At 40.6% G+C, this 144,179-nt stretch overlaps 6 protein-coding genes across 7 annotated transcripts in view; 5 read left to right on the forward strand and 1 right to left on the reverse strand.

Moving 5' to 3' along the window:
- The first annotated feature begins 16,503 nt into the window (after positions 1 to 16,503).
- Positions 16,504 to 76,907, forward strand: gabrb4 (gamma-aminobutyric acid type A receptor subunit beta4). 2 transcript variants are annotated; one of them, XM_035179588.2, is made up of 10 exons: positions 16,504 to 17,580; positions 19,384 to 19,478; positions 48,768 to 48,835; positions 51,152 to 51,372; positions 61,144 to 61,226; positions 64,606 to 64,743; positions 66,863 to 67,015; positions 68,382 to 68,638; positions 69,292 to 69,381; positions 69,701 to 76,907. In XM_035179588.2, the coding sequence occupies exons 1-10, from the start codon at positions 17,501 to 17,503 to the stop codon at positions 70,052 to 70,054; spliced, it is 1,539 nt and encodes a 512-aa protein (XP_035035479.1). In that variant the 5' UTR covers positions 16,504 to 17,500; the 3' UTR covers positions 70,055 to 76,907. The 2 variants fall into 2 exon arrangements, with proteins under 2 accessions (XP_035035479.1, XP_035035480.1); XM_035179589.2 differs by lacking the exon at positions 69,292 to 69,381.
- A 10,202-nt stretch (positions 76,908 to 87,109) lies between these two features.
- On the forward strand, positions 87,110 to 92,891 carry LOC118122527 (V-set and immunoglobulin domain-containing protein 1-like). The gene is made up of 7 exons (XM_035179267.2): positions 87,110 to 87,152; positions 87,253 to 87,407; positions 88,942 to 89,149; positions 92,090 to 92,245; positions 92,337 to 92,453; positions 92,549 to 92,693; positions 92,776 to 92,891. The coding sequence occupies exons 1-7, from the start codon at positions 87,110 to 87,112 to the stop codon at positions 92,870 to 92,872; spliced, it is 921 nt and encodes a 306-aa protein (XP_035035158.2). The 3' UTR covers positions 92,873 to 92,891.
- A 3,625-nt stretch (positions 92,892 to 96,516) lies between these two features.
- Positions 96,517 to 109,035, reverse strand: tmlhe (trimethyllysine hydroxylase, epsilon). Its single transcript, XM_035177744.1, has 8 exons — positions 108,966 to 109,035; positions 103,308 to 103,462; positions 103,025 to 103,201; positions 98,693 to 98,972; positions 98,460 to 98,579; positions 98,077 to 98,313; positions 97,216 to 97,354; positions 96,517 to 97,050 (listed from the first exon to the last, which is right to left on the reverse strand). Exons 2-8 carry the CDS (start codon positions 103,447 to 103,449, stop codon positions 96,919 to 96,921), a joined length of 1,227 nt encoding a protein of 408 aa, XP_035033635.1. The 5' UTR covers positions 103,450 to 103,462; positions 108,966 to 109,035; the 3' UTR covers positions 96,517 to 96,918.
- Positions 109,036 to 110,270: 1,235 nt separating this feature from the next.
- On the forward strand, positions 110,271 to 121,027 carry mpp1 (MAGUK p55 scaffold protein 1). Its single transcript, XM_035178695.2, has 12 exons — positions 110,271 to 110,690; positions 115,288 to 115,416; positions 115,529 to 115,607; positions 116,364 to 116,449; positions 116,531 to 116,599; positions 118,220 to 118,416; positions 118,537 to 118,640; positions 118,732 to 118,812; positions 119,066 to 119,146; positions 119,227 to 119,429; positions 119,661 to 119,735; positions 119,812 to 121,027. The coding sequence occupies exons 1-12, from the start codon at positions 110,568 to 110,570 to the stop codon at positions 119,986 to 119,988; spliced, it is 1,404 nt and encodes a 467-aa protein (XP_035034586.1). The 5' UTR covers positions 110,271 to 110,567; the 3' UTR covers positions 119,989 to 121,027.
- Positions 121,028 to 124,998: 3,971 nt separating this feature from the next.
- Positions 124,999 to 135,777, forward strand: vamp2 (vesicle-associated membrane protein 2). Its single transcript, XM_035179593.2, has 5 exons — positions 124,999 to 125,502; positions 129,660 to 129,762; positions 129,987 to 130,145; positions 130,489 to 130,540; positions 130,804 to 135,777. Coding segments are annotated over exons 1-5 (333 nt in total). The 5' UTR covers positions 124,999 to 125,500; the 3' UTR covers positions 130,821 to 135,777.
- Positions 135,778 to 139,820: 4,043 nt separating this feature from the next.
- The window catches only part of pcolcea (procollagen C-endopeptidase enhancer a), a 5,747-nt gene continuing 1,388 nt past the window's right edge, over positions 139,821 to 144,179 (forward strand). The window contains exons 1-5 of the mRNA XM_035179155.2: positions 139,821 to 140,075; positions 142,566 to 142,674; positions 142,765 to 143,023; positions 143,903 to 144,027; positions 144,136 to 144,179. The exon at positions 144,136 to 144,179 is cut by the window's right edge and continues 93 nt beyond it. Of these exons, the coding sequence (XP_035035046.1) occupies positions 139,987 to 140,075; positions 142,566 to 142,674; positions 142,765 to 143,023; positions 143,903 to 144,027; positions 144,136 to 144,179 (626 nt within the window). The 5' untranslated portion in view covers positions 139,821 to 139,986. The remainder of the gene's footprint in view (positions 140,076 to 142,565; positions 142,675 to 142,764; positions 143,024 to 143,902; positions 144,028 to 144,135) is intronic.

A 144,179-nucleotide genomic window follows, 5' to 3' on the forward strand; every position in this document is an offset into this window, starting at 1 on the left:
TTTATTCAAAAATGGTTGGCATCCTATTTTTTTTTATTGCATTCTGCGTCAGCTCATCTCATTTTGTCGTTAGTCACAAAAGCTCCAAATCATCAATCTAGGAACCCAGTTTTGGATGAAGGACACATCAAATCATTGTTGTATTGTTTGAGGTGTAAATATATGTTTTATGGAAATTTGAATATGTCACGATTTTGAGTTTCACAGAGAGAACAATTGTCTGTGTCTTGCAGATGTACCCATCAACCTTAACGTCCGACCAACCGAGTCATAATCACCAAGTTAAGGTTGCCTAACAATACAGCACAACAATGGGTTAACATGTCACACGGACAAAATATAGACAAGGTTTCAAATGTATTACTGTGTTGTATAAACCTTTAAAGGCCAGCGAGACAAGGAATATTGAATTATTAACTTGTATTGATCAAAGTCTTTATGCACTGTAGGCCTGATAATATACTGAATGCATTCATGCCCATGAGTAATATAATTAATAATTGTGATGATTAATACTTAGTAAATAAGAGCTATATTATTGTCCTTACTGATATTACTGAATCAAATGGTGCAATTTTTAAGACCAAGGAAGGACATGTTTAACATCCAGCCTCTCCCTCACCCGGCGTATCCATATATTGATCTCATCACAATCAGTGGGGCCAATGAGCCATGAACAGAACAGTGCTTGCTGATTGCTCATGACTAAAATGGCGTTGACCTCAGGTTATTTTATACCTCTGTTACTCATTGTACATATGAACATATCGTCTCATTTAACCTCGAATGTACAGTCCCTGTGTTGAATTTTTCCTGCATTTCAAAGCTAAATATACATGAAATATAGAGTAGATGGATGGAAACCAAGCATTTTAAATGTAAATTCTTAACAGTAAAAATCACTCAGAGACTTAAAACAAAACAAATCTTGCGACAATCTCAAAGTAATAACGTAATTCTGTTAGCAGGGCCAATGGCTGCGAAGTGACAACACCCAATTCATTATCTATGCACATTAAGAGAATGAGAAGGCAGCAAAAAATCGATAAAACGTGTCAACAAACGAAGTGGAAGTGGCAGCATGCCACTACAAATGTGCATATGTTGGTGAGAAATGTGAGGGCCCTTGGCGTAGTTAGCATGGTGTCAAATGGGCAGACAATGCTAGCCTCAGTTGTTTCACTATCATCTGATTATGCCAGGAGAGATTAAGTGGTGATCTGGAAGCACTGGGATTTGAATGAGCCAGACGACACGCTTTAGTGGTTTGGCTTGTACAGTGATCTAAATCATATGGAAGCCTTCCAGTCACACTGCCTATACGAGCAATATAAAATAATGACAAGAGTAGGGGCACTGTATAATCAAAAGGTTTTTCTAGCCGTGCTTGTATCATTACTCTATAGGCCCGTTTCCACTGGTCAAAAAACCCCAACTAACACCCTCCAACATCTCAACATGACACCCAGCTAAAAAAATCATTAATTTGGCAAGACAACGAGGTGAGAGAGTGTCTGAATGTATGGTGCGTGTGTGACATCAAACTTGATGCACTGGGGGGAAAAACATAAAGGAAATCTCTACTACTACTATTGGGAACAGAGTCAATGTCCTTTTTAGCGGGTTTCCCCCTCTTTTTTTTTTAAACCTGTGTATACTCGCTAATTTTGCTTTAAAAGAGGTATATGTGTGGCAGTGTTGTTCTATCCTTGATTCAGACAGAAATATATCAAAAACCATATCATATTTGCCTTGAAAGTATTCCTGTTGGCCTGAGGTGGAACGTCAAGAACTTTGCCGTCAAAATCTGAATTTGTCTCCTTGTCTTTTGAACAAATGCCGGCAAATACTATGATATTCACATTTGTTTCTTCGTTTAATGATAATTAGCCATCAGCATGTTTTGGCATGCTTACACACAAAACGAAGATGGTGAATTGTGAATGGTGAATGGTGAATCCCATTTGTTAACATTAGCATTCTAGTATTGTCATCGTGAGCATGTTGCCATGCTAGCAGTAGTTTAGCTTGAAGCACTTCTGGTATGTGATGAGTGTGTGTGAATGACATACTGTAAATACACAGCACAGCCTGGGAATTGGATGGGCGGTGGGAGTGGGCCTCAAGAGCCCACAGCAATACCACTTGGTGGGTTATGTGAAAAAAAAAACTGATGCTGTTTCTGGGGTAAACAAATGGAGTCAATACTTGAAACCACTGTGAGAATAAACTCACGGTTTGGGTCTGCTAGATGGATTACAGTATTACTGTAAATTATTCACTTCTGGAGTATGAGCGGTCATTTCTAAGTCAATAATATGTGTCCTGGAAAAAACTGTGGCCTTTTTGAATTTGCACTCTGTTCTGTCGATTTCCTCTACATTTTGAGGGTGCTGTGGTCCACTGACCAAGGCTGTCCATTACCTCTCCTACAGCAACTGTATGTGAAGAACCAATCACCCCTTTATGTAAAAAATATAATTTAATTCTCTGAATCATTTCAGAGAATTAAAAGGACTGAGACGTCCAAACAAAATCATGTTTGGCAGTAAAACCAGCACTGTATCTCTGCCAGGAGAACCACTCTGATCTGTTTCTCCAGCAGGGACATTTCCTCTTTGAAACTGACGCCGGTGCCATTCCCGCTGCTGATGGAATCACACGGCTGAAATATGAGAGGGACGCAGCATTCTGTTGAACATCACATGTGGGCTACAACTGGGATGTCCAGGACGTCAGCAATTGCACTTGCTGATAAATGGTGCAGATCATACCTGTGGATGGATAATGAAGACATGGACCTGTGCATAGACGCCTAAAAAGACCCCAATATTCAAATGTTTTTCTAAGGGCAGTTTGACTCGGCCCTTGGATTTTCCAGATCTGATAAACAAGGTTTGCTCAAAAAAAAAACATGACAGACATTTATTTCCTGATGATTTCCTTCAGGCTAATTGTCCATTTAGAATCCAGCTTGTGAAGAAATATGGCACGTTATCGACTGGAACACTTGATGACTGGACAACTTATTGACTGTATTTGGTCACCGGTCGTCCTGTAAGGTTAGAGGACTAAGCTCCAGGTGTGAGTCAAAAAAATCCAATGAATATGATAAACTTGCCTTCAGAGGGCTGAAGGCAAGTTTATCATATTCATTGGATTTTCATTGATATTCATTTGATCTATGGTTTAATTTGAGCCTGTTCACGTGAGTTATAGGATGTGCACAGTGAAAAAAGATCAACATGATTGGTTGGATTTACAAATGCAGCTCGCTAGTAGATGATTTTGTTATGCTAGTATTGACCGCTTCCATTGGCAGCTCTGGAACAACCATCATGAATGCTTGTTCGTGGTGGTCGGGTTGGCAGACACGAGTAGCTGGGAAAAGCCAAGAGGCTTCGCAACCGAGGGACATTTGCAGAAGCTGCCTGTGTGTGCACGGTGACAGCTGAGGTCAAGTACCTTTTAATAGTGCTTCATTTAACAATCAACCTGGATGGATGGCCTCTGGACTGTCATATCTGGTTTGGACTTTGTCCATGGCTTGGCTGAAAGGCACCCTGGACTCCACTGCACTGCACAACAGTTGATGGTTATTGTGGGTCATTATACATAAACCTGTGGCCCACAGCTGGCCTCTGTTACTCCCTTTCCCATTAAATTGATGGTTCTCTTAAACAGGTTCTGGATTACAATGGCCGTCCTGGACTTGGTGTCCCTGTCCTGTGACCAACCTTTGGTACAGGTCAGCCAGCAACATAATGTACTGGAGCAAGTCTGGATGCAAGCGGCTAAGCTCATTGTTCTGGCTCTGAGTGCGTGGGCACAGTAATTTATCTGTCCAGCAGAGTGGGTACAGTTTTTACAAAGGCCTTCCTCAGAAGCGTCGGTTTGCCTGCTACCAGACAGTCAACCTTGAGGGGGGCAAATACTGAGCTTGAACAGTTTCTGTAGGAGATTCAAGAGTCTCCATCAACATCTCAGCCAAGACAGGCTTAACTGCATCCTTGGGAGTACCCAGTGATGGGTTTAGTGGAAAAAGCAGGAATTGTAGACATAATGGAGAAGGGACAATTTTGGCACTTTTCAGCCGTCGGTAGTGGTGCAGTAATGGAGCAGCAAGCCAGTCCACAGGAATGCATATGAATTCAGAGGTTCATATGGACCTGAACTTCAGCTTTGATAAAAATGAAGATTGAAGGCTATAAAAGAACTGAAGCAACATGATAAGTTACATATTTAGGCTCCTGAGATGATAATTGAGATCTTGTTGGATTTTTCCAAGTAGATCCAGCAGGCAATCACATTTACCTGCCTATATCTTATACTAAAGATTTTAAGAATTACAAAAATGATTTCTTTACTACAGAACCTCTATGCACCTCTGCAGTGGTTTCCCTCTGTGTGTGCAGCTAAGGCTGCAGCACTAAAACATGGCTCTTTTTACAGAAGCTGGTAAGTGTGTCAACAGGAGTGGACATGTTGACAGCATTGGGCACGCTGACAGATTGGCTGTAATCTGCTGTTTGGGTCTGGGTGAGGGTCTAAAGGTCAGCACACAGCTGTGTCTGAAGACACGACCTGAAGCATGTCACACCTCTACCTCACTTTTACTACCTCACTTTTAAATGATTTAAATAATGAAAGGAACTGACAATATTAAACAAAATCAACCCGTCTCTTCTAGTTCAGTGATTTTTCTTTCAAGTACAATTATCCACAAATCAACATTAATTTTACTTACTTAGGTATTATTCTTGAAAATAGATTTAAATGACAGGTGATGGGATCCATATGCATAAGAACAAATGAGTTAATACAAATAAGGGAATAAAGAATAACAAAAAAGAAAAAACTGGCAGACGTTTCAGTGAGGGCTTTAGAGTTGTTGATTCACACTGAATCACATGCAGTGTACTGTAAGTGAAGTGCACTTTGTTCTATTTGGGATCGTCTCGTCTCCAACACGAATAGAAAAGCTCAGTGTGGCTTGTACGTTTTCAAGTGCAATCTTTTACTTCATTGTGATGCATCAAGCCATAATGGGCTATTATTATCCTCTGAGGTCAGGAAGCCAAAAATACACTCTAGTATTTGTCGGATGGTGAAAACTAAAGTTGTTGTGGGTCTGTTTTCACCCCCAAACAGCCACAAGGGGAAACAAGTCAACACCACAAAACAAACTGCAACAATTGGCACAAAGGTCAGATTTATGCTTTATTGGAAGTATTTTTAAACAGTATTTTTCAGTTTAAGTGGAACTTCACCCCAAAGTCTTAGTTGACCAGTCTCTACCTGGAAATTCAGAAAATGCCTTGAGAATCCAGTGCTGGGAGGCAGGGCTAAGACACGCCCACCTACCCCCCCACACACGACATGCCATGTAGCTTGCTAACGCTAAGATATCTAGGTTAGCTAGCTAAGAGCAACGACCCCAAAAGCAACAGACACACTTCAACAGAATTGTCAAATATATATAAATATCATGACGTAGAGATGTCCTAACAGTTGACATAAGCATTGTTTTTAATTTAAATAATTTGGTAATAAACGTGATTTTAAAAACGGCATTAGCTTATTTCATCAGAAAGAAGAAAGAACATAGCTTCATATAATTTAGTTAACAGCTCAAAAAACATATTTGAATGTGAAGTATCTCTTTAAATGAAATTCAATTCTTCAAGGATGAAGACAAACTGGTACATCTGTCTAACTCCACATTCATCTGCTTCAATGTGCTTTTCCTAGGAAATCCCATGATGATCAAATGTGCTGTATTGCACTGTATGTATTTATTATTTAATAATGTAGATAATAACTCCACAAAGTATTGTTCACACACAAATTTATTAGAGGTATCCTTTAAACACAATAAATATACTGACTGTTTCACTAGGTTCACATTCAAAAACCTGGAGACAGCACTTTTCCTTCCATTTGCTGCTGACCAGCTAGATAAAAAATTGTAGATAGCTTTTACAACCCATCAATTTCAGTGCCATTTCACTTCAGTGGGACATTTAAACTCTTTATCTGTATTCATTTTAAGAACACAAGTTTTGTGGAAAAGTTAAATGTATTTTAACTTGTTTTCTTTCAGGATTGTGTGACACATGTGCAGACATAATAATGAAGTGTGGTGATAACACAGAGGCTCAGTTTACAACCACAGCTGATTCAAAGCTGAATATCAGGCTAAATAATGTCTGCGATAAATAACAGCTCCACATTACTGTAAAGGGGTAATAAGTAAGATTTTACTGCCCCACCGCAAAAAAATGAATATAATATATCTGCGGTGGGCTGACAGGATTATTGATCAATACCAGTGAATCAACACAACTCACCAGACGCTGAGATTTCATCTGGGGCCCTAAATGATTAATCATAGCTATTGTTTCAGTGATGAACATGGGAAGTTTGATATGTGTTTTTCCTTTTTGATGCGGATAAATAAACAGAATATCAGATTATTGATGCATCTCGAGCATTTTAATTGAGATTTGAAAGTTCCAGTCAGTTTAGAGAAAATGTAAAGCACACAGCAACGGTGATACATGTGAATTGTATGTTTTGGCAACTGCTATAATGTCCAGTGTAATAATTTCCAAGAGAGCAATGTCCTCCATAGCAAGCCATCTGCAGGTAGAGCTAGAATTCAAGTCATGGATTAGAGAAGATATTCAAACATGCAAGATCTGCAAGTCAGAGGTAAATATGTCGGACAATTTACAAATCATTGATCAAACCATTAGTTTGCTGATCAAGTTTTTTAAGATGGTGTTGTTATCTAAATAGAAAAAGTGATTAAATGTGTTGACGTTCAACTGCTACCAGCAACCTTTGAGATGGAATATTTTCATGCGCATTCCTGAATGTACTGGCTCGGATTGTGAATCAATCAATAAACCTTAAATATCGATATAACAGCTTAAACCATTCCATTTGTTCTTATTGGCTCTCCTGCATGACGTACACTTCAGTGGTGATTGGAGTATATGACCTGTGAATATTCTTTTTTTCTACTTCCTCACTTGGAGATAAAAAAAGTGCCCTGTTACGAGTGTGGGATGGATCATTTCATCTCACAGGGTTTCTGCAGGGCTCTTAACATTTTAAAAGTCTCTAATTTAATGCTTTATGCCTTAAAAAGTCTTAAATATGATTCAAATATTATGCAGTAGGTCTTAAATGCTTTTATGTAGGTCTTAATTATAACATTCATTTAATGCAACTTCTATCAGGCTTTAAAAATTGTTTTCTTTTTTAAGATAAATGTTTTGGCGGCATGTATAATTTGCAATGTCTCTGTGTTGTAGTTCTTTTTCAACATATTAATAACACGTTGTATTAAAACTACAATCAAGACCAACGTGGAACTGATAACAGATACAAATAATATTTTTGTTGGAAAACAAATGCATTGTCTGTGATACTTTCAGTGACCTTTTCATGTATTAGAAAAACATATACCAAAAAAATGAATATTGTCATTATGCTAACAGAAAACGTTATCCTGTTTCCTACACAACATTTTTATTGTTGCCTTTTATTTATATAGCTGTGCCGAAACATTTTTATGAGACAAAAAATGTTGCAAAACACTCACAACATAATATATACAGTGCGATCCAGAAGTCTGAGAAAGGGATCCTGGTATATTTTGTAGATTTCTCTCAAATACAAGATTGAGTTTCCGCACACTGTCAGCGCTGATTGTATTAGAGACATGACATTCTGGTCACAGACCTCCGAATTTGATTTCTTGGAAATATTAATAATTTAGACTGAAGGCCTAAGAAATGTGCCTTTAATGTCTCATGTCTGCATGTCACTATAAAAGCTTGCCGTGTAACATCTAGCTATAAAAAATGATGGTGTCCATCCATAGCTCATTTAGCAAATCAGATAATATCTTTACCTGCCTGACAAAGTCACAGAGCCCCCCACTAATTTGCGTTATGACTTACTTCTCTGTGCCCGTGTGATGAGCTATGATAGTCACCTAATCTTGTAACTCCTGGCAGCTGTGAGCTATCTGGTCAATTAAAAATTCCCAGTGGAGAATTGGATCCCAAAAGGAATTGCTAAAAAAATGATTATCCAGTTATGATCTGCTTTCAGCTGTGTAATTACACTTGACCACAGTTCGTCCTGCTGTGCGGCGAGGGGATTGGCGAAGTCCGTCTCTTTTTAATTAGCCCGGGTGAGCGTGGCTGGAAAACTTAACACAATAGGCTGATGCACACGTCTGAGCTGAAATTATGAACTGACGGATCCTGCGTGAGCCGCGACCTGTGACATTTTCCGACTAATTATAGCCGAGGTTTGTTGATTCCTGAAAATAGCTCAGATTCATTTTTGTCGAGTGCATGTGAACACTCGGTGTCATTGTGTTTGTCTGTGGCCGTTTGATTTCATGCTCATGTTTAGTTTTTATTCTCATCTTATCAAATGCAATATCACAGACAGAAGAAGCATCACTCTGATCCTTTCAAAGCAAATTCCCTTTCCTGTAGAGAAATTTAACACAGTGCAGTGACACTGCAACACGAAAAAAACGAAAATCCCTCGAAAGATCTTGATTATCTCACACCTGCACAACAGAATCGCTTTTAACACAAAGCACGGAGATTATTGTTGGTACAATATCGTGCAGTTGTCTAAAAAATCGGAGCGTGCTACACACTCAACATCCAGCGCAATGGACAGGACACATGCTGATGGAATATGGTTCAGTTCCTGGGAGAGCTCCCTGCTCTTGTTTCTGATTGGAGGAGGAAAAAAGAAAACAACAAGCTTGAGTGCATGACAGCCTTTTAGTCCAACATGGAGAGAAAGCACCACGTACCGTAGTTTCCTGCAAGTCACGAGACGTGCTTAACTGTGTTTTTTTAATGTCTCTGCTTGTCCCTGTTTATCTCCTCTTGTTTGTTTGTTTACCGAACACCCCTCGCTCGGCGCCCGCTGCCCCTACAGTTCCTTGCATCACCGTGCCGGCGCCTCTGTATGGACTTTAAAAGCTTTTTCAATGCATCTCAAAATATTTATGAATCTAAATACAGTTATTTTGCTCCGGCAACTGAGTGCAGGCAGTGAATGCAGCAGAAACCAACCTATAGACTCATATTTGCAGACTCAAGCATAAAGCAGTGAGAGTGTGAGACTATTGACTTGCTATTGGGAGGACGGCTAGTGGCGCTGAAAGTCTGAATGTTTTTGTGCCGAGATGGATTGGGTTATCCCGCCAGTGCTGCATCACCTGTTTTGAAACAAAGCAACAAATGATTATTGCATGTTGTGTGTGTGTGTGTGTGGTGTGTGTGTGTGTGTGTGTGTGTGTGTGTGTGTGTGTGTGTGTGTGTGTGTGTGTGTGTGTGTGTGTGTGTGTGTGTGTGCAACCAAGCATGGTTTTGTGTATTTGTACATATCTGTATTTGAGAGTGTAAGCTGCATCACGTCCCTTAATCTATTCCTTCTTTTTCAGCTCAACCGTAAGGCACATTGCCTAAGGTCTGTATCATATTGTGAATTAATTATTCTCTGCTGGAAATTGTGTTAGAGCGTGTGTCTATTTTTGTGTGTGTATATTCATGTCTGTGTGTGTGTGGGGGTATTTTGTTATTCCAAAGCAAATGACAGAGCAGAGTATTATTTCCCGTCCAACACATGCAGACCATATATATTTTTTGAATGCAATAACTCCGTAGTGATTTCAAATGCATCTCCAATGCCAATCACAATTTGAGAGACGGAGAGAGAAAGAGAGAGAGAGAGAGGGAGAGACCATGAGAGAGAGAGAGAGGGGAGGAGGAGGACATGGGGTGAAGGAGCAAGGTGGCCACTCCTCACTCTTTGTGGCTCTGTGCTTGTTAAAAAAAAAAAAAAAAAAATCTTAAATGCAGCTATGTGGACTGGAAAGCCTCTGCTCACTGAATTTTAAAATACCTTTGGCACCATTGTTTTTTTTTCCTGTGTGTATACAAGCTGCAAGCAGTCACGCAGCTGTTTCCATGGCAATATCTATCTGTGTGAGGAATTCATTAACCCTTTCTCGTAGGAGTTCCGTGTAGAAATCCCACGTAGAATACAGATAGGAAAAGAGGAAGGGATGCTACGGTGCTATTTTTGACAAGATGCTACTATTTATGAAACAATACACGTTCTCTGATGCATACTGGGGAATCTGTGTTTGTGTTTTGGTGTTGACATCCATTGTCTGTATTCTCAAGGCAACCGGGCTGTGGCATCGGGCTCTGACATTTCAATGTAAGGAAAACTGAATTGAGGACGCTGAATGCAAATAAGGGCATCACACGAGTCACCCCATTGCCAGAGGAACTACAGAATGACCAAATGGAGCCTCTGCCTCACAGCCTCAAGTCGTGATATGATAAATCAACGGCGCGCTCAAATCAAGCATAAATGAAAAATAAAATACGCCAAAAGCAAAGAGGAATATATGACACACGTGCAGACAGGATGCACTTACACACTTACATGCACTCACTCCCAAGAGGGAGGAAGAGGTAATGCTGTTACTAAGTGAAGACTTGGCTGGACGACATACGCACACAGATGTGCTGTTTTGATATTGATAAACCATTGGTAAGATTAACCTCATGCCAGACCTTTACAAACGCCTAATTATTCATTTGGATTGTATCAATAAAAGGCCACGGGGAGGGGGCTGGTTAAATATGCACCACGCCAAATGTCCCATACATGAAACGCACCGAGAGCTGAAGAGGGACACGGGTGAGGTAAGGGCCAGAATTACAGATTCAAATTAGTGTTTGTCCTTCATCAGTAGCGAACCTATTTAGCATTAAGTGTTGCGCTTCATCCATGTTAATTCCAGAGGCGGCAAGCCATGTGCCATGTTTGTGAGCATTTCTCTGGTGGGGAGGACGAGTGTTTCAGGTCAGTTGGTCGTGCGTTTGCCTGCTGGGTGTCACAGCTAGTTTTCTAAGCACCTTGAGGGAGGAACAGGCAAGACTCTGTGTTAAGTTACTCGCTGTATATAGACTCTGTATAGGACCTTACAGTGACCACCCACTTTAAGAACAGGTCTGGTTCCAGGAGTAAATTTCCCATTTATTTGCTCCATTGACATTTCAGAAAATCCTTATGAAAAGAGTTTTAAAACATGGAACCAGGACGCCCAGTCACGAGATGAATTGTGACCATAAAACAGTTGATTCAGAGCAAAGAAAACTAACAAAATTGAGAAAGAAAAAGTCACCATGCTGGGGGTCCAAAGCCAATCCAAGACATTACTATTACACCTGGGGATTGTGGGTAGTATAGTACTTCTCCTTGACATTGTGAATAAAACATGTTTCTCTTAAACCATAGTTGATATCATTCAGACTTGTGGCTTTTAGAACATGGTTCCACAATCTCGCAGCTTGTTGTAAGTCTACCTCGGGTTGGTTATTACGTTACAGCTGATAATCAAAATCTCTATTTAGAAAATGTTTTTTAAAAAAAGTGTACTTTTCAAGCTCTATTACAGATAATTGCACAAAAAAAACTAAGAATAATTTCACCAAGGGTAAAGTGACATATCTCATTGCTCAGGCTGATTATTCTGATCCCCTGTGGATAAGCACCTCATGTCGACGTTATCGATCTTTATAAAATATATATACCATTTCCCCTGATTTCCACCAAGGGCCATGGTTTTTCTTGTTTATGGCCAGCCAGCACGTGTTCATTAATTTTCCATTATACTTGAACAACCAAGCATGAACTTGCAGCAGTAAATGTTGAAGTCGAATGTCTTTCATTTTTATGACAATGTTAAATAATCATGAATGCATGTCCAGTCTGATGTCATAAATCGAAAAAGGGATTTCCATCTGCCCTCCTGTGGCATATATACTTGACCGCATACAGTATTAGGATCAATAGTGGATATAATTCATGTGCTACATCGTTCTGGCTTGTTTACATTGTTATTTCCCCTGCAGAAACCTGAGGTGAAGCAAAGTGGCGGCATCCGCCTGCACTCCCCTCATGTCTTGTGTGCCATCTGTGGCTTTGAGTAGAAACAGCGCTCCTCACAAGTATGTGGAACAAGCCTCGACGAGCAACACGTTGCACTTTGATTGGGCTTGCTGCGGTAGCATAGCAACAATTGCCTGGTAGCCTGCGTCGAGGTGGTGCTTCAGATCCGTGTGTTTTCAAAGCCTCCAATCTCATCACTGCGGTGAGTGAGTGGCGTAATGTGCATTGAAGTTGAACCTTCATTTTCTCAAAGCTCGTCGGCTGCTCTGTCACACAGTGGGGAAGTGAGCTCTCAGGCGGTGCTGCTTTGACCTGCCAGTGTGATCACATTGTAAGATACCACGCTGAACAGTGGATAACCATGCCACTAAGTCCCACAGTACATACATGCTCCATACATATATACACCTGCTCTCAAAACTGGTCAATGCCAGTGGTGGCCAGTAATGAAGTACAAATAATTTGTTACTGTTCAGGTATCTGTACTTGAGTATTTATTTCTTATCTGTACTTTCTACTCCTGACACTTTCAAAACGTTTATTACTTTTGCTTTAAGGCTTTTGAAGGAAGTTAACCTTTTTTTTTTCTTTCTCATCATTGTGAGTTGTATCAAGAAGAAAGAGACAAGAGAAGGAGACTAAACAGTCGTTAAATGGCGCAGCGCATGTGTCACAAATCTTTTCCAGCTTTAACCCCTGTTTTAAGTAAATTGTTAATTTAAGTTAAATTGTGTTTGAACTTTATTAATGTGACATGACTCCTGAGTTTTTAAGGCTTTTACAAGTCAGTCTGAATGAATCCACGAGTCTGATGGCAGATTATGCGCCTCACTGCCTCTGTTTTGGTTTCTTCTGTGATATTTTTTTAATTATTAATCATTATTTCTTCCAGCTATCTTCATCGACTTCCAGGAGAAGACGTTTACCTATTAATTGAATCCTGCATCCGAAGGAGTGGGGCAGTCTTGCCGTAGAAGCAGCATGCCAGAGGCCCTGAATGGTTTACATTGTATTGGTGAGGTCACCCACTCCTCCCACCTAGTCTGAGTCTGTATAAGTAAAAAAGGAAATACAGTAAGAGACAGAGATCAGACATGAATCAGGCCAACATTTCCATCACGGCCTCTCCAGGGAGTTCTCTCCACAAACTGTGAGACAGTGGTGAAACCGATGTGAGCAAACTGAACTAGTAAAGAAGAGCAACCTTTCCCAGTGGGACTGACCAAACGTGAACTTAAACTGTCACCTCACCTCCTTGTTTCAGACCACGCTGCTGTAAATGAAACTGAACGTCTTCATGAGAAGCCTTGATAGTCTTCTCTAATCAGAGGGAGCGCATGAAATCCCACAGCACGTTAATGTTAAGTGAACGCTCATTAAGTCAACATCCCCCTTTTTAAAAACAAAAAAACACATACTGTAAATTCACTTAAGTTAGAGATTGACAGTGAAGTTACATGAAAAAAAGGATAAAAAAGGTTGAAAAATCTCAGTTAAATCTGTTAAACGTGTCATCTGTTACCTCGAGCCGAGGGGTATTTGACAGATATGAACAGCAAGAGAGTGACTGGAAGGCACCAATGCATTAACCATGTGATACTATTTATATCAGAGGAGCAAGGGTGACCCAGTAACTCACATGTGTTATGCAACATATGAATGGAGCAAAAAAAAAAAGAAAAGAGCATGGTACATGTACATCTCTGGGGCTTGGATCTCCTTGTCATAGATGCCAATTAGATTTAATTGCAGTAATCAGGGAATCCTGTGAATGGGAACAGTATTGCGAGTGCATCCAACCATATAGAGGAAACTGGAGACAGAGCGTGCCCAGGATCATCGTACCATGCTATCAAACAGGTTGCAACTCCATAATACATATGGAGACTGTGTGACTCTCACCAACATTACCTATGGGAGATGAACAGCTTTCAAAGAATACATTCATGGACCGGTCTGTTTTTTTTTCCAGCCTGCACACACTTACTTTTGCCTCGTCACCAACACCGGGATAGACTGATTAGAAAATAAGAACACATTAAAACACCAGTATGTAGGATTTAGTGACATCTAAAGTTGCAGATGGCAACCAACTGAATACCTCCTTCCTTTCCAAGCGTGCAGGAGAACCTACAGCAGCCTTCAGGTTATGGAAGGCTTAGGATAAAAGGCCCTCTCAAGAGCCAGTTTTTAGTTTTTCCCTTGTGGGCACCTGTAGAAACATGGCCGTGCAACATGGTGGACTACATGAAACAGGGTATGCTTCCTATGTAGCAAAGAAGGGCTCATTTTAACAAAAACGCTGAATGATTCTTAATTTCAGATGATTCATGAAAATGAGTATTCTATTTCATTCATTCCAATAGATCCCACAGAAATCCTACACGTTGGTCCTTTAAGTCAGTTTATTCTCAGATCACCCGATGGATAATTTGCATTTAAATCCCTGAATCACAGATGTACCCCATCTGTATCGGTATCCACCGTCTGGGAAATTCTGCGCCATGAAAACCATTCAGATGTCAGTAAGGTCACACACCTGTAGGCTGTCAAGTTTATGCCAAAATCATGGTAACCATAACAACTGGTGTGTCATGGTTAGCCAGCATCCCAGAACTGCTGAATTAACATTACTTTATTAAGTAATGTTATGTTAATATTTTCACTTTACCTTTTTTAGTGGACCAGGTTGAGTAGTACTGAACATGTCTTGTAGTGGGGTAATGTTTCATGATACTTTAATTACACTGTAGGTATGTTATATTTCACAGTGAAGGCAACTTTTGTCTTAAGTGAAAAGAAGACTGTTTGTAAAAACTGACATAATGCTTTGTAATGCAATCATGTTGTCCCATGTATCTGGAAAAATACACCTTAATAATCCTTAGTACTAAGAAACGGCTCTTTTTATTGTCAACTATTTTTCATTTTTATAGTAGAAAAGGATTAAACAAAAACATTTTGAAAATGATATCATCAAAAGTTAAAGACCAAGACAGTTCTTTCGTGTTCACTTCGAACTTTGGAAGCCAAGTGGACTTTCTTTTCTTTCTTTTTTTTTTCCATTTCTTTTCTCAAACTACCGTTTCCAAGGTCAGAAATAAACTCTCGCACTCAAATTGATGATTTAGTTCCTAAAACTTTTTCACACATTTAAAATCATCAGCCATTCAAATATAGGGGTCGTATAACCGTTCCCTCCTGTGATGCAACAAGTATAAAGTGTGTGGGCCTGTCTGACTGTTACAGGTCATGTGATGTTAAGTGCTCACCCTTGGGTGCCAGGTCACGGTTAGTCCTGGTGTTGCCCTTTGACGGACAGCAGGTGACCGCAATTATTGCACAAAAAAAAAAAGCAGTGTTAATAGGGTCATGAGCCACGTTTCGCCCCAAGCCACAACACAATAATATGATTAATCTCCTTTTTTGTGTGATATTGACATTAAGGTGACACCAAAAAAAAACAGAGATGTGTTTTTTTGCTGTTTTGCCATTTCCTAGTTTTGTTAGGTGCTGTGACATTACCTCTATGGGAGGGACACGCTGAATTCTTATTTCTGGGTTTATATGGAGGGCAGCAGAGAATATCCTATAGCAACAAATGTCTGCTGGGCTCAACATAAAGTGAGGCTATAGACTGATTGACTCGGTGGTGTGTCACAGCGCTTGTGGCCCTGACAATGATGGTGATGATGATGATAAGGAGGATGAGGAGGAGGAGAACAATGATGATGAAGCAGAAAGTAGAGAGCGTGATGCCCCCTGACAGGCCACATTTCTTCTTTTTTTTAACACTTCTTATTGTAAAGCCATCATAGCAGAAATGGTTGTGTGGTGCCTTGGCTGCATGTCTGCTTTTGTCCCACTGACACCATGGCGGTGACAGCATCGGGTCTACTCCTTTAAATGAGCCTTTGCGCATAGCCTTCGAATCACCACAACTGCATCAGTGCTGGCTGGGGTTGCTTAGCAACTGGACAGCACAGAGATCCCTGAAGAAAACCTCCTCCTCTGTATAAAACACAGGGCTCGTGTGATTCTTGAATTGTGTGACGTGCGGGTGTTTGCAATATTCCAGTAAGGATGCTTATGGTTTACAACGAAAAGCAATCAAATATGTGTTTACACTTTATTTTTCGACATTTGAATGGATAAAATATTGTGCGTAAAATGCGTGCGTAAAAAAGATGTGCCAAAGTGGATGAAAACGCACCGACACACACTCGCAGCATGCTAATGTGTGTGTTCATGGAGAATAGACAGACAATTGAGCGCATGGACAGGCTGTCGCTAAGGAATTCACCTTAGGTGTCCCCCCCCCCCACCACCACTACCCCGTCTCCCCCAAAACTGAACATCAGCCTATTTCAATTCCCACTAACAATCAGGAAGGGGGGGAAAAAAAACAGGAGGAGGAGGAGAGAAATAGAGAGAGAGATTCCCCCGATCATGTCTCTTTGGACAATGTTCGGAGCAGCGGAGGAGCGGACAGCATTAAACGCCCTTTAGATGCCGGACAGCGCATGCAGGCGCGTGGACCCCTCCAGACGGGCTTAGCATCTCTGATATGAAACCTGTGATACATGCGTCCTGCGTATCAGAGGGGGCCATCCATATTTCTTTGGCATCTCATTTTTTTTCCTCTCTCTCCACCAGAGGAGTGATATAGCCTGCGCTGACGTCTGCATCAGATATTACCCAGTGCTTTTTCAATGTGCATTTTCCCCTCAGTGACTTTGCGCTGATCTACATCATCATCATCAGCAGCAGCGGCAGCAAGCAAGCAAGCAGCAGCATCGGTGGAGGTGGGGGGAGAAGAAGAGGAAAACAAAGGAAGAAGGGAATGAAGATTTCATTTTTCTTTTTTTTTTAAACCCACCGCTCCCCTTCTTCTTCTTCTTCTTCAGCCGACCAGCGTTCCCAGTTCAAACACGTATCTGTGAACGGCATCACGTTGTGGAACAGACTGGCGCCGCGGCACCGCTGGAACCATGCCTCTCCTGCAGATTTGGACCGGCAAATTTCACCCGCCGATCTGATCCACCGGGAGGCTGCTGCTCACTCACTCATTCATGCTTGTGTTTTCTTTTTCAAAGGAGAGAGACGACTTGTCATCACTTTTTAAAACTATTGTGCGAGCTGCTTTTTTCCCCCTCTCTGAGCAAGATGTCTGATCTTCTGGTGTTGGTCGAGGGGCTCTGTGACCTGCACGGATTTCCATAGCTGGGGAAAAAACAGCGGGGGAACAGTTTACCAGAATATTTCTTTTTTTTCTTTTATAACAAAATAAAACAAATAAATCAAGAAGCTTATTTCAATGAAGACACCGCATGCGTATAGATGTAGGGTAGTTGGACATTTTTTTAAATAGGCAATTATCCTTTTTTTTTTTTTTTGATTGCCAGTTTTTACTTTGGGGGCATTTTCTGGGAGGAACCACGGGACTGGTTGGATTATAGAAACTATATCTGAAGGATTAGTGGAGATGTTGGGTCGTCAAGAAGATCAATTATGTGGAATTTTCTCTGCTCTGGCGGCTTTGTCCTTCGTTTGCTTTGTTCAAAGGTAAGAAAACGTCGCTGGGAGGAGAAATGGAGAAAAACCTGTCACACCAATAGACGCGATTAGCGCTCAATAAGGGGCTGAGATCGGGCAAATCGCATTAACGGGGTACCCGGGCCTTCTTATTAGGGGCATCACTGCCGATATATGCCCCATTAGACCGAGCTGTGGCGCGCGCGAGCGTAAAAACATGCGCGTGCACGGCATCGAGCCCTATTGTGAATCGTAACCTACTCCCGATATCAAAATGCATGCATGTGGTGGTCAGTGAGATCCTGCTTAAAAGGCAGCCCCCAGACAGGCGACATGACGAGGGGACTGAATCAATCATTCGATTATCGATTGATGAAGCAGCGATGTACGGCTGCACGGTGCTGGAGCCAACCCACATATGTTCCCTCACGTGTAAACGCACAGTAATAATCGTATCTGTGTAATCATCTCGACTGCCCACTCTATAGATTAACCAAATAAAATGATCAAAATCAAAAAATCCCCCCAGCATGCCACCACCATCATCATCATCATCATCATCATCATCATCATCATCATCTATCATCATCAGACAGCCTGGGTATCAACATGTAACCTTTTCTCTAAATAAGCTCTCCCCCCCCCTACGGGCCCCCTGTGATGTTTACAGTGTGATTTACTGCACGAGCCTTTGTGATCATCATCACAGTCACAATCTCCTGATCAATCCCTTTTATTGTTTGCCTGATGAAGCCACTGATAACCGTATGAATGCCCCGGTGGCCTGCTCATCCCCGCCTGCAGTAACCTACGGCGTCAGTGATGAGATTTAAGTGCTCGCCGAGGACTGGGTCGCACTCTTTTTTTTTTTTTTGACATTTCGAACCCATTATCATACTACCCCCTTCCCCAATAACAGATTCAAAGAGGGAGGGGGGTGTAATCTGGTGATGTGTTCCAGGTGTCAGTGGTGTTCTCTCGTAATGATGCTCTCAGGTGTCAGGCCCACACGTCCTGGCGCTGGCCAGCCTGATGAACAGCTGCACGGCCTGTGAGCTAATTGAACAGTGCTTTCCCTGGCGGAGCCGAGGGCTAGTGCTCCTATCAGGGGAGCAATTTTAACCCACCTCTTCCCCCTTACTCTCCTCCGACACCCTCCCTGTAACAAGGAACCTCAGCTGTGGAGCTGCAGCCGGTCAGGTGACGCAGGTCATGGCACCGATGTTATAGGCGTCAGTCAGACTATTGAGGGCTTTACGCTCCCCCTGGGGATAGTCTGTCTCCACGCTCAGACCGGCGAGGCCTCCGCTGTGACCCTGAGCTTATTTCAATATATGCACGTGTCAGGGGCGACATCCATAATAAGCTGGACAGGTGTATTATCATTACACCTCCTCGATTGATTATCTGGATGCACTGTAGGTGGGGCCACGGGGAAATGTATATTTTTAAACCTTTTTCATGGCAACACAAGAGTCAGTGTGCTTTTAAAAGGATGTCCAATACGAACTAAAAATGTGCTATCGTTGTCAAGTGGGGAAAAAAACATAGAGTGCAAGATTAAAACTGAAGTTGACAAAGGCTGAGAGTGAGAGATGTCAAATTGGTGCAAGCTTTGACAAAACGGCTTGTTTTACGTGAACTGGAAAGCGTGGAGGCACATGTCCTCTTCCCCTTTGTCTAAGCCTCGCCATGTTGATGTAAGGGCTTCCTCTGCAATGTGCCATACTACTGTTTTTTTCAGGCATTAATCATTACAGTAGGTGTGCAGTAGAGAAAACAAAATGTCTATGTGTTTAAAATGGCTCTTACACTTGTGCTTTCTGCCCCCAGCTCCTCCACTGGAAGCACCGGAATGTCTCTGGCCAAGGCCACCGTGGACAAATTGCTGAAGGGATATGACATCCGTTTGAGGCCTGATTTTGGAGGTATGTGTTGTGAGCGCATCTGTTATTTTGAGGTGGGTGGGGGGGGGGGCTCGAGCGCTGTTGTCGAGGGTGTTTACAAGTCAAGGTTTGTTCACAACGATACAGTATTTATGAGTCACTCCCCCTGGAATCTGTCGAAGAGTTTTCCCGTGGAAAAATATTGGGAGTAGGTTTGAAGTTAGTGCTACCGGGTCCTTACCATGCGTCTTTTCACATGCCGGAGATGGCTGCTCCTCGAGAATCAGGAAGAGAAGAGCAGTCAAACATTCAAATCGGAGGCTGTGATTGTATTGATTTTTAGAAAAGGGAATGGATTTTTGCCCCATTAACTTTTATTGGAAATTGTGCATATTTTACATCCGCTCATTAGAATACTGGTATTTTGGTAATTGCAAAAAAAAAAAAAAGGAAGGCGTGGGGGAGACGTCATTAGTTTATGTCATCTGGGTTGATTGTTTTACTGACGCTAGTCAGTAGGGACCAATTAGGTGCTATATATATATATGCACTGGTCCGATTAGGCTTTTTAAAATGTTCAGTTTTTCAAATTTTCTCTAAAAAAGTAAATTTTACCAGCAACTGGGCATAATATTAGCCAAACAAAGACACCATGCTGTAATTTTTTCGTTGCTGTGCATGTTCGTTCTTACTGTCTCCTCTCACATACTTGATCAGATCTGGGCTCAAACATGAGATGTTGCGGTTTCCAATCAGTTCCGTTTTTTTAATTAGTTACCACTCCTTGTAACTTAGTTTTAGAGTTTGTTCTCAAAACCTCCGCGCGCTCACAAGCCCCTCGGCAGGCTTCTGGATGTTCTGCCAGTCAGAGAATAGTACACTTTATAGGAGGCCTCTTAAGGAGGCCTGAGCTAATATTACTTGTTACAGTCAGCGGCTCAGCTGACGCGCTGAATAACAAGCAGTTTAACATAAATAAAGACTTTTTTTGAATCTTGAATCATGCAAAGCTTCTCAAGAGATTTAATTGAAAATAATAGGTTCCGTTTAACCACAATACATATTAAGCAGAATAGAAATAGTAAAAATGTTTACGACATGGGTACTTACAGGGATACTGATGTAAAATCAAACATTGGGTAAAAAATTTAGTTTTATAACTGTACAACATATAGGATCAGTAAAAATAGGATAATTCCATTTTATAGTTTGGATTTACAGCATCTGAGGTTTGACCTGTGCAAGGCCACACAGTAATAACGTCATAACAGTGACTGACAACCCGAGTGACGGCTCTAATCCAGTACAGTACACAAGGTTGTACCTATTAATTTCAGCTCCAGCTTTATTGTGCCTGCTGTGCACGTGCGTTCAAAATCTTTGCACTCAGAAAAGCTTATGGCCACATATACAGTTGCTGCCTGGAAAAGAAGAACAAAGGAGGCTTTTCGCTACCGAGGCACGTTAACGGAGGGTGATGTTAATTTCACAAGAGTAAACACCAGAATAAAGTGTCGCCATTTAAATTTGCTCCTGCTGTTGTACTGCATGGCCAAAAAATCTACAGTATTTGAAAATATACCGACACGCTGAAAAACCCCATGCTGGCAAATTAACGATCCTCCCATTGTTTTGCCACGATTACATAAAATCTTAAAATTGCTCAATATGTGGTTTGAGAAACATTTGTTTCGATTGGATTAAATGTAAAGACTAGCAAAGAAAAAATTCAACTTATTGAGAATATAAACTGTGATGAATGGTTCATAGGGATGATGCAGCATGACTCACTTCCAAAATATCTGAATATGCTATGCAGCCGGGTTATGTGTTCACAGCCTGGACAACATTAAACAAAATCATGTTGTTATTACTTGTTGCATCAAGAACTTCACCCGTCTTTATTCTCACTGGCACTTCGCATTATCTCTGCTAACTAACACGGTATGTTTAAATATGAATTGTGCTGATTTAATTAATGTAGAAGTACATACATTTACACTGTGTAGACATAATCTGATCACTATTAAAACCGACAGATTTAAAGTAAATGTTGCTTATAAACCAGTATCTTTGTAAATCGTCTGCAGGCAGCAGCCTGTCAGTCCTGTGTCTTCACTATTCTTGATGAGGATGAGAGCAAGCATTGAAAAACATATAGCAGGTGCGCCTCCTCATATAACCTTCCACTGGTTGGATGCTCTGCCAAAAACAGATGCTCTGATGAAGGCTGATGTGTCAAAACATGTTAGCTTGACGTTTGCCATTGTAAAAAATATGTTGTGGTTGAGGTGACTTCGTCGTTCTGTGTTTTGGAGTGCTGCCATTCCCGAGTCGTTTCAAGATTCAGTGGGAGGAAATGAGAGCAAGCAGAGGAATGTCTTACGAGGTAGCGGTCCGGTGTATAGAAATCGATTGCGTGTGTCTGTTCTGTCTGTCTGATTGTCACAGCGATTACTTGGGTTGTTTTAATCCATTTTAGATTTAACTTGGTTAAATTGGTTGGGAGCAGGGTCAGGACCTGTGCTATCGATTCTCTTTCAAATCTGTCAAAGTTCAAGGTCACATCATGGGTTCAGAGCTTAAGTCTGATGCTAATGTGTAGTATACAATACAATGAAAGCACATATACATCCATACATTCATTCAGTTCCAGATTGTATTAATAAATAGTTACACATGTTCTTCAGTGACATTAAGCAACTTATAAGGTGTGAGTAATAAAGTGGGAGACTGGGGAATACAGGGAATTACCATATTTCCGATTCCTTCAAAGACATATGTGCTGGAATCATTGAGCAATGAGGCACATATGAGAATTTAAGAGCACATACAGTGTGGGAGTAGCATCTCTCTGAGTGCATCTATAGTTCACTGTGTTTCTGAAATGAGCTGTTTGTTTGCTGAAACAAGCCTAATGCTCAAACAGTGCTTTTGAACATTTCACATTGAAGACATTTCTATTTACAGACTTGTCAAATGGAGAGATATCAGCTTGTAAGACTCTGTCTTTTCAAAAAGTATGAAATATAACTCAAATGCAGAACAAACAAGTCAATGTTGCAACATAATTTTTCCCCCATTAATGTAGCTATATGTAGCCCCAAATTCTGCAACTGCAAAATTGTTTGTGTGTCTTTTTTATGTTTTGAATTGGGCCTTAATTTAGAAAACGGCATCCAAATAACTTTGAATAGAGAATGGACGGTGCTTATAATGTTGTTGTTTTTTTCAGTTTTATTGACTTCTCAAAGCGCTTTACACTCCAAATCACATTCACCCAGTCACAAACACACACACACACACACACACATTCATACAACGCTCCTATATAAATGCTCTTCATACACTGTCAGCACAGCGGTCAGGGGCAATTTGGGTTGAGTATCTTGCCTTTTACACTTTGGGATGCAGACTGGAGGATTTGGGGATCGAACCAATGACATTCCGGTTAGTGGATGACCCTATCCACTGTACATATAATAACGCAGTAAGAAACATACATCTTGCCCACAATTTATTAAAGTATGCATTAATTATATATATAAACTTGGGTAAAGGATGCCTAGATAGTATATATTTGTGAATATGGAGACAAGACAGAGAAAGACACAGAATCGTAAGTATCACATCTAACAACGAATGGGAAAAAAAACAAATCTTCTACCTGTATCACTTAAATTGCTGTAAATTGACTTATTTTATATCTGGTTCTTGATAAAAATTTGTATTAATATGTACAATGCTGTATAAGCCACTGTTGTGTAGCAGCCTTTGAATGCACCGGAGTGGGTAGAGCAAGTTTTATAGAGTGAGTGTCCCAGGCAGAGAGTAGCTGTGCTTTACCCTCAGGCCAGAGAGCTGTAGTCCATCATGCCTTGATATTTCCTACATCAGTCAGCTACTTCTGTCGTGACACAACTGCTGACGACCTTCAGCTCTCGAGATTCAACAAAGAGGGTTTTAATTTACCACAATGCTGGACTCTGACTGTGCTCCCATAACCGCCTGGCCAGCACCCCGCATTTGTCAGTGGTGTACACCAGTGGGAAAATCCTGTGGTTGAAATGGAATGGTGAGAAAAAGGTGGCCACTGATGTGTGGTGTCCTTACCACCTGTGTTTTGTAAAAAAAAATACAGAGAAACTTGTGGCTTTGTGAATTTTTTTTCTCCATTAATGCAACAGTAATGAATGGTGGATCTGTTTTTTCCTCTTCCTAGATTATAACCATGGGTTGAAACCTAGTAACAAGTTGCTCATGGTCAGTGAGCTGAATCATACACCACAACCCCCACATGACCTGAATGATGCATTACGTAAATTTAGATTCAGCAAGGTAACCAGAGCATTGCAAAACTGGTTAAGAGAGTATTTCTTTTTAGGTTAGTGCCAACGTTTGATTTGGCATAGTTTTTTTTATACTGGATGCCCTTTGTGATGCAACCCGGGTTTTTGGAAGACAGTGAGTGAACAATTCGACCGTAAATCACAAATCATATAATAGGCTACTCTGTACCTACAGTCATTTTTGATGTGGGAGTCATTCGATATGAAAAGTTTGAAATTTAAACTGATTCTACTGCTGTTTCTAATACTCAATTAAGTACCTCAAATGAAAGATGTGCTGTGATAGGAGGAAAGAAACCTACTGTCACATGCTTCCAATAATTTCAGTTGGCCTGTGCCGAGTGAAAGATAAAATCAGAGCAGTCAAAAGAGGCCACCTGTCTAAAGCCTCCTGTCTTTTTTTAGCTTGCATTTAATTTTAATGCATTATTTTACGGTAGTACTACCTACTTCACTTTGGGATGTAGGAGTACTACAGCCAATGTGAACTGTGAAGGGAATTTAAAGTAACGATGGTCTTCAAGTCAACTCAGATGCCCGTTAATTATGACGCCAACATGGAGATAGGCTATTACTGCAATGCTTCCCACTATGATGTCAATGCAGCTCTTTCAAAAAGGATGGCTGGCACGGAAAACCCATTAGGTCTGCCTCATGAACTCTGTCAGAAACTGAACATGGTTAGACGGCGGATAGAGAAGAATTGCATCCGGTTTTATGTGTCCTCTGTTGCCACAAAGATGGTCTGAAAGATGTAAGAGACCAGAATTGGTTGTGTCCCCCTTCCACCTGATCACAGATCGTGGATAAAATGCATGATAATCATCTGGGTACCTCTCTGATGAAAACCCTTGCCTGTCTGTTGGTCCGCGTCTGGTGGCCTGACATAGAAAAATAAAACAGTAGAATCCTGCTCTCAAACGCAAATCAAAGAAATTCTCCAGAACCACCTTCACATGCTTTGAAGGTGCTAAACTGCCTCTGGACTGAGCTATTCCTCATCCGTCCCTGGAATTGTAACTGTTCACACAAAGTGGTTTGATGGCCCCGTGACAACAAGCTATAACATGTCCGTATTTCATTACGTGCACATTGCTCCTTTTTACCATGCGCCTGATGTTTCAGAAATGAGCTCAAACAGTGACAGAGGGCGTAAGAAGGTGAAGGTCTTTCCAGGAGACCAGAGGCAGATAGTTCATGCTCATAAGAACTTTTATAAAAATCAACACTAATCATTTCAGCCTCCAGCATCTGCCAGGTTTTCTGTTACACTGGACATTCTACACTGGTCTCACCTGTAAATCTCCTGCTGTTGAGTTAACCATGTCTCATACCTCTTTGAAACCAACATTAGCGGGGAAATGTAGCTTATTCTAAAAACAAAGGTGATAGAATCCTTTACCATTGGCAGAAGAGGAGTTTTCCGTTCCCCCAATGATTCATGTTTGACGTCACAAACATGCCGGAAACCTTTGGGACTTTGGGAGTGGCATGCATCTTGCATGATAGGTAGGGGAAAGCTGTTAAACGCCCAAGACTCAATCTGCCAAAATACAGATGAAGGACAAATCAGCACCTTCACCAGGGTGGCTTGTTTCCATCACTGCTAATCGGAGCCGGAGCCAACAAAGAGCCATGTCTACTGCTGAGTCATTTGACTTGGGAGTGAATGGCGATTGTATCTATTCCCATTACAGACAAACGCTGGATGTTCGTTGGTGTTAGTTGGTTTTTTGGACCCTTGGAAAAGGGGCATTATTGTTAATTTATGTCTGGTGTTGGTTGGTGGCTCATTCTGTCACAACAGATTCTCACAGCACAACTTGTCATGTCCGGATAAATGGTCAGGTCCCCTTGGCGTCACCTTTCAACACTGGGTATCCATTTTGCATCATTTTTCAACATGCAGAGTCAATGTATTTTTGGAGTGCTACATTTATTAATGATAGCAGAGTTGTGAGGTTGGGGCGGATATACAAACCACACTGGTGTCCCACCAGAGACCAGGGTTTACATCCAGAGTTGTGTCTGTGGTCAGGCTTAGGCATGAAGAGCACTTGGTTAAGGTTTGGGAAAGATTGTGGTAAGTTTCAGCATAGATAAAGTACACTGTGACTTCAAAACCACAATGCTGCCACACCCCATGCCAGCAGACTCTGGGCTGCAATATGCCTGAAATGTCATCATTAATGTTTTTTCTCTGATATGCACATATATTACTTAAATAGGGCTTTTGTTTTCACATTAATAAAAAACAGAAATACCAGAACTAGAAATATGTATTTTCCATGATCTCACATAAACCAGGTTTGGCAGTATGTTACACAAACAAGTCCTCAACCTGCATAACCTTATAAGTTATATCTATTCTGGAGCCATATGATGAATTTGCACCAGCTCCTATCAGAGAATATTCAGATAGTTTAATCACTGATCAATCTCAAACCAGAAGTCTCACAGATTACGTTCTCTACTTCAAAATAACACAAAGGTACAAAAGTATGAGGTTTATTGACTAATATCTACTCAGAAGGGAGTATTTACGAGGATAACATAGGCAACATGCAAAATGAAATAAATGAACCATGGAACCATTTATAAAAAGCAGCTTGGGTTAGTACTTTTTTATGGTTAGGTGGCGTCATTGTTACAAGTCCTGTGGTCTTTAAACCCATTTATCCACCGAGGACAGTCTCATGACACAGGGAGAGGAATACACCACTTTGGTTTAGATGTGCATGTTTGTTCGGAGAATAACTCCCATTTCTCCGTAACATGTCCCTGGTACATACATGATGCTCTGCTGTATGATGAAGTAGCTCACATGAAAGTGATGACCCATTAAATGTATCTGGATACTTTTATTAGGTAGAGTAATGAAGTTTATGACTTGGCTAAATCAGTTTCACAAGATGCCCATTTAATTAATAATTATCCTCAATATATTTACAAATATCCCACTTACAAGCATCAACTTGTGTGATTATCAAGTAATTTAGTTTGAGACAGATGTGCTGCTTTGGCATAATCACACCCAACACCAAACCTATGCCACTTTAAGTATTATCTGTAACATAATATTTAAAATGATTGGTTGGATCCATTTTAAATGTATTCCTTTTATGTGATCTAGAAAGGGATTATTTACTTGCCTGTATATTCCCACCAGAGGGTTGGACTGAGCTGAGTAGGGTTGTGCTGTCGGTCTGGAAAAAGGGAAGGGTGGTCTGACACTACTTGTCTCACCTTTACTGATCTGTACACGCAAACTGCAGACATGTTGAATAGTGAATCACCAGTGTGCAGACTTGCTCAGAATTCTAGCCAAAGAAACTCACTGTGTTGAGCCGAGAAAAATCAGAAAACAAATGTGATGTCCAGTCAGTTGGAAGAGATAAAAGGACCCAGCTCAGCTCTCACCTCATTCACACATTTGTCCTTCTGGAGGACATATTTCAAATCAAGCTGTCATCATCACAGGAATAGGTTTTATGGTCTCAGCTTCCCCCATTAACAAAGCATGAAGGGTGACAGATCACAAATGCTGTGAACATGCCAGTCTCCCCGCTGAGCCCCCGAGTGCAGGGACCACAAACGTGTTAAAATCGGCTTGGTGCACACTCTGCACTGCAGATTGTTATGAATACATACAAAATAAATGTGCCGTGCTGGGAACTTTGTATGATACTTTTATGCAAGTAAGTACTACATGTTTGGTTGCTAGCATTACAAAATATGTGTAATAAGGGGTGGTAATGGAGAGAGTCGAGTTAAGTCCAGGGGGTAATCTGAGGCAAGCACTTCAAATTATGACTCTTGGATGAGCTTGTAGGGATAGAGAGAATCTTTTTTTTTAATAACCAACCCAGTGCATTGTATATTCTTGAATCAGACAAGGATTAATAGACAAGTGATTCACATGCAATGAAATATGTACAAAATTTGAGAAACTGTAGAGATGGAGATTTCCATTTCTGTAATTTTATAAGAATAATGTTGAAATACTGAGTTTTACTCCCTCTAGATCCAAAATCGTGAACCAATCTCATTTTGAATCTATGAAACCCTTTTGAATATACTTATGATAATTTGGTGCTGATGTGCCAAAATATTAAGCATTAGGTCTTTTGTGAAACATATTCAAATGTATAACTTAAAAAGACGCTCATTCCTCATTTTAAGGCAGGCGACAGGCTCATCTTTTGATGTTCCCCTTCTGAAATGACACGTCGCCTAAAATGACTTTTTACACGTTATATTACAACTTTATTCTCGTAATCTCAGTAAAAGTTTGAAAAAGCATAAAAAACTGTTTTTTGTTATGTAATTATTCTCCCAAGACAGATTGGAAGATTAAGTGGACTGAAGTGAATTACTAGTTATTAATATGCAGTCAATGATAATGTTCTATCCAGGAAGTTGTGTATATCAGTGTTTTCACACACTGCGGTAGCTGCATCTGTATTGGTCCGTTTCATGCTATTCAGCTTATTTGCAGTGGTTGTTGATTATCTCAGCATTTACTTTGTCTTTCTCTCCTTCCTACACTGCACATGGAGCATAATTTAGATTATCAGCACAAATACAGTTCTGTGATGCCTTCCTCAGCTACTCTCATTCCCTATTTTTTCCTTGTCTGATGCAATAAACAGTGATACGGGCTTAGTGTGTCTTAAATGGTATATTGTCAATTGTGCAGTGGGGAGAAAATTACTTTTGCCGAGCACGCTGTATATGTGCATAAACAGGACGGCAGAGAAACTGGAGAGCCTGGAAAGGTCTAACAGAAGGTGCTGCACTGGGTAAACTTCTGAAGTGTTGCCTATCGCTGTAGCTGGCCCTGCAGAAGTTAGAAACCCGTGTGACTGTTCAGAATTGCGCGTGATAATCTCAGTGATTATTTTGGATAACTTCAAATGAGGTGCATGTGGATACAGAGGATGTTTCTCTACGTGCTGTAATGATGAATGTTCACCTGGGTAACCTTTTTTTAGAGAAAGGACAGAGAAGAACACGTCCTTTCCCAGAACTGTAACGCCACAGCAATGTGACATTGCAGTTGTATGAGAATAAAACAAAAAAGATTGACGAGGTGAGTGTTAGAGTCCCTGATAGCTTTACTGGGGTTGATGGATAGATTCTTTTGTTTTCACCCCTATTATTTTGGTCACAAAAGTTTAATGTAAATATCCTCTATGTCTCTGAAGTCCGGTCTATTGTTAGTTGATCAAGACATCAGTTTTGGTTTAGGCAAAAAAAAAAGGCTCTTGGATAACCCAACTTCCCTCCTTCTGTTGCTGTCATGCTAGATTGTACCCAACAGTAAAACTTAACTATGGGTCATAATAAGCTGCTTGTACAGGCAGCCATTGAGCTCGTCTCCTTTAGAAATGTGTTGGTTTTGATGTCATTACACTGTCAAGATACTGTGTTTGATTGTTTAGCCCCAAAACAAAGACAAATTAAACATGGCACTTTCCCAAAATGAATTTGAATTTTATGTTAAGTGATTATGTGAGAAAAGAAAAGTAATTTACCTCCAGAAAATTCTGTTTAGGGGATTTACATTAATTGTGTGCGTTCCAATGAAGAACATAGGTTCCCACTGAGAAATAAACGGAAATCTGATATACCTACAATGACACTAGAGTGCATACCTCCACCAAGGTCCAATAGTCCCCTAATGAGACCACATTTAAATTCACTAAATTCATATTTTTATTCGGATCTGCACCAAATTGCACACACTCATATGTATCAGTTCCCTAAAAGTCAAGTTCCATCAATTATTCTTTGAGAAATCAAGGAAAATGTGCAATCTTGCTTACAAACAAACAAGCGGACACGGATGAAAACATAAATTCCTTTGTAAATAGGCAAGTATTAAAATGTCCATCTATATACGTTGGTAACCTCAGCTAATGTGCAGATAGTGGGGCAGGATGCTAAAAGTCATGGACCTCTGTCTTTCAAAGCCCAGTCATGGCCGGGCTGTGTATTTATCACAGTGAACTATGAAGTAATCTGTCGTGAGCCGTCGATGATTCCAACTGAAGGAGCGTTACTGTACATTTTGCTGTTTAACAATGCCAACCACTAAAAAAAGCCAAATCGGTGCCAGGACCACAGGAACGCAGGTCAGACTCTATCTGTACGGCAGCGTGTGGCCATAACTGTAATCACCTGATCTCATGGCTACCGGCTGCATTCACGTTCACCAGTCTGATGCAGCTCGGGTGCCAGTTCAGCCTGCAGCCATGTCATCAAAGAGTGGTCACCTGTCTCTGTCTGCTGTTTACACCGCCTGCGTTTAACTGATCTCATTTTCCATTGACCCAAATGAGTCCCAGCTGCAGCCTGATCTTGTTTGTAACGGAAAAGCAGTAAATGCAGCCGCGAAACTGCAGATCAGTTGCGGTGAGACCGGTGAGCAGAATAGATACTTAATTGACCGAATATGAACGAGTGGGGGAGCATGTGCTGCAAACGCGGTAGCCGCAGCACTTTATATCCAGTTTCCAATGTATTACACTGTATGTAACGCAAGTGTAATTGATCCTATAATATCATTTGTGTCCTGTGAGATAACTGAGACTCAATGCTGTGCACGCGCCGCTCGCGTGCAGCTGTTTGCGGGGCCCTCTTCCTTCGCGCGGCGCTTTTACCCTCTGTGAACATGCCTGCTGAGTGATGTGCGCAGGAGATCAGCTGCAGCCTGCGTTTGCCAGCCGCAGCTATTCGATGATATATGACAGCAGTTCTATCAGGACCGGTGGACACTTTTGCAATACGGAGGACAATCTCTTAGTCCCGTGTGCTGCCACATGTCAAATGGCGGGCTGCTTTGCATAGGGGCTGATAGTGCAGGCCATCGTAATTCAGTCTCAAAGTAATGCCCATTCAGCACAAGCAGGAGTGCGTTGTCAGAATCCCGGGATGGATGTTGGGGCATGTACAAGTGATATCTATCCTGATGAAGAGAGAACGCCCGGTGATTTATTACGGAGCAAACACAGGAAAAAATGCTCGAGCTGCGCGCTCCCCCCCCTCCTCCTTTCCCTTCACTTAGATTTTCTATTTGAATTAAATGAGGTGTGCATGTAGGCAGACAGAGGAGGGGGCAAGGGTGCTGAGAGATAGCATGCAGCAGAAGGGACATACTTCATCTTCCCATTCAAAGTGTTGTTTTCAGCAACTTTGAAATGAAGGGGAAAAATGCTGAGAGAATTGCAGCAGAATGCATCGCAGTGGACTGAAAAGCACAGAAACCCCAGGTCAGAGGCTGGTGAGGCATCCTGCACACGGGGCTTTTTTTCTTTTCTCCCCCCAATTTCTTCCCCTTCTCCTCTTAAAGATCCCCGGTGACTCACTTTTTGAACCTGCGGTGATTGATGGGAGGCGTGTCCTTGACAGGGCCGGGAGAGGCGGGCCAAGGGCAAAACGCAGTGGCTATCCAATTATTTCATATAGATAAACAAGGAAAGAAATGTCATTTACAGAATCAGGAGATAGATGCGGCCGCCCCTCGCTACCGGGAGGTGGGCTTGAAAGCCCGTCTCATTACCAAACACCAACAGTCAGCTACATGAAAACACGTTTCCACACAAAGATGATGTGAGCATCATATGGGGCCAAAGGAAAAAAACAAAAACAAGTTGGTATAGTGTAGATATTGTAATCAACAATATGAGACTAACAATAAAACTATAATATGTATTCTAGGCTTACGCTGTAGTTGTATGTTTAAAATCAGAGCTTTTTTATTAGTATTATTCACTATTTTATTATAGTAACTGATGTTGAATATTATGTGTTGCTATATCTACGACTGTACTGCTGTATACAATCAGATGTCTCGCCATTAACAACCTTTTTTTTATATTATGAAAAGGTGCTTTCAGTCATTTTAATACATGTGGAGTCATGTCTAAAATATACAGTAACGTTTTTGTGTTGTTTTTTTTTGCCTTGATAATTTAACCCAGTCTTTAACCCAGACGTAAAAATCTGTTCTGGAAGATATCCACAGATACCCATTCAAGTCAGACCAACGGTAGTGTCGATGTTCTAGTCAGCAGTTAAGTTACTCCTTGAGGACAGGTTACCATGACAACTGCACTTTGGCATCTGTATAAGCCGTGATACGATCACGATACTGCGCTCCGAGGTGATCTGGGTGAGAAAATAACCTGAAAACCATTTTGTGTTTTTATTACTTTCATGCAACTGTTTGCATCTTCGTTAAAGTACAATAACTTAATAACTAACTAATTCAATTACTTACCAGCTTAATAACTTAACTCAGTGCACAGTGTGTCAGTGCAGGAAATCAGTGGTGTTCAAGTCGAAGTGGTTTTAGTGGTAAAACTTCAGTCAAACTTTAGTTGTTTGATGTATAAGAGACCTTCCATTAATTATATTGTATAACCTTGTATTCCACATCTGACTGGAGAGAGCAAACAACAGGTTAGAAGAAAAAGCCCCTTCCTCCAGGATCCTGTGTTTTTTTTTCAAACCATCAGTTTTGGAGTTTCCGATCAGAGCTGCAGAACAACGCTGCCAAAATTCATGTGACTCGCAGGCTTGCAAACGTGTGGGCAAATCTCTGAAAAGTGGGTTGTTGTAAACTCAACTCTCAAATAACCTCCGCAATGTTTCTAAATACCTATTCGCCATTTCAAAACTCAAGTTTTGACATTTTAGAACATAGTTTTTTCATCGTACGTGCACCAAACAGATGCACTGAGAGAACAGTGACTAATTTAAAACACGAAAACTTGTCAGAGGAACACTATGAAAAGAGTTCTGAAGCTTTTATGAAGGAAAACTCAACGACCTTTTCTTTTCAGCCAAACAAAACAATTTGCAAGTCCTCAAAACTTAGTTTAAGTCATGCAAAACCTTTTTATTGAATTAAAACATTTAAATTTCAGAATATAACCTCATATTTATCTCAGAGTACGGGTCAGGAACGAACCTATTAAACTTTGGAGCAGATCTGCATCAGCAAAAATCCAGAATTCTTTATACTGTCTTTGATTTTATGAGATAAGGCCTTTTTCAACATTGTCATTGATTTCTCAGAGAATATGTGTGCATAGATCCTATGTATTGTGCACTTATTATCTATTCCCGGTAACCACTGTACATTGCATTAACAGATGGTCTAGATGTTAACTTACAACTTGCACAAAGCTTAACGTACTTATCCCAAGAAGTAAAGGAGGTGGCTGTCTTTAGTTGTTCTCTCATTGAGTTATGACTTTTAAACGTAGTGTGAAGTGGTTCATAATCAGATCGTCTCCAAATATTCAGACATTCAATCCTCTTTACAGTATACCTGTAGTGTATATTCATTTATGAACTGGAAGGTCTGCTGGACTTCCTTCATTTACAGCCTGCAAAGTGCTCATTTATACTGTCCGCTCTCCATTAAACGCTGACAAGTCCATGAAACAGATCCGTCCATTTTGTCTCCATGGTCTCAAACCTCTACAGTTCAAATACAGACGTCCGGATAACTCACGGATGTTTTCCTGTAGTAGCACAACACACCTCTATGTCTCTCCATCTCCGTCCTTCTTCTTTTGAGTCTTTTGAACCCACACTGTCACTGTTCTGTCTGATTCCACTTTTTTTTTTTTCTCATTGGCTCTGCGCGAGTGCGTTTTCTTTTCCCAGCTTTACATTTATGCGTTTTGTTTTTGATATGCTGTTTTCCCCCCTGTTTTTGAGTCTGTCATTTATGACTTTTGTTCGTCTCGTTGCCTTTGCTTTGTTCCGTTTGAGGTGAGATGTTTTTCTGCCTCTTTTTTTTTTGCCTCCTCGCGACGATGTGACTTTCTCTCCTTCTTTGTTGTATCATCATTTCATGTGCAAATAAATGAACTCTAAACTCTAGATGGCAGTGCAGGAGAAGCAAAGGGTATTAAGTAGTGAGATTAATATGGGAAGGAAATAAAAAGGTCTAAGAGGTGAAGAACAATTTTTGGGGTTTCTGCATACAACTTTCTCATAACTCTCGTGTACTTCATGTGCAGTGATGACGGCATCACTTGAGCTGATTCATTTGCCTTTTTTTTGGGCAATTCTTGTTAAATAAACACAGAAAATTCTGTTTTATAATATCTTTTGATTTCCAGTGGGCCTTTATCTGATAGCCAACATTTATCGGGTGACAGGAAATGAGGGGAAAGAGATGGGGTATGACATGGAGAGGTCTTCAGCCATATGTCGCTGCCTTAAGCTTTTAGGGCACTCCACTCTTTCACATTGCAAGGTCTGGTTGTCTTTATTCTGAAAACATGCTTTAGTTGCTGCATTGGTCCCAACAGCTTGAACAAAACTGAAGCTTGTGTATTGGTCACAAATTCATATATTAATGTACTAATAAAGAGCTAATTCATGAGATAATTCATATGTCCTACTGTCCTACTCTCCTGAGACGTATTAGCCATGATCATTGAGGGAGATCTACACATAATTACCATAGGTTAATATAATTATGCAGGCAGCTTCAGCAGGATGTAGGAATACACGGCGTGCCACCGAAGATTTACTGCACATGTAAGGTTACTCAGGAGATTAGCTCGGACACGGCATCGGTTAAAAGAGATAAAGACGTCTCCTTTGCCAGAAGAAAAAAGAACAGCATCCGCAAACATCTTTAGCTTTTCTACCTGTGCAGTTGAGTTTTTTTCCTCCCCACAAATGTTCACTTCAAGATTCATAAAGCTCACGGTCATAACGGCAATAATTAACACTGTCAATCTGTGACTTGCTGAATAAATTAGGCCAAAAAGTGAATAAATTATAAGTTGGAGCATAAAAGGACTATTAAATGAATCATACACTTCTTTAGCCAATAGTTTCCTAATGGCTGCAGGATAAAATCTTGCACTGGGTACACTTTGTCCTCAAGTGGCATTTATTTTCAGGCTGCCTTTTTGTTAGAGCCTGACTGATATATCGTTTGGCTGATAGTATCGACTGATTTTAATCGGTATAAGCATTAATGTTTTTGTTGATATGCGACAATAGAAAGCCTTTATTTTACAAAATGAAAAATGCAGAAAGATATGCATTTATGTTTATATTTCATGTTTATTGGCTTGATACAAATTCCATATATCTGGTTGTATTGGCGTTATCTTTTTATTTACAGTTATTCATAATACAGTTTATGGTTAAACTGTAAAATATCAATGGTTTCTTTGTCATAAGGGTTTGATAAAGGAATCTTAGGAATCATGGCAATTTTTTAAATAATATATATATATATATTGTCTAATAAAACGGTATCTTATTTTTTCATGTCCCTAATATCGGCATCGCCATTAACTCCCAAAACTCCATAAGGGTGGGGCTATACTTTATTATAATTATAGATTAAAAACAACTTTAAAGAGTCTCTATTTCTTTTCTTTTAAAATCATAGTTTAACACAGAATGCATCCCACACGTCATCTTGTGTGTGCTATATCAATACTCTACATGCCTGTCAAATCCAAATCCAGCTCTATATGTCTCTTGACATAATAGAGCATCATTTTGAATTTTTCTAAATCTTGCCATCCTCAGCAAGGAACTTGCAGGTTGAAGCTACTGTTTGACCTAAAAACACGTTTTTGATTCACTTCCTTGTCTAGATATTTCCATAGAGAGAACGGACTGATTATTTTACATCTTAAACATGACAATTTCATCAACTTTATACATTTTCAACAGTATTTAATTCTAAGAGCATGCAATTGAACTAAAATCTACTAAAACTGATTAAGGTTTTTAGATTAAACTAAAGCTTCTAATTCACTCTTCATCCTTTTGGAGCCCCTTTAATAATGTTCCTCTCGGGATTGTGATTTATGAGTCGGAAAGTCCACTGGTAATATGTGCGGTGTTTCATAATTCACTGACAAAGTCTGTGTATGTAGGTAGGAGGCATTGTTCATGTGCAGCTTTTAGTGTGGAATCTAATTAGGCTTCATATATCAGGTCCGAGGTTTGTGACAGGATAGGACGATAAGATGAGGCCACCTTTACTTTATCCCCTGTCTCTCTGACTTCCTGTGATGTACTGCCTCTGCTCTCCTGCTTTACCTCATCATTTTCTTTTGCCTCCTCTTCTGTCCCTTTTTCCTTCTATTTGCCGGAGCTGCTTTAATGATTTCCCTTTATTTACCAGCAAACAGCGATCTTACCGTGATGTTTCTTTATCCGTAGTTGCCTAAACAGCAAACTGTATTTTCCCGGCAGCTCGGCAGAGTTTGTGCGAGCAATTTCTCAGATAAATTATTATTCTCTGACAATAGCGAACGCTGCAGTGATGCCATGTGACCTTTATTTAATCAGGAGAATCCCAGTGTGACTGAGATTTCATTTTGAGGGGGCCATGAAGACGTAATAAAAAAAAATACAAGGGTATAAATATCATAATATACATTAGAGAATAGAAGATAATCAGCAAAGTACTGTTTAATGATCAACATACAATTACAACAAAAAACATTATCACAATAAAGTCAGTGGCTGTGTGCAGTAAATATCTGTAACACTGTAAACTAGAATGGCATTCAGAGCACGTATGCCAAGGCCCAACAGTCCTTATAAATGTAACCAAGTCGTATAGCAAAGCCAACAAAACAACACAGATCTATCATAATCCCAATACAAATTTTGATTACCATTTATTAGATCCATGCAGGGAAATCAGGAATATGTCAATAATCTTGCAATTTTATAAAATCCCGGATCTGCCCTTTTGTCCAGATCTACCCCAAAATGTAATGGGTTCTTTCTCGGCCCGAGTCCCATCCTTCCACCAAGTTTAGTGGGAATCTGCGATGTAGTGTTTTTTCGCAATCCTGCCGATATTAAGCTAACAAACAAAAAACAAAGGGACAGGGGTGAAAATATAACCTCCTTGGCAGATGTAATTAATATGTTATTGATATGGTCAAGTTTTAATTAAACGTAACACACAGGTATAAACAAAATGAGAAATGAGTGTTGAAGGTGGAGACAGACAGGACTGAAATATTGTTGTTTTCGTTAACATTCAATAAGTAATTGAAATAATTAACTCAAAAGAAAAGTAAATTGAACATACACTTTGACTTTTTGGTTTGGTCCATGTCCCATCCACTAACATGGAAAAGGCAAGTGTTAATAACATGATCTGCAGTCAGCCACCAGGTGGTGAGTGAGACAATTAAGCTTCACTTTTTGGGAGAAATCATCTCGTCCATCTTTATACACAGCCTCACACCTATTCTATGGTTAGCTAACATGGTTATTTCAGCTAATGCCAGCTAGTCATTAGTTAAAAGACACATTGTCCTGCATTAATTAACACATTCATGTAGGACAATGTCGCGCTGCATGCAGCACACAATACGCACGGCTAATTTGACACATTTAAGTTAAGTTGCACTTTCTGTGATCTTGAATTATAGCAATCTAAATTATGTTGCCTGGCCTCAGCAATCGAACAGTCACCTGATTAATTAACTTGCCTGTTTTTTGTTGTCTCCAATAGACACACATCAAATTGCATGATTAAATAAAAAGCATACAAGGTCTTTTGTGCATGGTGTCTTCCATTTTGACACACAGGGAGTGCTAAAATTAGTGGATCTAAAACCTTAGTGAATATATTGTTGTTCATCATGAGCAGAATAGGTTTTTTTCTATAGCTGCATTTTGTTTGAAATACTTTATTTTGGCTATTAACATCAGTACCACATACAAAGCAAGAATTTTGAAAGTGGTTTCCAAAAGTTAAAGATGAGCGGAGACGTAATGTATCAGCCTAAAGAAGTGTTGTTTGTTGAAGGCAACTTATTCAACTTTTTTTTTAAACACTTCTTGTATGTTATGTATGAGCATGGTGGCTCAGTGTTTGGCAAGAAGGTCTGGGCTCCAATCTGTTCCAAAGTGGAATCTTCCTTTTTGGAGTTTGCATGTTCATGTCCGTGTGAGTTTCCCCTGAGTGCTCCAGTTTCCTCCCACAGTCCAAAGACGTTAGGCCATAGGTAATCATGGAAACTCTAAATTGCCTGTCTGTACGTGAGTTATCCCTGTGATAGACGAGCGGCCTGTCCACTGCACCCAATGCATGCTGGGATATAGGCTCCAGCTGCCCACAACCTTGAGCAGGGGCATGTAACCTATAGAAAATGTATTATATTATAAATTGCCAGTTGTCTCAGGTCACAGCGAACCACATTCATCACTGTGCATCCGTGGTAATGGCCCGAAACTGCCATTAAACCTATTGTTTGTTATTTTAAAGGTGAAGTTGATATCAAAGTGTGTTTTGCGAATTTCTGAATCGTGCAGTTCCCTACTCTGGTTTTGTGAGAACGTGGGGATGTTTCAGGTCTTGAGGGTGCAGCATGAATAAATTCGGCCAACACAGTAGTTCCCCGTAGTGACCTAAATAGATTCATTCATAAAAGCAACATCCACGTTCACTACCTTGTGGCATAATAAAGCATCAGAACTGTAGACCCGCCTCCCTCTCAGTGTTCTCCAACGAGTTCCTTTAATATAGTTCAGAAGCTTTACATACTTTTAGACAGATATTACTGATGAGACAGTGGTAATCACGAGTTCTATTTTATTCCACCAGCCTTTAGATGAAATATATTCATTATTACGGTGAATGCCTTGTTTTATGTAGGCTACAGCATTAGCCCGCCCTATGTTGGGGTATGCTGTGTTCATGTACCTAATGAATGTTAATAACATCCTGACAACAAACATGGCCTATTTAGTTTTGTAAGGATTTCATCAGTACATATGCAGCAAAGTGTAATTTGCAAGCTGTTTTATTGTTATTTATGTTTGTTTTTGACTGCACCAAACCCCCCTCTAAACTTTAGAATCACTTCATCCGAGACAAAGGTAGCTGCGTTGTTATGAGTGATCACAAAACTCAGACGTGATAACCCCAACAGCAGAACAATGCTGGTGTTGAATTCGTTTGGCCTGCCACAAACACTGTTTGTTGAATTTGAAGGTGTCATCCCGGCTCCTCCTGTACTCGTTCACAGTCGATGTCGATCATACGTTTCGGTCTCATTAGCTTTGGCTTTGTGAGGATTTTCCACCCTTGATTCTGCTGCTCTCTGCCAAGATGGAAATAATTAATGATACTTTTGTGTTAAACACGGAGGAAAGAATTTCAGCGCGACCCGACGTATTGTTCCTTTTTTTTAACATTTATTTTTGCGAAAGGGGCTTCGTGAGCGCGGTGGCCATTGAAAGCAAAACCAAACACAGACTCGACTGGATAAATCATCATGCTTCTCTTGCAGTACTGTAGGGAAAATGCTGCACAGTTGCTATGGAACCCTCTGTTGCTAGGCAATGGGTTGATTATCTGAGTTTTTATATAAGAGGCAGAGTGGTATTTTCTTTGCTGTCCTGAAAATTTGTTTTTCAGGGGCTTTGCGACTGACAGGATCTGTGGATTAGTATGACAACGCTATCCTGGATTTTAATGAAATGTTTCCAGTTTGATGTGTGTCCTCTCTGGACTGTAAGGTGTGGCATGATGAATATTTAAACTCCACATTTACATGAGATACAAACATCATGAAAGATTTCACCGTTGCGCGGAAAACGCACGGTGCCTCTCTTTTCTATGCACACTCCTATACAAACCATATGTTTGACTGTGGAGCCTCCTTAAGGGGCCTCTTTAATCAGATTTCCTGTGACGACGCTGTGCGCTGTGCACCGAGACGTCGACTCATCAGCTGGAAACTCATTTTCCTTGGCAACAGTACAGAATCAACCCAGATCTGCCAGAAGAGTTAACTCGGCTCCTAATCTCAGCACCTGTTGGCTGGTAATTTATTCTGCCTCATTTATTAAAATATCCAATTTATAAGCAGTGGAGAATGGAGATTGTGGGGGGGTGGGCATCCTTATGTTGCCCTCTTGTGGTCGCGTTCAGATATCAGACTGATCAATCCTTTTTGTTTTGTTCTTTGTTCTTTGTTCTTTTTTATTTCTTTTGCAATGCACATTTATTTGGTTTACAGACGTGCCGTGGGGTTAACGGGTGTGTTGAAAAGGTCTCCCTCTCTCTGCGTGCTGTCTCCGTGTCCCTCTGAGCCTCAGTCACATGCACACGTACGCTTTATGTCGATGTAATATATTTAACATTCATCGTCTGATGGAGGATTTACGCAAACCTGAGTTTCTTTGTTCCTACTCTTTTGAACAGTCCCTGGTACATAGATACCCATACTCACATCACAAGCAAGTATCCAAAATGCAGATTACATTTCACAAGGCTGGTGGTAACAGTGTTAATATTAATATGTTATAAACTAATAAACTTTATTTATGTTATTGAATCAAATGCAGCTCAAAGTGCTTTACGTACGATGTTTAACAATAAAACGTATGAGAAAAAGGGTTAAACAAATATAACACTAAATCAAAAGACATGCTTGAGTTTATTAAAGCAAGATTATAAATATAAGGTTCAAACCGTTTTTCAAACGAGTCAACAGGAGACTTTTTTGGTGTCTATAAGTACAGAAACCTTCTTCACTGTATTTTTTGCAGTTTGATCGGGTTTGTTCACTGACCTCAGCGAGCAGAAGAACCCGATAGAAAACCTGAAAGATAAGATGCTGCCAGTCCATTTGTGGCTTTAAAAACAAGTATTTAAAATCTACCTGGAAACCAGAGAATTGATGCTAATGCCAGTAAAGAAAGTAAAATTCTAGCTTTTCAATTTTGAACAAGTTGCAGCTATCAATGTTTGTTTTTTTGGTAGGCCTTAGTGCATTCAATTACATTTTGCATCAACCTGATGCAGAAAAAAAAACTAAGTGACGGACTATGGAGATCAACATTAGTACGACAACCCAGTGTAACATTCTTATCGTACCAGAGGTTTAAAATTCTCTTATTTTGGAGGGAAATTCCAAGAAAACAATACGTAGACAATATGTCAACTATCGATAAATAAATAATACTTTCATCAAATACAAAGCAAATGTTTAGATGAATGGAAGGACGTCACACGATAAGTAAAAAAAGCATAAACTCAGACATAGGGTCAATATTTTTACAATGCTGATTGCTGAAACTCCTACCACTGTCACTAAAAGATTAAATAATTTTTAATTATTATTCATTTTGGTATTAGCCTATTGATTGTACATCATACAAAGGCAAAAAGATTCTACAAATACTATAATTATCAAACATCTGGCAGCGCTGGTGCCTACGACTGATGTTGTCTTTAAAGGCAGTGAATTCTGTTTACAGTCAAACATCGAATGGTTCCTTAAGCGCTTTTATAAATTTCTGCAACACTCACACGTGCCTTGTGATTTGAAGATGTTGAATATCTAATGTCCAGACTTGTAACAGGTCAGCCCAAATTAAGGTCGGGTCACACATACGGGAATGTTTTAGCGTTGAACCTTCCCCTCCTGTTCACTTCCAATCAGTGCGAGCAAGGAGGCGAATAAAACATTGGCTTCCCCGTGGCGAGGCGAATCGCAGCATGTCTTCTCAACTTTGGTGAACTTTGACTTTTTCGCGTATGTGTGACCGTGCCCTTAGAAAACCCCTATTACGAGTCAGCTGCTCCCGTGCTGCCAGAGGCTGCACCCTCAGTGACACATCCACCCTCCCTGGAAGTCAGGATACGTCTTTAAAACTTACGACCGTTCCCCTGCACCGGACGTATATTGTTTTGAAATGAAATGCCATTACCAAAGAAAACATTAAATAGAGCAGCCTCGCCGCCCTCTAAATCAGTTTAGCTTGTTTGCCCCGAGGCGAGATAAGACCGTCAGACTGGAAGCCGAACGTGGCGACACATTGTTGGAGCTGAGAGGACGGCATATACACAGATAATAAGTAAAGGAGGGGGACAGCTCGGCTGAATAGGAAAAAAAAGAAACTGTCAACAAGGAGTGAGAAAATGATAAGCGCGGCGAGATGCATGACCGGCTGCTTTTTCAACACAGCAGCGATCGTGATTGCTAATAATTCCTTGAGCCGCGATCCAGGCCAACAGTTCACACACAGCCGAGGTGTTGTGAGAATGATGTAATCACGAGGAGCTTTCCCAGGGATCATCAGACGGGCAGCACCACTGAGGCACCATATCATGTAAATGTTCCAGCATTTAGTCTCACTGTGCAGGTATGTAAATATTAATAAGGGGGTATTTCCCATTAAAATGAGAGGAGCTAGGCCCATATCAACCCAGAAGACTCGGCATTCATTCCGACACCACAGCTGCCCTCACTTTAACCCCATAGTGCTGTAGATGATAATTCTTACCACATTCACCATCTCCCTAGTTATTTATTGTCAATTACCTAGTGGAGCAGAAATTGAAAAAGAGGGAGATCGAATGTAAAATAGAAATGTTTCAGCTTCTAACCTGATGCATAATCTCTCTTATTAACGCCCTATCGTGTCAGATAGAAACTAAATCCCTGGATCCACCCATTTATCGGGTATTTATTCCAAACTGCAATGGGGTCTTCCTTGAGTCATGCTCCACCCCTCCACAAAAAATATACGTGCAACCCCCTGAAGGCGGTTGTTCTGTGTGGAGTTGGCGTGTTCTGTGATGGCGTGGGTTTTCTCCAGGGAAGTCTGACTTCCTCCTAAAGTCAGAAGACATGCCGCTTAGGTTCATTTGAAACTCTAAAAAGGTTTTTCTCTATGTGTCGGACCTGGATGGATGGATGACCTAGCCCCTGTTTTTCGGGGGGGGGGGGTCCTGCAATTCAATCAAGATCAGTGCATGTTGTTTCTTTATCTCGTCTGTTTTAATGCACCAGATACAGAATACACACAACAGCAAACCACAGCTAGTGAAAAGATTGATATGTTCAAAATATTTGCCTCAGGACTTCGGGATGTCTTTCACTCACTCTTTTCTTTTGTTTCACAAAATTCAACCTTTAATAAACTAGAAAACTACAGTTTATTATACGACTGTATTCAGGCCCTTTGCTCTTCAGTATTAGTATTGTTTTAAAAAAATTAAAAAACCTATTCAGTGGATACAAATAAAGCAATGTGTTTTTATTATTTTTTTTTAACACCGAAAGAATTATTTCAAGATGTTTTATTTAAAGTTGTTTTTAGATAAGTGTCATTCTTCTCACCGATTTTGAAAGTGCGAGTGCAGGTCAGGTTTTATTTTGAGAACGCTGTGGTGACAAGGTGAGTGCTCCTGTATCACTAAAGCAGGGTCAACATATGCAGGGAGAGAGCGAGAGGGAGACGTTCAGTGCGTTCTGTTTTCATCTTGTGAACGAATGTACTTTGACATCTCGAGGGAAAACTTTTACTGGTTGCCTTCACAAAGTGCAATAGGAAATGGCCCTACATTTTCCTGTGTTTTCTTCTCTTTTTTTTTTTAGAAAGGAGATGGGAGATGGGCCGGGGAATATGACAAAGCTTCGGGGCGTTCAGTGGTAGTGTGAGCGGTGGGGGTGGGGGGTGGGGAAATAGGATTACAGGATACAAGAGAGAGAGGATAGATGGGCCTTTTCAGTCAAGTGGGTTGCTGCGTGGTTAATATTTTACCACCAGAATTTGAAGGGGAAACATCACAATTAACCAACATCTCCGGGAAGGGACCCATCGCAAAAAGCGATGTTTGAGCCATTTACAGTAGATGAATCAGGTTCTATGGAAACAGTAGTAATAGATTTAATTTTAGCTTTAAGTTTCTCTTCATTATCTGATGTTATCGTCATTGTCCATTCCAACAGAGTTTTACAGTAGAAATCTTTTACGTCTCTTTATTTCTCTGTGATGTCTTAGATGAGTACAATCGTGGCGGCCTGCCTTCAGGCTGCAGAGGTATTTCCTGACGCTAATGCCTCAGCATCATGGGGATAGCACAGGATAGTACACAGCTCCGTTGGGAGCAAAGCTCACAAAGGTCGGCTCATTTATCTGGCTTCTATTTCCCGACAAATGTCTGTCTGTATGTGGAACACGTATCTCGGGAAACCTTTAATCTTATCGACTTCACACTTTACATGTGTATTGTTAACAGTCCAGGGGATCCAGCAGTCTCGAGTGTGGTGCGATCTGGACACAAGTGACAGTGGGGGCGGGACAGTGTGCCTTCAGTCTGCGGATGTAGTCCTCGGATGAACAGCAGTGGTCCCCAACCGGGTCACACCGTGGGTCAAAATCACCACCAGATCATTTCGATAATTTGATTACTTTTATTCCACCATTCAGGGGTGTCGGGTACTGACATCTGTCACTGCAGCAACATTCATAGAATCACTCCATTTTGGTTAAAGCACAACATTTAATATTTCCGCTGCCATGCTTTATATCAAGCCAAATTAGGGAGACCTCGGAAATATTGGACATGCGATCTTTGAAAACATATTACCAGTTAAGTAAATCATTCAAACGTTGACATAAACCACACACAGTCAGTTTCATTTTAGGAAAAACATTGACAATAAAAATCTTCACTGCAGTTAAACCCGTTCCAAACAGGCAGAACGGACACTAGTGGTAAATGATTTATTTGTCGAGAACTAACTTGCACCGTGTCCATTTGTTAACCTCTGCATTAACTGCTCATCACACAGCTGCCACGGGGTTTACCAAGCATTCCACAATTTTTTGGAGCCCAGGTGGTGTTTAACACATGCGTGTGTGCCAATACTATTTCATTTTCAAGCTGCATCACAATAACTACCAGATGGGTTCATGCATTAATATGTTTGATGTAAGTGTGGTGAGGGTTTTTTTTTTTAAATGTGCATTCACTGGCACGGTGCTTAAGGTGAGAGACTCTTCATCATGTCGTGCGGTGGGATTTATGGAGAATAGTTCTGGTGCAGACACAGACTGAGGAGTGCACAGGGTGCGATGCAGGATCCGACCCTGGCAGCGCGCCCTGCAGGAGGCCGCTCGGAGCCTGTTGGAGTATGCAAACGTTTGTTGAAAAATATGTTCCGAGCCTTATTCCACGATAACCTTGGCTTCACCGTCGCTCCGGGTCAGTGTGCTTTACGACTGCAGATTGTGTGTGGGGAGGTGCTCACATCCTATTATGCTTCCATTCAGCTCTATCCGTTTCAGAGGGTGGGAATACACTCCGCACGATGACAGGCTTGTGAAAAATGTTTGAAATCGTGCTCATTACTCATTTTATACAACCGGATATACAATGGGCTCCGTGCTCTAAATCACTGAAAATGAAATGAATTAGTGGATCAGCGGATCCGTGCCGTTATTACAGTGATAAACATTATAGTTAGTGAGGGTAAAGTGCAGCTCATCTTTATTTCAGGGTGTGGATGGTATTTGGACATACTAGGGTTATATTAGGAATTTTAATAACTCATCAGTTTCCATGGGCTCTGCACTGTGCACGTCTGCAACCCACGGACATCGCTGTGACTGTTTGAAAGTTGCAGATCTGGTCTGGTTAAAGAAGACGTTGATTTAATTATTTTTTTTCATTACTCTGTCTGTTTGGTGATGCCGTGCAGTACGTGCTTCAGCTGAGTGTGGGAATGAATCACCCGGTCCTGTGTGAGTCACAGTGGTCCATAACTGTCTGTACCTCATCCTGCTGTTTTCGCATCAATCGTGCAAACGATATCACATTGTTACAGAAATTAAGAAACGCTGACTCCAGTGTGACACGGTGCTAATTATACCTCGCAAATATATGTAAGGCTTTGTGAGCACTCTGTGATATACCTCACCGATGCCGGCAGTCACGCTGTACAAAAAGTGTTGCGTATAGGGAGTGAGGCTGTGTACAAGTGACATAAGCTGATGTTCAAATGCAAATAGGACGCACAACCTAACTGGAGCACTTTTATCGTTCCCAGCGTCTTCTGTTTTATTCTTAATTTGTGAAAGTCAGTGAAAAGGACCCGGGGAAACGAAGCAACCGAGAGAGAAGACGGGGAAAAAAAAGAAAAATTCAAATACACATAAACTGCACCGCAATCACGGCTCCATAGGTTCTGTCCCTCTTGAATTTGATGACATGCAGTAAAGTACATACTGTAGTGGAGCTGTTTTCTGTGTTGTTTATGACCCTTATGCTAATGGAATTTTCACTATACTACCATGGAACACTGTGTGGATGTACTGATTCAGCACCGCCACATGAGCCAATCACTGAGCTGTTTCTGCTGCTTCTGCTGCTTCTGCGTCAGCAATTCATATTTCCTGCTCTGATAGTTCTGACTGAAGAGGAAGGGGAAATGGGGAAGCTGTTAAGGACCAAAACTGTGTAGAATGAGAAGAATTTGCAATAATAAAAAACTGTGAATCATTGTCGACACGAGGTGAGCGGCTGGGGTGTACAGCACTCGAGTCCCCTGCAGTTCTGCATCGAGCTTCTTCAGCGTTCCCCGTCTGTGTTGGCCAGAGAGAAACTGTGGTTGCAGTGCGATGCAAAATATTCCAGAGTTTGTTTGGATAAAACCTAATCTGAAAAGCGCTGACACCAACAAAATGAATAAACTCTGGGTGAGCTCAAGGCTGAGGGAATACCCTAGTAAATGGTCATTTATCATGGCAATTATTTTAACTATATTGTACGCACAGATGTTAAGTATGCATTTTGCTTCTGCTTATTTCATCACCGCCGCCACGGAGGTTATGATGTCATCTGTGTGTGTTTGTTTGTTAGCAGGATTACGCAAAAACTACTGAAACGATTTCCATGGAATTTTGTAGAGGGCTGGGACATGACCCAAGGAAGTACTCGTAAAATTTTGACTGAAATTGTTTTTACTTTCTTGAAAAATCAAGTATTTTTAGGGGACTGATATTGATTAAGTTGTGCAATTTGTTGCAGGACCAAATCAAAAACTGGATCTTGTGAATTTAAATGTGTTTTCATAAAGGGACTGTTGGAAGAATGTACTCTACTGAGTTAAATCAGATTTTCTTTTACTTCTCAGAAGCAAACTACTTTCCTCACTTGAACACACAACATAAATGGAGACCACTAAATCAGGATTTTCTGGAGCTAAATCCAATTTTTTTGAGAAATCTAGACATTTTTTGTGCGTGTTTATCTCGCTCTCTGTTGACATCATATGGTCTGAAGCCGTTGACAAACCGGCTTCCGCGACTGTGAGTGCTCAGGCCCTGTGAATGGATAATCCTTGTAAACCTAAAGTTGTCTGAATATTGAAGTGCGCTAAGTGTTTAGTGTACATGTAAGCAGCGTGTACCGTAATCATGTAAATGAGGCACGGTTTGCTCTTCTCCTTCCTTTACATGAACCGCTAGCCCAGAAATTAGTGTGGATGAGTGCATTTTTCTCAGTGTTGTTTCATAAATTTCTCAGAGTAACTGATCTCAACTTCCTGCTTCACGTACAGTGTCTGAGAAGCAGAAACAGATTTAAATCCGCTGTGTCACTGGCACCTTGTGCACCATCTTTAAACTGGAGATATTGCAGCGCTGATAGCAACGTGCGGAATGCATAGGTTTGAGTCTTGCACCATATATCATTATCAAATAATTTTAAGTGTAAACCTGAGTTCAGAACTTAAAATACTGTATTTACTGTGTTTAAGAATTTAGTTTGAATTAAAGTAAGTTAGCAGTGTAGCCACTGGTCATTAAGTGATGGACTCAATAGATCATTTATCTATACATCTTTATATCTATATATCTATGTTCTTGGCTCTATAAGGAGGATAATAAGCAAACAAAACTAAAGCGCGTGAGTAAACAAAGAGGAAAAAAGTTATTTCAAATGATTTGGTAGTTTTTTTCTTAAATTTCCTCTACACTTACACCCAATTTAGTTTGTTCAGTTAAGTCCAATAGGGGCCAATTTTTTTCTTGAGTTCCTCTTTGACTCCAAATGTGGGAAAATCCACTAATCCACTAATTTTTGTATTGCCTGTAGAGGAATTTGCCTTTCTGTTCATTCTGGCCAGTGCTTCATGTTTGATGTCACAAACGCTAACAGCATGCAAACAGAATCTCTCTCACCTCACGGTTTTGCCAAATAACACCTTCACCCAGGTGTCGTGTTTCCATCACTGTCGATCGGAGCTACAGCCAATTGAAACCGAGTCATTAGACCAGAGAGTGAATGCAGATTGTATCCATTTCCATCGCAGACAAAAGCCAGATGTTAGCAGGTGTTTTTTTAACCAGCAGAAACGGGTTTAAGATTATGTGTAACCCAACGGAACGAATCCAGGTGAAGGGATCTGGGACGTCCAGCTCCCTGAGTGGCTCATTGACTCCTGCTGGGACTGTTGTAGTGGCGGTTTGGTATCCACCCACTGACACTCAGTCTCAGTTGTTCTCTTGTAGAGATCAGCCATTAAAAAAAACACCTGCATACGTGTTATCTTCAGTTGCTCCTATCCTACAGGGCATGTGTGTTATCTTCAGTTTATGCTCATATCCAGTTTGCAGTTATTCTTGTCTGACCCTCACTGTTCTTTTCAACCAAGGCACAAAGTGTAATCCCAACTAAGAGAACTCACTCGACAGTCACTGCAATCAAATTGTTCTTTTTTTTTCTTCACACAGTCCCAGTCTTTTGAAATTAAACTATCACCACTCTTCTGATAAACGACACATTAGCTGTGCCCCGCGATGCTTGCATCAGCTTTTAAGCAGTTAACATCACTTTACTCATTCTAATTTCAGGCTATATCTTCTCTATTCTGCTTCCCTATATTCCCTCCGGTTTTGTTTTTCTCCTCCCTCTGCCTTTTTTCTCTCCGCAGATGTTCAGCGTCGTCTTTAAGACATTAAAATGAGCTGATTTATTAAACCTGTCATTAAATTTTGACCAGTTGCAAGGGAAATCCACATAAATTTCCATTATCAGTACTCCGGCTCTATTACTTTGCTTGGTGCACACTTAAGAGCTTTCTAACTACAACACATCTAATCCTATTTTTACTCATGTGTTGACATGTGTTTTTTTTGTGTGCTCCTTCAGGTCCTCCAGTCATCGTAGGAATGAGCATCAACATAGCAAGCATCGACTCCATCTCAGAAGTAAACATGGTAAGTTTTGGTCTCATGTTTTTTTTTCTTTTTTCGTACTGATAGGCCTCATTTGTTTTGTCTCAAATGTGTCCACACACTGGAGGCTTCTCTCTGCCGACTCTACTACTGACTATCGTGCTGCATTCGTCACACACCTCCTTTCAGCTTGCCTGACGAATATATGATCCCTATCCCCAAACGCTGCAAGTTGTATTTCTCAAACCATTTTTCAGACATGTACTTTAGAAAATGCCCGCACAACGCACAGTGCGTTCACAACAACACAATCTCCCGAGTGTTCAGGCGAGGGATGGTGCAGCTTGAAGGACATAACGTAGTTTACGGCACATTGACACCTGAGTTGGCTCATATCACCAAACGCTCTCGAATCTTGTTGTCTTTCCAAGTAGACACCTTGTTGGTGGTATGATTCCTCTTCTCAGGCACTTCCTGAGATATTTTTTATCATTTTTATTCTTTTCAGTTTTCTGTCAAGTGTTAAAAACATCATTAACACGTCCTGCTGTATTCTCACTCGGACATAATCCTGAGTTTTTACTAGGGGGTTGTCGTGAAAAACTCCGCAGCAACCGACTTGGACATCTGCGTTCTGACATACAGGCCCTCAAGAAAATTACAGGAGAATATCCTGAGTTCAATGCATGTTTGAAAGCAGCTCAGACTGGTTTGATCTTTGTCGGCGGGCAAAGTATATCACATGTTTTTACTAAATTAAACCCTTGGCTCACACAATAAACATAAAAGTGTATTTGTTAGTTTTTTTCTCTTTTTGTCCAGAACTATTGTAAATTCAGTGACAATATCCCTTCACTGTTTTGCAAGAAATGCAGCACATGCTCTTCTGGTGTGCGGCACAGATTTGGTAGCAGTCAGAAATACAGGCTGAGGAGTGAGGAAGGCAATATGGCAGCAGGGAAAGCGATGACGTCACTCTGTCTATTAGCACTCTCTTTATTTCACTCAGCGTCTCAGTCACTCAGAGTGCAGCTCACTCCTCCCACATTTCTCCCGACATTTATACACAGAAGATGCAGAGTGGGAATCTAGCAGAATCTAATTAGTGTATTAGGTTCTCAATGACAATACACACTACTGATGTTTGCTTTAAATATGATGAGAGATCAGATGTTAGAAATTACACGTAAAGATTCAACGAAAACAGGTAAAATGTCAACTTTCGAATATTTTTTTGCCTTTCCCCTACTGTATTTGAAATAGTTCATTGTTAATGATAAAACTACGATGACAGAGTTGATTGATTTGTTTATCGGTATTATGGCTGAGTGCTAATTAAGAGCTTGGTGTTCATTCATTTGTTGACAGGTGACATTTTTCATTTCAACACACTGTATGATTAATAATGAATCAGGACATAAGGGACACAAGGTGTCTTATAATGTTGATACTGCTCAAACATGTGAAGTGTGGCTGAACACATCATTTGAACTGTTAAAATAAAAATGACTTTCTAATTCAATAACAATATCATCAAAGTATCAAGGTCAGTAATTGATAAAAAAAAAAGAAAGGAGAAACACTGACGACATTTAGCACGACAGCCAATAAATTAATTTTTATTATATTGAAGGTGTGAGGCAGCGTGCCTGAAACTGGTCGACACAATATTTAAATCTCTTTGCATCATTTGCAACTGCAGAGGTTTTGCATGAAGTCAGTGACACTGATAAGTGCTTCTCATGACTCGCACTGTGAACAGTCCAGTGCTTTGACTACAGGGGCAGTGATGTATTAGCCTGCAGACATTATACCTTCACTTGAGTGCTTTTCCTGTTAGATACAGTATTGTGCAGGAGCACTAGTACAGCTGTATTTGTTGGTTTGCTGCCCATGTCTTATTCCACAAATGCTGAGTAGTTTAGTTTCCCTTATTGCATGGAAAGGCTGGTTGTGGATGCATTTATTTGTTGCTGACATAGTCTTATCAAAGTTGCCTTTTCTTCTTTTTTCCACTTCTTCATGGTAAAGCACTGAATCAAGTTTTTTTTAATTTTGTCGTCTTTTTGTATGTTGCACATTGTTCTTGTTTTCCAAATACTTTATGGTTCTATCATTTAACTGTGTTTTTATGCCTGATATCATTTGTAAACCTTTTCTTTTTTCCTGTGATCTGCTCATAAGTTCCTCTCAGTTTGATAAACCATGTTTACTGTTTTTGAAGAGGTCAATCTCTGTGTCTAGCTTCATCAGCCACTGGCAGGAAACAATAGGATCAACACAAAATAGAAAAGCATTTTCTTTTCTAAATTGTTTTTTCTTGTCTGTGACTTCATACAAGTTTTCCCATCTCCCCAGGACTACACCATCACAATGTATTTCCAGCAGAGCTGGCGAGATAAGCGTTTGGCCTATAGTGAGCTGAACCTAAACCTGACTCTGGACAACCGTGTAGCAGACCAGCTGTGGCTCCCTGACACCTACTTCCTTAATGACAAGAAGTCCTTTCTTCATGGTGTGACAGTAAAAAACCGTATGATCCGACTGCACCCAGATGGCACTGTCTTATACGGGCTGAGGTAAGAGCAGCAGAGACTCTGCAATCTATCTATCATGTGCATTGATGACGTTACACTCTGTGTGGTTGATCCAGTGGTTTACATCAGCATCTCTCATTTTAACATGTGGCTAAACCCGCAGAAAACCAGTTTGATTTAGTTTTCTCCATTTCAACATGTTTCTACCAGACACCATGAACATGAGGTCCTTTTCAGACACGCACCATTGAAGTCAGTAATGTTCAGAAAAGGTTTGAGTGTTCATTCAAGTGCACAGCTGAACTTTTTTTTCTAAATTGGGTGAGTGAGTTAAAGGTAGGATTGGTAATTTGTTTCAGAAACATTATTTATCCATTTTATTAAAATCCCCTTCACATCCTAAAAGCCATCAATATATCAGTATTCTGAAAGGTTGGGGGGGAAAAGCTTGTGTCTGTGGCTCTTGCAGGACTGTAATAAACACGACCAATCATTTCATCCCGACTGAATGGAATGATTGGTCAGTGAATCTGTCTGTTACTAACCAACCTGCCTGCCAGTGCTGCATATGACCAGAGCCTTCAGCTGGAGAGACATACATTGCTACACCGGAGACAACAGCCAGACGTTAGCAAGGGAGCCACGATTACCAACCCCAGCTTTAAATTGATACTACAGTCGTTTTCAGACATGACCTACGGATAAAGGTTTCGGAGAGTGCGGTCCAGACTTTACCCACAGTTTGCTTTTCACACATGCACAATGCAGCGGGAGGTTCTCTGCACAAACGTGTTCACAACAGCAACAAATCCTCTGCATTATTCAGGTGAGAAGTGAGGCAGCTGGGTTGAGCAGGTAGAGGCAGGAAGTAACATTTTAATTTCACTGCGGAGATAACGTGATTTACAATGTCTTTACAACATAGACACCGCTGTCAGCTCTTATCGGCGGTGTCTTCTAGTAGCACCGCTTGTTCACCCGAAGATATTTGTTTTCTTTTTGTTATTTACATTTTTTAGTCCGTCACGCGTTAGAAGCAACCCCCCCACTCCTGCTGTGTTCTCACATTGGATTCTGCGCACACATGCACCTCCTAACCCGGAGAAAGTGCAGAGAATCTATGGAATTCAGTGCCTGCCTGAAAGCAGCTTATGGGACTTTTTAAGTAAGAACTCATACATTCTTCCTCTAACAACTCAAATGATGAGTTCAGGAGCAGTAAAAGGCAGCACAGCTCAGCTCAGTCCTCTCAGCTTCTGCTGCTGCAGCTTTACTTAGTCTGGTATATGACCAGTAACTGGCAGCTAATGCAAACTCTGGGTTCACTGACTTTATGACTCTTCTCCACTTGTGCTACTGTCACAGCACATTATAGTATTAAGCATTATCCCATTATTGTTAGTTGCGGACGCTGTAGTCCCTGTTCAGTAAAATGTATGGTCTTCCTCATATTCCATATGTCTCCTGTTTGCTCTTGAAGTCCAAAGACACACTCTAAAGTTGTTAATGTGAGTGAGAATGCTTGTTCGGAGCTACTGTCTGGCAACTGGTCCTGTGTGTTTCTCTGCCTCTAATCTGGAACAGTTTTCGAGAAAGAAAGGGTTTGTCGTGTCTATTTAAATCTTAAGTTTGGAATCATTTAATGATGCAAGGCATGTATAATGCCACCAATAGAAAATAGGGATATACAAGTAAAGTATGTCATCTATGCTTCTCACCCTGTGATCTTAAACCGATTGTGTATGTAGAGAAAATGAATGGATGGCATACAAGTATTTAGAAATCTAGAGCAAGTAAAGCTAGCAAATACTCAAATATGATTTTTGACCAGGAGTAACAGTGCCATTCCCACAAGGAAGGGTATGTTTTCCAAGCAGGAGACAGCTGAAGACCTCATATGATTACTTTTAACTAAACAACTCTTGAATTTGTAATTGGCCTCTGTCATTTGGCAGTAAGTAAAACAACAACTAAAAAAAATAACTAATGATCACACGTGACACCGAAAACACAAGATCAACGCTTCATCTATTGGCCATTTTGTTCTTTGGCATGATGAATCATGACGTTTTTATTTTTGGCAAGAATAAACAGTCTTGAAACTTTGATTTTTGAAGTTATTACACTACAAACTTCTAAGTTTGATTCCGAAGGAGAGTGAGGAATATTTAATCCAACATTCACTGACCCAGAAAGGCTATAAAAAGGTTTGAGATGTCCGCCACCTAAATGTCCCAGAAGACTGTGACAACCTAGACAATTCAATCAACAGTAAATGTGCACGGAGGGACTGAAAGTAAGAACGCGTCCCGAGGTTTGTTCAAACTCAGAAAGCATTGCTGCTTTTTCCCATCACAATTCATTAAAATAAAGTAGTTTGATGGCAGCAAAGGAGCGGGGGATGTGTTTTGTTCTGTGAATAAAAGAAAATGAGTGTTTAGATCATATGAGGTAATGAATTATTAATGCGATGATCAGTATTCAGAAACTCTGAATTACTGAATTGGTGCTGACACAAAAGAAGATTTGATGGCATAACTTTTTTTTTTCTTTCCCTTTATGACTCTTCAGAAGACTATTACCAACACCGTTACAATGCAGTCTCACTGCTGTCGAAGCTGTAAATGTCTGAGGACTAAAATTAATCCTTAATATTTGTTCTTTTTAACCCTCTTGTCATAAATGCACATGGGTGTGGCAAACTAATTTTAGCTGCTGACCAGATAACTAAGAGCAATCCTTGAGAAGCATGGTGCAATCCTGAGAAAGGTCATGCCTCGGATTAATTTAAATGACACCTATTCTGCTTTTATTCAGGTTCATTATTTTATTTGGGTTATTACCTCTAAAGGTTTACATACTCTAATCTGAGAAAAAAATGTCCATTGCTGCAGCTCCTCTTCTCAGCCTCTGTCTAAAACACTTGGTTGTAGCTCCTGTCTCTTTAAGGCCGCCCCCCTTATAAAGCCCAGTCTGCTCTGATTGGCCAGCAGACCCACTCTGTCGTGATTGGTCAACTGCTTCCATGTATAAAATGTCGGCCTCTGTTCCTGCTTTGTTAGGGGGCGTGCCAGACTAGCTAGATGTCATGTGACCATGGTGGATCCAGGGTTGAGGCCAGAGGGGCACTGCCCCCAGCTTAAATCTGAAGAGCCCCTTTCCTGTCAGTAGCAATAACAATTTAAAAAACATATTCAATGATGTGTGGCTTTGCTCATAGAGATAAAAATCAACAAGTAATGACTTAAATGCACAGCATGCTGAAGCAGGACTTGTGCAAATTGGCAACTCTGTGTAAATTGTGGCCCTCTTATGGCCCCTGATTAAGAAAAATCCGAGATACGGCCCTGGGTATGGCATCACAACTTTAGAACTTTGGGTTTTTAAACTTTGCAGACCTTTTATAAACACAAAAAACTATAACACACTAGAGGAAAGGGAAAAACTGAAAAAGCGTATTATACCTCATATTAACTACAATCAGTTGAAAATGTTATTTCAAGAATAAACCATGTAAGTGAAACTCTGCCTTTAAAAATTTACCAGTTTTTGTGTTTGTACTGGCCAAAAAAAACAAACATTTGCCTGGCTCCTTCAAATGAAGCAGGAGGAAACAGGATCCATTTCATGCCAAAGTGGTACCACTATGACAATACATCACCTGATCTGAATAAACATTCCCAGCTGCTCCACTTGGCAGACCTCAGCACACGCAGCTCTCCCTGGAGCTCCAGAAGCACCAAGCAGGCACGAGTGTCATAGGACCGCAAGAAAATTGCATTACACCTGTGTTTTCGCCTCTGTGCTTGCATGAAACTGAAAAGCCATAGATGTGATGCATTGCACGTTGGCATCGGCCATTCCTCCACCATCTCACCTTCAAACCCACACAGAGGTTTATCATCACCCTCTGCAGTGACAGCATATGGCAGATGGCGTCAAACCGTAACTACAAGCAGTGAAAATTCCACATGCGTCGGTGATTCCAGGACCTTTACAAGCCTCCTGTAAGCATGTAATTGCATCGCCTTGGTGGAATGTTTGACTTTACCCAAGGGTTGTGTGGACCTTTTCCTCCAGAACAATAGATGGAACTTTAACAATAGATGTTGTATTCTCAGTTCATTTCCATGGTGCTCCCCTCGTGTATGACTGCTCGAGGTTTTTTGTTGTCTTAAATGCGTTTCCTTGTAAAGAGCGCCTGTTCGAATCTATCCCCTGTGCTGCACTTGAGCACAGTAGAATGCAAACTGTGGACAATCACATTTCACACCCTGCTGCACCTCATGATGTGCTCTCACCTATTCACTCACTGTGTAATGTGCTGATGCTGGTGTTTGTCTTTTTTTATGTAGCCTTTATTTACCTTGTTTCCTGCTGCTTACATCGATTTTGATCTGAGCCGTGCTGATTGGTGTTGATCAACCAATTCTATTTTTGTGTTCATTTTAAGTACAAGCTCGCATTGTCTCTGCTTTACAACTGTGTCTTCAGGTTCTTACCCACTGATCTCGTGTTGGGTGTTGAAAGGTGTCTTCTCTGTACCTGCACTCTTTGTTCTGTTGCTTAAGTCGTCAGATTGCATCCACTTTTTAGAATTATCTTATTTTTGGACCAGGGTTATTTAAAGCAGGGAAGGAAACCTTTTTCCCATCAAGGGCCATTTCAATTTTTAATAACATCTGTCACAGGCCATACATATTTATTGAACATGTCACACTAACCTGTCTAATGTGTCAGCTGGAACTGCTCCTTTTTGGTGAGCCGTCTGATGTCAGATGGTAGTAATGATGATGACTCACTGTTGATTTTAGCCAAAACAACTTTCTCAAACAAATCCCTTGCATGGATTGTAAAGACATAATTTCCTCGAATGTAAAAACTCAACATTGATCCCTTGCACAGAAATGGCTAATTGTTTTGGTGCACTGGTAGAGCAGGCCCATTCAAATGGCCTAAGTTTCGAAATTACTACAATAATACAGACTGTGAATGCAACACACTGCATTGCATTTTCCGACGCTCCACAACTGCATCTCATCCCCGGCACAAATCACAGATGTGATGACAGATTTCTTTGCGAGGTTGAAAGAGAACTTTGCTTGTCGATTGGATGGTTTCGCTCTGCCCACAGAGGTGATGGGTTTTACCAGAGACCCGTTCATTGTTGACGGGACTTTTCCGCCAGAGCAAAGGAAGTGCTCCCTTCCATCGACGAGGGGAAATTCATACTTGTTGACATGTAATCATCTGTTAACATGGCACAGGAGCTTCGCACTAGCGGGCCTGCAAAGCTTTAGGCTGATGTCAACGTACACCAGTTCACTTACGTTAAGAAAGTAGCAATCACGGTGCTCAGTTTGTTTGGATCAACATACACATGTGAATCAAGCTTTTCACACGGGAATTCAATAAAAAGCAGCTCTCGTTGCTCCCTGACTGACAGCACTCTTCACCAATGCCTTCGGATTTCATTGGCATCCTACGAAACAAAAGTCACTGCTCTTGTTCAGAACAAAAAATGTTGTTTCTACCACTAAGAAACTCAGCAGGGTAGCCTACAAATCAACATAGTAGTTTGACTTGTCATTTTCAGTATATATACTATATGGACAAAAGTATTGGGACACACCTCCTTATCATCAAATTCAGGTGTTACATTCCATCCCATTGCCATTGTTGGACTAGGCCCCTTAGTTCCAGTGGAGGGAAATCATAATGCTTCAGCTTACCAAGACATTCTGGACGATTCTATGCTTCCAACTTTGTGGGATCAGTTTGGGTAAGGCCCTTTTCTGCTCCAGAATGACTGTGCCCCAGTGCACAAAGCAAGGTCCATAACAATTGGGTGAGTTTGGTGTGGAAGATCTTGACTGGCCCTCAAAGAGCCCTGATCTCAACCCCATCAAACACCTTTGGGATGAACTAGAACAGAGACTGCTTGCCAGGCCCTCTCATCCAACATCAGTGTCTGACCTCACAAATGCTCTTCTGGATTAATTGGCAAAAATTCCCACTAACACACTTATCAAAAGTACTTTGACAAAATCTTGTAGAAAGCCTTCCCAGAAGAGTGGAAGTTGCAAGACCAACACCATATTAATGCCTATGGATTTAGAATGGCATGTCAAACAAGCTCCTGTAGGTTTAATGTGTAGGTGTCCAAATACCTGTGTGTATTTTGAACTGTACAAATATAATATCAAACAACAAAATAAAAAAAAATATCAATGAAATTGTGCATATCCAAAGATGGAGGTGTGGTAGTGCCTTGTGTGTGAACCTTTTGTCCAAAATCAAATCTGGAAACCTAACCACCATCATAAACTTAATCCTGTTTTTGAAAACCTTGCTTATCTTGTAATTTTTCTGAATATGTGAGATATAGTGTAGCTAGATTTCCACCGTGTGCTTCTTTGTGTGGAGGGAGAGGAGGGAGGAGGCTGGTTCTGAAGAATGCTGAGTGGTGCAGGAGAGAGTTTGGGCGTTGCAAACAAAGAAAGTCATTCCAAACATCAATAAAGGTCTGTGTCAGTAGAAAGTGTAGAGCCTGGTGTGCATGATAGAGCAGGTTTTTCCCAACTTGCCAGCGACATGAGAGGCTGAATCACTGTTCACGAGCTGACTATCCAATTCTGTCGTGCACAGGGTCCTGAGAGTATTGAGGGCTTTTTTTGAGCTAAGCATTCACCAGATGGTGTTTTCTCTCTTCCCGTTCCTGCAAATCTGCTCTCTTATATTCCTCTATTTATTAAACCACAGTGTTTATTTTGTGATAGTACAATGATCTCTGTTTGGTAAGCACGCTTCCTCGCAGAGTCGACTGTGTAGGTGTCAAAACTATTGCTCACATATCTGAAAATCTCCCTGTCTGTAGTGCTGGGCCCTTTGGGATCCGCCTCCAGGTTGCTTTTAGTTGTGTGTTATTCTGGCATGATGCGCAGTCAGTGGAGCCGAGCGTGGCCTGTAAAAATGAATGGATTTCCCTTTCATTGTAAATGTAAAAGTTTTCCCCTCCTCTTTGTTTTGCATGTTATGTGCATTGCAATAAACGTAACATCTCTCACAAAAGTTTCTTGAAATTTAAATTTCTCTATGCAGATCTTAGTGATAAAGACAAATCCAGTGAGATAACCCCCCCAAAAAAATATATACAAAACAACTCGTATTGCATATCATGTTGAAATCCACGAAATGAAGACAGTGCTGAGTGTTGCACTGCGGTGCCTGCTCAGGTCTGAAGCTGCTTCTGACCATCTCTGGTGGGACTGGAAGTTGCTGACCTACATCTGCTGACATTTCCAAATCCCAGACCCTCACCTTGAGCCGTTTCCTACTTGTGCCGACTCAATGACGATTCTCTCCTGACTTGTTAAGTGTCAAACATAAAGTCAGTTTTATTTGTAGTGAGGTTTTTCTTTCCCCGCCAGGGTAAAGAAGGGTAAAGAATTCATTTCTGTCCATTACTCCGAGCTGTTGCCTCAGCCAGGATTTGACTCCATCACCGTGCTATTGTACCAGGGGTATAACTGTAACTCCTGACAGGATATACACCATCGTCTTGTGCACAGGAAGCTTAAGGTTTAAAGCGGCTCATTGAATGGTCCTCCATGTTATAGTGTCTTTAATTTCTTCAGTTTTTAAGATAAGAAGTAAATTTGTTGGCCAGAGTTTTCTTCTTAAATATAAAACTAAGGTTAGAATGAATTAGAAGATACCTTGTTTTCTATAAACCCTGTTCTCAATCAGCTTCTTAATACGAATGATATAATCCATTAACACACATTTGTTAGACACAGTTTTGATTATTAGAGATTTCTTTTTTTTCCTTTATTTGTTTGAATCTTACAAATACATATGCGGCAATCAGGATTGAGCTAAATTTGAATCAGACTCTAATGACAGTTGGTGTTAAACTACTTAATTAATACATTATCTAATATGATGCAATTAGAAAAAGTAGTTTTTGGCCTCTAAATCATTGTTTAAAATCGTATATATATACCGTCTATGTTAAGTCAGTGAACAAACTTGAAAAACAACAGCTGATGATTCCAGTTTGTGAAAATAGAAAGTGTAAAAGAATGGGTTTCTTTGGCTTCTAGTTAAACAGGATGTTAGAGGACATGTGGTTACTGAGAGAATTTCCAGAGTCCCAGGAAAACCGGATAGAGAAAAAAAAGAGTGAGCTGGAATATTTTGTTCCTTTCAAATCTTGAAAACTCCTCAATTTGAATCTTTTATATCACCTAAATTGTTAAGTTCGAAACAATGTTCCTTGTTTATTTCTGTTACAGTGGACATACAGCACAGAGAAGACACATTGTGGAAAACATATCTTTCCATTCAACTTTTTTGTCTTGAAAACCCCGATTGCCGTGTAACCTTTCCTATGAATGTAACTCGGCACAGTGCTGTGTGACAGTGTGTATGGGTGATAGCCGTGCTGTACTGACTGCATGCAGGGAGTTGCGGGACAGCAGAGCAGAGCAGGATGCAGTTAGAGCAGCTTAATGCTTGTGCAGCAGATTGCAGCTCGGTGTCATTGTGAATAATAAATACATACCTGTCACCCATTTTGTTTATGTATTATTTTTCTTTACCCTTCTGGTGCCTTCTGCTATCACGAGCCCAGAGGCCCCCCATTCACACGCTTGTGTGTTAATCTGGTCCAATCAGCTTGAGTAGAGCATATTTTGTTTTCCAATTACCCAGCGACAGCACTCTGTTCAGTCCACCATGACCAATTTACAAACTCTGTGTTCATGCAGTACATTTCCAAGGCTTATTATACTAATTCTAGGTAGTGTAGATGGCTGTGTTATTGTGTCTTTGACCAAAACATGATTAATAATCTATCCAAACTGTGAAATACGCTGGGAAAGGGTAAAACTTGCTCTAACGTGCACACACCGTGCACATCAAACTTTCCGGGTGTACATTCTGACAACATGGATGATGAGCTGGAAATGAATGTATCCGTTTCATTCACACAGGAAGGCAGTGGGTGAATGAGAGCTGGTGTGATGAACACATAGCAGCTGGTATGAACCACAGAAATGTAATTACTAAAATGTGCTGCACTGGTAAATATGCAAGTGAAATGCCAAAGACCCGTACATGTATAATTTGTAGCTAAAGCCGTTTGCCGGGCGACTGGATTTATCGGCAATAATAAACTGCTATGCATACAAGCTACCTGGCAGAAATGCACATCTCAGAACTCGCAATAAACCAACCTGCATTGACAAAATCGCACACGGCGGCTGAGCATTTAGTGATCTGCATAAAAAGAAATGACGTCTCCAGAGCAAGGAATGATAATAAAACATGTCTAAGAGTCTCAGGGAAAAGAAATATTAAAAGTCGACCTAAAAAGCCAAATCTTTTAAAATAAGGGAGCAGTGGTTTATGTCTCTCTGCCGTCGGCCACATGAGCACGAGGGAGAGTCTCCAGCTACTGTGACCCTTGGAAAGTTAAAAAGTGTGAGAGGTTAAAGAGGATGGATGTGCACCGAGATACATGTGGTATTGACAAAATGTCTTCACTGTGATATAAGCTTAAAAACTCCCAGTGACTCATTGAACTGTGGCAACATTTTAATGTTTCCAGTGAACGGCCGCAGGATAAAAAACTTCTCAAGTGTTGCATGAGTAATGGACACGATGGTTGACCATATTGTGTCATATCGTCTGTTGCATATCATGTCCCTCTCTCTTAAGCTTCTCATTCATTTCAGTAAAGAACAATTACATGTGGTATTTGTGTTCTTGTGATATCATCTAAGTCTCTGTTCTGTTTTCTGTTCTCAGAATAACCACTACTGCTGCCTGCATGATGGACCTGAGGAGGTACCCTCTTGATGAACAGAACTGCACCCTGGAAATTGAAAGCTGTGAGTAATTCAGAAGAACCTGCGTTGTATATTTATTTATTTGACCTATTGAAAAGACACATTATACTGAACTTCAAGCAACCTTCAAATTAAAAAAAAAGCACAATTGGCAGAAAGCTGATTACTGTTACAGTATTTGATCAATACCTTAAAATCACCATTAAACATGACATGTAATTAATGTTTTCCTTAGTGAGACATTTATCAGATATTTTGCCTCTGTACTTGATGACAATAAATCATATAGTGCTTGATGATGTGCATTGATTGCCACACCCTCAGTGTGACAGACCCACCACTGGATCTTTGAATAGTGAAGACAAACTGATACCATTATTACTAGTAACCTCGCTTGACCTTCAATATGGCTCTTAACTCCTGGATCACAGTGGTGATGCATTGTCTGAATATGTTTAATGTGATATTAGGTTACACCCACCACAATCCACAATCATCACTTTAATGAATCATTCATAACTGGCACTTAAATATCACATACCTTGTTATTTATGACAACATTTATAATTACATCGGAAATTTAAAAGAAGTAGTCAGTATGAGAGTATCCACAGTTTAATAAGATAATATCAAGCAGTTTGATCTAAAATACAGAGGCTTCAGAGGCCAAGATATCCTGAATGAATATACACTACAGCTAAACAGATATTTTCACCTCCATTAAAAAAAGGTTTCTGTCCACACAACCTTTGTTTTACAAAATAACTCCATCTAGAACACAAAAATGACTACAAACGCTCGAACAAGTTCCCCTGGCCAGTAGGTGGCGATAAAGCCTATATCAACGATCCGTCGAATACCAGAGTGGAACACTGTGGCCAATTCAGGGGCTGCATCCTTAGGATGACGAGCCAAACCGAAATGAGACGATCTGGTCTACAGAGGCTTTCCGTGATTGGCAGCTTGTACCGCCCTTATTGCTGTTGCCTAGCAACAGAGCTGAAGTTGGACACCTTGGTACCCCTTGGTTTTTTAACATGTCTGTTCAGTTAAGTTGAAGCATGATACTCAAGCATCAGACGTCTCATCACCTTTGAAAAACTGTTTGTCACTGAAGTGCAATGAATCCTGGGATAGGTTGGTCTGGGAAGGATCCAACTGTTGGAGCTTTCATTTCTCAGGGATGAAAGGAGGAATTTGTATCTGTTGGCCGTATTTGAAGGAACCTTTAAAATGGGACAGGTTAGGTTATTACAAGTCAGCAGCTAACTTGTAATAACACCTAGCAGTGCTAACCAAACATAGGGACATCGGTATTTAACTGCCATTGTTATTGTTGTTTCTGGGGCATGCTCATTCCAAAAAGCTACAATGGGCATGATCAAAGTAAGGATCATTTCCCAACCAGAGGTTTGTGTCCACACCGTTTGTGTGGACAGGGCGTTATAGTCTCAAGTATGGGACAAGCTTCAGAAACAGTGGCTTCTACGTTTCCCACAGTGCATTCTTTTCTGAGACCCTGAGACACCTGGTAAATGCCACATGTTTTAAACGCCGCACCTTCAGTTTGTAGCACAAGCTTTCTGTCATAAATGTGTAATCCATTATCCCAAGCTAACATATCCCTGATGACATCATTAGGCTTTTTCTCTCATATTAAAAAAATCTCCCCCCCAGAGCCACCGGAGTCGTCTCCGAGCTCATTATGGGTTGTAAACAAATGTGGCAAAACGCAGACTTTACATTTTTTATAATTTAATTTAATTGACAGTTGTTTCACAAATCTATTTTTTTTCCCCAAATGCTTTAATTTAGATAAATCATTATCCAGGAGGAAAAAGGTGCTAGTGGTGTAATTAAAAATTGTATTTGCTTGATCATTTTCATTGACTGCCTCATCAATCAACCCACTTGCTCAATACACCAGATATTTGTGGTTGTTGCTGTTCAGGATAAAACTGTAGCGTGTTTAACCTCAGGGATGTTAGCAAGCAATGAAATATGGATGCACATTGAATTAGAAAGTTGCAAGAATATCTGCTGTTTATGTTCGGGGACGCTCTGCACCGGTGGGAGTCGTGTGCACATTAGCCATCAGTGTGATAGATTAGGCCGGCAGTTGTTTCAATGTCATGGACAATGTCACATTTCCTTACCCTATAACCTCCTGGAGAGATTTAATGGTAATGAATCCTGGTCCCTTAGTGAGTTTAATGCCATCCAGGTCTGGACATGCGCTCGCAGAATGTGAAATGTAGTAACACTCCCCGGACTGAGGGATCGCTCTGCAGTGAATGCACACTGGCCTGTTGGCATAAATCTGCTGCCGTGGTCACTTTCAATTGCACTGCCAGCTGAGAATGTGTGGGAGCACCTCACAAACTGACACATGTTAATGAATATTCATGCTGTAAGTAATGCATGTAGTGATATACTGTGGCTCCGTAGGAGGCTGGACAGTGGAGCATGTGATTGCAGGAAGAGAGAGCAGACAGATTGAAGTCCTTGGCAGGATTGCACTCCTCCTGGAAACAACAGACTCATTCCCTCCAAACATTTCTACCTCAATATTTTTCTCTTCACACGATCTAATGCAACTTTCATTTGATAAATATGAAATTTAATCTAATGAAGTACAGAGATTAAATCAAAGCTATGACAAATTATAGTATATGAATGCGTAGCTTCACGTGTTGGTTGCATTAAAATGCATGATAGCAGTGGCATTGCATATTTTGAGCTGTGATATCATTTAGAAAAATAAGCTTTAGTCAGTTATACACGACCAACCTATCTCGAAAACACAGTTCTGGTTCTTTAACCCAAAGGGCATGCAGATTTTTAAAAGGGCACTTTTATGCCCTGTCTAGACTAATGTGTATATGTTTTTTTTAATTTACTTTTTCCTCTGTATTTGAGCCCCTAGTCCACACGCAAACGGCATTTTCATTCAATTAAATGTGAAGTACAGATTTACAAAATCTCTGGACTCTTTGTATCCATGTGTGCATGTCAAACGGAGAGTCGCTTCGAGTAATGAGCATGGGCCAGAAAAAACTAAAATGGCGGCTGTAAAAATATATTTTTTCTATTTGCACCCTAAGGAAGAAAACTTTTTTTTTTACGTTTTTCTTTTCTTTTTACAGGGAAAATCTACATGAAAACATGTTCTGTGTACTCACAGATTGTTGCAATGCAAGAAGCCTCTGGAAATCAATGTACAAATATGCTGGGTTGAATGACTGTAATGCAAGTTGGCTTTAGAGAGAAACATGTATTTGATGTGTCAGAGCGACCTCCACTCATTATCCAAACTCTAGCAACAGACTTAAAATAGAAACTTTAGTGGTTTTCTTCTCCACTCTGACGCTCCACGTGTTATTCTGCTCTCTCCTCTGAATGTGCCCTGACTCCGACACAGATGGATACACCACAGATGACATCGTGTTCTTCTGGCAAGGAGGAGACACCGCTGTGACGGGTGTCGACAAGTTAGAGTTACCTCAATTCTCCATTGTAGAACTCCGCCTGGTGTCCAGGGAGGTGCGGTTCATTACAGGTAAGACTGTCATGCAACATTTCTGAACTGCTGTAATTAGGCTGAAAGTTTTCAAAATGACTCTACCACTGTGCATAAAACACCTATGCGTCCGCGTCCCCGCTGTGGCTGTGGGCCCCAGTAAGCACGTCATCGTCACTGTGGGGAATGTGATTATATTTGGGTCATGTGGAAAGACAGTTTCCTTTCTCCGTGCAGCAGATTGTAGGTGGCCGTTTCCATATATTTGTTAAAAAAACGGAGTGCAACTTAAGTACCAGACGCTGACTCACAAGCTTGTCTTCATTCAGTCACAGAGTTTGTTCGCTGATATGTTTATTTCATCGTCAGTGTTTCTATGAGAGTTAGAACTACGACAGCTCGGAAAATATAACAGAACAAATTAGAGGAATTGGGTTTGCACTGCTGCTGCTTCACTGTGTTCTTGTAATTTGTGCAAGTATGACTCCACCTCACATACGGAGCAAACTGACTTACTTCAACTTAACATGCCAACACCAACATGATTTATTGTAATACAATTATATGTGATTTGACCTACGATGGACAAAACATTTAGAATAAATTAAGTATAAATTAATTTATAATACATAAGTAGATAAATGAAACAAATTATTACAATCTCCAATGAAAAAGGCTATGTTTGTATTTCTACACATTTATCTCTTGATTTCTACATTTAATTATTTATTCATTTCTAAATGTTTTCATTCATTTGTTTGTTTCTATATTTATTTGTGTATTTATTTTCACATTTCTACATTTATATATTTTCTGCTTTACTCCATCTCATACCGGAGAGCAGTGTGATCATCGGCTCTACTACATCTTTCCTGAGTTATACTCTACATGGGAGCTAATTCTCCAGTTCTCATGTTAAGCTAAGCTAACTCTGTCGGCTGCTTCCTATTTAGCGCATTCAAAGGAGATTGGTCTCGATCATCTCATCTAAGTTTCAGAAAGAACATGTTATTTTCAACACTTTTAACTTTAGATCAACTCAGAATAAATGGTAGATATTTAAAGCCTTTAAAACGAGGCAAAAGTCAAATTTAGGTGTGATCCCCGTGTTTGTGACCATGTGTGGCAGCCATTATTCTGCAAAGTACTTGGGTGATCCAAGGCGTTTGTCTGGGACTTGATGAAGTATGTATGCTAAGGTATTGATTCATTAAAAGATTTACAGGAACCTGGAGATGATGAGGTCATTCATCATTGTGTGTTCCCCATAGCAAATAGCCTTTTAGATTAAAACCATCACACTTATCTCAACCCTTTTTTCCTTAGGTGACAAATTGTAGGTAAAACTGTGGCTAGAATACACAAAATAGAATTTAACTATTATTTAGAGCAATTTGTATAGTTTCCAACCTCATAAATATCTTAGTGTAGCTGTAGGGGAGCGGCCCAGCCTTGATGTTTATATTGCTTTTTTGCATCAGCATTGCATTGTTGTGATTGTTTTAATTAAAGTGCAAACAAAAGACTAATTAATGCTTTGGCACAACCAGCTGATGTATTCCTGCGCAGTAGAATACCTCCACCACCACCACCACCACCACATACCGCGTGTTTTCCTCCCTGTTGTAGTGTAACAGCATGTGTTGCAATTATGCCCCTCTAAACATGCGCTTTTGGTCTAATGTGTAGAGGACAGAGAAAGTGCAAAAAGGGAAGCAGAGCAGCTCTCTGTGACAATTCTCGGAGGGATGCTGGAGCTGCCTGCTGAGATAGGGGGTTGCAGAAAAATCTGCCGTGTTTGCGACTTTCTGCCATGTTTAATTGGAATCGAACTTGTCCCTGGAAAGGAATCCATCGCTTTGGGGAAATTAAGTGCTCCATCTGAACAAATGGAGAAATGACTACCCCTGCGCGTTGTCAAAGTGCAGACTTTGGAACTCTTATGTTGTGCCAACGTTTCCCCTTTCTCCCTGATGTTTTCACTCCTGCCCTGCTATTGGGAGACATTTGCCTTCAGGACTTTGTGGCTGAGAACCTTCCTGGCAAAAGTTTGGGCAACAAAACTGCTTGGTTAACCACCTGTAAAGGATTTCTGACGGCTAACGTATCCCGTGTGCTGCTCTTTTCTAATCTATCACTCCATCGTTTCTCCTTCCAGGTTCATATCCAAGGCTTTCGCTAAGTTTCAGGATTAAGAGGAACATTGGATATTTCATCCTGCAGACGTACATGCCCTCCATCCTGATCACCATTCTCTCCTGGGTCTCCTTCTGGATCAATTATGATGCCTCTGCAGCTCGGGTGGCCCTGGGTAAGATACATCCACCGCTGTGTTTTTAGACTTCACACTGACCACATTTACTTTTTGACTTCTTCATATATTTTTGTTTATTTGATAATACAGTGGACTTGGACAGTAAATCATCAAACAATAAACATCAATATAAATAACACAGAAAATTATTAAATGACATAATACACCTTTACAGCAGAGGTGGAACATACAGTAACTGAGTACATTTACTCAGGGACGGTATTTAAGTGCAAATTTGACCAATTTCTAGCAATTCATACGTTGCATATCCCACCTTTGGGTACTACTTACTCTACAGTTTCAGGTTTTGTATGCTATTACAAACAAAGTTGTTATAGATACGACAGTATTTAAAGCGTGATGATTAACTATATTGTTCTGTTATTCCTTATTATGGAATTTCATTTTTATACTGTTATGGACCTAAGAGTCTGAAATAAAGCTAAATACAAATTCAAAATTACATGCAAATAAATCAGGAGTAATTATCTAATTGTAAGACTTATGATAAAAACAAGCATGGGCCATATGCATGGTTATGCTTCTGTACCTCAATGCAAGACTTAACATTTAATGTAGTACAATGTTACAGAGCAGCATGTACGACAAAGTATTGGGGCCATTGATAAGGAAAAACAACTGAGATTACGAGTATAAAGTTGTTATGAGATTAGATATTATGAGATTAAAGTCATAATTGAGAAGAAACTCTTAAAGTTAAGAGAAAAGAAAAGAGAAAAGAAAGTAGTAAGAAGAGCCCGTGCTTGCCAGAGTTTTCCTCCTTCTGAATCCAAAATCTTGAACCAATCTCCTTGTGAAACTATAAAATATCACGCAGATTTAACAAACAATACACAGTCGACAACTACCAAACATTTCCTCCATAATGAAAGAGAAACTTTCCTTTAAGTCTTAGTCTGTACTTCTTCAGAATACACTTATAATACACAAAAAACGTTTCCTGATACTTTGTCCTGATACTTAGTTCTGATGGAAAGTCAGATGGAAGTATTTTATGATTTGTGAAACTTATGCCAAAGTATAACTTAAGAAGATTCTCCACATTCCTCATTTTAACACAGGCGACAGTATGATCTTCGGATATTGCCCCTCTAGAATGACACATAGCCTGAGACTTTTCCCTAAGAATATTATTCTCGAAATCTAATATTCATTTTTCTTTTACGTGCCCCTAATGCTCGGTTGTAGCATTGTGACTCTTACTTAAATAGACGAACTGAAGTCTTCCTCTATCACTGAACCACATTCATGTTGATCAGATGTGTAAATGTAAAAGTATGAATACAATGCAATTTCTCTCTGATGCTAAATCCTTTGTTTGTGTGTGTGCTGCTGTGCTCAGGTGTGACAACGGTGCTTACCATGACAACAATTAACACCCACCTTAGGGAGACTCTCCCAAAGATTCCGTATGTGAAAGCCATCGACGTCTACCTCATGGGCTGTTTTGTGTTTGTGTTCCTGGCCCTGCTTGAATATGCCTTTGTAAATTACGTGTTCTTTGGCCGGGGCCCTGCGCAACAGAAGAAAATCAATGAGCGGCTGAACAAAGCCAACAACGAGCGCACAAGATACGAAGAGAAGCGCCTGAGGGAACAGGTTTGCAACCCCGTCTACTGCCTCTCTTTCACTACTGCTTGTGTGTGTCAGTCAGGGTTCAAGTAGAAAACAACAGTGTTGTGCACATAAGATTTCTCGAAGTAGTCACTTTGACCAAAGACATTCACACAGTTATTTCCCTGCAGTAATCTTCCAGGAGCATACTGATGCCACCACAGCCCAATATGCATTCACCAGCCATTACCCATTGCTTCTCCCTCAAGCACTAAAGGCTTTTTACCGAGCATACCCCTTTTCATTGAGATAGCGATTCATCGAACTCAACAGTGGTGTAAACATTCTCATTTCTTATTTAGGTTGTTGTCTGTGTTTATGCTGTAGGCTTCATTCACTCCCTCTCTTCCTCCTTGTGGTTTAACATGTGTCAAAACAAAATTAGACGAGACCTGGAAATGCAGGACGTGAATTTGGTGATTTAACAATTTGTCCCGTGGCAGATGCTGAAGCAGTCGGACTGAATGAAGCCCCCCACTCAGTTGTTTTTGTGTGTGAAGTGCTAAATGCTTTTTATCAAACCTGCTCCTGTTAACTTTATGTCCTATGCATTTGAGTAAATTCTTAGAAAATGTGCTTACTTGCCGGTGTTGCATAGCCGTTTTAATGTTCTCTTCATTTTTCTTTCACATTGCAAGGACTCCATTTCCGTGCCGTTTCAAACCAACACCTTCAGGTCATTTACACAGCGAAGAAATCTGTATCTCGAGGAACAAAGAAAAGTTGGGGTACATCTATTTAGAAATCATATCAGCTGTAGGCCAGGGTCTCACAATATAGCCAGATGAAATAGAATTTAATTTAATTTAATTATTTGTGCCACTTATTTGAAAACTCACTAATAGTTATCTGTTAAAGTAAGTTAACTGTTTTTGTTGCATGCAAGAAATGACATTCCATATCATCCCTGCATTTTGCTTTAGCTTGACAGCTTGTAGGATGGGTGGGGGTTAGTGTAAATCTTATAGCTGAGGGGATTCTGGGGGCTGCTGCTCGACATTTCCGCCCCGCTGACTCTCCGTGTCCCCCCCTCCACTCTCCTCGCAGGTGGATGCTTACGGAAACATCCTCCTCACCACGCTGGAGATGAACAACGAGGTGATGCCTTCTGACGTGGGGAGCAGCGTCAGTGACTCTCGGAATTCGGTCATGTCCTTCGACAGCTCCGGGGTCCAATTCAGGAAGCCCATGACGCCCAGAGATGGCTTTAGCCACCACTCGCTGGACCGGAGCGCCATGCGGAGCCGGGCCAACTGTCGGCTACGACGACGCTCCTCCAAGCTCAAGTTGAAAATCCCCAACCTGTCAGATGTTAGCACCATTGACAAGTGGTCCCGGGTCATTTTCCCCATCACCTTTGGATTTTTCAACCTAATCTACTGGTTGTACTATGTGAATTGATGTGCATCCCACTAGGAATCATGGGCCATATTTTGAGAGCACATTAAATTGGCTTTGATACAGTTCCAAAATATGTATACACATATACAAATTGAACATATGTATATGCATATTTCTATATATTATATTTATATATACACGTGTGAAATCTGAAGGACCTTTCTGCTGTACAAAATATTAATAGGATGACTTGAATGTTTAAGAATAATTGTGACTGAAGAATTTCAAGGCTTTGAGTTTCTTTTTCCTCCTGAAACAAACAAACAAACAGACGAACAAACAAACAAACAAACAAACAAACACGAGATCCCCCCCCCAGGGGTTTTTGGAACTAAAGACTGCATGATATTTTTGCTAAAAAAGAAAACAGGAAAAAAGAGAAAGTGAACGCTCTAGAGAGAGAAAAGATGTCTCAGAGTCCCATCGACTTTTTATTGAAAACTTATTGTCATCGGGAATCCTCTTCTGCAGCTCATGAAATCAGTGGTGGCTCGTCCGCGCAGGCATCAGCTGAGTGAGGTCCTTGACACCGCACTCCTGCCGCCCTGCCCGACATCGCCGCTCTCACTCAACTCACACCCCGCCCACCCCCCTCACACACACACACACACACACACACACACACACACACACACAAGACCCCTCCCATCACCCATGGATAACATGCACGGAAATCTCCGGTTCTACTATGTACAGCAACCTTGTTTGGATTGTGTGTTGTTCCTTGGGTTTTTTGAAGTGGTATCGTTCTCTTTATCAGACATCAGCTCTGGCCTAATGGTCTCCGTTGGAGGGCCCAGAGTCAACGCAAACTTGTATTCCTTTCTCTTCTCATGTTATTTTTAGAAACATGTCCTCGGGGGTTGGGGGGGCTGCGGGTCCTTTTTTTCATTATGGTTAAAAACAATTGCTGATTATTGTAGATATGATTTTGTCTTGAAAAATACTGTGATTTCAGAGAGTATCGGAACATGTTCTAGAGCTAGGGCATTATGAGATAAAAGAGTCTAAGGTATGCATTACTCATTTTGATTGTTTGAAGAAAAAAAATTACATATTCTGTACATTTTATCATTCAGTATTCTCATGAAAGTATACTTGTACTGTTTCTTTCCTCCTATTGATTGATTCACATGCTCTTTAGATGCCAAGTTCATCGATGTCATATTCTGCTTTGTGTTTGCTCTAAAAGGGACATGGGGGAATTGCTTTTGTGATTCGTTTGAGATTATTCCACAGTGACGATGTGAGAACGTGTATATTCAAAAAAGTGTCAAAATATCTGCCCACAGTTTGGCCAGTATAGAGTATTTATTTGTTCGTCGAGCATTTCCTCAGTGTTGGAGTCACAGTTTCAGAAGGCAATTGTTGTTTGATCGAGGTTAGTGACGGGCAGAAGACGTGGGGGAGGAAGGATTCGACGTCTCGCACTCAAATTCAGTCAGTGCCACCCCGCAAACGCTCTGAAGCCCGAGGATCAGAAACATCAGCCTGATCAGGAATGATGCAGTGATCCTTGGGGGGGAAAAAAGTGATAAATAGCCATGAATTCAAATGTCGACCTGGAGGCCTATAATCCATACGTATTATTGTTTTGTTTCGCTCTCAAACACACACACACACACATTTTTAATGCTCAGGTTCATTTGCAAAGGGAAATGAGTACACTTTGATTTTAGTATTCCTTTATTATTAAATCAGATTGGATACAGCCACCCACTAAAGTTATAAACACAAGACGGCTGCGGCAGAGGGACAATGTAAGGACGATAGGAAAGAGCTAAATAAATAAATATAAATAAGATCCTCCCCTGCCCGTTTAGCTCCAGCTGAAGTGCAGATCAGCATCTTCCTCGGTGTCATCTCCACTTCAGGTGCAAACGGGCTCTGCTGGGAGCAACTGTCCCCGAGCAGGAACCTACACAACCAAATCAAGTGTCGATTCCTCCAGCGGCAAAGTGATTGACTCATTAGAAGACGAGCGCAGTGCGGCGGCCAGGAAATATGCAAAAGAAAAAAGACAAGAGGGAAAATTGGCGTATGTACTGTATACAAACGCGTAGAGACAAGAGGAAGATGGAAGAGGCCTCGGGTAACGACTTGAAGATGGCGAAGCAGGAGTATCAATTTATCATGAGAAATACCCCCCCTCCCTCCTTCTGGGTGCAGTATGCATAAGACGTCTTCGAGAAGGAATAATGATCAGAAACCAATTTGTCTCCGTAAGTCGTGGTGAAGTTTGTACAGTGACGTGGCCCAAGCTGTGATCCGAGTTTAGTATTTCTTTTTGTTTTTCTATTTTATGCATCATGGTCATATTCCGTAGAAGCAAATGAAAAAAAAAAAGGAAAAAAGAAGAAAAAACACATCACGGCGTAATCCATACAATAAGCAGGGGAGATGGTGAAAGTAGGAGAAAGACATACTGAGCTGAATATCATGTTTATGTCTGCAGCTGAACAATCCACTGTTTGTCTCTCAGTCGACTGTGAGTCCAAACTTATGACCAAAACGTAGTGATTTGTCCGAAATGTGAAGAATCTGTTGTTATTCATGGGGAAAGTAACGGCGAGTCAAAACGAGCCACAATCAGCTCAATCCGAAGCAGATCTTGTGAGAAAATGGCTCCTGGGTTTTTACGTAGAAAATACATATTCAGAATTATGCTGTAGGCGAGTTGTTCTAAAGTGGCCAAATGGAAGTGAGTTAAGGCTGAAATGCAATGAACCTAAAAAACCATAGCATCAGTAGTTTCAACATGCAGTCGTTTGCACCTTGTTTCAAAAAGAGATCTCCTTTGATTTGAAGTGGATCATTTAAAACGAAAATGATCAAGAGATATTCTCTATTTTCTATTATTCCACGTGTCCTTTTATGTCAAAAATCTGTTGCCTTTAGTACCCACAATCCAACTTGACCACCCACACTTCAGTCGAGGTTTGTTATGCTATAGGTGGCTAATGTAGCCTCAAGCAAGGGATGAGGAGTGGGCTCCAGGGGCCCAGTAAACTCACTTTGTTTGACTGAGTCCACCCCCCCCCCAGGGATTGCTTTTCTTTTTTCTCATTGTCAGACTTGTAGACTTCAGCCAACGCTGACTCAAGCGACATCACTCGAGGGAGTTTTATTCGATCTCCTGTGGACAGACTTTGATGTGTGAAATGTGTGCGGAGTTCCCCTTTAACTCATATCATTATACATCACTGGGATACGTATGCTGCAATTCCCCCAAAAAAATTTCAAATGTGAGAAGCTCCAGTGACATCACAACGAGACACGATCGGCTGTTTGTTCTTGTGATCAGACAAAGGAACAGCTTCCATTTCTCCATTTCTGGTTAAAGGTGTATTTTGTTAGATTGTAGCACCTGAGTCAGGGGCATTCAGGCTGTTTGGGTGGTGATCCATTCACATTCATGTTTCAGGTAGCATTGTCCTTTAAAATTTTTGTAAAGAAATTAAAAAAAAGAAAGGTGGCGAGAGTTAGCGGATGATGAATGCAAGTTTATCGAAATAACACACTTTACAAAGTTATTCTTTTTTTGTTTTTTTGATAATTTCATGCAGGTTTGCGTACCAACAGCTCGTCCAACTGTTTAGAGGAAATATGATGGATCTGTCAGACAATGAGGATATGATACCATCAGCTCCGGTGCAGGAAAAGCACAAAAATGTGGGACTTAAGGCAAAATAGGTGTTGAGCTAGAAAGAAGTCTAATCCATCTACTCTGTGCTTTCAGTGAAATGCACTTGCAGTACTTATTTTATTACGTAAACTAATGCAAGGTTCAAGTTCTCATTGAGGTTGGTTTATTCCCAGTAATTGATACAAAATGCCTTTTTTTTAATTTAATTTATATATTTATTGATCTATTTCTTTTGAAATAGTTGATGCATATCTTAAATGAACTCCAGACACACACACAGAGGAGAATCATTAGCAGCTCTTGCATGCTCGCAGTAAATGAATCCACCACTCATTTCACTCAGAACATGTATTTACCTGCTTTCTGGACATGAAATCAGCACATTCATCCCAAAAAGCTGTGAGGATGTTCCGTTCTACACTTTTACTTTCGGATCTTTGCTTATATACGAGAGTGAAAATTACATTTCCTTTATTGACACACGTGTTTTGAGGAGAAGAGGAAGAGGAGGGGAAAAAAAGTGTTGAACTGATTTCAATGTGAATTTTCTTGCCTCTAGTGTATATGTGTAATTACATGTGAATTGTACTGTAAATATGATATCTTTCACTTAAATAGTTCTTAATGCATGAACAAAAACATGGCAGTTCGTAATACCAGCTAGCCTCACTGCTAATGGCATGGACAGCTTCTCTAGCATTGGCATACTTCTGCAAACGAAACCTAAAAAATGAGACACAAGAAATACACGGTGTGAGCAGAGTAATGGAGAAGTCAACGCAAAGTCCTCCCGAGGTGAAGGAGTCCCTGGTGGCTCGTATAAGGCTAACAGGCTATTGCAGCTGATGATTCGCGGGAAGTACAGTATCGCCTTGGTTCACTCTCAGCGAACGGGAATGGTGCCATCTTGGATCAAATCCTCTTGTTGAGCGTTTTCCGTTTTTCACGTCTGAACCAACCATAAGGATTTCAGCGCGGCATACCCGCAGCGTTTACCTCAGCTATCAATGAATCACACAGTTGTCCGTTAATCTACAAACAAATCAAAGGGCATGTTTGACTAGCTGGCTTACAGAGGCTAGAGGAGCAGGGTTGCCTTAAGAAGGCGAAGGGGATGTTTTTTCCTGTTCCTCATTAAGACAGTCATGCATGTGTGCCCTTGACCACGTTACCAAGTGCAGCTTCTGACAACAGAAACTTGTGCAGACCAGGTCCCAGAAGTAAATATGCGTAGCTCCCTGTGTGTGAGTGTATTGCGAGAAAAATATTTCCCTGGGTAAATGCAAAGAACTGTCCCACAAATGTTCTTTGGTTCTGTGCAACTAAATTAAACCCAGTATTGTAGCGTGTTTCAGTGGCCTAACTTTCTTTCTGTGGAACACACCATGTTGGATGCTGTTCCTCATTTTGCCATAATTAGCGGCTGGGATCTGAACTGCACAAATGTATGAACCACATCTTAGTCTCCAGTCTTAACGTTGGGGCTTAGCATCCAGGATTACACCATTCCCCAAAAAATTGAAGAAACCCGTGATGGGCTGTGAACACAAAACTGTTCTGTGAGGCATCAAAAGAGTGGACCACAACCATGCAAGCAAGTTCATCCACCAAACTACCAGTACACAGCTAACAGCCTCCTCACTTGTTGGAAGGACTTTGCCTGGTGCGTTCATTATTCTGTGTACCTTGTAGGTTTTGTTTTGCATGACCTGAGTTTTGAAAGGTTTATTTTCCTATATTTTTACTCCACGCCATCTGATTCATCTCCACGGCCAGGAAAAAGAAAGATCCAGTGTTTACATGCTCAAATTGCACTTGTTTTACAGCCAGCTCTATAAACCTTGTGAAACAAAACTGTTTGTTTAAAAAAAAAAAACTGGAGGAAAAATGTAACCGCGGAACGTACATCGGTGTGATTCGCGCGAGTCACGAGTATGTACGTCTGCAAATGTATTAACTGTACATCACGCAGTTTGGGATAGATGCACCGAGTGCATGCTGTAGCTTTTATCAGGTTCAGCATACGCGTCAACATCAGTCGCCCTTCAACTACAAAGGATGTAAAGGATGCTGACCAGTAGCATCTGAACGTAAGCCATGCGATTGCACACTGAGTGGGTGTTCCCTGTATTTTCTCTTTCATAAGTTGCCTCTGGTTATGGTCCCGTTGTTGATTACTGTGCGATGATACCTGCAAGAAGCTGTGCTGATCCCCACTCACACGTCAGTGTTCCTTTCTCTTTGAAAGAGTTGAGCAGGGAGACGACCTCGTGTTTGACCAGTAGGTGAAAGAAAGACATCCCAACGCTTTTTAAAGACAAACAAATTGAATTGAACGAAAAAGAAAGAAAGAAACCCACAAAACCAACAACCCATTTATTGTTCAGTTGAAATTAGTAAATGATTTTCTTAATTTCTGTGTTCATTTCTGATTTGACTGTATTTGTTGCATTTGTTATGCATTGTTATTCTTACTGTTGTTGTTGTTTTATCATACGAAGGAAATGTAACTCATCTGATATACTGGCACTGGAAGAAAAATGCATTTGGTTTTTTGTACTGTAATTGTTTTGTTCACATTGGGCGCTTATTTGATTCAGTTGTTTAATAAGGTGTTTGATTTCATTCGGGGTATCAGTACTCATGGAATCAGCATTTCGTGTAGTATGAAGTTGTATTTTTTTTGTCAGTGCAAATTAATGTTATAGTGTCAATCAGCTTTTTTAGGTGTTTGAACAAAATGTGTTTTTTACAAATACAAGGTGTTCAAGTATGTGGTATAAAAAGGGTTATCATTCAAACAACAGACTTTTTACAAATAAAGGCTTATACAGTAAAGAAAGCTAATGTCTTTTCATTTGCCCTTTGTGGACTAATATGTGACATTGTTTCCTTTGACTTCGTATTGATTTGTTTTCAGATATTAGTCCCCAAAAGGTAAATAGCATACGTTGTCGCATAATGAGAGGATAAAATCAGGTATTTCACCATTGCTATTCCAGGTTGTTGTCGGAGCTCTCACCTCTTAGTTGGTGTTTTGCTTTTGATAAGGACTGTCAGATATGAACACAGTCCAGCTAAAAAACTAGAATTCAAGAAAACTCGAGAGTGTCTTCTTTTAATTTGAGTACAAAACATTGCGCATTTATGAGAATATACCTCCTTTCATACCCTATTTCCTGAATAAAGACGCAAAGTGACTCCTGCTGACAAGTGTAATATTTGCCCCTTTTTCAATTCAGGACGTATTAAACAGTTTTTTTAAACTGTTGGCAAATATAAAATGATATAATGTAACAGGTCGGCCTGTCTGGGGCAGGTTGAATTCTGCATCTATAAAAGCACTGGATAATTAATTTGTTTTGTCAGGAGGACAAATACAGTAGAAAACTGTTGGCTGAGACGTTTTGTCCTCTGGTTGAGGACATGACGCTATATATGGTAGCACATTTGTACTTTTTATTCCCACAATGCACTCAGGGCTTGAAACAAAGCGTATGTTCAGGTGGTGAAGGTGACGAGAACGGCCTGGAAATGTGTCTGTACAGCACCTGGAGCAGAGAGAAACCGAAACGATCCAGTAAGACGTTTGAAATATTGTTCTCCCCATTCACCTCTGAGCGTTGGGAAACAATGTATTGCCGTCCGAACGAGCTGATTGATTCGATTTGATTGATTTTATAGATTTAAAGCAGGAGGTGGTTAGAGGGGCCTGACCTGTCTGATGCAAGCTGGAGTCAACCCTGATTAAAAGCACAATTTGTGGTCAGGCAAATGTGAAATAATCGCCATCAGAATTTAAAAGACAGGACTGGAAGCTGTCGATTTCTTATATTTCACAGCCAAATCACACAGTTCAGCCTGAGGAGGCTGTTTAAGGTTACGTGAATAAAATGTAGACAGACACTCCTGGAAAGCAGGCGTGTAACAGCTGACAACTACATATGACCGTCTGTGTCCTCTCTGTGTGGAGCATGTATGTTCTCCCTATGTGTGTGTGTGTCCTCCAGGTGCTCCACTTTCCTCCCACACTCCAAACACATGCAGGTCAGGTCCACGGCAGACTCTAAATTGCCTGTAGGTGTGAATGTGAGTGCGAATGAGCCTGTCTACACATTTGTTAGCTCTGTGATAGAGTGGCCACATGTCCATGACTCACGTCCAATGCATTGCATGCTGGGATGCATTCCAGGCCCTGCCTTTACATGATACGCAGTCTGGAAAATGAATGGATGCCTGTTCTTTACATGTCAGACCCTTTAACTACATGTAAATATCAGCTCACGTATAATTTATTTGGTAATAAAAAATAACTGATTGGGTTTTTAAAGTCCTGTAACCAAGCTCCTGTTCAACACGTAGCAGAGCGTGTTGTTAATTGTGCATTGATGACTGTTAAATAGACATCAGTTCCCAGCTCCACTAATGATTTTTTAGCAGCGACATCCCCTGACACTAATACTTCACTGTCATCAGGAGCACGACCCGAGGCTTCATGTGTAAATAGTGCACATGCATACAAATGACACGTGCACCGCTGTGCAATGTTTAGGATTTGCACCGCCAGCCAGTGCAAGCCAGTAAGCCAGTAGCCTCTCAGATTAACCTTTAGGCTCAGCGTACCCTCAGGTTCAGCTTCTAACGTTTTTGCGATTAAAAGGCTGAAACACCTGATGACGCCAAGGTACAATTGAAGATTCTTATTATTATTTCCATTGTAACATCCAGTCTGACAGAGCTCAAATGTGATGGTTGCACAACTGTTCCTGGTCCCCCCCTCCCTCTCTATATCTCTCTCTTCTCTCCCCTCTTTGCCACCCACCTCTCCTCTCTTCCACATTTTTCCCCGCTCAACCCAACCGGTCAAGGCAGATGGCCGCCCACACCAAGGTTCAGCCAGAGGTTTCTCCCAGTTAATGAGGGAGTTTTTTTCTCATATAAATTTTAAGATCTTGACCTTATTATGTTATGATTTGGCCCTTAAAATTGAACTGAATTGAATACCATTTATTATAAGGAAATCATTTTGCCATGGATTTTTTTGTGAAGCACTTTGTAACCTTGTTTAGATGAGTGCTAGACAAATAAAGTTATTATTATTATTATTATTATTATTATTATATCATGAGCATGCAGATGTGGGAGAAGACTTGGTTGTGGGTTATGGGGATGCATAACTAGCTGGTGTTATTACACAGCAAACTTCAAATGGTAAAATCAAATATTTGTGTTACAGAAGTATTTTAAAATCATTGATTCAATACAGTTAATTTAGAGTAGTATCCAAATGAGACTTAATTTCCCTTAGTTACAGCAGTTCTTTGAAATAAATGCAAATGCTAACATGTTGATGTTTAGCCACTAGAATGTTTACCATGTTAATTTTCTTATTTTCTCACGTAAACATGCTAACTTTTACTAAATTGCACGATTAGAATGTCATTAGTTTGCAGGTATTTAGTCATTAGTCACATTATTGGACAAATGGCAGCTTGGACCTGACGCTAAGGCTCATCAGGATACATCATACAACTGTGCTGTCAGCCAATAGGCCTGTTCTACACAGGAAGCTTTGACTTGTTACAGAAGGAAAATCCCAGGTTTTACTGCCTCTGTGCTAAAGTGTTCCTGAGAGCGACGACACTGAGGCGGCTCGAACTGTGTCAGGACGTGGAAGTCAAAACAGCTAAATGGAATCCAGTCGAAATGTTTTCTGTTAAAAAAGGTTGATTGGGTCATGAATAATATTGTTCAGTTTGTTTTTTTAAACTCGCGCAAGGAATAAAGATAAAACTACCTCTGGCACAGCTGATCCTTATTATGGAATTTGCATGTTCCCCTAGGGCCTGTATGTGTTTCCTCTGGGTTCTCCGGCAACCTCCCACATTCCAAAGACATGCAGGTTAATTAGTGACTCCAAATTGCTTGTGGTTGTGACTTTGTAACTGTGTACACGGTGGTTGGTCTCCATGTTTAGGCCCAGCTGTGATACGTTGGAGACCTGCCGGGGGTTGTACTCCACCTCTCACCCACTGGAGCAGCCTGTGGTCAATGGGGTGATGACGTTTGTTGTGATCCTCAGACAGCATTACATTTTTGATTTGACTCAAACTGCCAAATGATATTGCTACCAAGAATAAAAGTCATATGCTTTCAGTTCAAGTTTGAGAAATCTAAATCTAAATTTGTATTAATAATTTTACATCGAAATCTTTTTTTATAAAGTATTTTTATACAAATCATATAGCAAAAGGAAGACATTTTTAGTTAAGCTATCACTGTAATGGGCAGCAGTTGTAGACTCCACCTCTGAGATGCAAAACAGCATCTTAGCAACCATTAAACTAATAGCTACATCGTACTTGTTTTTCCCTACTTCCCTTTTTCTGCTCCATATCAGTTCTTTTTTGAGACATAGCTGTTTTACTATAAATAATGAATGCGGGTAAGAAAAGGCACATGCAGCAGCACAGTTAAGAGAGAGAAGAATCATTCTCTAAATGTCCAGGGTGTACAGTAGCTACATACTGTAGTATGTTCCACTGTACTTTACAGTAAATGTGGAGTCAGAGGACTAACTAACCCTAACCCAACATGAAGGTGATTATATTTAGACACAAAAATGTAACATTAAAACAGATACATCATTAAGTCAGCTTGATGGTATTTTAATTGTTAGGGTTAAAGGGATAGTTCACAGAAAAATACAAATACACTCTAAAGTGATAAATTCTGATACAAACATTAATGTTGAGTTAGAAATACAAATTTAATGGGTTTTTTTTTTTTAATCTAACCTTACTTTCATGGGACACATATTTATATAAATTATGAGTATACATAGAGAATTGCTCAACTAATTGCTCAATTAATGCAATACATTGCTTCATATAGAAGAGCACTCGAACAGCACATACCTCTTCTTAGGCCCAACAGTATGATACTCCATTTAAATTCATAATATATCCAGATTTGTAGTTGGATCTGCACCAAATTGCACACACTAATATCAGACCTTTTAACATGCCTGATTGTTTTCATCAAGATCCATGAATTATTTAATGAGAAATCAATGAAAATGTTGAAAAACACCCTATCTCACAATGTTAAAGAAAGTGGACAAAAATTCCTGGATCCACGTCCTGATATGGATCTGTACAATATTTTAATGAGTTCTTTCCTGAACACATCCGTCCATCAAGTTTTGTGATAATCCATGAAGTAATTTGTGCATAATCCTGCTGAGAAAAAAACAAACAAAAACATAACCTCCTTGGCGGAGGTTATAAATGGAAGCAATGGTACGAACGTATGAAATGTTTTAAATAACATAATTAACGTATTAACATACATATTTACTTATTATGAAAAGACTGGAAGATGTTTTAGCTCACGTATGTTCATTGATGTTTTTAATTTCATATCAAGTCTCTCTTTTCTTTCGTCAGTGTTGGGCTGTGCCACATCTAATTAGTCGTTATTAGAAAATCTTCAATGTCAAACAACTGATCAATGACGACAATTACTTTTCTTCTTGAGTTTTGAAGAGGCTGGTTAATGCCAGAATTTACACATATTAACGGGACCGCTTCAAGGTCAGAGGTCGAGTATTGATCGCACACAATGAAAAAAGGCCCGACAGATAACGAGGGGATCTTAATACTCAGACAGAATCAATTTCGGTAATGGGCGAGTGGGTCATAAAAAGTTATTGTGAAGCAGCTTGTTGGGAATATGAGTTTACTGCAGCATCACCAGCAGAGATAATGGAGCTGTGGCTGAATCGCAAGGAGCATCTGTAAAACAAAATGTGATCTGCTCTGCTTTAATGTCCAATATAAACTCGGAGTTGGGAGGTGAAATAGATTAACACACATCTGTTTACTGTTAGTGTACAATCTGGCCGCACTTGGGTTCAACATTTTCATATAGGACAGAAATGGCGGCACCGCAATGGCAGAGAAGTAAACTTGCTGTTTCCATGACGTGTCTGATTTCTGGGTCTGACATAACACCTACGAATGTTGCTTTTCCTGTCTTGGTCCTAACATTAGCTAAATGTTGATCTCCTCCAGTGTCGCCATCTTTTTTTACCGCATGCAAAATCAAGAAGCGGCAGAAATACTTGATCTGAGTCATTGATTAAAGAGACAATCTTTAGTCTGAGGTCTGTGGTGCGCCCTCTAGTGGAATCCCCCAAGAACACGTGTAGTACTGAAGCAAGTATGCTAACAATAACCTTCGTAGCGTGCCTACACGAACGGGGTGTTGCAGAGTGAGTATATCTTACTCTACCTCTGTGGTGGTATTTTAATCAAATCCGACCACAAATCATTAACCGAGAAGAAGTGGCTCAAGAGCTACACCCTCCATCTTCCATGTTCTTAACATGTTTTAGTTGTGTGTTGTATTTCATCGTGCGCAGCCTCCTCTCGTAGCTGTGACCTGTGCAATGATCCTCTCCCGTGTGTCCTCCCTCTGATACCAGGCAGATTTAATGCACAGGTCCGTCTCTCCTAATTGATTTCTTTTAATTTACTCTCGGCCGCCTCCTCCAGCCACTTCGACAGTTGATTATGCCGCTAAGTGAGTTCACCTTGAGAGGAGCTGAGGTATATAAACAATATGTGTCCAACTTATCGGATAGGGATCAAATTGTATACATTACACTGGTGCATTATATCTGGAAATGCAGCAGCTTTGTGTTCAGTGTGGATAAAGGATTTGTCATTCGTGAGTTTGCCTGTATTTTCATCACTGGCTCTTTCTGCATTGGAGTGCAGAGCTTCGTTGAGGAGAAGGAAACACAGCTGGTGAAGGAGCTCAGCAAAATGTGCCTTCCATTTCCGTGTTCTATTGTCAGCACTCCATATAAAAACATAAAATATTGAAAGGGTGCATTAACATGGGTCAGAAATTGATGGCTGTTCCATATGTGGAGGGAAAAAAAGTGGTCAAAAAGCTGCTGCTTTGGCGTCGTGGCTCAGAATGGCTGCTTGTGCTTTCAGTCGTCTGAATAAATTTCCTTTACTGGTTCTAAGCCAAGTATTAAGATTAACACACAGTCTTTATAGGAATATTTGTTCTTATGCAAATGATAAAAAAAAGAGGTCAATAACAATGATTGCTATGCTCATGCAACCCCTTAAAAACAGCCCAGTATTTACATCGAAGCTCACGTTGACTACACCTAAGCTTCGACTCGCTGCATCACTATTGATTCAGGTACAGAACATACAATAACTGACTGAGATAATGTCGACTAAAACCATCAATTATTCAGTCAATAAACATTTATATCTGTCAGCAGTTTGCCCCAAACAAGAATCGTCCGTCCCATAAGCATCATCTCTGCATGATAAAAAATGTCAAGCCACGACCCTCCTGTAGCACCGTGTGTCCGTCTACTCTCCTTTTCACAGGATGTTCGTCTTTGTTGCCATGGAGTTCTTGTTTGGGGGTTGAATAGAGAGCGAAGAGGCGAAGGAGAGTGCAAACATAATGTGTCTAATAAAATATTAAGACAAATCTCTTTTGTGCAATGTGGCCACGGCTGAACTGCTAAATCCAACCCCCCCGGGGGCGTCTGTTAGAGAATCCCAGTGTACAGCAAAGGAGGTGCATTTAAAGGTGAGATTATAGTCACATACATGTTCCTAGAGTCAATGTGAACACTGGATATTCTTCGACAAATGTTACTAAGAATGTGTGCACACATGCCACTGGTGGTAAAGTCAATTTTCACTATTAATTGATAGTGTGGCTAACACTGGCTGTGTTTGAGCTTATCAGTGCCCTCCAACATTTACATTATCCAATGAAATGAATATCAATCGGTACAAAAGATCTCATGCTAAGTCACAGAGTCGTCACTAAAGAAAGGAGAAAGGACCCTGCAAAACATTTGTTGGGTATTGTGTCTGGATAAAAGATCACAAGTCACACACGTAAAATTATCTTTAAATGTTTTTATTGTTTGGCATTTTTCCCTCGACTGAAGTCAGACACAAGGAGGAAGGACAAATTCTACATGAACCATTAACATATGGGAACACTGTGTGTCTCGGGAAAGCCCAAAGCTAAGAGTCAACTGCATGTATGTGTTTACTGTTTTACTGCAAACGTAAAGCTTAAATGTAACGCTGTCAACTTCCTCAGCCCCTCGTCTCGTGCTCTTCTCCTCAGACGGGTCGTGATGGGTCACCTTCTGCAATGACAGACTCTGAATCTCAGAGATGATACAAACAAGTATCAGGGGACGTTGCCTCCGACTCCGTGTCCCACTTTTCCTTCTTCCAAAGGTTTGTCGGTACAATTGTGTCAATCTTTGTCAGAGCACAGTTTCCTGCTTGTGTTTGATGTCGACGTGCGATGAGAGTTCGGTGTCACCGTGTTTGGCTTCTAGTGCCAAGAAAAGAAAAGAAAATGCGACGGAGACCTTTTCTTTTATGCAGGGTCAGATGATGTTTCACACCACAGCTTGTAGTTGTGCGTGTTTGTTGTTTGTGTGATTGCTTGGTAGCTGCAGGGACAATAAGTGAAGTCGTGCTAAATGTCTGGCCTATATGGGATTTTTCCGGAGGCGGTTGGGTGATGGAGAGGAGGAGGAGCGAGGTCTTCTGAAGCCTGGAGTGTGGTGCTCTGGGCTGTGGTGCCACCGGGCCGCCTCCTCGACAACACAACACGTTCACAAAGAAACGCACAACATCTGACAGCCTGGCCTGTCATCTGCTGGCCAACTCCTGAACTGCATCCCTGCCTTCCTCAGTAGCCACAGCAGATTCAGCATCTCAAACCAAACCGAACTGCTACCAGCTACGCTACACTGATTGCTACAAAGATCAATTGATAAATAATCGATAATATGCATCTCCAGGCAGGTCTTTCAAAAGAAAAAAAAAAAAAGGAATACACAACATCTCAAATGTGCACCAGCTCTGGTTCACACAGAGCTGTGGTTCCCACCTCCTCTCAGTCTGCAGACAGGGAAACGCAGGTCGTTGTGTGTGGAGGAATTAACCTGTGTGTGAGGAGGCATTGCACTGAGACCAGCTGGAGGTTGGAGGTTGGAGCAGGCCACAGCTCCACACCCAGCAGCCTCCACATCACTGTGTGAGGCAGCTCTCTGTGTGTGTGTGTGTGTGCGGCGGGCGCGTCATTGACCCTCCACTCACATCCAGCGCAGAAACCGGGGAGCCATTAATGTGATTGGGATATAATTAAGATTAAATATAGCCCATGCTGAGAAGTGCTTCAGTTTGTGAATGGCAACAGTCCACTTAACTATTTGTATAATATTTTTTTATTATAGATATTCTGAGCAGCCTGTCAGCCAAGTGACTGGTGTGTTAGAAGTCTGAGATGGACTGGTCTGAGATTTTGGTCAGACATTCATGATCCCCAGAGGATGATCCCTAATGATTCTGGTGATCCCCTGATGTTTTCTTTGTTGTCAATAGATCGACATTTTTGATCATTTTTCATGACATTGAGATTTTAATTGAATTTGGAACATTTACACACAGTACCCAATCCAACTGGATCCTTTGACTTTTGATTCAGCACCATTATCTGGTCACAGTTAGATTAGCCCAATGTTTTGGTGTATTACCAAATACCCGCATAGTTAATGACATTCTCATACTTTGTTCTTAATACTCATGAGCAAATATCAGCATGTTGAAATGCTAAACTAAGATGTGATGGAGAACATAGCACCTGCCTTTGTTACTTTAGCATTAGCTCAAATTACCGCGGAATCAGTGGTTCTCAGTTTCTTTCTGGTGTGCCCCCATTCCTTCAGAAGTCCTAAAACATGAATGCCTCCAACCTGCAATTGTTATCAGTGATTAGAAGTAATAGGTGAAGCAACGGATAATATAATTATCCAGAAAACTCCGGTTACTTCATTTTTACACATAAATCATGCAGTATTTATTTAAAAAAACATTTTGAATTGACTTACTTTTTACTTTTTACTGATTTACTTTTTCTTTATTATAACTTTTGACTTTAATCTAGGGTGGCACGGCGGTGCACTGTCGACGCACAGGAGGCAGTTTCTTGGTTTCTGTGTCTGTGTGGTTTTCTCCGGGTACTCTGACTTCCTCCCACAGTCCAAGGAACGAAAAACAGATTAATTATCCATTTGGGTGAATGTGAGGGTGAATGGTTGTTTCTGTTTGTAATTTGGCCCTGGGATAAACTGGCGACCTCTCCAGGATGTAACCCGCCTCTCGCCCAATGTCAGCTGGGATATGCGGTCACGTGTCACTGAGTAACACTAATATTTTCCTCTGGTCATCCATGAACCCCCTGCAGTGTTTCCACCCTCCTTCTCCGTCATTCTTATCCCTCATTTACCCACACTTGAATCTTCAGAATTGTTTCCCTGCTGATCAGTCGCTCATGAGTCATGCTGTTGATGGCGTTTATTTAAAGTGCGGCCCTCTGTTGTTTCTGCTCCGCAGCTCTGTCCACAGCTGCCAACACATGTTGTTCTGTTCAGGCAAAGTCCTGAGACACCGAGATGGCCTCACTTCCTAACCTATCACGTAAGTGTCCTGTGGATAATTAGCTCTACAGGCCTCCCTCCACTTCCCACACCACCCTCCCTCCAGTCACCCCTGATCAACATTTTACACATTGTTAATCACTTATGTCAGCTTCTGGTAATTACAGACAATTAATCATGTGCGATTCACTCCCTCAGCTCCTTCAGCATTGTGCTCTACGCCGTGCGAAGGGGAAAAGAAAAGACAAAAGGGGAAACGGCCTTTATTAAGCACGCTGCACCAGGGAGTGAACTCCCCGGTGATAAGCAGCGTGTTGCAGAGCTTTGGCTTACACTTCCTTGTGGCGAGCGATAGCAGCCAGGTGGAGATTAAATGTGCATTAATTTCTTTGCCAGAAGCCCTGACCCAGGAGGACTTACAAGACAATGGGAGGAGGAGTGAACATGCTGCCAAAGTGCTGAAAAATGAATGAACTATCAGTGTCACAACACACTGTGGTCCTAACCTGCCACATTACGTCAACAACATCACACACACAAGGGCCGCACTGACTGTAGCGCCCAATTGCTGTGATTTAAAATACAAACCGTATTTATTGCGCTAACTAAACAGGTGAGATTATTTCATCCGCCACCGCCCAAAATTCAAAATTATTAACGGCCAAATGGACAGTTTTTGAAAAACAACACACACCCAGTCTGGCAAACATGCATATGCAAACACTGTGTTATCAACGCGCGCAGTATCAGTCCATTACGCATGCTGTAACCTTGCCTGTGATACTGTAACGTTTTTTTCATTCCCACTTTCGGTGCTGCCTTGAAATACAGCGGTGAAGACAGCGGAAAGATCAGTTCCGAAGAAAATTTTTGCTCCAACTTTTTGTGAAAGATGATGTCCTCCATGTTGGGCGTGTTGGTGCTTGCAAGCATCCTAGGTAACAACCTCTCTGCTTCTTCCTCCTGATCGAGGGCATTTCAGTAAATTGGGTTTGGTTTTGGATTTACCTGGAACCTGACGAGCTTGTTGTTTTGCAGGACGGGTTGAGCTGATCACAGTCAGTACGCCGTTCAAATCCATCAACGTTACAGTGGGTGGAAGTGTCCTCCTCCAGTGTGAGTTTGTGACTATTCCTGACACCTCCGGCCTCACCATCCAGTGGGACTTCGTGTCACCAGCTTCCCTAAAGCAGGTAGATACACATCGCTGCTCAGATCAGGGCGTAGCATCAAATTAGGAAGGTTTAATGTGCTCAAATGTAACATGTCCATAAAACAAGGGTTTAGGATGCTTCACTGTCGTTTTTGGTCAGATTCTTCAATGATAAAAGGTGAGTAATCAGGATATTTCATATTGACTCAAAACCTGCCACTGTTCATCTAGTTGAAGTTGAGAAGCTCAGAGTGTTTACTTAATGGCTGTATTTTGTCTTTGAGTAATATAAAAAAAACAAGTTCAGGACAAAATCACTGCTTTCTACTAAAATGTGGCATGTTGTTGTTAAACATACGTGAAGGTGGTAATATTTTATTGCTTTTTCTCTGCCTGTTAGCATGACTACGCAAAAACTACCTAACTGATTTTCTTGACACGTGGTGGAAGGAGCTAAGGAAGATCCATGAACCTTTGGCGCACATCGGAACAAAGGAGCACATCCGAGTCTTTTTTTATTTCACTTACTTTAACTTTGGGAGATAGAACTTTTGTGTCATTTTCCCTGATTTCCCAGAAAATAAAGCATGAAATAATCAGGCGCATGTGGAGAACTGATATCGATGAGTGTGTGCAATTGGTGCAGCTCAATTGAATTGTAGGTGGAGGTATGCACTGAGTGCCATTCAGTCCAGTTGGATGTACACTGGGGGGACTCTCATCTGAAAACTCATTATCTTACAGCATTCCCTGATTTAACCTCATTCTAGTTTTTATCATTGTAATGGAAGATCATGCTTAAATTCCTGACACACATTTAGTGTTTTTATTCTCTTATTTATTCTTTCCTGTGTGTTTTTTATTTGTATAGAAATTTGTAACTATGTTTTGAGACGTGCTTTACAACTTAAGATAATATATTGTTATTTTGCAAGATATTCACCATTTCGTTACTCATATTTATTTCAAAAGATTGAATTATCTTCAGAAACGATTGTGCACCTTTCTTCTCCAACAGTCAGGAGGCACACCTTGTTAAGACAACAAAACTATAGCAGAAATCAGATAAGGGCTGGTTTTGAATTATTGTAACATTACTACTAGTGACTAACGTTCTGAATCCCAGTCCACTTACATTTCAAACAAAACAGTCCCATCTGCTTGATGGAATTAAGCTTTGTACCTTTTGAATGTTATTACTAAGCATGTAAATAGCTGAGAATATGCATATTACCACTTTTTAAAACTTGCTTTATTGATAAGGGACAAACTTCTGTTTGGGTAATACCAATTTTATTTATCTGCCATTCCCTTAATTATGTGCAACTAAAAGAATAAGGTAAAGAAAAGAAAATCCCAGATCTCTGAATTTGTATGTTTGTCTAAGAGCTGCATCACTGTCACTTTAATCTGCTGATGTTGAAACACAGATTCAGTTGATTAGAGCATCAAACAGTCCTGAACAATCCAATCATATGCCAATAAGACTTTTTCCTTGGTCTAAAATTATCAATACAGGGAAATAAGCGTCTGTATTGAGTCAGTTATTCTGTTTTGTCACTGTTTTCCCTCAGATCTATTACTATCAGTCAGGAAAGGACGTCATTGCCAAACCGTATGAGGGCAGAATCCAGCCTCCCTCCTCGCCAGGCACGACCAAAAACGCCTCGATAACAATACGCAACATGCAGCCATCAGACAGTGGAGTCTACAGCTGTGAGGTTCACAACTTCCCCGATGTGAACGGAAAGTCTCAGGCCAATATCGGTGTGAACGTTCATGGTAAGTTTCATGACCTCTCATGACCTTTTGTGATGTTAGTTAAACTCGCAGCATCGATGGGAAAAACACCAAGGAAGATCTGAGGGGAGAAGAGAGAATCAGCCAATCAATCACGATCAGTAAAAATAGGGCCACTACTACTACTACTACTACTAAATAATAATAATAATAAATAATAATAATAATAATAATAATGACTTTATTTATGTTGCATGTCACAAAGTGCTTCACAAATAAAAGACATACAAGTAAGAATACATAAAAACAAATAAAAATAGCCATAATAGAATAAATATAAGGAGAAAAACAATAAAACGCAGGCATTACATTACAATAACACAACTAAAATTTGGTAAAATCGGGGGGGGAACACAATACTATACTCTATCAAAGTACGTTTTAACCCTCATGATTTAAAGGAAGCTACTTTGAAAATGGTTCCTTTTTTGTGTACTTCCCTGTCAGTTGAATATTTCAGTTAACGATAGCAGAAGAAGAAGAAGACGTTTTTTGTGTTCACACCTGGACCTGAGCTGAGAATGGGTGAGACTGCATGAGGAGGGAGAAAGTGCAGTTATTCATATATAAGAATGAAAATAACGTCCCATCCAGTTTTATTTTTGGTTTCAAGTTATATGTTTGACTTTTTTTAACCCATTGCATTGATCTTACTCATTTATCTTTTTGTGTTTCTCTATAATCCTCATGGAAAAGTAAAGTTATATATTAATTATGCCTGTGGTCTTTTTTAAACCTAAAATCCCAGTGTGAATTACATCAGGCCAAATTTAACTGAAGTGAGAATATTTTCACATCATAAGTGTTTTAGTTCCCTTCCCACATCTGAGATTACCATATCTATTATCAGCGCAGTAGCATTAACAAATTCATTAAAGCACTGGCCCTGAATAGCGTGGTACGGGAATTGCATTCGGTTTGAATCCTCTCATTCACCGAGTTACCACGACAACCTCTCAGGCCTCAGTATCCTCACTAGTTTCCATGGTTACTGTAGCAGTCTCCTCATTGTCAGCGTTGGAAATTAGAGTGGGACTGTGACTGCATACAGAACATATATCCACTGTGTGCTAACCACACGTCTTGTATTTCCTGACGTCTGCCTTTGTGAAAATGTTTGCAGGTTGGTTTCTCCACCCTGACTGTGACGCACACTTAAGTGCTGTATGAATATGGATGGCTCGTCCTCGTGCTGATTGTCATTCAGTCAAAGATGATTTTCATCTCAGCTAATTATGGAGAATTATGGTCGTATTTTTAACGAGAGTGAGCAGTCCATCATAATTTACAAACAAGCGTTACCCCCTGCTGTGTATGTTAATACTGTTACTGATATCACATGGGAATTCATGTCAATTAAAATAAGTTTTAGCAGAACTGTCCAATCAGTTCGCTAAAAACCTTATAATCAGTAGGGCCGACACCATTGAATATATATAGTAGTAGGAACAGAGAGTGAGACCACGCCCAACACACTTCCTTCCTCCCGACGTCTAATGTTTAACAACAAGCAAAACAAATTCCATTTTTTCCAATTGCCTTGGATGGGACACGCCCAGATGACCTCCATGTACCTCCATGGTTCATTACCCCGCACGCCGCCATGGTCAGAAGCAGGGTATTGCTTTTGCCCCGGTCAGTGGGTATATGTGTTGTCCAAGTGTTACTAATGTTATGGGGATCAGAATCAGTTTACACAGTCACATTATGGGGACTTGTGCCTCCCTTTGGGGACAAAAAGCAAGTCCCCATAATGTAAATGATTGAATTTTACGTATAATAGTATAATAGTGATGGTTAAGGTTAGAGTACGTCTCCAGGACAGAAATGCAATTCAATGAATGTCCTTTGAAGTCATGGAGAAACGACTGTGCGCGTGTGTGTGTGTGTGTGTGTGTGTGTGTGTGTGTGTGTGTGTGTGTGTTCAATCTCATGCAGTAGCCAGCACACACAGATCCTGTCCTGATTCTCGTCTTTGTACTTGGCCTCAAATTCAGCTACACAAACCAACCCATATTTTTTTCTACCACCGATGTGAGGAACGTCGCTGCTGCTCTTTACAGATGAGGAAAAACATAGGTTTGCTTGGCAGTAACAGGCACAAATGAGGACAACACAGTTATCTCACGTACATAACAAGACACAAATCATCTCAAATCTGCCACCTTCATGGAAAACCTTTAATTACGGGAGCAGTTCACAAATTGGTATAAACACCTTTTCACTTTCTTTCCACAAGTGGGAGGCGCTTGAGAGAGAAGAAATCATCCCTTATAACAGTGCCTGTAGTGTGCTGTGTGGTTTCGTGGTGTGGTGAGCACCAAAGATGAAATTTCAATCCCCTTTATTGCGCTGGCGTAAATGCAAAATCTCCGAGGCAGATATTACAAAAACTACACAAATAGCTAGCACTATAACTGAACTCTATTCAGACTTATACCAACACCCAAGTGGGTCCATGTAATAACGAATCAATTTAATACAACCCTGGTGTAATCTGTCAACTAATGATCCACTCCCAGCTGTAATTTCACATGATCACTGTCAGTGTCCTCTGAGGATGGCAGCCACTCCTCGTCTCTCTGCTGACGTCATCCCCTCTTCTTTCTTTTCTCTGTAGATGGTCCCTCTCCATCAGTAATTTCAGTGCATTGTCAAAACCAGTGGTTTACATCCATTTTGGCTGCTGCTATTTTATAAACTGACCACTAATTCAACTCTGATCAGACTCAGTTCTGCACAAGTGTGACACGTTATGTTGCTATCAAGTAAAGTGGTGGAGTATAGCGTGTGAAAAGAAAGTGGGAGAATATTCAGTATATTGGAAAAAACAAATGACCAACACCATAAAAATATAAACATTTAGAAAAATAAATGTTAAATCACCTAATAAATCCTTGCCTCTTTCTTACTGTCTGTCAGAGAGGCCCTCTCCTCCTTACTGCGCCGTCCACGGGGACGTTGAGTCGGGTCACCTGGTCACTCTGACCTGCCACAGTGAGCTTGGAAGCCCGACACCTACGTACACCTGGACCAAACTGGACCAGGCTAAGACCAGGATGCCTGTTCTGGGACAAAGTGAGTACAGTCTAAGTGTATTTGTGATATATAGTAAATGGCATCACATTCATCTATTTGTAAACAAACATATGTGCTCTTGTTCCCTCAGCAAACCCGACTGGAATATTGAAAATCACAAACATTTCCCAGTTTCAATTTGGGGAGTACCAGTGCAACGCCACAAATGTAGCAGGTTTTACTACCTGCAGCATAGAGCTGGCTGCCGGTACGATCACATTTTTGGTTTGTTTGATTTTTTTAAATATATTTAGAATACAAAAATGCATCTTGGACGTAACAACTTGTGTAATTCCTGAGCAGAAGTGGGAGATGGTGTGATTGCTGGTGCAGTGATTGGCGCGTTGCTCGGGTGCCTCCTCATCATCCTGGTCGTGTGGTTCATCGCTCACACGGTGAAGAAGCATAGATACAAAGCAGTGAAGGCACAAGAGGCCAGCGAGATGAAGTAAGACCTGAGCGTCATCGTGTTGCATTTCACCCTGTGATTAATTGAAAAGAGTCACGTCAACTCTCTCTCTGTCCACTAGGAGGAGCTCTCGCCCAGCCCTGGAAGCCACTGAGAGCGTTCCCACGGCAACCGCAGCCGGAAACATCCATGTTGGGGGAGATGAGCCAGAGGCCTAGAATAAGACCTGCTGAGAACAACTGGAGCGACGTCACTAATTTGAACAGCAGGGTGTCCAGGAAGTTCAGGCCTGAACATGCGTCATTCTCAGATTCAATAAATACCATACATGACATTGCATCCTGTGTATTGACCGTAAGGTCTTTTACTGCTGTTTCACTTTTACCATTTGTTTTCACTCTCAACCCTTTGCAGGAGCACAGATGCGGATCTTTTAACGGACAGCATCTTTACACCATGTCTTCTTGTCATCGTTTTTTTTTGTTTTCAAAGTGTGACAATCGTTGCATCTGTTTTTAAATATGCTTTAGGCTATACTGTATCGTAACCAATCTTTGAATTTATTTCATGAATCACTACATAAATACATTTTGTCTTACAATGCTGATGTGATGAGGTCAGAGTTGGAGTCTGCATTGTGCAAATTGCAGGTTGATTGGTGCTGTCGCTCAAATAACTGCAGCAGTCTGCAACAGACTCACTGTATGTTTTAGTCTTTCTTTTACATATCTTAAACACATCTGTGGGTTTCAACCCAGAAACAAAAATATAAAAATATAGGTTTTCAAATGATAAAATATCCAAAGTTAGAATCACAATGCAATATTTTACAGTTGATAGATATCACAAACTAATTCCCTGAAGGGAAGGATGAATGGGATCCTAGTCTTTGATTAATTGATGTTTAGTGACACAAATTATCGAGCAACTGTAAGTGAATGTTTTTGTGCATTAAGATTTACAGATTTTGATGGAAATAAAATGTTGTGTTTTCTGAGTCACTGTGTCACGTAACTCCCCCGCTGTGTCATCTATAGGGGGCAGCAGAGTTGCAGTGGAGCCTCACACTGTAAATCACACAGTCAGGGTAGTGTCCCTCAGAACTCTGTGAGGATTTGTCACATTTGCTCTGGGTTGAATGACATCGAGTGTTATTTTATTTATTTTACGGCTGAGCTGTGTGGCTACTTACAGTTAAAGGAACAAGAAAACTGCAGGGATTGTGAAGTTCAGTATACTAATAACATGTCAAGAATAGATGTACTGTTCAGATTCTTTTTCACCATTTTCACTTTGGTCAATTATAAATGGCTAAAAAGAAAATCACTTGCTCTGGCATAAACGACAGTATATTAACAGCTGCAGATTATTATACAGGGTCCTTCCAACCTTGTTTATATCCCTATTTGTAAAAGCAAATATTAAACAGCCTTTTCTGTGGCACAACCAAATCCATTGATTTTATGCAAATCAGCCAAACTGCAACAACAAAATAACACCTTCAGTATGTTGTTTCCTTTAACTGCTGCTTGATATCTTCATGGACCCAAATGGTGACTCTGGTTCCACCACCTTCATTTAAATCGGACTCACGCAGGCTCCACCTCAGCCATTGCCAACCTAATTTAGACTGGTATTAAACAGCATATTGCACCACAGCTGTGGTCCATAAAACAAAGGCTGTTAACAGCGTGTTTGGCAGAATGTAGGGACAGTTTCACACTGACACAGTGGGACAATCACGTCATCACCATAGCAAGAAATCAGCGCAGTGGACGATCTAATAGCACTTTGTCATAAGGGACATGGGCTCGTCTTCGATGGTGGTTTTATGATAAAGACGTGGAGATGAGAAGATGCACTACGAAAATTCTGAAAAGTTATAGGTCTCTAATGACTGTAAGTGAGCAATAATTGGCTCTATTTTTTGGCAAATAGATGTGACATTTCTAAAATAAGTGATTTTTAGTCTGCACATTTAACGACACCTAAATGAATTTGCAGACAAAGTCTCTATATGTGATTATCTGCAGGCAGTTATGGAGTTAAAGGTTTGCATTTATACTGACAGCCACGACTCACTAATCACAGGTATTGTTACGTGCACACTTCACTGCTGTAAAACACGTGGTCCTTAATGTTACTTGCAACCTTGGACTCTCAGGTTCAGCTTTCTGTCATAAAACAATAATGTAGCTATAACTTTCATTGCCAACATCAGTCCACAGGTTGATCTACAACTTGGCCCAAACACTGAAAAAGTTAAATGCTACTTTGGTGCTGATAGCAAATGTCTGCATGCTGACACACTACAGTGAACATGGTATGATATCACAATTTACAGAGATTTACAGAGCAAGCATCTGTGGGCCATTATTCCACTTAGTTATCTTCGCATTAGCCTGAAAGCTTAGCATTGATTTAACTATACAGCTACCTGCCAATCACTCAACACTGTGCAGTTACATTATCTGTGACTACAAAATGCATTCGCTGAAGAAACAGTGGTGGGATTTCTGAATCCTGCAGAAGCTGCTGCCTTGAATTTGTATGAAGTCGTAGAAGTAGTATTAACGTTATGTCCAAAGGCACCAACCACACCAAGGCAATTTCCTGTATATGTAAATATACTTGGCAATAAAAAGAATTCTGATTCTGATTCTGATTCTGAACAGTAGGAAAAACAAAAAGCAAACTACAGTCTAAGCAGTGAGAGACGTTTGAATGCGAGTCACATTTTGTAGGTGATGGTGAAGAAACATCTGATAAAAACTGAAACACGTGACACTGGAGCTGATGTTTATCTCAACGACCCGCTAACGACTCCCAGTGAAACCAACATCAGGGCGGGTCCGGCCTCTCAGGTAACGACTGACTAACGACCCTACAAGTTAATTACCTGAGACTCCCAACAGTCAGTTAGACCTGAAGAAGCCTCTTGGATGAGAGGGGAAACATCTTCAAGAAACTCAACCATGTCCAGTTGAAGTACTTTGTGAAACAGTATGAACTCTTCCACAATGAGATGTATACGTTGTGTGGGAGAAGTGGAAGATGTGGGAGCTTCAACAGCTGAAGGACAAATGTATAGAAAAGCAGAGCGGCGGACGTTTAGAGTGGGTAACATGATGACTGTGTGGCAAAATATTAGGAACCCCTCTCGGTATAACCCAGTGGAGTTACACAGCACCACAAATTACAAAATGTCCATTCAAATAAATCGGCCCGGTGTCGTGTTCTTTTATCCCAAGATATGAGAAGAGCCGGTCTCGGTTTGGTTCAACAAGTATTTATTCAGAAGCAATGAAAAGGTACAGCATAGCTATGTGCACATAAAACCTTCACATTCTGACAGTGTTTGGTTTCATGTTTTACAGACAGGCCTTCTGCTGAAGCCTTGTGGGTCTTCAGTATTTTTGCAGATATGGTGTTGCTGTTCATTGGAGTGAGAAACCTTGTTCCTGCGTTATCGGCTGTATGTTCTGTGTGCGTAAGAATGCGCATTTTCTAGACAAAACAACGCCTTTCCTATCTGTCCTTCAGAACCTAGTGGCAGCTGCTTGAATTCTTTCTAAGGGTAGGTCACAGTTTATTATGAAAACAGTGCATTCATGTATGTGTGATGTTTGAATAAAGCTAATGGAGTTTAGGCTGTAATATAGTAAGTTAGGTATGAGAACAAGTTAAAGTACAGTGTATTGTATGCCACAGATGTACAGTCTCCACAACAGGCATTATCAGACAGGTGCGAGACTGAACTGCGATGTGACGCACACACACACACACACTAACCAACTTCAAGATTAAAACCAGCCAGCAACGGCTACTAAAAGTCACTATGTGAAGGCCACACATTCTCCCACATATTCAGCCCAAACTGCCCCTGCCCCCACCCCTGTCTAACATACTGCATTTGTTTAGAGTTCAGTTTCATTGCCATCTTCACAGACACACACACAAAGAAAAACATAGATTTTAGTCTTAACAAAATCAACAAATGCCTTAACTCACACAATGTTGGAGAAAATGAAAAACTATTCCTGGATCTGCTCCCTGGTCAGATTCGGAATTGAAACTGAATGGGCTCTTCTCAGGGTCATTCCTCGTTCCTGCACAAAATTTACATTACCTTACATATCATACCCTTTGCCCAATCGGACAGACTTAGACTGTTGTGATTTCTCTGAAGTGCAGACCTGAGTAATCTTATATTAAAAAAGCAAAACAACAAGGCACAGAAGTGAAGCAACGATCATGTCCAGGATCAGGCCTGCAGGTCAAAGCCACGTGCTGCACTGAGGACATCATCCCTGGTCAGATAACACCCACACAGCTGCCTCAAGCCGGTGAATGACTCCCTCCCATGCATGACTCGCCAGTTGTCTATGAAAACCACCTAATCAAGAAGAGAGAGGGTGCGATTATCAGATTAGAGTGAATTGCATTTCAATTTATATCTCTCTGTTTACACTCCAAAGTCCTTAAACTCCATATTTAATGAGTGAGACTGACAGTTTTTTTTTTTTTTAAGACGGAATTTAATATAATGTGACTTTCTTACTTTCCCTGGAGTCAGTTTCACCCACAGCTCGTTCTCTGGCCGCCTTAGTTCTGTTGTCAACTCTCGATGTGCAACATACCATCTCTGGACAACCTCATGGGGGACTGTGTTAATCACTGAACGGTCATAGTTGTTGTATCTGCCAAAAGAAAAGTTTAAATCCTTAATTACTGAATATTCCTTTAAAAAAACTAAATGAGAAAGAAAGTCATTACAAAGTTTCCAAACCAAATTTATATATTTCAGGAAAGCAATGCAATAACTAAATGAGGAGACTTCTAAAGATCAAAAGTAATATTATTTAAATCTCGTGTGATAATCTCATACTTGTTGCATGGCCACAGTTAATGAAGCCACATAACTTTTAAGGCAGAAGCTGTTTGCTCCCAGATTTTAGCCTCTCCTGGAAAACATCCATGAGTCACATGAGATTCTGGCACAAATAGTTAACAACTGGTAGTTCTAACATTTTGAAAAGATCAGATTTACGCAAACCATCTTTTTATTAAACCAAAGTTGTTTTGTTGTCTAAATCTAACCGACTTGAATATTGTAAAAAAAAAGAAAAAAACTAGATGGGTTTTTCTAGGTTGGAGAAAATGTCCCCCGAATGCAAACAGCCACATATTTGTAACCAAGAAGACACAATTTTGAAAAGAAATACAATGTCATGGTAAGTTACAAATGTGGATAAAATGGTGGAAAAAAAGAAATACTACACTGAATAAAAAAAGAGGACAAATGTGCTTTACTTGCTAATTAGGTGGGATTTGAAGACAAACATGAATCTTGTAATACAATGTCTGATAATTTGCTACTGCTCAAATGTGAGTATGACATCACATTTAAACACAGACATACCTGATCAGGTAAACTTCATCGTTCCAAGGATAGACGTTTAGCACAGGGCCGATGCCGTTCATGTGGTTTCGGTGGTTGTCAGTGTTTTCAATGTACTCGTGTTCGATAGGCACACGGGAAAGCAGCTCAAAGTTTTCAGGCGACTGCTGCCGTAATTTCTCCGCAGCGTAGAACCCATCTACAAGTAGTGTCCTTCCTCCAGTGCCCTCGTGCTTTAGGCAGTGGAAAACCTGTATTCTGCAAAAACGATGAATAAACGAGGAGTCTTAAAAACTAGTGAAAGATGAACCTTTTTTGGTTCAAATGTCAGTGCATCACGAAAAAAAACCTTTTACTTGAGGCTGTTTTGAGACCCCACATCAGTCCATCACTTGTGCACTTACCCGCATGGCTCCTGAAAATAGGAGGTGTCAGTGTGGCGATCCAGGGCCAGCTGGCTGTAGGCGCTGTCTCCTCTGGAATGGTCAGAAGTAAAGCTCCACATTCCTCCATACGTGGTCTCTCTGTTTAAGGAATAAGTGTACAACCCTGTAAATGCTGCGTTTGGCTAATGCTGAATGTCTTTTGCAGGTGAAAGAGCTTCACTGTAGCAGAGGCAGAAAGAGGCATTGCATACCTGATAAGACTGACCCTCTTGGAAACAGCCTCCGTGGCCTCCACTGTGGCTGGGACATCATCTACAAACGCGATCCCGTACAGAAGATAGTTCTGAAGAAACTTCTTCAGTTCGTCATCACAGCTCATAAACTTCTCCCACTTGGCTGATGGTACGTTTTTGTTTTTGTAGACGTCTGAGTTCCAAAGGATGCGAGGCTGGACAGTGCTCTGCTTCTTCCTCTCATAGCTGTTCTGAGCTAACCAGCTCAGGCTGTACTTGGACACATGACCATCACGCCCTGGGAAACAGACATGGAAAATATTAGTTGCAGTAAAAACTGTGCTTTCGACTGGTCTTCATTAGTTTTTTTTAATGGAAGTTTAAAGCAGAATCACAATGTGCTAGTCAACATACAGTTTTTTTGAAACGGGGGCCGGAGCCAATCCCAGTTGACTGAGGTACATCCTGGACAGGTCGCCAGAGACAACCATTCACGCCCACATTCACACCAATGAGCAATTTAGAATCTCCATTCAAGCTAATCCCAACTAACATGTCTTTGGACTGTGGGAGGAAGCTGGAGCACAGCGAAAACCAATGTTACCGAGCAAGATTGCATCCCCAACGTGGCAGAGCAGGCAACTGCACTGCACTACCAGACCAGACCACCAGGGACACACAGGACATGTGTTTTTTAACCTTTGTTTGTTTGTGTTTGTTCATTAGCAAGATAACACAAACTACCAGATGGATTATCACAAAACTTGGTGGAAGGATGTAGTACTGGTCAAGGGAGAACACATTAAATGTTTGTGCAGATGCTTGAATTTTCCCCCCACTTTCTTAAACTTTTTTTTTTTTTACATGTTTGTTGACTTTTCAGAGAATAATTCATAGAGCCCGATGATGAATATATAAGCCAAACTGGTGCCCATGGACCAAAAGCATGGACTTTCCAAAGCTGTCTGACTCTGAATGCGCTCATATGGTATCAACCCTAACCCTAAACTTGTGATAATGAGTATATTACTTCCTATGTAGCGCTTCTCATTTTCAGAATGTTCCAGCACTATATCTTCCTGCTCATGTCGGGGCTGACCCAGCTCGGTGGAGGGGTCACACAGTTTAAAAACTGAGGGGTCACAGGGCAGGGCAAGTGTGAGAGTGAGCGCTTAGTGAGAAGCAACTTAAATTCACTGGCAAGGAACACTGCGGCACCTGTTTCCTTTTCCACACCTGGCTGCTGAGGGACCATTTACTCCTCTTACTTTGAAAGGCGGCAGCTAAATCCCTCATGGCTGCTTTGCCTCCGTGTGCCGCAGCAGGCTCCTGGTGGAGACAGAATAAGGGATGGCTCCAGCTATTTTGTACTTAAGCTAGTTCAACTCTGTCTGCTGGGGCCTCTTGGGGGAACAGCTCAGGAGCTTTGGGTGTCTGCACCATCTGGGTGATTAAGGGAGGGGGGGGGGGGGTGCTGTGCTGCATCGTGTGTAGCACATGTTATCATTTGAAAGGAGAATCCTGCAGCTTCTGTCACCTGGGCTACAACAGTAGCTCAGACCCAAGAGAACCATTAATCTGCCTTTTCAGACACTACTTGGGTGGGGTTAGGCTGTGTCCCTAAATATTATGAATTAAGCAGTGTTAATGGACACAATGCCACAAGAAATTAAAAAAACAGTTTTCTTTGTGTACGATAGAAAGTCTAATTAAGAATAGAATACATTAAATGAGCAGCATGTACAGTATATAGCAAAAGTGAGTACACCCTAAGTCAACATCTGTAAAATGATGAAGCCAATTTATCTAAAAAGAATCTGGGATGTTTGCCTATTTAAACGTTGTAAAACAATTATTTTGCAATAAAAGTAAGTCCACACTTCATAAATGATATTCCAGTCTGATGCTTCAGGGCATGGATGACTCCGGTCTTGCAGAAATCTGAAGGGAGACGTTCTGTCTTTCTTCTCAAATAATTCTTTTCAGCAGATGGGGTTTTTGTTTTTGTTGCTTGAGCTTCCACTTTAAAACAGTCCATAGGTTTTCTGTTGGATCCAATTCAAGGGACATACTAGGCTATAGGTCATAAATGCTTCTTGGGATCACCTTTTACACCCATGGAAGGCCCATATCAGTACAATCCCACTCTCATTTTAAAGACAGACCTGTTCAGTCTCTTGCCTCCAGCTGATTCTTGTTTGTTTATGGTATAGCCATGTGTGCAAGGACTTAAGTCTACTGATGTCCTTGACCCCCCTCCGATCTTTGTTAAGCCTCACATTCTGGTTTCTTACTCGTTCAGGTAGCTCCTTACCATGTGACAATGTTGCATTAGGCACAACGCAGGCCAAAACAGAGGAAGCCATTGTCTTCACAGGTCCTATTATAACCTTGTTCATACAATTAGCCCTGAGAATCACAGGTGCACCCAACATCAAACATCAAATACCCTATACTTCAACTTAAAAAGAATACAAGTATTGTATAGCTGCTGGCTTTGCCTGTTAAAAGTGCCTATATGTCAGGTTACCCTGCCTGTTTCTTGTCGAGGGGAAGCTGGCAAAGAACTTGAGCCATCATTTCATTTACAAGAGAGCCAGCTATAATACGTCCTCTGAGCAGCACTACTTGTTCAGAGCAGAGTGGACATTATAGTGACCGACTATCAAAGTGACAAGACGGGCCACTCAGGCTGATGCTTGCTGGTTAGCATGCAAACTTCATAGAAGAAAATAATTAACACTGGTGTTACTAACCACCTCTGACGCTAGTTCTCGGTGAGGATAGGAATGAAGTTGGATGCCAACCTTTCTATTTTCTGCTACATTGGTCACTAAAGATTTGTTAATATTAACCTTGGCTGTGTAGCAATAGTTGAAACTTGCACGAAGCCATTTTAAGGTGTTTCAATTGTCTAGTTGTGGATAAAGGTCGATAATCACACATTACATAAAAGTGTGAATCATGGTGTTATGGTTACTGACAACACTGACAACACCCAAAGGATCACCTGCCAACACAGTGAATCTTCGCACAGTAAAATGTCATCAGGACCTGGAGGAAAATTCCGCTTCACTTCACAATTTACACTGTAAAAATTGCAACCATTGGTTACTTAAAAAAATGATAGCAACAAAATGACGTAATATAATTGATTTTAAATGCTACAAATTTAATTAAAAAGTATTATAAATATAAGTAAATTAACTAAATCTAAACCAAAACATTTGTAAGATTAGGTAAATCACAATGAATTTCACAAGGAAAGCATATTTACATTTACTAATTATCTGAGCATTAGTTATTTAGAGTCCTATTAATTTAGATTTACTCATATTTTGGGTGAACTTACTTTAGATTGACCATTTATCCACGTGAAATTAATTTAGATTTACCGACTAAATGGGTGAATTTCATTTAGATTTGACAATTATCTGCAAGAAGTTAATTTAGAGTCACTACTAATCTGGGTGAAATGGATTTGGATTGACTAAAGTCCTTATTCTAACTTGTATTTTAGCATATGGTTGCTTAGTTCAGCACAATTACAGTGATATTCTTATTTATTTCTACATTCAACACTTTGAATTTCAGTTTTAAATGTACTCATTATTATTAGATGTCTCTGTGTGGCCTCAATTTATTTAGAGCTAACTCAATATCGTGCCTTTTTAGTGCAACAGTTAACTTAAGTTTGGTCAACAGATCACAATGAGAAAAAGCTAAATGTCAGTCAAAACTACACACTCTGTTTCATCATGTAAAAGTTATTCAGTAAATATTATTTAACCCCAGTCACACCTTTTACAGTGTAGGTCATAGTATCTTCAGGAGTAGTACAAGTGTACATACGGCCCCTGCTCACTCCTGTCAGATGCAATATGACGTAAATGTCACGTCGTTTTTCAAAGACACTTATTGATAGTGTTGCAAATGCAGTGTCAGATTAGTTCAAATATTAAAACTGTGTTAGCCAAACACACCAAGCGGCCCCGTGGTTTCTGTTTTCTTAGTTTGGGGATATTTGATGAAACAGGATTTATTTGAAAGCATGCGCCATGTCAGCACACAATAGTCTGGAATGCAGAGTCAGTCTAAAGGATAATGCAATGATGCAGGATCCACCTTAAATTATGATGGGATACTTCGTCAACAAATGCAAGGGATCAAAAATCCACCCAGTGACATGCAGTGACCCCGGGGTCTCTTGGGCCAAGGTATCTTGCTTTGTCACCCAGACGTTTGTCGTGAATTTATAACTGTGTCTCATTACAATGGATTTATTTTGAATAATCTTTAACTTGACAAAGCTTTGCAGCCCTTGTGCTTTCCAGCTCCCCTCAGACTTACACGTGAGGACGAGGTCACCCCCCTCCACTGCTGTAGTGTCAGGGCGGATGTTGAGCTCTATGCTGCCGGTGTCCAGGTTCCTCTGGTTGGTTTTGGAGTTGTAGGACGAGGCGGAGCGGCAGTGGTCCCGCAGCCACACGAAGTTCAGTCGCATCCGGGTGCCCTCATAGCTGACCACTGGCGGACCCGTACAAAAGGTGTTAACACGAATTTGTTTGTGCAAAGTTGGCCTCACGTGCACGTTTATATCTAGCAAGCCTTAAAACAAGGACACCACACTCACCGAGGTGGTCGCTGTGCAAGTGAAGAGCTGAGGAGGTCGCTGCACAGGCGCGGGTCTGCAGCTTGAGCCTCAATGGCGCCCGTGTGTTTCTGAGAGCAGACAGCAGCTGAGTCTGCAGCTTCCTCTGCAGCCACACGAACATCCCGAGTACAGAACTGTGCACACACAGAGAATATAGCACAGAGGATCAGAGAATATACTCCAGATTCAACCTGCGGACGCGGAAACGATCGTTCCAAGGAAAAGTTGTATTTGCTCTCCAGGCTTCAGTGCAGCCTCTCAGCTTGTTACATCATGAACTGAGATTGACCGCTGAACTCTGCACAGTTCCTCCTGTGAGGCGGTTTGATGACAGCTCGGACCGTCTGGGGCACCGGTGGAGCAGTTTTACGCGCGTGTGGATCCCCTCCTCCTCTTGACGATAGAGAGAAGGTGCCTCTCTTCTTTGGTGTTGGTACAACTCCTTTCGATTAGAGTAAAGAAGAGAAGTTCTTGAGGATAACTTTCTTTCTCAGTCACGAACCTTCCTCAGAGCTGCAGAGACTGAGATGCCTTCATGTTCAACTGTGACCCGAGTTGCGCAGGGACCGTCCACAAAGTGCAACACCGTAAATGATAGATAGATAGATAGACAGACAGACAGATAGATACTTTATTGACCACAAGGGAAATTTAGGATACAGGAGTACCCACGACTTATGTCAACTGATATTAAATTGAAGAACTGTATTTAATTCTTTTTAAATTTACAGTCGCTTAGTTTTCATATTCGTAGATTTCCTTTGGAAATCTTTATAACAGCCACAACGTGATTTGAGGATGACACTTTTCATAATTTTGTTGGGCTTGCCTAATAACAAAAGTTCCTGAATCTATTCTCTCTAGTTGTTTGTAGCAACGTTTTTGTAGTGTCATTTTCCCTGTATTGATCCACCTCAGGTGATCCAATCATAGATGGACAGCTCAGTTCATGAGTTCACACCAGATAATGGAGTGTGTCTCCACAGCCCTGTTCACACTGGCTGGTAACAACTGTCCTAAGAGACCTGCTCACAAGTGGACAGCGCTGTTCACACCTGAACATTCTCACTAAACATCTTACAGCGCACAAATGTAGATTAGGGATTTTATTTTTCTGGGGAGGCAGGCCCTCGCTGTACCTTTAAATCCAAGCAACCTTATTTATAGCACTGTCTTATTGTAGCAACTTCATCGATTGTTCAATTATTCACACACTGTTCATATCTTCTGGTTACTTTAGCTTAGCAGTTAGCAATGACATTCCCTTTATCTGCCTCTCTTCTCCTGGGAGTCTTGTGTCCCGCTCTCGCCACTCAGGCCTCAGTCGTCCGCTCTTTTTCTCTAAAGGTTATTGCTTTATCCTACAACATAGGTGTGTTATAATGTCCGTTTTTGGGCATAGTAGTCCACCCCAGGGATATTATGCTGCAGCTAAGCCTGGTGGACGTGAGAATGCAACATGACACTGAGTACGAGGAGGGCAGATCAAGTCATGCTGTTTGTGTGTGATCTGCTTTTATTTTAGCTGTTGAGGAAATGTTCCTGGAACTACATTTTAAAATAGATCAAGAGTAATTTCCCAAAAATTGCCAATAAAATGCAGCGGTGAACCGCTCTGTATGCAAACACATACAAATACATTTATTTTCACAAAAACCACAATGGTTGGTTTTACCAATTCTGAGTTTACAGATGTGTCCTGTGTGTGTGTGTGTGTGTGTGTGTGTGTGTGTGTGTGTGTGTGTGTGTGTGTGTGTGTGTGTGTGTGTGTGTGTGTGTGTGTGGTGGGAACTCCTTCAATATGGCCCAGCATGCATTAGGGTTCACAAAGCTAAATGAATGTGGCCACCTCCTATCTGAGTGATTGGATTTCAAATGTGTCCTAAATGCAGTTTGAACACCTGTACTCAGAGCTTACTACTTCTGTTTAAATCCCTCAGGATGAATATTATTACGAGGATTGAACAGCGCCTCCTATTCAGCAGACGCAGTTTGTGTTGCTTCAGCTCTCTGAACCCTCCAGTGTCAAAAGCCAAAAATGCCAGTGGGGAAATATATTTTTTCAGAATAACAGTTAGCCATTAATAACCCCAATCTTAAAATTCAAACAGCGGCTATGCTTTTTTTGTTTTGTTTACGTTAGTGGATTTTGGGGACATCACACTGTATGAGAGTAGTTATTGTAGCATTTCTTTTTTGTATTGCACTTTGTAGACGGTCCCTGGGCACAGCCTGCTGCACAGAAACCTGTCTCTCCAGCTCAGAGTATAGATCCTTAAAATCATACCAAAACCTGTTTGCTGGCTTTCTTTGTGATTCAACATTTCGCTTATGAGTTATTAGGGCCCGAGCACCTCCGGTGGGAGGCCCTATTGTATTTCGAAGGATTTGTATTTCCCTTTTGGGGCTTTTTCACGGCCTAGACATGCTCAAATTGTTACCAAAGTTTGCAGGGAATTCAAAACCCCAAAAAGTAATTGTATTCTGGAGTAATTTGAAATGGGCGTGGCAAAATGGCTCAACAGCGCCATCTAAGGAAAAGCCCCTCAGTTAGCTTTCACCGATCTTCACAAAAATCGGGACACCTGTGTATCATGACCAGACGCACAAAAAGGTCTAGTGGTGCATTGTGAAAAATGCAACAGGAAGCTCGCCATTTTGCATTTCGTGGCCATTTTGGCCATATTCCACATTTTTACTTTGACGAACTTGTCCCAGGGCTTTCATCAGATCAACTTCAAATTGAGATGAGTGTCATCACAACAAGACGGAGATAAAAACTAACTCAAAGATCGATTTTTCGTCACATGGTGTGACCGTGGCATGTCGTCAAAGTTTGATTACACGCCATCAAAACACGAGGTTCTGCATCTTGGACATACATGGTCCAATCGAGTCCAAACTAGACATGTAAGACAAGAGTCCCGGCCTGATGACATCTGCACAGAAATCATGACTTAAAATCACAGCGCCCCCTTGTGGCAACAGGAAATGTCTTGTTTTTGGAACGTCTTACACTTGGAGGTATTCCTCCTCACCCACTGCCCGCAGCCATGTCAAACTGTATCAAATGGGTCTCAAGACATTGATAATGTAGGCATAAGATTACTGTGACTTTTCGTCAAACGCCATAATAGTGGCGTGGCGTCAAAGTTCATCAACTCGCCGTGACACACGAAATTACTATAACTTCGGTGTTGGAGGTTCAACCTCCCTCAAACTACATTTGTGTAACAACAGCCCCCCCCTGCAGACATTCAGATGGTTTTAAGGAATGGGCGTGGCAAAATAACTGACTAGCGCCCCCTAAAGTGCAGCCCCGGCACTACGATTGGCCGACAAAAATCGATAGGGACATGTGTCTTTTCATAACAAACAAATAAGTCTCTTGGATAGATATGCTAGACCAAACAGGAAGCCCGCCATTTTGACTTTAGTGGCCATTTTGGCCATTTTTCACATTTTTACTTTGATGAACTTGTCCCAGGGCATTTATCCTTGCCGCAGTGCGCAAAACGCATGCAACGCGGAGACGTGCGCTTGGTCATTGATCACCGACCGCAACAGGCTTCGAAATGCGTGTGCTCGGGCCCGTCAGTGCTACAACGTAGCCCTAGTTTATATTTGAAGTTTGAGTCTGTGATTATCTTTCCAACTTCACCGTTGTCCTCTACTTAGTCCGTGTAATGAGTAACTTTGACTGGCATTAAAAATAGAAATAACTCTACAGTGCTGTTTGTTTGTGGGTGGAGTGAATGATCTTGAAGTTGCCACAAAACCTTTGTTGAACTCAGTGGGTCTTTGATCATGACAATAGATTGACCTGATCACATTCAAACAATGTAGGCCTGATTACCTTAGATACAGATGTTCTTTGGTAACTACAGTGAAACCTATAGGCTCAGTTTAACAACAACAACACAAACCTGTAGCTTGATTAGTGTCACAATGTGGTTGTGTGGTGCAAATATGATATTACATCAAATAACTTTTCCTTATGTTGATTTATCGTTTGAGAAAATGTTCTATGATTCAAATCCAACAGGACGAAATGATGGAACATAGAAGGTGTTCTGTATTCACAGATTGCAGTATGGATCATTCAAGCTCACATCTAACCAGATGCTTGTGTGTTGTTAATTCACACATTTCTCACTAAACATCTTACAGCGCACAAATGTAGATTAGGGATTTTATTTTTCTGGGGAGGCAGGCCCTCGCTGTACCTTTAAATCCAAGCAACCTTATAGCACTGTCTTATTGTAGCAACTTCATCGACTGTTCAATTATTCACACACTGTTCATATCTTCTGGTTACTTTAGCTTAGCAGTTAGCAATGACATTCCCTTTATCTGCCTCTCTTCTCCTGGGAGTCTTGTGTCCCGCTCTCGCCACTCAGGCCTCAGTCGTCCGCTCTTTTTCTCTAAAGGTTATTGCTTTAACCTACAACATAGGTGTGTTATAATGTCAGTTTTTGGGCATGGTAGTCCACCCCAGGGATATTATGCTGCAGCTAATCCTGGTGGACGTGAGGATGCAACATGACACTGAGTACGAGGAGGGCAGATCAAGTCATGCTGTTTGTGTGTGATCTGCTTTTGTTTTAGCTGTTGAGGAAATGTTCCTGGAACTACATTTTAAAATAGACCAAGAGTAATTTCCAAAGCGATGGCTATTATATATAAGGATGGGTTTCAGCCCGAGCAGTAGAGATGACGATGAAGCCAGGATTTTGTTTTGTTGACCTTTCTCATGAGAGAAGAATTATGGAACATGCGAGCTTGCTCCCTCTGGAGTCTCCTCAGGAAACTGTGAGCTTATACCGAATACCAGAGGTCGTGTCCTGGCTAGAACAGTTTCCCCTCACCCTTGATTACCCTGTGTTTCATAATGGAGATCAGTGGGGCTCAGCTGTTTGTGCAGCTCTCACTTGGCCCTATTTCACACTGGTAGATCCAAAAAACAGGGCATGAAGTCCAACAAAAGAACACAAGTCACATTATACAGCCTCCAAACAGAATAAATATGTACCAACAACCTTTCACCCCTGTCTGTCTGGTTAGTTAAGAAGTCATCATTCGTATAAAAAGGAGGTTATACATACACTGCAGTGATTTGTACATACAGTCAAATTAAAAAGGGCATGTTGTACATATTTCAGACAGAGATCTTTCATTAGCTACTGAACAATCTGGACTATATCTCTCTTTGCCAAAAATGGCAGGTTGTGAGGAGAACGCATTTAGGAATCTACAGAAAAGGTGACTTGAAAGATTCTGGAAAACATTTTGTTAAATATTCAAACATGTGCCCCCCAGTGCAGGTCTTGTATTAATTAAAGATAGTATAAAGCTTATTTATGTCAATGAGTCTGAGCCCTCTTGTTCTCGTTGTGCTTGAATATGACCCCAACCACCTGGGGTCATATTGTATGAATATGACCCCAACCACTTTTTTTGATCAATTAACCGAATAATCCCTCACTAACACACCCATAAATCTGCAGCACTGTTATCATGTGGCTCGGATCAAATCATGCAGTAGTCCCTGGTGATTATTGACAAAATGTCTTCATATTTTAGCACTGACACAGTCTCACTGCAGCAGGGTGCGTCGTGTGTGGGCCACATCCTCACTTGGCTGCTGGGTCACCGTCACTCTTGTTATTTCGCTTCCTCGTCGCCTGATCGTGCAGCTCTGCTGAAAATGCTGCGGTAATGCTGCGTTCAAGAACCGTCGGGATTCTAGGGCTCTGTGTTTGTTTTGAACATCACTTGCATTACATCACATTCATTACATTGAGAAATTAAAGTGGATGTGGTAAGGGTCAAATTATTGATATGGCTGATGTTTCATTGTCAGGCATATGTTATGTACAATTACTCTATGTTTATCATGAAATGTAAAAAATATATGAAATATATTATTATTTATAATTATAAAGAATGTGGAGTATAAAGGAATCCATATCACACATGAGTTATTTGAGTGAAAAGTGACTTTATCTCCAATGAAAAAAAAAGACATAAAATAATACACACAGCACTAAGGTAGCTAGCATCCCAGATAGCATACTAGATGTGAGCCTAAAGTGGCCCACTTGTAAAATAGCAAATGTGACTCAAATATCACAAAGCAAATGTGGGCCTTTTTCGGCAAACATGGGGTGCTCAAGGCAAGGTGTAGTCCGAAAAGTGGCCTATGCGTTAAATGGTGTCACCTTAGGTCGACATGCAGTTTTGCTATGGCTTACTTGTGGCCCTGGTCTGGCAAAAAGGAGCAGGCCACCCAAGTGCCATCATTGAATGCGATATGTTGGATGTGGGATGTAAGGCAAGGCAAGTTTATCTGGAGTGCACACTTCAACCACGAAGCAATTCAAAGTGCTTTACGTACAATATAAAAGGCACCATGACAAATTGTAAAAGCAACATAAAACGAAATAAGAAATCAAAGAGTTAAAATGACTTGACTGATTATTTGATTGAATAAAAGGCCGTGGCAAACTGGAACGTCTTCAGCGTTGATTTAAAAGAACTAGGAGCAGTGGACCTGCAGTTCTCCGGGATTTTGTTCCACAAGTGGAGCAAAGAAACTGAACGCTGATTCTCCTTGTTCAGTTGTGACTCTGGGGACAGAAAGCAGACCTGTTCCAGATGACCTGTGGGGTATGTACGATATGCTTTTGCCGGATTTTGAAGTAAACTCTTTGACAGACAAGGGGCCCGTGTAGTGATCTGAGAACTGTGGTGCTATGAACCACTTTCTTGATGTTAGTGAGAAGTCGAGCAGCAGCATTTTTTTTTTTCAGCTGCAGCTTTCCTGATCGAGACCTGTAAATGTGGGCCAAATCTGGGCCCTGGCAATTTCGCCATGTGGGGGGGAAATACGACCAGTTAAAAGCGGTGGCGCTGTAGAGCTGGAGTGGTGTGCTTTTCGGAGCTGACATTCAGCCCCTGAATGCAGCAGGAGCCGTCCCTTTCAGCCAGTCGCATGTTTACTTGCTTTGTCAGCGGTGTCCTCTCATTTCTCTCTCTCACCTGCGGCTCGTCCAAACCTTGGACTCTCACTCACTTTATCACATCGTGCTTATCAGCGGCTTCTTCTCCCGCAGCCTTTTATTAGATCCCCCGGGCCCTTCCTCCTGCGGACCTTGATCGGAGGGCACATCGGGTCCATAGGTGGGTTTTTTTTTTGTTCCTGCTCTTTCCCTTTTTTCCCGGCTAACAGGGGGAAAGATGACGTTAAAATCCAGTAAAAACGAGCCTGCCGTCATCCTGGAGTCTGTGAGCAGCGCGCGGACAGCCCTCTCCGACCTCTACCTGGAGCAGCTCCTGCAAAACAAACCAAAGTCTGACAAGGTTCGTGCCGCTGCCTATTTACAAGTCTCTAGTTCTTTTTAGTTATTTTTTTTATTTTTGCACCCCGACATATTTTGTTTTCATTTTTTTCTGGGTGTTCGTGTTTGCTTCCGGGAAGTGGCGATCGTGGGGGGCACATGACATGACTGTTGTTTGTTCATGGACTTGGGCTCTAAAAATAGACCCCAGCTCTGTCTCCGCCGCACAACTCACAACTAGGGGTGGCAATCGCAGGGGAACTCACTGTACGATGTGCGATACACAGCCCATAATGATCTCACAAAGATTCTGCGATAATCGATATATACAGTATATATTCCATTACGGTATCTGTGTAACTGAAGAAGAATGCAAAAGACCCCTAAAGGCGTATAAACCAGGATTTGTGTAGTTATTGGCTGCAATTCGGTGTAAGTTTGACACAAAGTACAAGAAAGTGCATAAAGTCTGATCTTAGTGCCTCTTTAGTCTTTGTCCACATCTGCCACATTTCATTGTCAAATAGCCATAAACTGGCCAAAGTTTGAACTATATGGAGCTAAATATCGATATTTCTTCTCCAAATCGACCCTGAACTTTCTTTATTAATTTGAAATACACGCAGTGATGCATGGCTCACGATAATATCACGATACAGTGATTCTGCGGTAACCGATATATTGCAAGACAATCGTATATCGATACATCACTAAGTCTGTCTAACTGGGGAAGAGTAAAAAATTTCACAAGAGTCTGAGACGAACTCAGATGAAACAATGTACAAAATGGTGCATTAAGTTTCACCTTAGTGCCTCTTTAGTCTGGAACAAACACGCTGTACCTTGTGAATGTCTACATGTACCATCATTTCAATGTAAAATAGCCATAAACTGGCAAAAGTCCAAACTTTATATATATATATATATAACTGAATACAAAATACTGATATTTGGCACCAGAATATCTCAAGTCAGAATGATAATATATTGCTTTAATGATATTTTGTACCACCCCTACTCACTACAACTGAATGTGTTAGCCTCATAAACAAAGAACAAATAAACACGTAGATTTGTCTTTTCCAGTCTCAACTGGAATCCAGTAGACATGTCAGTGGCAAATTTCACTTCTGCATTTCCCTCCAAAAACTGCGTATGGAAGTCATATGACAGATTTGAGAAAGCTGAGGCAGTCACGTTTTAGACAGGAAGGACAATGAGTCAGTAAGACAGTGGCCCGGAGCCATGCAAATTATTGGCTATTAATTGTTAATCCCATACTAATCATGTCAGCATGTGCCTGTCATGTCATTCATCAATGGGCCTTTATTTTGTCAAGGACAGTGCTGTGTAATGCAGGATAAAAGAAGACAGTTTGGAATGTAGACAACCTTGGTTTTTGTCCATTTCTAGCGGTGCTGTTTAGTTGTGCCTGCGGGGCTGCAGCTGAGGATTTAATGTCAACAGTGAAGTGGAGGCCATGCAGGTTGTTTACTACATCACACAGTGATGTAGTAAACCAGGCCTTTGTTCCAACTTGTTTTCACACTGGGGGAAGGATAATGTTTTAAAAGTCCAACTGACTCTGCTTTCAACACGGGGGAAACACCTTTAAAGCCCATAAAGTTTTAAAACAGCCGCAACTCCTCTCATGGGGGTGAAATTAATATCCTCTATGGCCCCCGGGCTGAGACCTGGCAGCCGGTGATACTGAGGGAACTCTTTGTGCTGAACAACTTCGAAGAATTTCAACAGTCAGCACTGGAGCCACTGAGGGAAACGGTGAAGGGAGGAAACTCCTTTCCTGTTATCAGCACTTTTGTTAGACAGCCTTGAGCGGTGATCGTGACAGTTCGTTCCTCCGCTCGATGCTGATTTGGGAAATCACTGTCTTAAAAGTGAGGTCACATGATGTGTTATTTCTCAGTGGAGACTGTAGCCTGTGAAATGTCTGTCAGGGGTGACTCACTGCAGCTCCTGGACCCTTTATCTTCATTTTGGTCAAGACTCTGCCTGTTCTGCTCTGTTTACTGCAGAGGGGTTTTGTCCTGTCTCCAAAAACACTTCAGGCTTAAGAACTGTGCACAAACCCTACAGAGAGCACGCACATCTTTCCGAGAAACTCGAGGACAAGTACATGACTTCTTCTTAATTTAGTCACACTGCTGTCGACCCCTCAGACCTGAAATGAAAATCCTAACAAGTTGAGACAAATCCTGCTTTAGGCACATGAGGCCTAGCATGAGATTAATGACTGTCTTACTTTTCTCATTTTTTCTTGATCAATTCCATGAGCCTGTAGCTGTTAAAGATTTGAGTTTGTCCTTTGGGACTGTAATCTGCACTGTTTGTCCCCATATAGGCCAAATATTGATCTTCGATTGTTTTCCTTTAAGTGATCAATACATCTTATCCTGTTGTCATGGAGATCCACCGTAAATGCTACACGGGCGTGAAGGGATTAATAATTAATATTTCACCTCAAGACAACCAGAAGATAAGACGGAGAGAGATTGCACTGTAACCTAATCGTTCGTATTAGATGATGGAACCAAATGTTGGAAAACGGGTAGAAGGGTATAAACGAGTTTTTGAAACGGATTCATCTCATCCAGGGATTTTCTGTCTGAAATGCACCGTCACATTCTGCTTGATCTCGTGCAGATAAAACGACGAGCACGCGTCTGGAGAAGGAAGCGCTCCGCTCTCTCCTCAATGCATTCCGCCTTTCATCCATTTGTGTGTTTATCCATTTGATACCCCACCCCACCACACACACACACGCACACACGCACACACGCACACGCACACACGCACACACGCACACACACACGCACACACTGGTATTCAGGTTTCTGAAAGGGTTTCCTGGCCCCAGCTCTGTTGACATTGTGTTGACTGTTAACACAGATTGGAACACATTCTGACAAAGCACTTGAAAAGTTTTATTTTTATAGGTGTGTGTGTGTGTTATCTTTTTAAGTTAACGGGGCTCATCTGCACTGCAATGATGAGACACGTTTACTGTAAAGAGCCTTTTAATGCTAATGCTAATCTAATCACACACGTGTATAGTGATAATATCCAACCTTTAGATTTGACCTTTGTCACCTGCTCACAGTCCTGAGGGGGAGCATTACATCATATACATGAGAATATAATTACTCCTCTTTGTAATGGGCGCGCACACACACACACATACACACAGTCGGGTCTCCCATTACTTCAGAGGACATTACATTGACGTACATCGATAAGGCTATGCCATTACCCAGCCGGTCTACTTTTAAGGTACTAACTTAGCTTTGTGGCTCATCACATTATTTTAACACAGATCCGAAAGTTTTTATTTCCTCTCGTCTCTGGAGCAGCTTTAAACCAAAACGCTTTGCTCTTAGATAGCTAGTAAAACAAGCTTTGGATTTATGTCGTGATTTGTATCTGTGTTGCTGAACAGAGCCCTTTCCTGAGAGGATGTAATTTCATCTGTTCACCATAGGACCTCATCCAAAGGATTCCTCCTGGTCTCAGTCCTGACATATAATTGCACAAGTGCTGCAAAATACATATCATGGTGCACAGAAAAACAACTGGCAGACTAGCATGCCTCCCACGCTCAGGCTTCTCTTGACTCACAATCTCTAGATCCAAAAATAGGAGAATTTTTTTTGCTTATTCACGAGATCGTCTGCCACTGTTTACAAAATCAGGATTATGTTCACAGACTCAATTTTATACAATCCACATACACAAGATAACAATCGTACCAAACTGCTGCTATGGGCAGTATTGTGGGGCTGAGGCGGAGGAGGAAGATAATGACATTTATTGTTTTTATAGTAGTGCTGATGCTGGAAGATGCACTTCTCTTTTTTTTATTTGCTTAAGCACTGCTGATGTGTCATTTTTGTGCAGACATTTTGTGCTGATGCATGTAATCTTGTCGCTTTAGTCCCCGGTTTCTTAACCTTTTGATACTGTGCATTCATTGTTCTGTTATATACATGAGTGCTGTCCACAGAATATCTCTTTAGTTTATTTCCCAGGACCTTTACTGGTACTTTTTATTTAGTATGATCCCTCGTTTCCTTACTATAGAGCACTGAGACGACCTTTGTCGTGGATTCGCAGCTATTAGATTAGATTCATTTAAGTGTAAAAGTACAATATGAATCCACAAAGTCACTGTGGCTTTGTTTGTGTTTTTACTCCCACACCAAACTTTGACTTATGCAGATTTTCCAAGAAGAATCTGTTTCCTTACATTAATGTTATGATGACCAGATGAGACTGGTGGTATCCATGACCACATGAACCTGGTGGACCAGATCACTGGATGGGGTTAATGAGGTGTTATAACGCCGGGTTAATTTTCAACCTTGAACATATGTTGAAACTGCAAATAAAACATGGCTGTTGGCGTACATCAGCAGAGAGGGTTTCACTGCAGTTATTGGAAATACCAGTGTGATATTGATCAGATGAACTGACTGTGACTCTTTGGAACAATGTTTTGAAGTTAACAGCATGATGTTTGAATTTGAAGCAAAGTTCATTCCATAATGATAAAATAAGAGATGTTGAATATCCTTTTACCCTCTCTTTCTTTTTTTTAACAGGCAACTATGCAAACATATGAGAATAGGGGAGCTGAGGTTTTCACCAACGGCAGCACGAAACACATGAATGGTACAGACCCGACCAGGATGAAAGAAGTAGCATTTGAAAAGAATCCGTCGGAGCCAATGGTAAACTGTCCGCCTTTACACAGAATTACATGCCCCAACATAAAAATATTATATATATTTTCAGGATTGTGTTTTGCTGATTCCTCCTCACTTGTTGTGTGTTTGCCTGTAGGGGGTCACTCTAAAGCTGAACGACAAACAACGGTGCACTGTGGCCAGAATACTACACGGGGGTATGATCCATAGACAAGGTATAAAAAACCTCATATTTAATTGTGTTTGTGTGTTAATGGAGAGTGGGTTGAAGAAAGTTCTTAACCAAAAGGTCAAAATTTTCATAGTATAAATATATAAAGATAAAAACTCGGCCAGTGCCAATCTTTTACAGACACATAGATGTTGCCGTTTATTTTAGCCGTCATGAGCTGACATAAAACTTTTATTTTATGGAATAAACTATGCAGGAAAGATGTGCTTTTATGTTTTACATTTTATGTAAACAATGTTATTTCTTAATTCAAGTTGCAGATATTGGTTGTAATTGTGTTTTTTTTTTTTTCTTATTTTTAGTTATTTATATAAAGGTTTTTGGGCAAACTGTAAAGTATCAAGCCTCAATTATATTACTTTGTTGTAAGGGTTTGATAAGGACTTCTTAGGAATCATTGCCAATATATTTTTTAAATATATGTCAATATACTGGTATATAATTGACTCTCTAATCCCTATCTGCATCTGCCACCAAAAATCCATATTGTTCGGGCTCTAATATTTTGGCCCAGTGGATACAAATCAGTTTAAGCAGGAGCATGTGCGTGCACTGGGGGAGGTTCCACCTCATATCCTGATCAGTGGCTGCATTATAAGACTATCAGACAACAGATGATTCTCATTTCGTTACATGGTTATTCCTTATTAGGAAAATGAATATTACCGCAGTAGTTGCCGGTGCCATATTTGGATTATAACAACTGCATTGTACACTTGTGGTTTCTTCTTCTCTCCAGGGTCCTTACACGAAGGGGATGAAATAGCAGAAATCAATGGGAAAAGTGTAACAAACCAAAGTGTAGACCAGCTACAAAAGATTCTGGTAGGTTGATGCCTTATAACCTAAATGAGAAAATCTATTTGGGCTCTATAGTTAATGGTCATTTTTATTTTTTGCACGCAGAAAGAAACCAGTGGTGTTGTCACGATGAAGATCATCTCCAACCAGCAGTGTCGATCCCGAGCCTGTGAGGTAGTAACACGGGGGACACAATATGCACTTGTGGTTTTGCGTTGTGCTGCATTAGCGTTCCACTCAGACTGGATGGTGTCTTGATGGGTTTGATTGCTTTTCACTTTCATCTTTACTTTGATCTAAAAACCTTTTTGCTTTTTTTTAAGCATTTTGTTCTTTATTAGGTGAATCTTCTTTTAGTCAATGAACAACCCAGGTGACTATAAAATTGAGAACATCACTCACATTAGTTGTGCTAGCTTGACTTGAAACACTGTGGTAGTGTGTTTCATTCTGCCATCTACTGGTCACACCACTTCCTTCACTCCAGCAGCCAATCACGAGCATCGTAAAAATGCTCGCTGGACATGGACATTACTATGTGATAGAAAACACTGAAGTAAACACGGATTTAATAGAGCTTTAATTAAGTGGCTGCATATTATATTGGATTTCGTGATGTTGCACTTGTCTTAATGCAGTTTATCACTGATTTAATTTCAATTTTTGCTGTGGCCAGTGATGGCAGTCGACTTAAAAGCTTGTAGTCCATTAATCAGTAGCCTTAGTGAATATAATTTGGAAACTTAAATGCCCAATGAACATTAGTGTTGGTGACCCAGACGGCTCCAGTGCTCCCACAGGCTGTCTGTGTACAACCACCACTGGAGATACTTTGGGGGAATCAACAAATGTTCATGAACTCTACTAACAATAGTAATAATTTACCCTGCGGAGAATTTACACGTGGTCCTCAAGCTCATCTCTACAATATATAAAACTATATACCCAGAGCAGTAAAAGTTCTAATCCTGGGTATACATAAACAAAACCTTTTGCAGCTGCACGATTGGTTAACTTTAAGAAGACAACAAATTAGTTGGCAGCACAAAGAGACTTTCAATCCTGGAATCTATCAGAGGGAGAAAGTTGCTCTTTTAGTTTGAATTTGAGCTGTCTCAGATCTTGACATGAACGTGTATATTCTGTTGGAGGGTGAATTTCCTCCATAACATTTGTAGAATCCAAACATACTGTTGAAGTCCCTAGATGAGTATTTAATCTCTATGATGCTGCACAGTTACTGTAGGTCACTGAAGTCCAGCATATGAGTGTACTGTATGTTTATAACATTAGGTTCCCTAGAAAATTATTTTTTGTGCATGATAACACAACCCAAGAGATGTTGGGGTTTTGAACATGTATGCAACATGTACCCCATTTTTATGGCTTACAGAATTAAGAAAACCAAAATGTTGAATATATATATATCCAATTCGAGCTGTAATTCAGGCGTATTCATCCCTGCGCAACAATCATTCAGAAAAAGAGATTTGCTCTGCAAGAATCTGGCATAACAGGCATAGCCTGGAATTTCCCTGATGGGTGAAATTAAAACTTGAGAAAATGCCCCAATTCATTCAGAGAGAGAAAAAAAAAAACCCTGGAAAAAAGTAAAACTAATTTGTGCTCAGCTGCAACAAACAGATTTCTATCAGTGACGGTATCTGAAGCTGAGCTACAGTGGGTAATAGGAGATTATTCATCACATGGGAAAGGGTATTTATATAATTCAGTTCCAAACACCACATACATATTTCCACTTTTAAATTCAGAATATTTGCTCTGAACTTCCAGATGTACATGAGGGCCCAGTTTGACTATGACCCCACCAAGGACGACCTCATCCCATGCAAGGAGGCCGGACTGAAGTTTAAAACTGGTGACATCATTCAGATCATCAACAAGCAGGATCCCAACTGGTGGCAGGGCAGAGTGGAGAGCAACACTGCGGACTTCGCTGGACTCATACCTTCCCCAGAGCTCCAGGAATGGTAAACAGCTCCGTCATACAATGTGACAATTAATCCTGAAGTGCTTAACGTCCCACGCCAAAGACCTCAGAACTGTGCGAACTGTTCCCGGCTTGACCTAAATCTGTGTATGTGCCGCAGGAGGGTGGCCAGTAAAAGCAAGGCCAGAGAGGGCAGTCAGTCCTGCAGCCCGTTTGGGAAGAAAAAGAAGTGCAAAGACAAGTACCTGGCCAAACACAGCTCCAGTGAGTGTCTCACTGGAATCTCTTACTGCACTTTCTCTCAGATGTGCTCTCATGCGATTTTTATCTGAAATAAAATCTCTTCTTTTTGCAGTTTTTGACCAACTGGATGTGATTTCTTATGAGGAGGTGGTTCGGCTCCCGGCTTTTCAAAGAAAAACACTTGTGCTAATTGGTGAGTTTCGGATACATCAATAATTTCAAATTCTTCAAAGTAAAATCATTTCTGATCATCTTCACTGAAAAAAATGACAGCATATGTGTTTGGAGCTTTGTTCTCACAATATATGTGAAAGTACATATATTTTTGTGTAAATGTTATAAATCTATGTAATAATCATTATATCAAGGGTATTTCTGTGCCGATGCAAAAGTTAATATTTGATTTTTAAAAATGTCATGCAAGTAAAAATTCTGCTACTTTTTAGGTGCACCTGGCGTAGGAAGGAGACACATCAAAAATGCACTATTGACCAAATACCCGGACAAATTCTCCTACCCGGCACCGCGTAAGTAGACGCACGAGCTTACTCACAAGAGCAAATGTTTCCAAATTGTCCTTTTTCTAAAACGTACATTTTCTACACAGAGACCACCAGACCCCAGCGCAAGGACGAGGAGAACGGGCAGGAATATTATTTCATCTCCAACGACGCCATGACCAAGTGCATCTCCGGGAATGAGCTGCTGGAGTACGGAAGCTTCCAGGGAAACATGTTCGGCACCAAAATCGAGACCATCCAGAAGATCCACGAGCAGGAAAAAATCGCCTTGGTGGACGTGGAACCACAGGTCGGCATTTACAGGGTTTTCAGGAAAGAAGGGAAATATTGTAGTCTGAATTTGTTACGTCTGTGGTGAAACAACACTGCCCATAGGTTGAAACATATTTGTGCTGTAGTAATTCCCTGTTGCCACATGCTCAAAATGGACACACACTCAAACCTAATCTTTCTACTGGTTCAATGCAGTGAAACAATCTAACACAAATTCTTCTCCTCCTCTCTTCATCTTTTAACGTAGACCCTGAAAGTCTTGCGGACGGCTGATTTCGCACCTCTTGTGGTGTTCATCGCTCCGACCACCACATCTTCCCAGGTGCCACATCTCAGAATATGCTCAAATATCCTGAATGACCAAGCTCCATCCTGACCCTCTGTGTCTTGTGTCCTAGATGGAAAACCTGCTGATGATCCAGAAAGAGTCGGACGCCATTCTGTCCACGTTCGGACACTTCTTCGACGTGATTCTCGTCAACAGCGACGTGGACGAAAGCGTCAAGGGTGTGGAGGAGGCCCTGGAGCGTGCCATCTCCACCCCGCAGTGGGTGCCTGTATCGTGGGTGTACTGACGGCCGTCCGGCTCCAGCGTAACGCCTTTTGTTTGATTAAAATTCAGTGCAATATCACTCTCACTTACCCGAAACCTCTCAGTTAGTGACCTCCCAGGCGTGTTTGGGGTTTAACTATTTGGTTAATGTTGATTGTCACAGAGATTTTTTGCACAAGTGCATCCAAAAAAATTAAGCAATATGTAGAAAGGTTTATTTGAGGGATGTTTTATTTTGGTAGTTATTATACGTTTGTGCTTCAGGCTTTTGGGATAGTTTTGGTGCAGCACACCTTTTGTGAAGCTTGGAACGCGAGCAAATGCAAAATAGGACCACAACTGTGAATGAAATCCTCACTTTTAAAGAAGGATTTTGTCATGTAAAACATTGATTCTGGATTCTTGCTCTTCATCGTCCTCATTAAAGTGTGCCATGAAGTTGATATTCTGAAACTGTCTGTCCATAAAGTGTGTGTAACTCCATACTGCGACAATGTCCTCTTACACGAAACCTTTCAGTCGGTCACTGACATCCTTTCTTGTCTCATCTCATTAAAAATTGTATACCTCATGGGATACTGTAAAGGCACTTTTAAACAGAAAATAAATTTCCCTGCTCTGTAGCAACATCATCTTTGACTGTTTTTCCAGATAGAAACCTATCCTTTAAAGCCCTCGGGGGGGGGCGTGCACATGTCAGTGTCCATGAGGAGCCAAACCAGGAGACGTAACTGAACTGTAAAGGTTGATATATGATAAGAAACATTTGTCTGCTGCCTCTGTGGTTCCTCACACTTAAAATCTATTGACTAATATTTTAGAGCAGAAGAATTGTGGGGGCGGGGGGGGTTCATTTTTTCAGGGAAAGTCATGGCTCATAACTTTGATCAATTATAGATCAAGACCTGTGCATCTGAGTTTGTACCTGTATCTCCCACGTTACAATCCTCCCAATCACAGTGTGGGAGAAATGCTTGCAGGTTATACGTGAAAGTGGATTTGTTCAGAGCCTCCTGGTTGCATGGCTGGAGTTGTCTTCTTAATTAAATCTATATACATCACTTATGTTCTCTTGTGTTCATCAAACTGAAAGTACAAAAATATGTTGTGGTGCAAACCTGTGAGATAATTCAATTTGTATGATTTAGTTAGATTTAATATGTGGAAATAATTGAGACAGCGCATAGGCAGATGTACTAATGGAAGTGAAATGATCATTAAACAATTATGCAATATAAATGTTAGGTCTTTAATCAAGAAATGCAGTAGCATATTATCATAATTATTCCCATAACCAGCAAATTAATTTTATCTAGTTAGATATGCATATTAAATTAATAAGAGAAACCTTTAAAGAAAACTACAAAGAGATAATTAGACAGATTAAAAAACAGCGCAATATGTGTGTGAAACCATATAATTAACAAAAATTACAAAAGACTTTTATGGAGGGGGGGCAGCTTCCAAAGTAGAACCCACAAAGCTACATGTTGCTGGAAATTAAACAAAGCTGTCTTATGGCGCCACCATGTGGCTGTCTGCACAACCACAGTCACTCTGAGAACAATATGTGTTATGCGCACCCCATGAACTAAGACATTTCATCTACGTGCTATTTTGAAACGACGCACGGTTAAAAAAAAATATTTTGTTCGGTATTTTGTGAATTTTATTTCTGTATAAGACATTTAACCAATATTATTATCATGATTATTTCATACATGACAAATAATTTTCAGAACACAGTCAGTTCTGAGGCAGATTAATTGACTACATAAAATACAGAGTAAATGTGTTCTACAGCCTATCACCAAATGGGGATTGAATAATGTGATAATTAACTACACAAATAGCAGTGAATATGTCAGTAGCCAAATAGAAGCTGCACAGATCAGGCTGCAGAATATCAGAAATGCTGTGTTCATCTTTCAAATTTGAAGTATATTTTAATTAAGTTTCAACACAGTTACTGGAGAAATTAGCTGTGAACTTAATCACTAACCACAGTGCTGGCAATTAAACACTTCAGCTAATCTGTTCCCGTGCTCAGATAAACACGTTTGTATGCAGTTTCTTGCATAATCATCCGGATAATGAACATGTAGAACTGCAGAGCCGGGCTGAAATCCCTGTGTTTCTCAAAAGTTTCAGAATTGAAACATGCAGGTCAAGGAAAAAAAACAGGATTTACATTCAGTATTTGCTCTCATTCAGTCGTGTTACCCAGTTGTCAGAGTAGCAAAGCCTCCTTAAACAATCTCACATTCAGCTGCTTCGAGGTCCTTGTCTAAATCAGGGTTGAGGTATTTGTTAGCTCTGAAGACTATGTGATTCACCCACTGTCAACAACACTGCTCCAAACCAAGTTTAGTCTGACTATTCTGAGTACACACACACACACACACACACACACATAGCCGTGCCTCTGAGGACATTATATTGATTTCCTGGAAACTAACTCTAACCTTAAACATCATTATAACTTAACTAACTCTAACCCTTACCCTAACCCTAACCCTAACCCTAACCTTAACCTTAACCTTAACCTTAACCTTAACCTTAACCTTAACCTAACCTTGAAACATGTCTTCACTTTCAAATTCAATGATTTACATTATATGGACTTTTGTTTTGTCCCCATAATGTGACTGTGCAAACAGATGTAGGTCCCAACAACATGAGTAATACTTGGACACACACACACACACATTCAGGTATTTTGTCTAATTTGAGGTTAGTGGAAATAAAGATTGGTCTTATTCACATACGATTTCAGCCTGTGTCAGTTGATGTGTTGTGTTATCTTTCGTGTGCACATGGCTTTGACTAGATTTAACACGACAAAGGATCCCCCCCTTTGCCTTATAGTATTTAATGTCCAACAAATTATTGAATCACTCACTCAGAGCACATGCGATTATAAAGCAACATTTTTCACGAGGCTCAGTTTATCCCTGCATTCAAAAAGTAGAGAAATTACAGGAATCTATACCAACAAGAAGCAGCGGCCTTCAGGACTGTAAGGACCTGTATGTATAGTGTTGTTGTGTGTACTTATATTTTTCATCACACATGTTGGTGAAGCCTCTTTACATGGAACTGAGCCCCAGAGAAATCCTGCTGAGGCCTATTTATGAATAGATTATTGAATGGATCCTCTAGCATGTTACAGTTGCTTCCCTTTATGGGGTTTACAGTTCAGTAATTCAACAAACCCAGCCTCTTAGAAACATTGGCCTCATTGCTGAATTATTTTATGATCACACCAACAAATCAAGAGTAACATTAAAAGACAACCCTAAGTGGAGAAACAGGATGAACAATGTCCTCAACCATAATGTACGAGAGGTCACTGATTGGTTTGATGAGTATGAGAACGATGTGAATCACACACTATGGCCTTCACACTCAATCCACCTGTGAGAGATTTTAGTTCTACAAGTTAAAAAAGATCTCTCCACCGTCATCAAAACAACAATCCTTTTTTTAAATAGATTCTTGAACCCCTGCCTTCTTTGTAGCTGATTGTTATTATCAACTTGTTTTTTTAATTGTCATTAACTTAACTCTTTTCTTATCCTTCATTTAGCTCCATTATATTGTGTTCATGTCTGTGTATGTGTGTGTTTTGTTCAAGCTGTTTCGAATGAATTGCCCCCAGTACGATTGATAAAGTTGTTTGAGTTTAATCAAATTGAATTAACAAATAAGGGAACATCTTTTAGAGGAATGGTGTTTCTTTTCTGTAAAGTTGCAGAAACTTGTAGAATCTGTTCTAAGGCACACTGGGTGCACCTCATTATGACACTTTATATTGGGCTTTCCTTTTTAATTTGTCACCCAGTTAGCCAAATCCCTTTGATGCCATCCCACATGGCAAAATAGTTTTTGCCCAGATTTGATCCACACTGCCACAATGTCACCTGGCCCATACACCGGATGATGGCACTTGGGCGGTTCACCCTTGTTTGCAAGAACTGAATAAGCAAGACATATTAATATCAGATGTCAACCAAAGGTGGCCCGAATTAGTTTTGTGGTATTTGGGCCATATTCACCATTTACCACATGGGCCACTTTAGGTTCACATCCAGATCCCACCTTGCCTAGAGCACTGTATGTTGTTTGGGATAGGTGGGCCACATTTGCTATTTTACAAGTGGGCAACGTTAGGCCCACATTCATTACGCCCGGGCCGGGTTAGGGTTAGGTTTATTCATCAGGTTGCGTCATTAGCTGAAGTGGCCCACATCCGTGTGTTTCCTGGGATGCTATCCAGGTTTGATCTGACAAAGCATAACCTTCAACCAAACATAAAAGAAAATACCAAATAAAAAATCTGTCATTATACTCTCATTCTACTTTTTAAATTCCACCATTTAAATGAATATGGTAAAACAAGAATTAATAGTTTGTAAGAATGAAATAATAAAAAAAGAATTCAATTCAATCTCTAATTGTTTTCCTCCAACCTTACAAAATTATAGAGAAGCACAACAGTTCCCACATAATAGAATAGAGTAGAATAGAAAGCCTTTACTGTCATTGTATATGGTACAACGGAATGTATAGTACCACTCCACTCGGTGCATAAATACACTTTATATAAAGCAAAAAACACAAGATATGACACAGTTTTATTTTTTTATAAGAAAAATGTATACACATCCTCCATTCATTTATGAAGAATTTATATGTCAATTTTACTTTGCTTGGGAAACTAGAGCCTCCATCACATCATAGCCTAAGCAGTGAGGGTCACCAGGGCCCCATGGGCAAAGCTTTAGAACATATACTCACACATGTTATTGCACTATAGCATTAATGTAATGCAGAACACTGTCAGTCTGAAGCAACAGAGAAATAAATATTGGCAAATTATACTCCATCGTTATGCATCCATATTTACTATGAATGATAACCAGGCACCTACAGCGAGCCTCGCCACACCCCCTCTCCAGGAACGCCATTTTGTTGACACACAGTCTCGCCATCAGAAAAAATATATATCCCCTAAAGTGGAGCTTTGAAAACCGAAGCACGACCCTGACATGTAAAGTGGGTGAGGGGGGACACTCCCGGAGACCCGCTGCCACTGTGTGCGGACAGAAAAAGCGGCGCTGCTCCGAACATTACTCCGCTGTTTACAGTCTGCGGCCGCCCGCTTTAACACGAAACTCTCCGCGATTGACGTCACCGAGCCATCTTTGTCCAGCTAATCCGGGCGCCTGTTTATTCCTCCTCCATCACAGCGCCGGGCTCCGCTCAGTAGAAGTAGGAGGAAGAGAGATCAGATAAGAAAAATAAAATTAAGAGAGAGAGAGAGGTATTTTTTTTAATAGCGAATAAGGGACGCGTCTCAGTGGGAGATAGAAGCCAGTGCTCCTCCTCGGCTATATAGGCAGGGAACGCCACAATAACCAAGCGAAGGGTGCCAGAGGGTAGAGAGGAGCGCAGATCCACATCCATCTGTCACCCACTCGGTCCCAGCTCACGCCTCCTGTCCGGATACCAGCACCACAACCTCCAGGAACATGTGAGTACACCCGCACGTACACATTAAAACCTCTTTAGAATTAAAATGACCTGTTTACGCGTTTCTGCCGCGTCCTCTCGGGCGACGCTCGCAGCTTCTCTGTGGCTGAATCCTCTTCCTTTTGCTTATATTTCTCTTCCCTCGCATTCACGAGGTTGTGTTATTAACATGAAACCGTGTGTCACCGCTGTGGACCGGTGATCGTCCTTCCCGGATCACCATCACCTAAATGTGTGACCGCACGGAGGGCTAACGCGTCGGCCTAACCTTGGAGCGCACCGCGTTTTTATCCGACATTAAACCGAACATTATCCTCACACAGGTGACTTCTCGTGCGTTTACACGGTGAACAGGCTCCGTGCTCGTCGCCTTTTTCTTTTCTTTTTTTTTTTTTCATATTACCGTGTGTTGGTTTTCACCCGTGACAGCACGCACGCATTTTTCTTTTTGTAAATTCCAGTTTGGACTGGTTTGAATTGAAAAGGACACCGTGTGTGCTGTTACCCACGGGGTCATTACAAGCAAATTAACGAGACTCCACGTTTGAAACATTGTTCCTGCGCCTCATAAAACATTCACAGGGCTTTTTATTCCTGTGGCTCTGACCCTCCGGTGACGATTAGGCTAATTCCGGAAAACGCAAGGACACAATGTGGAATAAGCCACACGAGCTGATCCACGGCTCCAGAAAGCCTGTTGAACACTTATATCTTCCATATTATTCGACGAATTCCGCATAGTTTCCAATATAAATGACGCTTATTATTAGCCGTGAATGGGGCTAAGGCCTAGTTTACGTGATATTTGCAGCCTATGGGGGTGGGGGTAGCCTAGCCTCCTACTGTATGTCGTCGATTGTCGTGCGAGGGCGGACAGCTGCATATCTCACCTTACCCCGGCCTGTGTGCGGGATAAACCCTCTCAAATGTCTCCATTTTATGTTCCTGTCTGCCATATTGTACCGCCCATGATGCAAGTATAGAAAAGGTAAAGGCTCAGGAAAGACAGCCGTGACAACCACTTTTTCTTTACACAGCAGTCACTTCAAAACGTTGAAATATCCTCCTGGCCAAACGCGACATGTCACAGAGAGGTGGCAACATGTCCGACAACAATCCTCCTGTTGGCTCTTTGAAACATTTGTCACCGTCAATGTGGTTCCACCATCACGCTCCTCTCCCCACCCTCCAAGTGGTGGTGCTAGGCTTTCAGTGGGTTCACAGGCCCGTCGTGTTGGTCGTGAAACGTGATGATCTACGGGACATTGTGTAGGCCTGCCGTGTGTGTGTGTGTGTGTGTCTGTGCGTGTGTGTGTGTGTGTGTGTGTGTGTGTGTGTGTGGCTGTTCGGATCCAGTTCAGTAACATGAAGACAATCAGACAGTTTCTGGTCTGAGCGGCTGTGGCGCTGTCCAGTGCTGAAATGTCGCTGTCAAGTGCTGAAAGTCAGACAGGTCCCTCTTTCCACGACGCTGACCAGCCAAACAGAAAGCCCTTTGACCAGGGAGCTCATTTATCATCACCGTTACTATTATTACTAGTCATTTTAAATCAAATCTATCTATATTATATCAGGGATTCCTGCAAATCCTCTCAGACTCAGCAGTCTTTGGAGACCACAGGCCTCAGACTATTTTAATAGAGCGTCTTGAAAGAGGGTTGTATAAACAGTATATTCAGCCCGCGTACCAAATCATGACATGGTCGGTGGACACTTTGTGTAGACAGAGCTGTGAAACCTCCAACAACCCAGAATGATAGGTTAGCTGCCTTTATTTGAAAATTGTTTTATTTTCATTTTGGATTGAAACATTCACTTCAGTTTTTTTCTGTTCTGTGGATTTACCTTATTACACTTTGAAAATAGGATGAGACATGTAATATTTGCTTAGGTAAACTCCACACATAGATTCATTTGGCAGATTCAAATTATGTTTTTTTTCTTTGCAATTTCAATCAATCGATCAATCGATTACATTTTATTTGCACAGCCCATATTGACAAATCATACTTTGCCTCAGAGGGGTTAGCAATGTTCAACATCTTCTGTCCTTAACCCTCGACAAGAGTAATGAAAATCTACCGAAAACTGAACGAGAACTGTGGAGAGAGACAAAAGTGAAGGATCCCTCTCCCAGGACAGACAGAAGTACAATGGATGTCACATGTTACAGAGCACATAATAAGAATATTTACAACATACACAAGAAAAGACAGTGTCTAACATAAATGTAGAGGTGTATCAATGTATTATATAAAAGAAAATGTCTGACAGGGATGAAGGAAGCAGTATTTTTGATACATTCACCAGTGATATCTATTGATTGCAATATCCAAATCAAGAAATGTATCAATAAACAATATCCATTTATCAATCTGTTGGGTATGGTGCCAGTTCAGAGGTAACAATAGTGTTAATGTCAACAATCTACAATTCGTATCACTGTAACTGTATGATAATCACTCTAATCTAAAGAATTAAAATATTATATTTATATATAAATATTTTAAGTGTCTTTGTTCAAGACATAATGTGAATAACTCACTATTCACACAGTGGAGATACAGTGCTTTATACAGTGGCAGTTTGTGTTAGGGCTGGTTGGCAGCTGATAGAGACCACCAGCACCATTAAGCCAACTATTCAGAAGGATTTGTTGTTGTTAGAGGATTAGTAACGTGTGAGCGTGTAAAGGTGACCTTTATACACAGTTATGTCTCACACTAGTTCAGTGGGGACCTTTGTCACAACGTACTAGAGCCTTTTATCCCAGAGTCAAAGCATACAATCACGTTTTTTAAATTGTATTGATTCATTTGGACAGGTGGATATCAAGAAAACATGATAAATCAAGAGCACTGTGCAACATCATCGCAGAACATTTATGATCAAATGTTAAGATTTATTGATATAGATATATGATGTAAGCATTGAGGGTATAGACTAATATTAGCACACTTACATAATCATATCTTTCACAAAATGTGAGGCTAGCTTGTTTTCATGGCCACAATCAATATCGATCAATCTGTTTTTGTGCTTGTTTGGTGCTGTTGTACCTGATGTCCATTCTGCATTGTATTTACAAAGTGTAGGGTTACATTTTCACTTTAGATAATCCTATGTTTAAAGGAAAAAGCTTGAGTTTGTAATTTTGAATAATCTATACTAGGATTTATACACACCTTTCCTTTATAGTATAAGAATTGTATATAGAGACTAAGACAATAACAATAAAATATAAATAAATATATATATATATATAGAAATGTAAAACATAGGTAATAGTATAAAATTAATAGTTGATAAAAAATATGTGCATGATAATACAATATATAAAAAGAGGCCAAATAACAAATGAAATCCAGGGCAACAGAGGGGATTTGACCATATTAGTCTTTGTAAACAGGACTTTACCATCCAAGTGAATGCTGCAAATAGCAGAGCTCATGAAATGTATTTTCACTTAGCTTTTACTTTTCAGTGGTAAATGACCCTTTCACTTAAACTCTCTGCCTCTCACAGTCATTACTGTTGCATTGTGCAATATGAGAATAAGTCAATGTAGAGCACAATACAACATGACATGAAAAATCAACTGGACTTGCAAAAAAAAACAGATTCTTTGTGATGGGGGGTAACTAGTTGGACTCTCTGGTGCTAACAAATGGGAGTCTTCATTTTTGGAACGCAGTGGATTTTTACAAATCATACATATTAAATCTGATATGAATCTTAATAAGCATTTTTATATGTGTGCACCTTTCTTCTCCATCACTTTGTGTACATTATCCTGCAACTATCAGCTCTTCACACAAAAACCACACACTAAGAACTGAGTCAAAAATGACAAATTATCCCTCAAATAATAATAATATGTGACCCCTTAAATTCTACATCTCCTGAAACTCATCCCTACGAACATTCTGTATGATATCAGTTATACAATATCTGCCACCAAGGAGAAGCGGGAAAGATCATTAGCGACCATTGGAAATAAGTAGATCTGAACTCTTTGGTCCATGTTCCCACATTTGAGCTGTTTACTCTGCCTTAAAGGTTAACTAATGATTCTTACACTCTTTATTTTGATCTTATCAAGCTATTTCAAACATTTATTCAACAGCCTTTAACATTTACATTTTGTATGATCTATAGGTCTGCCCCAGCCGCTGGAGCCCCTGCAGATGGAGGGAGTCAGGGCCCTCCCAACCTCACCAGCAACCGCCGTCTGCAGCAGACACAGGCACAAGTGGATGAGGTGAGTCCTTCACAAAGTCACATCAGACATTTCTTGCTGGTAAAAGGATCAAATTTGAAAACAAATGGTAATTTCGGTAAAAAATACATGCTTGAAACCGTGGTTCTATATGAAACTTATCATCACCTATATCCTATAGTCAATCTTCGTCCTGTCAGACCCTCTCATCGAGTCGTCCTCTCTTGATAGCTGATTGTGGGTTCACTTCGAGTATCTTTCCCCAGGTGGTGGATATCATGCGTGTAAACGTGGACAAGGTTCTGGAGCGTGATCAGAAGCTGTCAGAACTGGACGACAGGGCTGATGCCCTGCAGGCTGGAGCGTCTCAGTTTGAGACCAGCGCTGCAAAACTGAAGAATAAATACTGGTGGAAGAACGCCAAGGTGAGGACACACAGACGTTTCTCAAATAACAAATAAGTGAATGTGTGAAGGCTGAAATAGATTGCCCCATTGACGTCTTAAATTGGTGACAAGTCTCTAATGTTGATTTCTGATCTGCTCATGTAAGTAAGGGAGTAAATCAATTTTATTTATAAAGCACCTTTCAAAACCAAAGTTAGAAGGTGCTGTACAAAACAAACATTACAGGTGCATTAGCATAATTGTTCTTGTGCACTTGAAACAATGACATTTCCTTTGAAGAAATATACCAGTGATTAACTAGCTTTAAAAATTGTAAAAACTGCTTCTCTAACAACTTATTTTGAAACTCCACTGTCTACAGATGATGATTATCCTGGGTGTGATATGCGTGATTGTCCTCATCGTCATTATTGGTAAGAATTTCTTTTTAAGTTTGTGGGTGTGTAAATGAATCATTGTTATTGTGTTGGAATTATATCGAAATATCTTTTATATATTGTACACATATACACAGTATACAGTTCTTTATGGCATATCCCTGAAAGTAAAAATATATTTTATTTGAAAGCAAAACTAACAAACATTTTTAATTGAAGGAAATCATTTTTTATGCTGATACATTACTCTCCACATTATGAATTGGACCTGATCATGTGTCCTCTCTCTCTTCCTGCAGTGTACTTCAGCACCTAAGAAGAGTCGGTCCTACCCCAGTCTGATCCCAACTTCCTTGCTACAAAAAAAAGAGAAAACCCTCAAATTGATGAAAAATTTAACCACAGATAATTAATTTACTATATATATGTATCTGTCCCTGATTAGCCTCGATATAACACCCCTAAACCCTTCAGGGCCCCATGGCTCCCCCACATCCACCACCTCCCCCTCTGGACCCCTGTCAATATTTGTCCTTGTGAGTGTGTGGCCCTGTCTCCTTTCTGGGTCCTCTTGGCTTTTCTAACCTGCCATACCGAGAACCAAACACTTGTGACGATGCAACAGAAAAGGAAACAACGATTGGCGATAATTGTTACATAACTGATATATATAGTTCTTTGTAGAGTTTTATTCTGATATATATACTGTTTTGTAGGTGTGTGTGTGTGCGTATGTGTGTGTGTGCATTTTGTATTTTTTAATTTTTTGTATTAATTTTATGTATGCTTCAGCGTTAAATACTGCCTATTAATCAAAGTGTGCATCTTGCATGTTCTCATCATCTGTCCATCCCCCCCGGCTTCTTCTTCTCTCTCTCTCTCTCTCTTTGGTGTATTTTTGCACAGTGGAGTAAGTCTCCTTTTAATGAAATACAAAAATTCATTTTCACCTTCATCCGTGTTAGGCATGTCCACTAAGACAGTTCAAAATTAGCCGGAGGACTAAAAATCATGAAGTTACAGAAATTTGAGCTACAAAACTGCCCTTAAAAGCTTCAGCTTAAAAGCTTCAGGTTTCTGTAACTTGATGCCTTCAGAAATCCAAGTCTTAGCTTCCTTTGTGGCTTTCTCAGAAAGTTATTGCTCATTGATATTGATCAACCACAGAAATGATGCATGAATTGTTAAACCCTAATCCCCAGTAATCATCATTCCCGGTCCTTTTCATTATTTTCATTTCTCTTTACCCTTTTCTTTGGCAACATCTGTAATAACTTTCATCTCAAGTCACAGCTGCAGCTCTTCTGTCTCCCAGCATGCTTGAACACCTCGATTTCCTCTAATAATTTCAAAACTGCCATAGTACAGATGGACCAATGTCTGTAGATGTTTGTTTTTTATTTCAATATTACGTAGTGTCTTATTTCGAAAACATTCCTTCATTGCAGTCTAGTGCAAATGCTCTTACTGTAGCACATGTAAGTGTAAGTATCTTTAAAAAAAAAAAAATACATGCGATGAAACTTGTGTCGAAAACGTTGGTCATACAAACCATAGGAGAAAAAAAATGTTATAGTTAATAGCTGTAAGGGTTAGTTATGGATAGACAGGATTAGACTTTCAGTCTGTCCAAATGATTATTATTTTTTTCTAATATCGGTGATGTTATCTTAACATTGCACTTGCAGTATACTGTGGAGATGTCATTCATGTCAGAAGGTGGATATGTGCTTACAAAACTATTCTAATGCCAGGGGATAAAATGGGGCCATTGCATAAATTGACATTAGTTGATTAAGTTTCATAAAACACAGGTTAATTCTCACTGGCCTATGTCGACACTGAAAAGCCTTAGACTCCAGTCACTTCTGTTAGTTACTGTGGAATATTCCCGGTCAGACCCGCCCTCGCACTTTCAGTTTGTGTTAGGGAGTGGCTGACGGCAGAGGGAAAAAAAAGGAATCTGATTAAAATGCACAAATGCAACCTTGTTTTTGATGGCGCTGTCTGGCTGGTCAATAGGCTGGCCAAAGCAGATCCTCCTGCAGCAAAACCTGAAGAGCACATTTAAAAAGATAAAACTGATGAGAGACACAGCCTTATTTGCAAATCCAGGGACAGAGGCTAAATGAGGAAAAAAGGTTGATTTCCAGTTGAGTTTTAGTTTCAGCGGTCTGCTAACTTTGGGGTAAGTTAGTGCCAGGAAACGTGATAAGCAATTCTTTAGAAAAAAAAAAGATAAAGTAGCATTCCTAAGAAGAGTGTTTTGCTAGTGCAGCGGTTCTGTCTCAGTGTTTCTCCCTCTAGTTAAGGCCTTTTTTTCTTTTTTAACTACAATAGATTATATTTTTTATTATAGTATATTTTTGTGTGATACAGACGGGTAAAGAGGAAGTGTGTGATCAGCACCGTGTTGCTGCCTCTAGCAGTGAACTCCTCTTCACCTCTGTCTGGTGTGTTTTTTGTAATTCAGCTCCATGCGTTATACACTGCCAAACAACAAGGGAGAGGCTTCTATTGTTATTTCTTTCATCGGTGCTCTCGCTGGTTTGGTCTTGACTTATTCTTCCACCTTTCTTTGTTGGTGGCGTCCTCTCCTGTGTATACTACCCTTTTGGCTACTTTGTGAGCAGGAGAGCAGGACTGTGTGATGCACTCGGTTTTTTAATGGTCTGTCAAGACCTCGGATATGAAGACAAACCTAAAAGGTATGGCCTATAGGGATTAGAACCATTTTACCGATTGATTTGCAGGGGTTTTGCTGTGCTTGGAAAAAGCTGTAATTCAGTTAGTTAACTAAGCTGGATTGTCAACAATCATAAAGGTATAAATTCAGCTGACAGAACTTTGAGTAGGCTACCATCACCAGAAGGCTTCAGAGACCGCAATTCACCTGCAATACTCCAAATAAAGTGTGGGTAAAGCCTTAGTAGCCTCCTCCCTCTTCCCCATAACTTTTTAATCTTTCCCCCTGAGCTGAGTGGACCAACCCGTCCCCGTTTGCTCAACTCGCTGATACAGAATCCTACAGTGTGTGTGTGTGTGTGGTGTGTGTGTGTGTGTGTGTGTTAGAATAGCTCTGTCTTGGGAATATCCCTGGTTTATCCCGAGAGATTAGGCCGCTTAAACCCGAGGCGTGAGGGCACGTTGCTTCCTTGACCACCTTGAATTACACAAGCAGAGAGGTTACCGATCTGCCGGCCAGTTCTATTAGGAGGGACCCCGACCTCAACGAACCCACTCTTCCTCCCTGCTTCCTGCTTCCCCCTCCATGTTTTCCTCTAAACAGAGCAAGAGTAAACTGCAGAAGATTACCAAAGACCAGATTTCCACGCTTACGCTGCCAACTGCCATCAAAAACAAGCAGAGAGAAACAGGTTATTCAAACGGTCCTGGTCTGTTTTTAAATAGCTCACACCCTTATCGAATCTATCCACGATTACAGGAGCTGTTAAGTATTGCACACTATTTATATAGTGTGTCAGTTTGGCTTGGGAGTGTGCCATTATGCAAGTTAAACCAAAACATAAGGACCGCATGCTTCAAATCTCGACCACAGTCTCCCCAGGTCTGAAGAGCCTCTGCAAAAAGGTTTTCAGACACATGATCCTATGACTAATAATAGCACAACTCTTCTTTTTTTCTGTCTCCATAGTGCTGCCGAGTTTTAAAATGAAAAGAAATGTAAACAAACTACAGCTATTAGACATAATTCAAGAAAAAATGTAAAAAACCTGCATTGTTTGGTGTTGTAATATGGGGGTGTTTTGGGGGGTAGGGGGTCCTATATCCTCAGGTTGAAGGTATAAGCAATTTACCAAAATATATATGAGGACAAAAACTATATAAGCAAAGTATAAAATTAGATTATTTGGCAATAGAAAATCCTTTCATAAAGGTGGTCCTTTTAGCCATGCTGCAGGAGTGAACCATGGTGAACTGAGGAGAAATAACACTAACTGATTGGGGTAGGACTTCTGTGTTATCCATGAGTCCAGTTGTTGTCCTGTGAGTGCTCAACCAATTTGGTCACGATGGTGAAAATGAAGCGAGTGCGCTCTTATTTTTCCTGTTGCTTTATTGTCTGTATGAGAAAAAGTGCGCACATGTTTGACCACCGTGGCACTTTTTCCCCCGTTGTGATTCGTTGATTTCGGCGGATTGGGGAACACGAGTCGATGGAGAATATTGTCTGAAGGGTCAACCTGGAGAACTGTTCAGTGATCTCAACTAAAAGCTGCGTTCAGGTCCTTTGGTGGTGATGCAAAGTTGCCGACAAGGCTGGGGGGGCGAATTGTTCAGGCCCTTTTCCAGGTTTGAATCACAAAGGATGAGCTTGTGATTCAATCTTGGAAGGAATCACGCAGAGAGAAAGAGACAAACACAACATCCAAAACTTCAACGTGTGATACGTACAAAGTAGGGGATTGATCCCTAACGCTTGCCGTCACCACCAAACGAGATGAACGCAGCAAAGAGGAGGGACCCTTATGAGTCAATGAACGTTCACAGGCTGGCTACAAACACAATATTCAACCTCGCATATGTCAACATGTTTTGTTTTGAACCAAATATTGTGTTTTTTTTTCTTCTTTTGCATCAATTTAGTAATAACTCCAGATGTCACTGAATTGTTTGTGTGTAAGCACTGATGGGTAAAGGTAAAGAAAATGGGAAGTTAATGGGAGAGAAAAAAAAAAGTATTTTTACCTTCAATTGTCCAGAATGCTTAGAATGATTCTACAGTTTACATCAGATTGCTGTTTGTATCTATGAGATATATTTTTTGTTGAAATCCGTTTATTTTTGAGGAAAGATTTTGATTTCTCTTTGGGGCACCTGGGATGAAGGTCCACATTGCCCCTGGTCATCTGGCCTTACAGGAGGGATAGGACGGGAGGATCACGGGCAATGTACTCAGTTTTCTTTTCTTTCTTTTACCTTTGCTTTTATTTATTGATAGATTTATTGTGCCGTCATTTGGTATGGGATTAGAAACTACACAAGGTTGACTCAACGCAAAGGAGAGGAGACTGAATGAAAAATTAAAGTACATAAAATAATTGTAGTGTAAATCTATCAATGTCTTATTATATTGATGAACATCATGAAATATATGTATATTGGAAAAACAGTATCTATGACAACTTGTACTTTTGTGTGTGCTTCATGTGCTTTGTGGGTGTGCAACAATGGGCAGATGCAATTTTGACTGCAATTCTGGGACCTTATCTGACCTGTATGAATAAGCATAAATTTACTACCAACACAAAGGTAAACCTCTCTCCTGAATTCATCTGATCACATGTTTGAAAAACACATGGAGACCTGAGGCTACTATGATAGACGTCTCACACAAGCCGATGAACGGAAAACACTAATGCAAAAGCCACAACACAACCACAAATTTACCACATTTAAATGTCTGTGTGTCATCTACATATGGATCCTTAGATTTACACAACACAGCATTAACAGCAACTCTGACATGATTAGAAATGTTTGCTATACTGTCACTGTAAATGTCGTTTCACAATACTTTACACACATACGGTTTTTTGATGGGTTTTACCAGAAATAGTGCCTCCATAGTATTTAGATGAAAATCGGTAAGCAGACAGATTCTGTGACACTGAAGGATCACCTGGGTGGAGAAGTCCAAAATGTCGACAATATATAAGAAAGGCAAGAAAAAAGAAAAGAAATCAATAAAATAAGATAAAAATAAAGAGAATAAGTACATAATATACACCTTTTATAACAGAAATAAATATTATTTTTAGACAAATGTACTTGGGTAAAGTGCAGTGACGCAAGATTACTGCATAAGGATATATAGCCTACTATATTTGTGTATTAGATATGAGATATTGAAATAGACATATACATATATATGCATATAAAGACAGGTATATGAACATGAGCATTACAATGGTAAGTGCTACATTCATATATGAATGGGTGTAAATTCAATGTCATATAATAAATAACAGTATACTATACATAGTATACAGGTAGAAATTCAAGTATTGTGCAGAGAACACTAATATGAAAAAGTATCTATAGGGTTTATGGTTTGACCCTTGATAAAACACTTTAGGGACACCAGTACTGGTAGTACTGATTTAAATAAAGTCATTTACAAAGACAAAACATTTTATTTGTGTCACAGAATGTGCTGTAAGTTCTCACCAAGTGTAGATACTATTCACAGTCTGCAGCTTAGAGCTAATGGCAATAAGAAGCTTTAAGTAACCAAAGCTTACAGTATATTGTAAAATGAAGCTGCAGTGATGGTCCCTTCTGGTGACTTTTATTTTGAAGGACGAATGGGGCTCCTAACCAAAACCTCATGAATGACATATCATCTGTAGTTCCCAACACATACATTTCATATAACCTTCATACAACCATCCAAAGGTCATCGCAATATGCTTTCCCCTGAGGCCTCTGCACCATTGACTGACTGACGGTATCTACTATCTTCAAATCAAACACATCTCCAAACTATCGTGCATGTTTACAAAATCAAGTCAGGATTAACACTAAAACTCCACAGTGCCTGTTTGTATCACACATTGATATTAGTTGAAATATGAGAACCATGACATAAGCACCACCGTCAGATGTAGTTTCACGCCTTCACCATCAGGTGGCAGCATCACAACTACAGAGTTCAGTGTGGATCACAGACCAAGGATTTCTTCATGTTACTGTCAGTGGACATCACTTATCTTCACTGCATATAACCAGTTAAAATTTAATTTGTTGAAAAATCCACATCATAAATTGATGTTTATACCACTGATTGATTTTCAGTGGCATAAACATTTCTCCATGAGCAAAAGACAACAAATAACAATTTTGTATAAATGTGGAACCAACCCTGTGATGCATTAATAGAATTGAAATAGTGTGTTTGAAACGTGGAATTATATAAACTCTTGTTGTTCAGAGAATCCACTTCCTGGTTTTTCCTCTTCAATCCACTGCAGAACACATCCGAAATGAGGAAAGAGCACAATTACTACAAAATAAAACAGGAAGTGAAACATGAAACTGCTAAGAAACAACAACAACTTGACATTAAGTGGCAGCGAGAGACGTGATGACACCCTAAACTGTACATGCCATTTACCTGTATAGAGTAGACAGAGTCGGGAAGGCCCTGAACAACTGTTAATTATGGCTATTTATACGTATTTGAAAGTTGCAGCAGCAAAAAGCACAATTCACTTTCTCTAATATAAACACAGACAGTAAAGAGTACAAGGTTGTTTGAAATGTCCACTGTGTTTTTCATTTTTTGAGGATACTCATCGTTTGTATCTGTTGCTTGAGAGCATTTGTTATTTTTTCCACTGAGGAACACACTATTTTCCAGTCATTACCCTCGTCAGGAGGATGATGTGGCAAAGGATGACGTGTCTCCTGAATATTTGCCATCGGAAGTGAGACTGTACGCCTCATTTTAAACACGTGCGTCTACAGTGTGTTTTATCACCCTTGCTGTAAGATTTCCCTTTTATCCTGTTCATTCCAACTGAGCTGCGGTGATCTCTTTTGCACACACTGAATTTTACGAAATTACATTTCCCCACAAAGTGCACAATGAAGTGTGTCCAGGAAAAAGCTTCTGTCCCTCACTGACATTCCTCTTCAAACCTGAGGGAAGCAGACGACTGATGGTAATTGTTGATGTGTCATATTTAAAGTTTGAAGCCTTAACTAGTTCCATCCGGACTCTTCTTTTTTTTTAAAGCAAAATACCATCTAATTAAATCTTTATTATCTCTTAAGTGTGTGTTTCTATTTATTGCTGAGGTCATGAGAAATTTGGCCGACTGTGCTGCATAACTGGAAGACCGACAACTGGATAGCAGTTCTTCGAGGAGCCACGATGATCGAGAACAGATCTACAGCTGTTATGAAATCAGTTTGTAGTCCTCTGTTCCCCCCCCCCCTCACTTTGAATGAAGTTATAAATTTAAGACATTATCTTTGACAAGCAGCTTGGAGTACCAGTTTTTATGCCAGTTCTGAGTTTGCTTTCCATGTTTCTCCATCATCCAACCCCTTCTTTATTTACCCCCTCTCACCAGTCACACACTCCCCCACTGCTCTTCCCTTCGACGGAGAAGGAATGCTTGAAGGAATCGTCCAGAGTTATTGCAGAAACCTACACCCTCGGCTTGGATTCCCGCTAAGTGTAAAGGTCACCGTTTCCTCCCACACATAATGGCGGTGTCTGCGCAGTCACTCAGACACTGTCCACCCCCCCCACCCCCCAGCAGCAGCAGCAGCCTCTGCATGTTGCATTCCTGCTTCTGCTGCTTCTTATCTGGGTTAACACAAACACAGCACGGCAGGACCGGGCAGCTTCTTCGGCTCTGCGTGAGCACCACAGCTGTCAAAGTCCTCGAGTCTTCACGAACTTCAATCTCTCAGTAGAGAAGAGTAGAAGTCATGCACCTGGAAATATAATCTCTTTTCTTTGAGCTTTTATGGGCTGCACATCCTGCTCGCTCCAGACTGTAATCAAGGTGTTGCATCTCTGCCGTCTGTGCAAGTGGCTTCTTTCACGGAACAGCATCCCCTTCATATAGGCCTCAGTAATGTAGGCCAGAGGGTTGGCTCATCCACGACTCTTAACAGAGAAAGAAAACTCCCCCCTTGAGATTGTTATTCTTGCCTGGATTGTGGGTCAATCTCTGACTCAGATGTTATGGGGCCAAAGGAGCCCCTGGGGCTTAGGGGAACATGGTAGGAGGAAAGCGGTCATTAGTTTTATGATACTTCATTGTCTACAGGTCCTTTCGGATCCTGGAGGGTTTATATTTTAAAGGAGATGAAACAAAACGTAGATAAGTTTGTAAAAAACGGTATTTCCTTCAGTTAATTAAAGGTCTCACATGCTGTTGTGGTACTTTAAGATTTCTGGCACTACTTGTTGAGTGCTACATGTCGTAGACCCTCAGGCTCGGCCCCCACCTGTGCACCCTTCACAGCAATAGGCCAGAGAGTTAATGGCCTTGCAAACCACATTTTAAGCTACTTTATTTTCAAGATTGAACCAAATGAAGGACCTGAAACATCTGCTGTAAAAAGATACAGTGCTTTCTTTCTGAAAAGCTGAAATTTACTCCCCTCAGCTCTTCTTTCCCTGTTATATTGAAACCAGGGTTATTCTCGAGGAACATCTGGCTCTAATTAAAGCCTTCTCCCTCCGTACCTCCCTCCTCACACACGTCATCCCCCCCTCATGGCTCTTTCTCACCACTGTTGTCCTCTCAGTATCTGTCTGACTCCTTATCCACTCTTCAACTCCTCCACCCTTATGATTCCTACCCACTCATTCCCTCTCTCGCTCTCTCCGCCCCTTTCACGTTACCTCCCCGTACCCCCCGTCTTTCACCTCTTGCCTCCTGCTTCCATCTCCCTGTCCTGCAGCACTCTGCCTTGCTCTGTGTGTACGCTGCATCATGATCTATGTGGGCTGCTTCTGGGGTCTCTCCTTGATCCTGTCCCTGAGTTTAGGATGGACGAAGGCTCAGCAGCAGAATCACACCAGGTGAGGTTGCAGTGTGTGTAGAATGTGTGTGTTAAATGTCCTGAATGGTGTTGAACTTGATTCTTATCTTCATTAAGGTGACTGGTGACGTTTTAGTGGGAGTTGAATCTTCTTAATTTTTACAAAAATCAAAAAAGGAGCAAAAGCAACTTTCGAATGAAAAATACTCTGAATTCTTTCCTGTGTCTGTAAGTACATTCTTTCCAGAGCACTGTTTGATTGGGCACAGAGTTGTCGTTTTTGGCTTTTGGCTCATGATGTGAGGCACGCTGACTTTGCAGTGGCTCAGCCACCACAGATGTTAATGCTTTTGGTTCTGCTTGTGGGGTCGAATCAGACCAACTTGGCTCTGACTCTGAACATCTTGACTCTAATCAGCACGGCGTCTGACTTAGCTTGGGTTCAGAGCTCTACTTTAGTAAGAAACTATTTTTCCACTGAATTTAGTTTTAGTCGTCCTGATTGTTGCTGTCTCCCTTCCACAATATGTTTACTTCTTCGGAGCAGGGGAGAGAGAACACATGTTTTTCTAACTTCCTCGCTTCTAGGAAATGTCATGAATGATAATAACCTTGCACATTTGATCCAAAAACAACTCCCCACACCACAGACTGTAAAAGGCCAAAGAAAAAAAAACTTAAACAAGAGTCATATTCTTCTTGGGCCTTAAGTATCCTGTTGGCTAGAGACTGAACTAGGAAATGTTCCTTCTGTAAAATGACTGTTGATATTAAGTCAGATTTGCGACTTTAGGAGGCAACAGAACTAATAACAAGGAGTGGCGCAATAACTATGAGGTTAGGAAAGTCTGGAAAATGAGCTCCAGCTCTTTTCTGTCGGTTATTCTTCATTTTTTTCGGTTCTAAAGCAGCAGCTCATTGTTCAAACACCAAAACATCCAACGTGATTTTTGTCTGTCATGGCAAACTCATTACAATGACAATCACTAGTTGTGAGTTGTGGCAAAACTTCATATTTAATCAAGAATTTTTATTTATTTTTCAATATGAGGATTTTAAGGAGGTGAAACATTATCATAATGTACAACGATAAGAAGGAAGGAACAAATGTCGTGACGCCCCAGGCCCATTAATACAGTAAGCACTTTGGGAACCATTACTTAACACCATGGATAACATCATCAGAACTTAGTTTTAGTATCCAGTAAACATCATCATCATCATCACCGCATCATCATCATATCATCATCATCATCATCATCATCATCATCATCATCATCATCATCATCATCATCATCATCATCATCATCATACTCCCAAGTTTCCTGGAAGCCTAACTGTAACAAAACCCCATGAAGGTCCACCTTTATTCCTTAAATGCAATTATAATCCCAAAATAAATTATTAACCAAAAAGGTGAAAGTATTATAACAGCTGAAATGCTACACTCACTTCATAGCTGAAGAACCCTAAAGTTTATAATATGGAATAAATAAAAAGGACATGAATTAAAGAGATAGACAAATTATTCACTTATGTTAAACATTGCATGTAAATGGAACAAAACATCTGTGAACTAACAGAGGGAAACAATTTGGATGTTGTGTCAAAATGATCTCTTTCAAAAATCACATACATAAAAACATAACAAGCCTAAACACATATCAAATCCAGCCTTGTTAACTCCTGTTGGATCAAGCAACACTGAATAAACCAGCTAGAGGCTGCTGCTGTAAATACACAGTGCATTGACACAGTATCTGCTCTGGTTCAGCTTAAAATCCTTACCCTGCACATTCCACAACAAACCCAGCTTGGTTAATTACTCAGTACCAAAGTGAATACACTGTGTTTAACTCCTGTTGAGTAGAGCCACAACAGAGACAGGCTGTGTGTTTGCTTTTTATATAATTACGTGATCTTTAGAGGCAAAATATAGATTCATCAAAACAGGAAGCTAATGTTAATGCTGATTTAAGATAATAAAACAAACTCACAACACTTGCTAGCTGGTTAGCCAGCTGTAAATAAATTGATATGAAACTCAGTGCCATTGTGAAAATAAGATAAACATTATACTATAATCAATTGATTCTTAACAATGTATTTCTAATTTCTACCATTTTTGATTTATTTGTTTATTCTATTGACGATTTATCTTATAAATTCTTATGTAATATTGGACATTTTGGGACTCAATACATCCATCAGACTTTTTAAATAGGTCTCAAAGACAGTAGCAGAGACAGTGTACTTTATTTTCAATATTGTATTTTAACAGTGTAAGCAGACATAACGGGCAAATTACACATGATCAGAGGAGACAGGAAAAATAAACAAACATGGATATAATTCAAAAAGTAAATAGTAAAAGGCTGCAAGTTGGGGGTATTTCAGAGTGCTTGAAAGTGATCTGAATTAAAAGACACGCTCTGCTTAAGACAGTTGTTCAAAAGAGAGTTGAGAGGTCCGGTGAACTTCTGTTCACTGTCCCCAGTTGTGTCCATCACAGTCTCCCTGTCTCCCTCAGGCCTGTGTTCTACTGTGGAGGTGACCTGGTGGCAGACTCAGGGTTCGTCGGCAGTGAGGGGTTCCCAAGCTTCTACAAACCAAACAGCAAATGCACCTGGAGAATCACTGTGAGTCAGTTGCACCGCAGCATGTTGAAATCCTGACTCCCACCTCATCCCGTCTCTCAGTGTCTGACTCATGTAAACTCTGGTTTCCAGGTTCCCGAGGGAAATGTGGTCACGCTCTCCTTCCGCATTTTTGACCTGGAGGCCGACTCACAATGTCGTTATGATTATCTGGATGTTTACAATGGCCATTCCAACTTGGTGCAAAAACTGGGGCGCTTTTGTGGAACTTTCCGGCCCGGCTCTGTAATTTCTACCACAAACACCATGATGCTGGAGATGGTGTCTGATGCGGAGACGCAGAGCCGAGGGTTTGTGGGCTATTTCAGTGGAACCAAACCGTACGGCGATGGTAGGTGGTCACATTTTAGAGTAAATATTTTCTTTTTTGTCTTCTTTGTAGTTATATTATAATGTTGATACGAACGTCTGAAAAACCTCACACATACTGTACATTTTTTTATATTGCTTCAAAAAGTTAAAAAAAATAAATAAAGCCAACTCACATATTTAGGCTATGCATACATATTTATTCATTTACCTATTAAATAGTAAATGTAGCTTAAATAAAGACCAAGCAAACAGTTCTTCCTGTGTTATTGACCAAGCTTTTGAGACGGTGTTGATTTTTAACTAATAGGTTTTTGATGGTTAAAGGAATAGTTCAAATATTTTGCAAATCCTCAATATTTCAGAATAATTTTGATGGATTTCTTTATAAAGTCATTTACTTAAAGCTCCATCTATCAGTTACAAGCCAATTGGATGCCAGGATGTGAATAAAAACAGACTGCAGAGCATCTGGATGTGAATGAATTCACCTTTATTATCAACTTACAAGCCTTTATTAACGTTGACTAGGTTTTATGATTCCACTATTATGATTCTAAATGACCTAAAATGTTCGTATTTATGCTAAATAATCTGTAAATATCAGTATTAACTGCTACTATGAGTAATTTGTTAAAATTATCAAACCTTTATAAACATTTTCCAATGTGCTGAGCCATAACATAAACAAGTGACACTCCTGTAATGTTTGCAATACACAGAATCACACGTCTTGTGTAAAGAAGAAAATTAACTTCCAGATTATGAAAGTGATTGATGTATCGTATAATAAACAATGGAGCCAATTCCAACCAAGTTTAAAAAGTTCAAAGTATTTCAAAGTGAGTGAACACAAATGATTATTTGCATACGATTCATTCTCATGTGCATCGTGTTTCAGACGAACTGTTCTGTGGGGGGAAGATAACAAAAGCCCAGGGAGAGATCATGACGCCCAACTGGCCTGACAAGAAATACCCACCAGGAACCAGCTGCTCCTGGCTTATCACTGTGGAGCCTGATATGGTCGGCTGCACACCCACTCCCAGCATGGAAACATTTCATTTTCAAAGCCTTTACAAGGACGACTCTTCAAGTGAACATTAAAAAGTCACATTTCTGTATTTCGTTTAGGTGATCCAGGTGAGTTTTGATAAGTTCGTCCTGGAGCCTGACAC

Source organism: Hippoglossus stenolepis, chromosome 15 (assembly GCF_022539355.2).
Source record: "Hippoglossus stenolepis isolate QCI-W04-F060 chromosome 15, HSTE1.2, whole genome shotgun sequence".
Classification (NCBI taxonomy): domain Eukaryota; kingdom Metazoa; phylum Chordata; class Actinopteri; order Pleuronectiformes; family Pleuronectidae; genus Hippoglossus; species Hippoglossus stenolepis.

What these genes read in the sequence shown, in the direction of transcription:
- gabrb4 (XM_035179588.2), top strand. Translation starts at nt 17,501, where the DNA reads ATGTTGGGTCGTCAAGAAGATCAATTATGTGGAATTTTCTCTGCTCTG. An exon ending in ACTGTCTTATACGGGCTGAG is followed by an intron (nt 51,373 to 61,143) that starts GTAAGAGCAGCA and finishes TTCTGTTCTCAG; the next exon opens with AATAACCACTACTGCTGCCT. An exon ending in TGCAGCTCGGGTGGCCCTGG is followed by an intron (nt 67,016 to 68,381) that starts GTAAGATACATC and finishes TGCTGTGCTCAG; the next exon opens with GTGTGACAACGGTGCTTACC.
- tmlhe (XM_035177744.1), bottom strand. Translation starts at nt 103,449, where the DNA reads ATGTTCGTGTGGCTGCAGAGGAAGCTGCAGACTCAGCTGCTGTCTGCT. An exon ending in TATTTTCAGGAGCCATGCGG is followed by an intron (nt 98,314 to 98,459) that starts GTAAGTGCACAA and finishes TCGTTTTTGCAG; the next exon opens with AATACAGGTTTTCCACTGCC. An exon ending in GATGAAGTTTACCTGATCAG is followed by an intron (nt 97,355 to 98,076) that starts GTATGTCTGTGT and finishes TTCTTTTGGCAG; the next exon opens with ATACAACAACTATGACCGTT.
- vamp2 (XM_035179593.2), top strand. An exon ending in CACAGGCACAAGTGGATGAG is followed by an intron (nt 129,763 to 129,986) that starts GTGAGTCCTTCA and finishes ATCTTTCCCCAG; the next exon opens with GTGGTGGATATCATGCGTGT. An exon ending in ACTGGTGGAAGAACGCCAAG is followed by an intron (nt 130,146 to 130,488) that starts GTGAGGACACAC and finishes CACTGTCTACAG; the next exon opens with ATGATGATTATCCTGGGTGT.
- mpp1 (XM_035178695.2), top strand. Translation starts at nt 110,568, where the DNA reads ATGACGTTAAAATCCAGTAAAAACGAGCCTGCCGTCATCCTGGAGTCT. An exon ending in AAAAACACTTGTGCTAATTG is followed by an intron (nt 118,813 to 119,065) that starts GTGAGTTTCGGA and finishes GCTACTTTTTAG; the next exon opens with GTGCACCTGGCGTAGGAAGG. An exon ending in CGACCACCACATCTTCCCAG is followed by an intron (nt 119,736 to 119,811) that starts GTGCCACATCTC and finishes CTTGTGTCCTAG; the next exon opens with ATGGAAAACCTGCTGATGAT.
- LOC118122527 (XM_035179267.2), top strand. Translation starts at nt 87,110, where the DNA reads ATGTCCTCCATGTTGGGCGTGTTGGTGCTTGCAAGCATCCTAG. An exon ending in CACCAGCTTCCCTAAAGCAG is followed by an intron (nt 87,408 to 88,941) that starts GTAGATACACAT and finishes GTTTTCCCTCAG; the next exon opens with ATCTATTACTATCAGTCAGG. An exon ending in TATCGGTGTGAACGTTCATG is followed by an intron (nt 89,150 to 92,089) that starts GTAAGTTTCATG and finishes ACTGTCTGTCAG; the next exon opens with AGAGGCCCTCTCCTCCTTAC.